The sequence below is a fragment of the Sinohyriopsis cumingii genome, chromosome 10 (assembly GCF_028554795.1).
Source record: "Sinohyriopsis cumingii isolate HCF-2022 chromosome 10, ASM2855479v2, whole genome shotgun sequence".
NCBI lineage: Eukaryota > Metazoa > Mollusca > Bivalvia > Unionida > Unionidae > Sinohyriopsis > Sinohyriopsis cumingii.
This window is the reverse complement of record NC_142970.1, coordinates 8,206,329-8,350,507: the sequence shown is the minus strand read 5'-3', so window position 1 is coordinate 8,350,507 and position 144,179 is coordinate 8,206,329. Positions and strand designations below refer to the sequence as shown.

The 144,179-nt window shown below is 34.1% G+C and overlaps 1 protein-coding gene and 2 long non-coding RNA genes across 3 annotated transcripts; all 3 read left to right on the top strand.

The window, feature by feature from the left end:
• Positions 1-29,271: 29,271 nt before the first annotated feature.
• Positions 29,272-100,495, top strand: LOC149789572 (uncharacterized). The gene is made up of 13 exons (XM_089972769.1): positions 29,272-29,760; positions 30,234-30,254; positions 30,641-30,741; positions 37,341-37,415; positions 38,514-38,588; positions 39,025-39,096; positions 42,879-42,956; positions 43,616-43,731; positions 44,454-44,512; positions 96,753-96,913; positions 97,707-97,884; positions 99,617-99,817; positions 100,324-100,495. The coding sequence occupies exons 3-13, from the start codon at positions 30,666-30,668 to the stop codon at positions 100,493-100,495; spliced, it is 1,263 nt and encodes a 420-aa protein (XP_089828895.1). The 5' UTR covers positions 29,272-29,760; positions 30,234-30,254; positions 30,641-30,665.
• Positions 68,864-88,202, top strand: LOC149789573 (uncharacterized). Its single transcript, XR_016423677.1, has 7 exons — positions 68,864-68,980; positions 85,075-85,201; positions 85,540-85,629; positions 86,491-86,687; positions 87,186-87,343; positions 87,540-87,646; positions 88,095-88,202. It is a non-coding gene; the product is annotated as an uncharacterized LOC149789573 (long non-coding RNA).
• A 720-nt stretch (positions 100,496-101,215) lies between the features above and the next one.
• On the top strand, positions 101,216-103,689 carry LOC149789571 (uncharacterized). Its single transcript, XR_016423678.1, has 3 exons — positions 101,216-101,308; positions 102,080-102,120; positions 102,587-103,689. It is a non-coding gene; the product is annotated as an uncharacterized LOC149789571 (long non-coding RNA).
• Positions 103,690-144,179: the final 40,490 nt, after the last annotated feature.

Below are 144,179 nucleotides of genomic sequence, written 5' to 3'. Positions count from 1 at the left end.
TAAGAACATTCAAACATTTAAATTATTATATCTGCACAATACAACGAAGATAACACATACAGTTTGAAAATTAATGTCGAAGTGTTACTCATAATGTATGACAGTTTGGAGCTTAAAAAACAAATACCAAACAACATATTTGCATTTATGTGTGCATTTATGAATGCTTGGTAGACGAACTCACATTTGTAAGTATTATGGGTGGTTACATGGATGGTACGATTATTGTATGAACTGATATAATGGTGCAGCAATTATATATATATATATATATATATATATATATATATATATATATATATATATATATATATATATAATTCTACATCTATATATCTATCCATATATCTATCTATATATCTATGTATCTAATTATCTCTCTCTCTCTCTCTCTCTCTCTCTCTCTCTCTCTCTATATATATATATATATATATATATATATATATATATGGGTAGTAAGCATATATTTTGTGCATTATACCTACACCTATAAAGCGCTAGATAAACATGCTACCTATGTAGTCTGTGTATAAAGGTCCATCATAATACTGATCGCGCTTACTTTTGACATTTGGTAAACTGAAAGTAAATGCAAACGAGATATAACTAATATTATAATTATGTAGTACAGACCAATATCATACATTCGATTAGAGTGAATATATCGGAAGGACGCGGAAGACTGGCCTAAAGACACTTCGTGCATGTACAATGAATACGTATTAGTTTGCGGTGCTTGTGAGCAAACTATGCTTAAGGACCGATTACCGTAATCTGCATTTTAACTAATTGGTCAATGACATGGTTCATTCTACTGGACATACATACTTAAATTTAATAATTTTTTTGAATGTTGGTTCAAATTGAGATTGCAGTCAGATACATATACAATATTCCAGTCCTCATAAACATGTTTAAAATACAACAAGTACTGGTCTGAATATATTTGATATTGTAAAATTTCAAAATACCAGTGTTTTCAAGATAACTATCTTGAAAGATGTACTTTGTACTGTGTATCTTTGGAAGGTAATGGAAATGAGCGGATCAAAGGATCATCAAGATTTCTAGTTCTATTCGATATTGAGCAATATAATTGATTCTCTTACAACTGAGGGCACGTTTATTGGCTTCCAGTTGTTCAAATAATGCTAAGTATTGTTCTGTTCCGGAATATGAGATAGCTGTAAGAATCTAACATAACTCCTCATTCATATGAATGCTTAGGATGCTTAAAGAGAAATATATTGTTATAATTGAAAACAATCTTATACAATTACTTTTTGTGCTTACATGTATTAGTTATTGCGTTTAAATGACATGGACGTGGCTTTTAGCCGCTTATCCCTGTTATTAATTTAATGAGATGGACGTGGATAAGCCTTCCCAACTTGCATTCTCTTAACATTTCTTATAAGTCGATAGAATCGCTCTCCTTCTATTACGTGATATTAAGACGAGACAAATCTTCAGTCAGTGAGTACGCTTCGGAGCGTATGACCTACTCCTATATGGATGCGACAAGCTAATTTCGGAATTTTCACCACGTGATTCCATATTTGAGGACGAAAAGTCGATTTTCTCTATGAATCTTAATTGCATTATTGTATTTGATCATCAACAAGGAATGTAGCGCTTACTCATAAAAAAACGTTCATTTTCATATTTTTGAGGCAACTCATATCACATATATATATAATGCAATAGTATATCATCCTTGCCTAACATAATGTTTGGGTGTATTGCTTCTTGGTCCCATCTAACAAACAAGTAACTCGTGTGTATCACGATATTTGTATAATGCAGTATGATGTCCCTTAAACGTTATACATCCGGTGTTGGTGTGTTGTGTCTTATATAATATGACAATCAATCACATACATGAAAACATCAATTATCCGGACCGACTGAGGACACTGGTCAACAGCCAAAATGTTACTGAAATAATTTTGTAGTGAAACTTTACTAATTCTTGGTCACTTAGAAAAAAAAATGATGCTTAATCTTGTCGATTGGCTCTGGTTTTAATGATATGATACTGGGTCAGTATATACGACCATTGATGTTTTAATGGCTGAGTATAAATTAGTAATAAAGGGAAGGTATCACAGTTTAAATCAGGAATGACTAAACTACATCTTAGACTGGGTCTATGAATAAATATATAACTCGGTTTGGATAGTACTTCCCTTTTATGCTAAACAATGAATGATGAAGCTCATATTGCGTCATGCATGATATGAATATCATCATGTCATTCATAGAACTCATGGATCATAACTAAGCTTGCATCACTCTGCTGATCAAATTTCCCTGCATCAACTCCAGAAATCACACAATGTCGTGCTCTCTTATTTGTCATTGTTGGACATTGCAAATTGATACATTTCTGTTTAGTCAAAGTGAGCAGAGATGCCTAGTATTTGCGTAAACAATGCAGATAATTTCTGCTATGTTTGTGATAAAGAGACTTTTGTATCACAAAAGAGCAGTATAACCAAAATGGTTAAGAAAGCATATCACCTTTATTTAGGCTGCAATAATGGAGATCAGGAAAAGAGGTTGGTTCCACACATATGCTGCACCACTTGTGAAACAAATATTTGCCAGTTGTTGATCTGGAATGTGCCGGCAGAACATAACATCAATTGTTTCTTTTGCATGGTGCCTCCAGCTCGGAAAGGTGAATCAAAGAACAAAATATGGACTGTGCATTATCCAAACATTCCATCAGCTGTACGCACAGTACCTCACCGAGAAGGACTGCCTGAACTTGATGCAACATAATCATTTTTACTTGAGTCAGACGAGGAAGAGGAAGGCGATGAAACGTCTAGCTCTGAAACATCAATGTCACATGACCCATATTTTCTCCTATCTTCCATCTCTGAACCATCCCTCACAACACATGGGGGACTGAATGATATTGTTTGAATTTAGGAACTATCCTCGAGTAGGGCAGAGCTTTGGACTCCAGGCTACAGCAGTGGAATATTCTCGCAGGTGCTGTTATGCTTTCCATATTCCTTGAACGTCAAAGGATTTTGTCCAATTCTTCTTCATGGAAGGGGAACTTGTGATGGCAGCTCTCAACATCGTTCACGATCCAGATGAGTGCATGCTGTTCGTTGTTTCATCGAAGACTAGTCTTAAAGGTGTTTGCTGCATAAAGGCAATGTTTTGCCATCAATCCCACTTGGTCATGTAGTCATATGAAGGAAACGTATGAAAATATGAAAGGACATTTGAGGTGCATACAATTTGACAAACATCATTGACAGCTTTGTGGCGATTTGACCCCCATGTTCTCTTGCTTTGTCTGCAGACTGGATACAGACAGTACTGAAGTTGTCCCTGCGAATGGGATAGTCGTGCGAGATATTCCCATTACATGAAGAGAGATTGTCCACTGCGGCAGTCATTGGATCATGGGATGAAAAGTGTTCAACATTCACCACTTGTTGAATGAAGGACGATTATGTTACCACCCTTGCAAATCAAGCTGGTTCTGATGAAGAACTTTGTCAAGGCCCCGGGAAAAACACAAGCAGATTTCAAGTAACTCCACGGACAGTTTCCAAGTGCAGCTAAGATAACGAAAGGTGTATTTGTGTATTTGCCACGCAGTTCACGGTCAAATGCATCATCTCGAAATAGTTCACGAATCTGAGGACCAACAAAAACACTCATTTAGGACACTCAGAGCCGTGGTACTCCATAATGGGAACAACTATCCATCTCTTCCCATGGCTCACTTGGTGCACTTGAAAGATAATTACAACAGATTCAAAAAACTTGCAAAACGCCTTCAAGTATGATGTGTACTGCTAGGAGGTGACCGGAGGCTTAACAATGGTGGCATCCCTGATGGGTCTCCAAGGAGTTTTTACCATATTTCCCCCCAATCGTTGCATTTGTAACAGCGGTGACACTAAGGCACACTACCACAGGCCGGACTGGCAAAAGCGGACCGAGTTCTTGATAACGAGTTGGCAGCCTGCAATGACCTTCGAGATTTCTTCCCTAACCTGTCTGAGACATAGATATAAGCCGGTGTCTTCATCGGACCACAGATCAAGAAGATACTGGAGTGCAGTCAGTTCCACAATAAGCTCACTAGAAAGAAGAAAGCGGCTCGGAACAGCTTTGTCGCAGAGGTTCGGGGCTTCCTGGGCAATCACAAGGCCGAAAACTATGTGGACCTGGTTGAGATCCTGGTGAAGAACTATGGCACAATGGGCTCATGATGTCCCTCAAAGTCCATATCCTTGATGCTCATCTTGATAAATTCAATGAGAACATGGGAGCGTACTCGGAGAATCAAGGCGAGCACTTCCACAAGGATATACTATACTGTGATCGCCACTACAAGGACACTATAACGAGAACATGATGGGAGACCACGTTTGGCGGCTGATTCGTGAAAGTGATTTACAGTATGATCGCAAAAGTTCGAAAAACTACTAACGTCTAAATATTTTGTATCCGTGTATGTATTAGTTTGGTATAAATACATGTTAATTTTCATTCATGTGTTGCTTTTTTCTGACTTTATGTGAATGAATGAGTCGGTTTTTTTCCACTGGAAATAGGTATATTGCAACAACTCACTGTCCTGGTCACAAAAGCGAAGTTCGCGGAGAATAATATCCATTTTCTATTCGTTTTCAGCATACGCAATTACGAAATAACACTTACTACGCAAGAACAAAAATTGTGTTGCATAATGTGATTTTTCGGCAACATAAATAATGACTCTGAAATGTAATGTTTAAAATGCAACTTGCTATACATAAAACGTTTATACATTTCATATGATTGGAGTATTACTGAGAAAAAAGTACGATATTATTTGTTTCCAAATTGATATACCTGTGATCAAACATTGTAAACTGCACGGTTATTGCCATGTTGTTACCCTATTCTCATACACCGATTAAACAGTTTTGAGTCATCCCAAATTACCACGTCAAGAAATTTGGTCAAGTTATTCACGTACTCAGTACCATGTAGTTCGACAAATGTTTTGGCATGAAATGGATGTATGGTTACATAAGTTAAATGTCTGTTTTGCATATTTTCACAAGCTTGTATAATTATTATCCAGCGTTTCTGACCAAACAGTGCATCGAGTGCTTTTGTTCAGTAATGTTGTCATGGTGACCGTATATCTTAGCATCTTGATATCTTCTTAATATATGTTCCTGAACTCATACACATGTAAGTCTAAAGACCACATTACGTGAACATGAGAGAGAGAGAGAGAGAGAGAGAGAGACAGAGAGAGACAGACAAAGAGACAGAGAGAAAGAGGTTAAAAGCCACGTAGCCGTATCACTTCGAAGATTTCGTTTTTGTTGTAATGCGAAGCAAATGTTATGGTGTGATAGGTGCACTGTCCGTATTTTGGTCCGTATTTACCGAAAATATTGTTTTGTGTGATCAGATTGTCGTATTTTAAATTAAAGGAAATTGCCCAGGTTCAGAAATGATCTAGTGCAAAGAATATGTCCATATACATTTAAAATAATATCGATAACAATATTTGTATGATGTTAGATAACGGCACCACGCTGTATGTCTGAACAGCAACATTTTTTTTTCAGGAACAACATGTTATCATACAATGCCATGTAGTGAAAAACCCATATCTATGTGACTCTATCGGTTCACTAGAAGCACCAACAATAATATATTTAAGATAGCTGGCTTGTTGACAGTATTTGAGAGTTAGTCGACACCATTTTCTTTTAGCACTAAGTGTATGCTATGGCTGATATTGTTTGACATTGTGCATTGCACAAGAAAACACGATTGAAGACGAACAGGGCTGATCATATGGACCCTTCATGTCGTAAGCCCAGATGTATACCCATATATATATATATATATATATATATATATATATATATATATATATATATATATATATATATATATATATATATATATATATATATATATATATATATAACCATATGTTAATAAGAGGCGGATACAAAAGTTTATAGATGGTAATTATTTCAAAACTTATAAAATGACCATATATTTAGGGCGTTTCAGATTAGACTGTTTGGGCAGTAGTTGTAACTACGAAGATATTTTATGTTTCAAACACTTGACTATTTATACGGTTAAATACATGTTACATATTACTATGGGTTTTCCTATATTGTGCGATCGTTATAGTAAAGCATATGAACACACTGCAAAGCAATTGGATTTTAACATATTTTATTAGTACAGATATATTGATAGTTTACAATATATTTGTTCCAATGTAAGAAAGATTACTACTTCAGGAGATTGAGGTGCAGGGGTAGTCTTGAATTATCATACAACTGGGACGAACACATAATGCAATATTTGATCTAGTGCAAGTACAGCAATAATTTACACAACACTGCTTGGAGACCGAGGCATGTATACATTTTGAACGGTCAAAGGCTTTTCGTGTCTTTTGTAAGATATACAATAGTGTCGAGATAAACTTTTCCATATCAATCCATCACATTTGTGTCGCGAGTAGCCAGTGTTAAGACGGTACTATGTTGTTGGAAAATACTAAGACTTATCATGTGTTTGTATTTGCTGCACGTTATTATCGATAAACCTACGTTTCAATATCTAGCTACCGTATATGTATTGTAAGCCGGCAGTGTTAAGGACGCACTATATATTATAAACCCATGTTTCATTAGCACATACTTTAGTTCATTTTGGTCGCTTCAGCGTGGCTTAAATAACGTTCTTACTGGAACTGGTATACCGAGTCTCTACTCATTTTATGTAAGTATTTATCTGACATGTTTTTGTTTTTTAATATGGCAAAGTCATTAATAAGATCATACATTCCATTGGCATTAAATATATCATATTCGTTTTATTTGCTGTGCGTCATTCAGTTTCATCATAAAAATTGTGTACTGCAGATGTATATTTCAAATGTAATCCCCTGTAATAGACCATGGCGACATCTGCGTTAATGACGTTTCGGTATCTTAATTTGTAGATGTAATATTCCCTCGTGAATTTTATCATGTAAGAAAGGGGAAACAATCCAGAACATGCATACAATATGTTTATGATAATATAATAAAAACTAAATCGACACCTTAGAAGAGAAGACTTTTGGACCATTTGATTCAGCCATCGAATATTTTTAGCAGTATGGGTCTCTGAGAAATCTCTTGCCTGATTACACGGATTGACGCAAATTAGCACTCACCTTTTAAAGATAAATTGAGCAGATTTAACAATACCATCCAATTCTAATTTTGATAAATTCATTGTTGCTTTGACAAAATCTTACAAATTAAGGTTTATTAGGTATTATACTAAACTATTTTGCATGTCGGCATATACGAATCAGTTTGTAACAAAGGCATATAGGCAGTTGCAACAGCTGAGACAGAAAAAGAAACATAGATCTACATGTTAGCATGTCTATTATATTCGGCGCTATGAAATAATTGCTTTACATTATAAGCAAACGATTTATCAAAATTTATATAAACATTTATAAACAGTGTAGTGATTTTATACTACCTTACAATATAGTCAATACACACACACACTCTCTCTCTCTTTTATATCGACCGATTGATCGATAAATATAGAGAGATAGAGTGTCTGTGTGTGTTGACTATATTGTGAGGTAGTTTAAAGTCAGTACGCTGTGTAGAGAACGATATAATGAGCCTTGTTTATTTACAACACAATAGCCTACAAAATGCACTTAGAAATCTCTAAAACTATGACTATGATCAACACGATGGCTCCTTCTTGTTTACCTGAATACTAATCTTGATAATAATCTCATATATGAATTGGCGCTATTTTGGACAAGGTCAAGTCCAGAAAACAATGCTGGATTACAATAACAAGTACATGAATTAAAGAAAATTGAAAGTAACAGACAAACGATTAACTTAATATACATAACATTATGCAAATGTGATTGTGAATATACACAATGGGAATATAACTACATCTTGGAGCGTACACTGTCCGCAGGGTTGTGAGGAGTTCATTCACTTAATCAATACACTTTTGTTCGTAGTCATATTTAACTCTGTTAAAAAATGGTACATATTTATATTTGTATGTGATATAAATAAATTATATGTATATTATGTACCCTATATCAACGATGTACCACCAGTTGTATAAGTTTAAATTAAAAGTAAACTAAATCAACCGTTTTAGCTGAAGGGTGTACACTGTTTCTACTAGCTAACGTAAAGATTAAAGACAAATATGTAGATTATAGGGTTTATCATTCCATTCGTGTTTTTTCCTTGACTCGTTTTGTCAAACCACACCTTGACGGATACATTCCTCTTTCATATTATCAGACGTCGATGTGCCGACTGGAGTCTTTGACATAGCTGTATGATGTGTATAAATCGGCTGGAAAACTACTTTTTACTTCTTCACCAATGATGTGGCAATTTCTATCAAACTGTTCTGGAATTTACGTTGTTACGTGCTTCTAGTGACGTTGTTAAGTGCTTCTAGTGACGTTGTTAAGTACTTCTAGTGATTTCTAGTCACATCACTAACTATAGATGTAGCTTACATAGCAATCAGTTTTGATCCTAATTGCAACATAAGTTAAAAAGCTTAGGATGAATATCATTTAATCCTGCACTATTTGCTTGTTACTCTTGCTGCCCCGGAGGAGGGAATTAAATATTCTCCCTCCGCCCATGTATGGTCATTCGTACACATAACGTACCCATATGCAGTTATTATCTTTATGTCAGGAATATGTATGCATGTATGTATGTATGTATGTATGTATGTATGTATGTATGTATGTATGTATAATGTTGCAAGAAATGAATTTGCAAATGGTTTTTTTAGCTTTTATCTAGGGTACTATTTCATTATGATTTTTCGAACCACGACAGTTTATCAGATATTTAAATGTTTGTACTTGTGTTTCTAATATTTTGAAAATATGGAGTATTGTTGTTCAAAAAGGATAATACGTGGTTTGTGCGAACGAAATGCCACGTAAATTGGTTCACTAAAAATTGTTATACCAGTCGAGCAATGCATCTTAGAACAACACTGTGCAGAAAAGAAATATTTAGATGTCTTAGCCACTTTCCACCTCTAACACCCATATGTTGTTGAGAAGGTCTTTTCTGTTGTAGGTGAAGCGAACAGTGATGTATCATTTTGTCATCATCCTTGGGATTAATTGTAAGTTAAGCCCGTTTGTCTTTTTTATTTACCTAGTATTTATCTAAACGCAACGATAAGCAACTGTACATCTACACATAACATGAAACTATATGCCATAATTCAATGGTGCAGATTAAAACGATTTTGACGCCGGTATGAGTTCCATTTTAATTCTCAAAGTACTTGAATTATTATCTAATTTTGGAACATTTATATAATTTTAAATACATTAAAGTGAGGTTGAGGTTTAAACTTTAGTTAATTGTTTATACAAACAATCATACAGAAGTGTATATTGCAGAATAGGAAATAGCTTGATTTTTGGATTATAAACGACCTACTTATGCAAACTCTTGGTTTCATTAAATATCAGTTGGTGATGTTGAGGATCTCAATTATTGCTGTTTCAGAGACATTTTGTGAACATTGATTTATGAGTATCACAGTTTCAAATCTTTTATGATATTACGAGTATAGTTGTTTAACGCCATACCGATTCCATGCAACAGAAGTGCGATATCGTCGTAAGAAGGCAATTAGCTTTGAAGCGCATCTTTTTCATGTATATTCTTGTATGACGAGAAAATAATCAAATTACATTTATCTCACGTACTGATTAATTTTTTATACGATTTCTTTTTCTTCGCTAAGGTTTATATTCTTCCTGTCGTGACGTATAATTCTTTATTTATAGCGTGTGTGTGTTGTTTATGGTACTATAGCTATATATGCTTCTGGTATGTTTTTTTTTGTTCTTTCTTTCTGTTCCACAAAAATATTAGATTGCTGTATATTAAAATCATAATGTATAGATTTAAGCAGCTTTCACATCAGTTTTTTAGTAAATGGCATCATAATTATCAACATTGCCTTTCAGTATTGGATCGTCTAAATCTATCCAAACCGTGTTGCATAGTATTAAAAAGCTCACGTGCTTCATGTCCGATTTCATCTGTAGGCTTCATTTTCTTCTTCATTTACATTACTTAATGAAATTTATCTTGAGGGGTATATATATATATATATATATATATATATATATATATATATATATATATATATATATATATATATATAGGCTAGTTTGACCGACGAATGTATCCATTTTGGACTAATTTGAATCTTCTCTCGGCTGTTTTATAAGCTTTTAACTATCCTAACTATAAGAAGAAATTAATATTTATTTTCTTTGCCCAGTCTCTGATAGTAACGCTGCACTTTCTAATAGATACAATGAATACATAAAATATGCATATTTTGAATATTCTTGTGATGTGTACAAAGCATTATTTTCTTCCATACGAAAGCTATATATATATTTTATCATGATTTTGACAGTCGTTGAAGGTAGATATCAAAATGAGTCTTAATAGAAACCTATGGTTACTGTATCGATCAAATTCAGATTGTAGTATTTTGTCTCATTTAAATATGCATATTTAAGCCCCGAATTTGATATTTCTTAACAAGCAACCGAATGAACCAAACTTATTCTCTTGCGTGCAGAATATATGTAATTTAGTCCCGCTTCTGACAAACTATCCACCTGGTTGATCTCAACAAAGAATGATTCTAAGATAAAACTCTCCTGATTGTATACATTTACTCATCAGCAGGATTTTGGTATACTGATAGTCTCGATGTATAAACATAATGTAATTCTTAATGTATATTAATGAATTTACAAATATCCATGAATAATGTTTTAGTACAAGTTGTCCATGTGCTATATGTTGCATGAAAGAATTTAATTAAAAAATTCCTCTCAAATTATTTATGATCACAACTGAAAGTGATTCCCCAAAGATTCATATTAATGTAGGAATTAATTAGTATGTACAACTAAACCTTATATAAATATTTAAGACAGAATATGACTACCACTACGTGAGTCAAAAATTTGCTAACGTTCGCAAATAAGTCTTTCTTTAACTCAAATATATAAAGCACTTGATTAATAAGTTACAAACAAGACATAAATCAGGCAGACAGTCGAATATCCAAAGAAAAACCAATAACCTGAACTCAGCTCCATGTAAACACGATGCAAGCAAACGATAATCGTATTCGACTGTAATCTGCAATCATTGACAAAAATAATATTTTGTTACCAAATGGCCTTTGTAATATACAACCACGACAAAGGATAACCGCACAATATGAATACACATAATATTTCAACTTATTAAGAACACAATAATACAACACAATTGCATTTTACATATTAGGTGAATATTCATATACTATTGTAATAATCACAACTACATAGGTTCATGTCTTACAGAAAACACAAAATATAAACATAGCAAATCAATATATTGCTTCCATGCGTCGGAATGAGCAACTGCAATCAGATTATCTTTTCCGGTGATGTGCATAATATTAATGTTGTATTCCCGCAACACCAAACACCACCAACGCCCACGTCACTTGCATTGAAAAAGATTTTAAATGATTGACTGAAAACTCTAGTTGAAGGGACAGATGGACCCATACGTTTCACCTTTAATTTATAAAAAATAAACTGGCGCTTGTCCGATCAAAGACATTTGGATTTCGTGATCAAATATTGATCAGGGATTCAGCTATTATGTAGATATTTTAACATAATTTCAGATGACATGCAGCCATAACTAAAGAGGGCACCAATTGCTTTTTACTGATATGCATTGGATGTTTAGAAATAGCAATGAGTTTAATGTGTATGGTTTATCTACCCTTGATCACACACTATGTCCTGAAACGAAGACAGAAACAGCAAACCTCACTTGGACCAAAATCAATAGTCAAATTCGATCAATGAGTTTCCGAATGATTTTTGTAAATGATCTGTTTAGGTATAGTTGCAGATGATGACGTCATCAATGTAAGAGTCAAAATTATATTGACCAAATGTTGTCATGTATATGACTGAAAATTGCTCATATCAAACATCATCAATTTAGTTCGCTACAATCCCTCTGTCACCGTTTTGTTCTTTCTGTGAGTGGAATTTGCCATAATTCTTTCAAAATATAAACTTGTTGACAGTGTTTGCATTTCCAATTGTGTCAATGTAGTCATCAATTCTCGGCATTGGAAATGAAACAGTTTTGGTGACAATGATCACCTTTCTATAGTCAGACCACATACGGAAAGTATTATCGGGTTTTGGCACTATACATATTGGTGACCACCAGTTAATTTTACTTGGTTCTCTCAAATTATTCTCTAGCAAATATTGTGGCAGTAATAATGTCTGGTCAAGGCTGTTTAATATATCTGAATTGCGAAGAAGAGTTAAACCATATTCGCTACAGACAGACTGCATTTCATCGATGTCATCCTCTTTAAAACGGACATGTACAATTAAATTGATTGGATGCATAATAACTGTTTATCTGTCAAAATACTCCTTTACCTTATTTATACGGCAACTTCCTTTCAATTTTCTCCTCCCAGGAATATTAATGATATATTTTAAAACACTTACTTTCTATTCCATTATACCAGAAACATACTACTGAGAGGATTTTGAGGTATTGGCAATAGATTCAGAACTCTATCACCAGTCTGAACATGTATTTGCTTTGTACGTCTGTCTTACATTATTTTCAACTGAATAGAATGGCGATTAATTATTCCGACATCTGAAGCATTTTATAACAAATGTTTTATATCAAAACACAATCATGAAGACTAATCTTTGATTTTCCATTTGAAGAGTTGTCATTTTCAATAAATTAAATTGCAATCTCTCAGTGTCCCATGACATTCAGTATGACAGTCAGAATATATAACCTTTTGAATGCAAATTAATCAATAACTATTTGAAAAGTTTGAGACATAAAAATTTACTAATCATCAGATTTAACAGATCTGAGAATGCCTATTAGTGAACAAATCTTTAGCAAAGCTTTAATTATGACTTATGTTTTAATATTTCTCAAGACTCTTGCCTCAGGAAATCATGGGGACATATCCAAGTGTGGTTAACACTTATTCGTTGCTTGACTTGGTGTTAGTTCTTTTTTATATTAAAAGTATCGCCTTAAGCACGAATAAGTTACAATGCGTCTATCCTTATATTCTCAGCGTGTTTCATTATCATTTGGCTATTGTGATAAGATCAACACTATTTAGATAATTCAGTGGTATTGTTTCAGCAATATAAGTGGTTAAAGGTCTGTTATAAGATGTTCTGACTCTTGAACAACCAGTCAAATGATTTTCATGATCTCGACTAACAATGTCATATTGATGAGACATGAATAATACTCGGTCACTTCAATGACCTTGAGGCACGAGCTGGGACATCGAGGTTTCAATTGTCTGAAACGAAACACAGTCGTTTTTCAAACTATCAAGCCGATATGTGCATGGGTTCTGTTTCGCTTACAGACCTCTTAAATATGCAGTGGGTATCATGACCTTGTTTATAATCTACTACTAGTGAATTGCTTTTGTTACTTTTATTAGAATAGAAAGATTGAGTTCCAAAAAGAATATCATTATGATTAATACGTATGATTGTTTAACACTAGGAACATAATTATTATTATCAAAAGACTGAACAATATATGTGTGAGGTAAAGGAATAATACCATGAAATATCGTCCTCAAGAGCTAATTGTACCATAGCTCTGGTTGTTGTTGTTGTTGTTTTGGGGCTTAACGCCATTTGTCAGCACACGATAGGCTATACATGGCGGCCAGTATTAATGGTGGAGGAAGAACCCGGGAAAACCCCGGAAAGAACCACCGACCCACGAGAAGCTACTGGCAACCATAGCTCTGGTAACTGCAAATGTAAAACAGATATATGTGGTTTTATTTTAAATCTGTCCAACATTTTGACCCCAAGAAGCCCTGTTAGTTACAATTGGACTTGTCATAGCTGTGTCCACGGCTAGATAATTATCTAATAATGCATTAATTCCATAAATTGGTAAAATGATCATTCGTTCAAGAAAAACCTTTCCGGAGATTAAGCCTGTGCCTTTTTGGTAGCATGGATTGGAACATTAGCAGAGCCTCACTCTAGTCTCTGAATTAGAACATGTTCATTAGAGTAAGACTTATCCGATAAGGTAAAGTAAATGATATTAAAATAATCAGAAAATATTCTGTGTCCCGTAATATTTTAATAATAAGTGATATAGAACCTTTCCAAATAAATGGTTCACAGTTGTTCATATTCAAGTCAGAATGGATATTCGTTCGGCCCAACCAATGTATTGCTTTCGATACAAAACCGTGTCCCTGACCTTGTTGGATTAAGAGCATTTTAAAATGTCTACAAATGTATTTAGCTGCGCGAAGATTCTTGTGTTTGTACTGATATCATCGACATCTGCCTACATTAACCATAAATCCATGATCCTTACGGCCATAGCGTAGTCTAAGTCTCGGTATATAGTAATAAACTAAAAGGAAGATATAGAATAATACCAATTGCAAAACATACATCATCTTGTGTAATAATAACTTATATTATTTACATATCCTTATAACGTAATGACAAAAATATCGGTATAATTTGATGTACTACTGATATTACTACTACTACTACTACTACTATTATAAGGATATAAGACGTACCGGAATTACAACAACGTATTTCAATGGTCATTCTTGCATATATTCATTGAATTCATATTTTCTTTGTCTGTAAATCCTAAATATATTCGGATAGAGTTAAAATTTGGTTTTACTGCATAATATATTAGCGAACATGTACGCATTTGCAAGTGTATTCTTTGTAGATGGTAGTGCAAAGTAAGGGCATATGTGTTTTACAAAGACTGCATCTAGCTGTTACTCTGCTGGATACTATTATTTCTTTTGTTAATTCGAATAAATGCAAGTTTGAATAAATTTGTTTCTTTATAATTTGTAACTGATTACATGTAATGTTTAAGTTTAATTTAAATAATGCCAAAATAACAGAAAGTTCTGTATTTTAAAAATAAATATGTTTTTACAATAGTATTGCATAGCGGATAACAAGACTGCATCTTGTTCAATAACTTAGTAGTTAATGTATGGACTATGTGTCTTTGTCATTTTATCCATGAGCAGAACACTTTAGTTTATTCTCATCTGTCGAATGGTGATGTTAATTAGTCAGTCCCGCGTTTTGGAGTCTATCCATCGAGGTATCATCGGAATCCAAAATCCCCATGCATCCTCCCATGAAGCGATTTTTTTAAAAAAAAAAAGCGTCGCAAAGTAGTAAAACAACACTTTCGTTCGAACGTAATAAATGGATCGAGATTTTGGATGTATATATTTTTTTAAAATATCGGCACACTTAATGGCTACGTACAATGTTCAAATTCCTTTCAACGCTAATAAAAATACAATACATTTATAAATGTATGGAATACTTTCTCACACAAATTGCAGTGTATTGCCCTATTGTCCTAATCTTGCTATCAATATAAACCGATATGAGCATGTTATAATAATATTAGAGCATCACCGTACTCATTTCCAAGAGAATGGGATTATTATTCAGATAAAATACCGTATAAATACAAAGTAACACATTCCAAGGTGTAACTAAGTATATTTATGTCGATTGCAGAACTGAAAAGTTTAAGGATAGAATGGTTAATCAAATATTTATTCCATGATCATTCCGTCAATGAAAAGGAAAAACGTAATTCACATTGTGTAATATCCATGGAAATGTAATAACAACGCGTTACCGATTAGGTAATATCACAAATCGTGTCTTTGACACTACATTGAATGTGTATATTATTGCATTTTAATGTTCATAATACAGTGGATGGATATGTATTTGTAGAATATTTATAGAAATTCAAGGTTGTATCGCAGATGTATATAGCGTTTGTCGTGTGTTTAATCATTGCAGAAGATTTGGTGCAACAAAGACCCATATAGATATCTCAATAGGTTACTTAAATATATTCGACATATTTCTCAATTTCCTTCTCAGTGAAACTTCTAAACGTGAGACCGAAGCCAACAAAAATGACAAGAGTGAATGACATGTTAGTTAGCGATAAATATATTTTACATGCTTTCACATTATCCTGACACCAAGCCACCAGTTCTAACGCTAAACCCTTAATGCTGAGAGCCACGCGAGGCAGCTGTTAGTACTAGTTTTGCAAGTCTTTGATATGACTCTGCCGGGGATCGACACCACGACCTACCGCATCCGAGGCAGACGCTCTCACTTTAATATTTTCTGGTATTTGTACTTTTCCTTATAAAATTGACAAATATATAACCAAAACACACTTCGCTGAACGGTCATCCCAAACACTAAGTCTGTTATGAATGTATTAATATTACTATCGTTTACTGGAGCAGCAGGGAGGGTGAAGATATCACTTTTTGAAGGTTCCAAAATTGAAATAAACCTTTGTAAAAAAGACGATCAAATAACGTAAATAACGCTAAAATCAAAATCTTCTAATCACCAGTAGAGGCTGCCATAATTTTGTTCATTTTATTATTTTTCTTTTTATCCCGAACTGAAAATATAAAATACCCAAATGTATCAAGAAATTGGACTAACTCGGTGGTAGCAACCTCCCTGCTGCTGTAAATTTTTGAGCAATTAAATCAAACTCTCAACCAAATATTGCATCAAGACTTATACGATATCGTGATCCAGGATTAGCAACATTCTAAACGAAAAATAAAACGCGTGCACCTACAGACAAATGTATAAAATGTGGTACAAATATATATTTCTTTCTACCAGCAATACAATTACTCATGATGGTGATATCGCTACTTCATGCTGAAAATTACTAGGTACTCCATGGGATAAATCCCTTGATGAACAAAAACCTTCATGGATATATTTATTGCGGTCTTGGTACCCGGCATGATATCAGAATTGATTAACGGCACCAACCAAGACCTGAAGAATATCCAATAAACGCTATTAATACAGCATGTCATATAAAAGTAAAGATTTACAACAAAGACATATTGTAGATGTGAAATTGATTCATGTTTTAAATTCCATATCAAAGATCTTTAGAAGAATCATTATCTAATTGTCTGATCAAATCTGTGATGAAAGGTAAGTTGTTATTCAGAGCTAGTAATTAACCGATTATTATAAAATAATGAATCGCTTTATTTTAGCCCAAAATTATACTGGAGGATAGAACAGCTATTAGTAAACTTGCTGATGCAACAAATGTTACACGTTCTGCTGCTGCAAAGTAGTTAGCACGACAGAAAATATGTCAAATTATCTACTACCACCTAAACAAAATTCCACATGCACATGTTTATGTCAGCACCCCCAATGAAGTTCATAAAGCAGATATTTTGTTTTTACCACACGATACTAAAAAATAATAGGTAGACGTCAGTCAATATACAAATACACATTAACTGTAATTGACGTTGCAAGTGTGTATAAAGAAGCAGGACCATTAACAACTAAAACAGAAACCGAAGTTCCATCAACTTTTGAACAAAGTTATCAACATGGTGGCCTACGATGGCCACAGTTGCTACAGATTGATCCTGGATAGGAATGTCTTGGAGCAGTATCGTCGTTGATGAAAACACATGATGTCAAAATCAGATGAGGACATACTGCATTCGATCGTAATCAAGCAATTGTTTAACGATTGAATCGAACACATGCTGAGCGGTTAATTTGATATCAATATGCGAAGGAAATAAATCAGAAAGATACGAGGTCTTGCGAATGGGTTGTAAGATTACCAAATATGATAGCTGCATTAAATAACGAAATTACTTGAACAATTGCCATGAAACCAATTATTGCAATTACATAAAAATACTTACCAATACAGCGACGTGAATTTTCAGAATAACCAGAATTAGGTAATGTTACTGTAAGATATTTATATGAACCCGGTGAATCTGAATGTGGTAAATAAAGAATGACTGATCCTATTTGGAGTATTATAACACATACAATTTTTAGCGCAGTTACATCTACGGGTAGGCCTGCAATCAATAGACTGTCATTTCCTCCTCGACGTGGTTTTGTAAGTGAGCAATTACAGCTATTTCCTGAAGATATACAATTGCTGCAGCATTCACTTTTGTAAACAAGCGCTAGGGTGTCAGCAACCTTACGTCGATTTGCATTCAAGACAGCTCAGCATTACATTTTCGCGTGTGTGACGACAACTACTATTAATTATATCTATGGCAAATTGTAATGGGTTATTTTTCAGATAATGCCACATCTTTACCGTGTTAGAGCTCGTACAGTCATTATTCTGTTGTTGTTTTAACGTCATGATAAATTTAACATCAAGATCAAAATTGCATTATTTTTATATCACACTGCTTATACCAAACAGGTTTTTTATTATATCATCAACAGAAACTTCGTTGGGGACTTCCAGATTTTCTGTAAAATCTATTATAAACCTATGTAGCTGACATTTTCTACTGCATCATGAAAATGCAGGATAACATAAATTTGACCATTCGATACGGTCATCAATAATCCAGATATTAGTAACCACAATACTTAATCCTTGCGATGAATGAATGGTTATAGCATATCCTAGCGTCTATGGAGATTTGTCCCTGCCTCCGCCAGGAGTTAATGGGCTTTCAACAGCATTGACAGGAACTAAAACAATATAATGTAACACGATATTTCGTTTCCTTGATTCACCTGGAAATTCAGCTTCAATATTTTGCAGTTGCGCATCTGCTGGGCGATAACATAATGGTACAGGTATATTTGAAAACTTGTCTTTATGTAACATAGATAATTGATGTTGAAGTGTATCTCTATCTTTCTAATTACACCTATCAAATCATCTGGTTTCCACATTTGCATAACATCGTTAATAAGATTTTCTAAAATTATTGTATAAGCGTTATTTCACATTGAATTTTATTTGGTTGTAGTTTAATTCATTTTTTAACTCTTAATTCTGGATTAGGTTTCTATCATTGTCAGTTATAATTTCATAATATTCAATAAAACGCATTAACCATTCATGCGGAGACAATCCAACAAAAGGTGGTGGTTGACCATGATCGCCACACTTTTTACAGCTGTATTCGTCAATAACTGCCAATCAAGAAATAGTTTTAATATATTAAAGGATACTGTTTATATTTCATCCCAAATAATAATCCTTGGAATACATTTTTCACCCATTTCTTCAGGAGTCCACATGTCTCTTTTCCATCGAAAGAAGCTTTGATAAGTAGTAGATTTCACTCCTCGCTCGCTCATTTCTATGACGAGTCTATGTGCAGGTGTTAAAACATTCATGTCAACACAATACAAAGTATTGAGACGAAATAATTATATCACACGTGTTGTGTTTCCTGATCATCCTGTTCCGTTTAGATAAACATTTTTATGTCTAGCCACAGGATCATATACAGATGGCGATGATGACAATTTTGATATTTTATTAATATCATGAATCGAAACATCAGTGCATTCAGAATAACTAAGTATCTTTTCTTGTTCTAATCTCCATTTGTCCCATGATGCATAAGCGCATATATGTAATTGTTCTATCAATTATGTATTCTTGTTGATCTCAAATGAGTCTTTGGTGACTCTAACGGAAAATTTTTAAAATCTTTTCATAATCGATAATACATTTATCGAAACGTACGCGAGCATTGAAGGTCTTAAATGAGTTAACTGCGGTGACTCAACATCAATATAACTAACAATTGACTAATAAACATATTGTTCTTCGTTGTATCAGCAATTGTACAATCTAGTTTAGCATAATCTAAAATTAATCTTGCACAATGTCGTTTATGATTGTATGATCCTCCTTGGGTAAATTTATCAATTATTTTTCTGCCAAGATCTTTTGCGACTTTATTCTCAAAGTCGGTCATATCAACATATTCATCATTATAATATTTATTTTGTTGTGGTAACCGAACTTGTTTCTGCGAACTATATGATATAACTGATTCACTTACAGCCAACGATATCGATATCTTTACATCAAAATATATCGTAATAATACTATTGGTGCCCACATTTTCTCTGAAAAGTGTTTGCCACCCAGGACATATAAATTCACATGGAGATTTTCGGCAAACTGAAATGATTCAATACAAGCAAGTCCATATAGTCAAAATCTGGTAGAGGTCCATGTATTGATAATGTGGTCATTTCATGGGTTGGATGTCCAAATATGTTAAAATATTCAGAAAAGTATCCCATTCCAAGAAAACTTCAGGGATAACATGCAAGCGTATTGAGTGATATCATATTTTTATAATCTTGTTTAGTGTGCCATAATTCACCTTGTCCATATTTGATACAACTTGATGTTATATCAGTTAGAAAATCAAATGGAGTCTGTAACCACGAACTTTCCTCTCAAGCAAAATACGCCGAAACAGATGGAACAGTAAAACAATTATTCAGTAATTGTTCAGTCCTGTCATTGTCAGTGTATCATAATGCAAGATTTTTCATTTCTTCATGGATAGATTCTGTACGATAAATAATTATATTAGGCCTTAAAAATTGATCATAGATTCCATCATCTGAACTTTGAAATAACCATAATGATACAGGAACGTTCATACTTATATCGTTAATAAAATCAAAATCAAACATATCACGGTTATAAATTTAATAGTTTGATCTTGTGGAAATATTGTCCAAGCATGTTCAGTGTGATCAACTATATTTATCGGAGGTCCTTTGGATTTGTATTTTGATTCGTATAATACTTCTCATGTTATTGGAAATGGTAGTGTTTTTTCAAACTTAGCAACATCATTTATTTTAGCTCCTTTATCCTTGATTGATTCAGCCCATTTATATATTTGTTTGTATATCTGTTAGTTTATTTCCACGTATCGCGTTTGTGAAGATTTCTTTAATTTTATTGGCTACACAATTTAATGTCAAGCACGAAAATTTCATTGGTTTGAGAAAATTAACGCTAGGCTTATCGTTCAGCCGACATATAGCATAAATAACTGCGGTCACCTGATACGCTCGCTCATAATACGGTTTGTCAATACCAGTCAACATTTCTGGTTTGTATTTTTTTTAACGTACCAATATTTCCAGTGTGAATGCGACAGGGGCACGTTTGTCAAGGATAATCCAAGTATCACTTTGTTTGGTATCTACCACTACAAGACAAATATCTTTGATTGTCGAGATAATTAATAATCGTAGCCGCTTGATTGTCGTTCATTGTAGCATCAATAACATTTTTATGTTAACAATTTTAAACGTCGACCACTAATGAGATGCACCATCGTCATGAAATTCCTTCTTGAAGACGCGAGTACTTTTAATGAGTTTTCGTCGGAACAACCAGAGCTCTCCTCGGCAAGTAATGGGTTCTTCTGTTAAGATCTAATCAGGCTTTAGAAGGCTAGATTGTAGATAATCTCTCAAACTCTTTTATATTATAATTAAGACAAGCATATAAGTAAATTGAAATATAATTGTATATATAATGATTCAAACAAAGAATAAATACAATTGTATAATGATAGGTTATACAAATCCTTGTCACAAAGCCTGCGTGAATGAAGCTTTGGACTTCACTTAAAAAGTGTACAGAGAGGACGTTATGGACCAAAACTATGTTTGAAATGTATTGTTAGGGTTAGAGAAACGCAGTTGTGTGTACAATGTGGTGGTAAAAATTGTAAAGAGCTGAAACGATATTTTGATTTAAAAAAATAACAATGATAATGATAAGGTTATAATAAATGTGCAAGATTACCTAGCTAGATTTTAAAAAATTTCAACAAATAATCCTATTATATAAAATGGATCAAGATGAGTTTGAATAGCTAGAATGTCGTTTGGCAATTTACATGTTTTTTTTTTACAGTCTTTAGTATAATTTAGTTAAGTTATTGTTGTGATGTCCATATAACAAAGATTATATGTTATGTCCATATAATTAGGTTACTTAAGTTTATGATGTGTTGTGATATAATTAAATTAAATAAAATTGTATGTTTTGGCTTCCATATAATTAAGTTAATTAAGTTAAAATTGTGCTGTGATAGAACTAAATTAAATAAAGGTATATGTTGTGCCTCCCCCCTCCCCAAAAAAAAGAAAGAACGTCGATGTTGGCGTAAAACAAACAGCCAACGATCACCTTATATATTTGATTTAAACATCTTTGACTTTACAAATCGTTGATTTTAAATATATATTTATTATATAATGAACTACGAAAATATTATTGTTTTATTTCTGAAATTAAAAAATTAAAACATGACGGCATAAAAATATTAGATAAACCTAATCCTGAAAAAATTATTTCTGACTTTGAATCATTACAAACACCAAATATTTGAAGATATATATACACTACCATCATAATATAGGTCCATGAAACTTATTCAGCAAGCTTTGTTTCAATCGCTGGCCTCAATAAAAGAAACAGAAGTTACCAAAAGTCATACCATTTCGCCATGGCTCAGGTGGTCCTTTGTGTTCTAGTGGAATTTCAGGCCATCCAGCACACTTCTGATTAATGATTGATAGATATCATCGGCATAATCTTGCCAATATATTTCAATCGCGGATGATACATTTGGTTCATGAATTGTGATAGCTATTGTTTTATGTTTTGTCGGTTATTGATATTATTCTGCTTTGAAATTCTTTAATGATTTTTTCGATTTAATAACTGCATATAGTTACGACGACAACTTGCCAATCGAGAGTTCCATCTGGTTTATTTGAATTTGCAAATACAAGTGAATTTTTTTGCTAGTAATCTACCGAATGATTTTGATCTGATGTTTGGCTAGCTGTAATATTCTCGTTATTGTGCAAGAGCTATTTATTTTACAGGAATTTCAGTTGGAAAGTTGACTCTAAATTCAGGATTGGTTCAGCTTACCGATGTCATTGTTGTCTTTGGCGGATTTGTATTAATTACAATCTGTTGTAGTAGCTCGTTCGAATACGTTAGTGGGGTTGAAATTATTACTATTATTATTTTTATTTAAATCAAACATATTTGTACCTTCGTGGTACCTTCATGGTAAATTGAATCATCTGTGTGAACTCGGTATCTGATATTCTTCCATCACTTAGGCCTGATGATATTAACAAAGATAATTTAGAACATGCCACTGTTGTTGTATGAAGTTTTATTATGTATTGATGTAATTTTGTATTTGTGCATGATGATATCATTTTTGCAATAATATTGAGAATTCCAGCAATTGTTTTTGCTGACGAAAGACAGATTATTCTAAGTATCGGTGACGTCTTTGTTATTGTTGATAACAATACGCCGCTTCCAGCGATAACAGCAGATGTTGAATACACAATTATGTGAATAGCAATTATGAGCCGATTGTATTTTTTACTTTTAGTGTATATTCATGAATGATATGTTTTGTTTGTTTGCAACATGCATATTTAAATACATATATAATAGCGTGCTGCAACATCACATTGAAGGCTCATTATTTTATTAGGTGGGAATTTAGCTACTAATCCAAGGCATAAATAATAAATCATGCCGAGTTGTTTTCTTCCGGAGAACGTCATACTCAGCTCGTAGAGTGGTTAATTTAGTATCTACACTATTATAATTATTGTCAACATATCATTTTGTTGAGAAATCTTCATCAGATGTTGGATCTCAAACAACTATTTTATTCTCGTTCATGCTGAATTCACTTGTCATTGTGTCATCGGTAGATCGTAAACGATTAGCAACACCTTTTTACAATTTAATTTCTGATATTTGCAATGGATATATTTGAGTCCTTGATTTGAACACTTTCAGTAAATACTGGAATATTATCCATAGTAGCTCCGCGAACTCTAGGAACTATGTCATTCCATTTGATTGTACTCGTCTTCAAAACACAATGTTTATCATGAAAACGGACAACCTCATCTGGTTAAACTCCAGAAAGATTCATAACATCAGCAAGTTCATCTTTAGTCGCGTAATTCGACATATTTTTGTTCTTGCCTCCAGGGATTGAAGAAGATCTTCCGCAAATATGTACCATTATAATTTAGGATCTATTTAAATCGACTACTTGTATATAACGCACGACCTTATAAGCTGGTAATGGTCATCTCGATACAGCGTCGAGTACAGCAATTACTTCACGGCCGCCTATTTGCTGATATGTTAATGTTCGTGTTGATTATGTTGAATACCAGACTTTTTTATTGTCTTTACGTAATTTATAAATTCCGTTTGTGGATCCAACCCATACGAATCAAAATAAACAATTTGACATGGACCAATCGCGTATGAAACCTAATGAGTACTGTGGCGGTTTCAATATTATTTGGTTGTTTAAGTAATTGATCGCGCATAAAACCACCTCTAAAAATTTTATATTTATTTTTTAACAGCTTCAAGTAAATCAAAATTTGACATTGGAAATATAAGCTTTGCGTCTGACGAAGTGTTCCTGGAAGTCTCAGACTTTTTCCGTATCGATAAGGGGTTCCTGGTAATCTTAGACCTTTCCCTCTTTTTGAATCCTTTTCCTGTTGCTTTCTTTAATGTCATTCTAGTAGTGGTTCCGACAGCAACAAGTGCTGATGCTTTTGCAACGGCAATTAAAGATGGTAATGCTGCAAGAAGTGAAAATATACCACCTAATTGAGTCTTTAATCGCACCCGCACAGAGACTAAGTCTGACGCTTGTTTTTGACTGTTTAGCATTATCGAAATGTTTAAGTTGACGTTCTCATAATTTATTTTGACCACCTAAGATTTGATCTCGCTTTAGTGATATTTTCATTCCGCAGTTCTTTGTTGAATTTGTTTGAATGTTTTTAATCTAACATGATGATATGACATTATAATACCATAAGTGATCTAATTGCACATCATTTTGTAAACTATGTTACATATTTAGAAAATATTACATATTTTCAACTGGGGCATCAATAACTCTCATTCGTCTACCAACACCTTCAAATAACATTCATTTGTCGCTGAGTATAACATCAACTTCTCTGTAATTAGGAACAACCCCAGCATCATCGTCAGTAACCTTTCTTACAAGTACAATTGTATGCCTGGCCCCGATAATTACCTTTCTAAGGTTTCTACAAAATCCAAAGATGTGAGACAGTGGAATTACGCATACAAATCTTCTATTACCTCTTAACATTGATCGACGTGTTGTAAAACCTATGTTGAAGCGCGTATTAACGTTGATCATTACATGTTCTGAATCAACATCAGCGGTGTTGGTAGAGTTACTTAGTCGTCCTATATTATACTATCTGTTGTCAGGAAAGTCAGAAGTGTCTTTAGCAAACATCATTGACGGGCCAGTTGATATTGTATAATCATCAGAATATCTTCCTAGACCTATTATTGTTGTAGCAACATAGACGTCTTTTTGAATATTTTCAATATTTTCCATCAATCATGTATATAGCACTGTCAAACAACGCCATGATGTCGTTAATAACGAAACTAACGTTATCATTGGCATTATATTCTGTATTATCAAAATTTCACAAGTTACCCTTCTACTTCAATAAATGCTTTAGCGGGCAAGAAATATATGCTTGCATCTTGAACTTTTAATTCAACTCGTCCATGCTGATTTGGTTGTCGTGCGTCATAAGAATAATGCTGATAATCGCCTACAGATTCATCCTTGAGAACTGGCGCATCCATGTCAAATGCTTGATCGGATATATGCTTGAATATTTTGTTATAATTGTCATCGTCTAACACGAAGACCACTTCCTGAAAAAAAGACTTGAATTTATATTTGTTCTGCTTCATCAGCCAACTCTGATAGTGTTTGATTTGCAGCTTGATTTATTATCTTACTGACATTTGCAGGCATAACTTCAGTGCTGGACAGTTTCATAGGTGGTTGAGGTTTTCGTTGTATTAATCGTGTTAGTCTATCCTTGATCGCCGAAAATCCTTTACCGACAAAATTACCAATTGCGCCAGGAATTCTTTCACGAACAAGATCAAGAGATTTCATTCCAAATTGTTTTGCAATCGGTATTGCTTTTGGGGCTATCCTCGCAAATAACCCTTCAACAACATCGCCGAGTCCATCACCGTAAATTGCTTCGTACCGTGGCAATTTACAACTCTGGCCGTGATCATTCAACGTTTACCTTTATGTATAATCATCTTATGTGTTATTCATTTATCTAATCACTGTAATAATCAACAGCAATTTCATCAATGAGAGACATTGATATCAATGATACCGCCTGTCAGTAGTCGTCGACAAATATCGTTAATGATTTCTGGAAAATTATTTCCAGCACGCTTTCCTACAATCATAATTTAAAACCTATATACGTCGGATAACATTGTTAAAACAATTAATAAAGAAACTTCCCAGAGTGACAGGACCACTTCCAGTTGCGCCAAAAGAATCATCGTCAGGATTTCTTTTCTCACTTACTGTTTCTTCTGCTTTTTCCTTACTTACTGAAGCATGCAGTTTCTCCCCTCGTCTAGTTTCTTTAAATCTTAATTCTTCTTCTCTTTGTTTATTTCCTTCGTCTTTTATTTGCTTGATTTATTTCCCTCTCTGTTTTCTTTCTTCTCTAAACTTTTTGAATCCAAACATCACCCTGTGCTGCGGTGAAAAAGATTTTTGTTGTTCTATTTGTTGCTGTGGTGGAGGAATTTGATATGAAGGCTCCTGTTCAGTAGGTTGCGATAAAGAAGATTTTAATATCCTCGGTAATCTTGATGGTTTCTCTTTTTTCTTTCTTTCCATCGTGAGATAACCGTTTGTTCAGTCGTTATAACGTCGATAAAACATAGCCTGCTGGTTATTTGCTCATTATTTAGGTTTTTACAATAAAACCAATTATACAAAGTTTCACTACATAAACTCTTCACATATTCGGGTTTTAAAAACATATATTTTTGGGAAAAAATATTCAACATACCAAATTCAAATAAATCATCATTTTATATCATTCGCATACTTCCTTCCTTAATATTAATTTTTGTCTCTTTTGCTTTTGTCTCTGTTTGTTCTTCGTCAAAATATTGTTCAGACGGAGGTAGCTGAGCAGCAATTTCAACTGGAAGATCTCGTAAAATCTTTTTCGTTTGTTTAGTTCCTCTGGCTATCTTTTCAGTTTGTTCAGCAGTTTGTTCTAACGTCGGAAGAAGACCTTCAGTAGCTTCTACAACTCCTTCAGTAACTTTTGTAATAGGCTTAAATAATTGTTCTGTTCCTTCAACACATTCTACTTGAGCTTCTTTTAGTTCTTGTAGTTTTCGCCGGACAGAATCACAAAAGTGAAGAAATGTCATTACTGCCTCTAGTCTCTCTCGAGCTAGTTTAGCTGTGTAAGATTCATTAGCTGGTGGCATTATTGTTTCATCAATGATTTAATATGGAAGCAGCAGGGAGGGTGCGACCACCCAGTTAGTAAATTTCGTAACATACGAATACATTTTTATCTTCAGTTTGGGAATAAATAATAAAATGAATTAACCCAATTAAAGAAGACTCCACGGGTGATTATAAGATTTTGATTTTAGCGCTATTTACGTTATTTACTCGTCTTTTTTGCAAGGGTTTATTTCAATTTTGAACCCTTCATAAACGTGGTCTGTTCAGCCTCCCTGCTGCTACTGGTATGCAATGTCCTGACAGTTATGTGTGTATCGCCTCTTTATACCAGTGTACATGTGTACATGTGTTCTGTTCCAAATACATTTATTTATATTGCTAAAATATTTAATTTCTGAATTATACTTAACATGTTACATACGTTAGTTATCTATTTGACGTTCTGTTAAGTATATTTCATGTTTTATTGGCTTCTCTTACTGATTATGTTATGTACATATGTATGTTGCACTTGACCTTTTCCACAAGGAAGTCCACTGTGTATCTAACTAGAGCCTTTGATTTTGTGAGCAACGTAATAAATTGCTAATACTTATCGGTGAGAATAAGTTACATATTGGGGTCATTGTCAACGGAAGTAACTATGTTTCAATCTGAGTCTGTTACATCGGTATCCTCCCCCATGAAGAAAACGTGGTCAACCTGATGTTTTCCATGCGCTTTTTTATACTTTTAATATTATGCCCTGTGATTTGGACAACTTAGAATGTTCTAGAGGTGGACATGTGACCCTCGTGATGGTTTTGTTTTCGTGCTTTGGTTTTCTATATACTGAAAAGTTAAGCACTATTGGATTAACATCTTTAGCAGAATCACTTTGTGCTTAGTTTCTTCGCTTGGGTTAAATTATTCATTTTAATTGTCATGCACGGGAAATGCAAAGTCATTATAAATAATATTATTGGATAAAACCCATAATTTGGATTTATAGTAAATTCAGAAAAGAACACTTTTGGATTAAATTATTGTGATACATCAAAAGACTTTTACTTCATCGCCATAATCCAGGCTACTAGTAAATTGTATATTCGATACTGCACCTACATCAACACCTTCAATATTAAAATTTATTTAGAATTCCACTGAACATAAGTTTGAATATTTGGGCTTCAGATAAAATATGTAGCACGTTTACGGAGTTATGTCAGAGTATTGTAAGTTTTTTTTCTTCAGTATTCACTTTTGCATTCTATGGAAAAACATTATCTGTTTACTGTATCAAAACTTATTGGTATTCGCTCTTTTCTATTACTTAGTGTAACACCAAAGAATCGTATAAATTCTCGAAACGAGTATTACAAACATACGGACGAAATTCATGTTTTGTTCGCAAGTATTATATATTGCTTTCATGAGCGAAATATATGTATTAAAGTGCAAAATGCACGTGCTTACAGATCCAAAGGTCGTACATTTATTTTGTATCCATGAAAGTTGAAAAAGATTATATTTTAACTAAATGAAATTAATAAATGAAATCTGTACGTGCTCATTTTATGATATTACATTTGTAGATAATTGAAATTAATTACCTCAAATGTCTTTGCTATCTTTTCCTAAAACATACTTAAGTGCCTAAAATGCCCTTTTGACGTTGTAATATGTAACGTATGTTTTAGGTATTCCAAATCTTTTGCAAAATAATATTGCAAAACAAAATAAATTATGTGTATTGGTCAGTAAGAACTAATTTCAAATTATTCATTATCTGAACACAAAACTGGTATTTTGCATATGATTTATTTCGTATTATCTAACATCAAATCAGAAACATGTTGCACGAATATGTCAAAAGAACAAACTGAGTAAAATGAGATTCACAAGCAAACAGTTACTGAAATAAGACCATACCAATCATTTAATTTTCTGATTACTGTTTTACCACAGGTATTTTGGCTAATCCCACGATAAATCCTTCTCCAGTGGCAGAGGTTGATGAAAATGGAAATATTACCATGACATGTAGTCCTTTAATAAAAGACAATTTGTGGGAGTCTTTTAACATTCCTTCTACAATTTACATAACTTCAAACTGCGACTATATTAATTCATCTGGACATATTGAAGCTGGCACGTCCGTTACATGCCAAGTGGGCAATTACTCAGCACTAATTCTATCAAGAGTGTCCAGATATAGGCACGGTCAGATATGGTATTGCCGGGAATCGTATTCCGCAATAAGCAGTCCAACGGTAGTAGTTGTAAGAGGTAAGAAATTGGAGCTATAACTATCTCGTATTGTCAGGAACTTAAATCAATCCAAAATAGTAATTATAATATGCATGTAACTGGAGTTATAACTATCTCGTATTGTAAAGAACTTAAATCACTCCAAAATAGTAATTATAATATGCATGTAACTGGAGTTATAACTGAATATGATAAGTAAGGGAGCGTACTACGCAATAAGCAATCACGTGGTATCAGTTGTAGGAGGATAATAATTCGATGTATACCTTAATTTGTGTAAAATATATAGCAGCATTCAAAGCACTGTATTTGTTTGGATCCCGATTATGGAAATTTGTAATAATAGTAGTAATAATAATAATAATAATAATAATAATAATAATAATAAAAAGTGAACTAGTTGGAAATTGAGCAGGATTTACTCCAAACTACTCACTAAAAATAAACTAGTTGTAATGCTCCTGTAACCATAGGTGTATCTCTTTCTTTAGGAAGTGCTTCTGCAGAAACTTGTAAGTCAATGACTTCTCAAACCTTTCATGTGCTCAATCCATCACTGTGTAATGTTTTCTTTCTCTAATTCTGTATATATTTATACTCCTTGATTTCATAATTATTGTAAATTAAACTAAATCGTATAGTTGTTCGCAGTCAAAGTATGCATACATATGCATGGATGTTATGTACACATATATATTCATTTAAATGTGTTCCGTTCATTCAAAGACTAGATACAGATATATTTATAGTGTATGTGGATTAAATTAATTCCTGTTCATATTACATATTTTACATATGCTCTGAGTGAATTCTCGCAATCTTAAATGGTTATTTAAAACGAAAATAAATACTCGTAATATTCCCCGTTGTTTTAATTTCGCAACATACCATTTTACAGGTAGTCATGATAACGAGCTAGAAGTATGTCCATATCCAGTTGCATATTTTATGGAAAATCACTCTGTGAAGATCTCTGCGAGATATACTGGATCACATACGGTAAAATCAATAAAATGGAGTGAATACATTAAAAACTGGGTCCACACGTCGCATTTAGTATACCCAAACTGTTTATATGGATATGGGGATATGCCTGACGGGTATAAATTTGTATGCAACAGCGCCAAGGAACTGTTCACGATGATAATAAAGAACCCTCGACAATATATGCATGGCCAGATGTTGAAGATCGAATTTGAATTCCTATCAGTATCCACTATATCAAAATATATTATCTTGTCATTTGACGGTAGGTTTACTACTTACAATTATTTTTTAAATTTTGAAAGTCCTTTTCTCGTCAATATCTAACTTAAAATTTATGAATTTTTACAAATATGTATTCTTATATAACGATAATTAAAAATATTAAAAATAACGTTCGCATGGTTTTGAATATTCATATCAATAATGCTTCAAAATATATTATGAACATTAATAATATTTCTAATGGCCATACATTTACTGGCCTATTTACTTTACGATATTAGGATGACATACTTATTGCTTAAATAGTAGAGACGCTAATCACTTTCATCGTGACAAAAATCTAAATATACTTCAGCTTACCACTTTATATCTGGAAGGTATTTCAGCATCTAGGTTTTCTAATGTATTTACCGAATAGTTTTGTGTTGTAGTGTTTGCATGCCCACATTTTCTTTCAGAAGATGCATTTATTTAATCGAATACTGAATAAATGTACATTTATATTGTTTGCTTGTCTATCTATGATGTATGTACCTATACATACATACATACATATATATATGTATATATATATATATATATATATATATATATATATATATATATATATATATATATATATATATATATATATATATAATGAAACAAAATGTACAGAATGGTGAGAAAAATCAGCTACATATCCAGAACATGGACAATAGTTCATCAACAAATATATTCTGAGAAAGTGAAAAATCTGTCAAAGATCATGAAAGATACTGAAAAGGTCCAAACTACAAAAGTGCTCCGTTATCTATTGTCAATGAAAGTAGTTCAGTAACGGTATGTTTAGGGTACCTAGTTTCCTACCTCAATATACGAATCTCGTTTATCTTATACATATTCCAAACATGGATGGTTGATCAGACCGCGCGTACGGTTAATCATGCCAGCGCAATCGTTATCTATTTTAGCGACATCACTATGATGCTACAATTATTATTTTTTACTTATTAACTCTTCGTTACCTTTGACAATTCTCTTGTACATATTTGTACGATTTAAATCGTGTAGTCTTTTGCAAGTTTTGTTTTACATTTACATGTTTACCTTTGTTTCTTTCATCTTATAGTAATGCATTTTCACCCCTGGTTTGCTTGCCTGTATGCGAACACCTAAATTAGATGTAATGGGAGGTCGGAATAACATTTAACTGAAAGCACTATATAGAGCATGCCAGTGTCGTTTAGAGTCGTTTTGTGACATATAAATATTATTTTTCGTACTTATGATGGTGTAAATATATTGAGATGTTTTATCTACTTGGTGTCACTTTGTGAATTGATGGTAAAATAATACTAAAATAATATACAAAGAGCAAATTTGTTTTCGCTTAGTTTTGGATAAATAATTTTTGTATAATAATTGGTATTTATTAACTTTAAAATTCATGTTTCTTAATAATAGGAAAAAGGTATATTCTTTAAAAGAAAGTTAATAAAGCTATAATTCATGTTATCAATTATTTTATTTTACTTTTAACATGAATATTGCACCATGAAGGCAATGACCATTTGAAACGTATTTTTACCGGCCGCATCTATATTTTGACAAAATTGTTTTTAAGCTTCATGTTAGTATATATTATCCAAAAGTGAAGGGCATGTCTAAAATTACTAAAGTTGATATAACCAATGCGAAAGCAATTGGGTTTGCTTGCTCAGTAACGCACCATATCTATGGAAGTATCGTAATGGGCGTTTGAGATTTTGGTCCTTCTTTGAGGTTGACCACTACGTAGTCATACGTCTTTATCGAGCTACAAATGTATATAGACCTGTAATGCATCCCCTGGGTTCTGAAGCAAATATGAGTCGGCGTGTTAAAAAGGACTGAGAACTGTGATTATCTAAAGATGGTCAAATCAGGTCTAACCCCACGGCCACTTGATTAATGTAAAAATAGTGATAACTCGCTGTCGTTACATAAAGTGTTTAAGAAAGAAAGTTTCCTGGCTGCTGTTAACTCGAATTTGTGGTTCGCCACTCGCGACCCCTTTCGCACCCGACTGTAGATCACTATTATGGCTGCAACCCGTAAGCTTCTACAGTACTGACAGATAGCTGCATATACCAAAATATCACTATAGGCCGACAACTCAAACGAGATCCCATATTAGAATATTGCAGTAACATAATATATACAATGCCTTTAGACACTCCGCCGTTTGGCACATACAGTATTATGAAAGAAACCGCAAGAAGGTATAATGCGGAGATTAATTTATCAATGATTCGTTTGACAAGTCAAATAAAGGATTAAACCATTATCAAGCCTGAATATGTGATACCGTTTCGAGGGAGACGCCCGACAGAGGCTACATAATTGTTCAAATATGGAGCATGTTGATACATTAACCGAATTAGAGGTTACTTTGGAGCAAACATGATCAAAACTCGGCGAGAAATGTAATAAAGTGTCTTATAAAAATGTTTCAAGAAAAAGTCAATTCATTATATTGTGCAAGAGAACTACAACGCAAAAGCTGGGTACAAGCGTTAGAAAATAGAATCATCAGATAATATCTAGTGCAATATATTCTGAGAAATCACCGAAGTATGTCGCACAAGCCATAAGTTGAGTGGATGTGTGAATATAATTTCTATGAAATAATACAATTCAGTAGTATAAATATATAAACTTTGAAGTCACTTGGACGCAACAGATTATTGTGCTTATTCCTTGGAACATATGGAACTGCAACAGTAGATGAAATTATCAATATTATGAATCCCACATGTTCGTCTTACGTGTCCGAATTCTGCTTTATCATGCTTTAGATGCTGTATCAGAGTCGAATCGCATTATCAGCTATGCAGACAATGAGGATCAGTAGATGAAGACTTGCCAACACAGATGTGGAATACGTCATCATGTGAAAAGAGAAATATGACGTCTAGAAAAAGGCAAGAATGTTATTACAGGAAATACAAAGTAAAAAATATTATCTAGGATCATGCATAATACTGTTTCCGATCCTAATAAAGTAAACAATTATAGTGCAGAGAAGCTCCAGTATAGACATATAATAATTGTGTTTTCTACTAGTAATCCGCACTAGACAGTTGAATAAGGATACCAATAACTAAAGGTGAGGAATGTATGCTTGAACTATTCTGACGTCCACCAGATGAGCCACGGTTTACTGTTTTGTGGAACAGCTGCACAGGCACAAATCAAGATTTCTTCAAGGTTGTTGATGAAGAAAACCGTTGCCGTATCAAATTTACTATAGCTACGAGGGTGCATACAAGTTCATCATGGAGTCTGAGTCCCATAGTTTAAGCCGCACAGGAGCCATTGTAATTTCCCAAATAATGGTACAATTATCTTAATACCGTTCAAGCCAAGCTTAACGACCTTGCCATAATCCTCAGAGGTGTCATTGAGATGTGTCTGTTTAAGATTGTCTGAGAACCTGACAGTAATAGTTTGAATGTACTGCGATGCATCAGAAGATGAAAGTTCTTTTACAAGGACTTTGAATGTCTAAACGTTTCAAGGGAACGACTCGTCCCAAATCAAATGTTACAACGATCAGTGATCGTCAGGGGGGAATAAATATGATACATGTTCATAAGCACGGCCTACACGTGATTTCTTATATTGTTGTCAGATGTCACTGACTAACTAAGTTTCTCTGTTATATCGGACCCTCAACAGACAGATAAATTAAGCTCCCGATGTTATCTCGGCAAACCTTATACCACCCAAGCATTATTCCGATATATCAGATGTATATTTCCAAACTCGGCTCGTGCGGCAATGATTAACCTTAGGAATCTTATATTGAATCTAATTATGCAATGATCAAACTGAAATCAGCTATAAGCGATTGTATTTATCAACAGACCTTCAACTATGTTATGACGTCCTACTAGACGTCATGGGCTCGCTTGTGTTTGCTACCATCGAAAATTAAACTACTTCATCGATTGCCATTCAGTTCTCGTCAACGATTTATGAGGCCCTTACCAATGACAGCCTTGACCGGGAAAACAATAGTCTTATTGGCTACCAAAATATATCTCAATAATAATTTGGAGATGTTGGCACAAAGGGTTAACACAAATGTCATTTATGTGACCTAACGATACACATACCTACCAAAAATCAATCATGGACAACTTCAATATGTTGATGATACGATTTGGTTTTGAAACGCATAGCCTTGCAAACCTTCACTTGCCCATGAGTGCTCTCTAATAAGTTTCGATATATGCTTGCAAAGGTAACAACAAAATCCATATAGAGATTGCCTTCAATTGAGGACCACAGCCTTTTGACGCGGGTGTAGAAGACAGCACGCCTCAAGCGATAAGTATATACCATGTCAAAATGAGACAAAGCTGCCAGAGTCGTAGCAACATAGACTGTTGAAGTTTCGTTGTTACTCTCAAGCAATTCGAACTTCTCTTCAACTACATAAGCGCCCCTGAAACTGACAAATATATGTCTCAGTCAAGAGAGCCTACACGGAAGACATCCCAACTGGATTAGAACAAACGTTTGCGCTTCAGATTAATCCCGCACACGAAGCCAGATACAATGTCACCACGTCGGTTAGAAAATAGAGCAACCTGATCCAGACAGCCAAAACATTTCAAAGATATTTTTAAATCTACAAGTTAACCCGCGACAGATGACAAATGCCTTCCAGACATGTTTGAGGGACTCAAAGAAGGCTCAGTTGGTAAATGAGCCATAAGAAGAGCTGAGGAGGCAAAAACAAATGTTTCACAACCGCCACCAAACCAGAACCAATCCAAGATGAAAACATATATTCAGTTATTTATTGAAATGTGTAAAATAAACAGAAGAATACATAAACCAAGAAAAACGTGCAACTTGTTCATCTGAGCTTAAAAACCCTTAATAATGTCCAAGGCAAATCCCATACAATCGTCGACTTAAACTTGATCGCCCATAAGGAACATCCAACCGAACCCGAACAATTTCCTTTTTATACCGAGGAGGAATGCCATCAGTGCACGCTTCTCTCGGTTAACCTAATATTCGATCCATATCGGTGGGCGGTGGTGCAACCTAGAATGCTATTGTACTTTCCATGAAGGCATCCATCGTGACTGATTCATAATCGTCATGCAAAAACACGATCACACACTCAACTCTGGCATCTCAATTGGTTAATTGCTGAGAACTGTTCCTGAGGCTGCCATTCTCAGAGTAGTTAGCGGCCTTCTCTAGGCTTTTGGGTGGTGGAATGATTCAAAACCTCACAGTTGTTTGCGACATTTGACACAATAGACCATGATACACTACTTAACCTTCTCGTGATTTTCACGATACAATCTTGCAATGGTTCAAGTCCTTCTTACTCAACATAACAAATCGTATCTATAAATGAAAAAAGTTCCAGACATTTAATCTACGGTTTGGTATTCCACAACTCTCAATTCCTGACCTTGTTCTCTTGATTCTCCACACTAAGTCGTTTCCATTTGCTATATATCAACATCAGGTGTCTCCCAAATTGTACGCTGATGACATTCAAATATAAAATCTAGCTACCCGACTGAAACTGCGACTACAATTCAAGGTATAGAAAGATGCATTTTAGATTTGATGTCATAGATGACATGTAAGGAACACATACAAAGATGCATATCTGCAGCTGAGAGTCATTCGCAGTTTTTTGTTCTTGTTGATGTGCTAACACTCTTACGTGTCCCTTAGTACTTTCAAGACAGAGATATTAAACTTCATATCTATCAGATTCGTTTCAGTATCTTATACAAAAACTTTGAAAAGTCCAAAACACGGATGTTCGGATGATCCTTACGGAGCGAAGAATTGCGCACACATATCTCTGTTCTGTAACCTTCAACATATACCCTTTCCATCCAGAATCACGCAAACGATCAGTTCGCAATGCTGCAATTCGTTGATTTTTCCTGTCCAATATACCTGTCTGACCTGACTCATGTATACACAACATCTAGAAACGTATGCTCCTCTTCCAACACTACTAGCATTCTCACTGTTAAAAAGATGCCATACAGACACTTCCTTAATTATTTCAGTTTGTTATTGTTTTGTCAGATGATTGCCTTTGCTTTTATGTTCGAATAGTTCTATATGTTTTTTATATCCCATCTAATATTCAAAAGCGCATAAAGCTTCTAAAGATTAGGGACAGTACTAAATCCACATTATTATTATTATTATTATTATTATTATTATTATAGGTTGTTTAGAATATGTTAATATTTGTAAGCGTTAATAACACTGTCAATGACGACACTACTTTAAACCAACGTATATGTGTTGAATGTATTTTGTTTCTAAGTTTGATAATTTGTTACGTTTCGTTTGCCTTATATTTGTAGCGATATTGTCGAATGCAACCGTGCCTCAAACCATATCAACCACAAGAAAAACACCTACTGTTGAGCCAAGTACATGTGAGTCTTACTATAACGAATATACTACAAGCTGTAACTTTTTAACTATTTGTATCAAGCCATAACTCATGCTGAGTTCGCTATTTTAGCTAACTGGTGATAATAATGTATGGCAAACTGATGGAATGTCTGCCACCAGAAGATATTAAAACTTTGCTCCTTAAATAAAAGTTTACAAACAGCAGAGATCAACAACGAATTGACGTTAATGTTTTAACAAGGGTAAACCTGAATTTTGTTTTACCATGTATGTTGAACATATTTTCTTCATAAAGTGGATAAAACGATACGTTTTCTTCCTCTTATATATATATATATATATATATATATATATATATATATATATATATATATATATATATATATATATATATATATATATATATATATATTAATATACATTAACAATACTGAATGAAAGGATGCCAATTGTGTCAATAACAAGAAGAACCATTACATATGAGCCAATCACAGGTAAGTTTTACTATTGCAAATATGACGCAAACTACCTTGAAACATATTTATAAGGCATCAATCGTAAGAGTTTTGCCATCAAATTATATACGGAATTAAAACATAGTGACTTAACAAAAAATGCTTTACTTTATCAACAAAGTTCCTCCGTGATTAATTCGCCCTGAATAGAAATAGTCATGTCAAATTGTGTAACCTTAACATTTCTTGTTTCATGTTAGTAGTGTCTCTGTTTGGTATTTGCCATTCGAAAAGACTGATTAGGGACGAAAGCGATTGGCCACTTATAAACTAACTTTGCAGCATTCTTTGTCATATTAGTGCACATATATCATTTATCTCTCTGTCATTTATCTCTCTCTCCCTCTGTTAGATATTTAATTTCATTGCAACATTCTTGCTAATGGAAGCTCTACTATCAGAAAATATTAAAATATTCATGTTTGATCCTTACACAAAAAATCGCAATCAGCGTAGAAAGTTAATGTCGATCTGGTTGATGGTCATATTTCAAGAAAAGGATGAGAATTTGCAAGTGTCTTTGCACCTTCTTTATATGGGTATCGAATATGTGTTCTTGTAAAGTGGATATTACACTATGTTTTGCACGCCTTATACTTACAGTAAAAATACCGATTGGAACGAGATCTCAAGATCCATCAACTGCAAGAAGACTTACTACCGTTGCGCCTAGAACACGTGAGTGTTAAAATTACAAAGCAATAATGTCAAAATCATTGGTGTGCATATGTTTAGTATTCCGTGTAACTGCAAATTAAGCGATTTTGGTGTGAAGTATTTATGGAGAAAATAATAGCTTCCTTATCCTCAAAGATATTTCAATAAGCACATTACAGATTTGCAACTTCGAAACGTGTACCATCCAATTGTGCTAATTTGAAACTGTTCAATTATTTTAACAGGGTGGATAGTAATATTCATTTTTATTAATGTTTGCTAATCTGATGCAAAGTCTGCCCCGAAAAGAATTAGCAGGTTAAAGGCTTTCCATTCAAAATAAACACGGAGCGCAAATGACCGTTCTAACATTGTGGTTGAAGTCAATATTTTAGCAAACGTAATAATATATGAAAAAGTGGAACAGATGCTATGTATTGATAGTTTTATTTTTTAGTACCAAAGTCGAGTGAACAAACGACGCAAGCGTCGTCAACTACAAGAACAGCTACCTCTAGGCCAATCATATGTGAGTACTTTATATATATATATAATATATATATATATATATATATATATATATATATATATATATATATATATATATATATATATATATATATATATATATATATATATATATATATATATATATGTATATACATATATATATATATATATATATATATATATATATATATATATATATATATATATATATATATATATATATATATATATATATATATGTTGAGTAGTTTCTCCTTAAATAATTCGGATGACTCGATGTAGTATATGGATTCAGATGTGTTGTGGTGAATTGGAATATAATATTTTCATGCAGCATTTAGGAATGTTGATTTGTCAAGTAATTTTGTTTTACTTTCAAAAACTATCGCATTTCTACATGTGTTATATATCCATAGAATTTATCTTACTTGTCCAGTTCCTTCGCCTCACTATTCCAATAACCCCAAACAGTGCATAATGTGATCAATAAGTTGACTATATAATGTTGGCAGGGTGTTGGATAGCTTAACCGAGATATATATAAGATTGCATTATCTAAGATGAAATCCATAAAGGCTGATATTTGATGTCTTACTTATGGTTTTTGCGTCGAGACTTCGGCACCTTTTGACAATCGTCATGCTCTCGTTTCTAAGCAAATGTTCACTAAACCAGAACAGTAGTTTGTTTTTTGTATGTGTTCTGCAATAGCACTTTTCTAAATATAGATGAATTCGTTTAAATGCATAACAACGTTCCGAAAGAACGATATTTAAATCTGTTCAGGAGAAAGGTAGAAATAAACAGTTTTGGCGATGAAACTGCACATACAACTAGTAGGGTATTTTACAAATATATATATATATATATATATATATATATATATATATATATATATATATATATATATATATATATATATATATATATATATATATATATATGTATATATATATATATATATATATATATATATATATATATATATATATATATATATATATATATTATATATATATATGGAACACTGGTTGGGCACCATAGGCGAGTAGAAAACTGTATATATGCCTACAGAAGGTCAGAAAGGTATATGTCATCAAGTAAACTTTTTTCAACCCCACATAGACAATACTGTAGAGGTGCAATAAACAATGCATGGACTGTTTATTTGCTTGTACGGTCATTCGCTATGCTAATATATCAGGGACAATAGTCAGGAATAGTAATGACTACATCATAGAGCTTTAAAATACCTTAACGATAATGTCGCATGGAATATGACATGCAGCATTTGACTAGAACATTTGAATACTAGATTTAAAAGCAAAACAGAAATTATGTTTACAAAGATGGAACTAACTCGGAAGAACTCCAAATATAAATGCAAGACAAAAGACCATACAAAGTCCTAGTATACCTAAAGATTCGTGAGAGTATCGTTCAAAGTGTTAGTGTGTGGCGGTAATGAATCGGAAATAAACAGCTGAATGTGTTTGAATACAAAAATTGGCAGATTATACGCGTAATTTAGAATCAATTCATAACAATTTCAATTGACAAGCAAGGCCTGACTTTTAAACAGAAAATACCAATTCAACCAGTATTGTAGTGATTTGACCTAAAATGACTTTACCCAGTATTAAGAACAAAACAGTCACGTGACGCCTTTTGAAAATCAACTCCTGCCGATTTCGCCGTAAAGCCAACTAGTGTTTTCAACTACGGCTTTGATGGTGTAAAAACCACATCAATTGAACTAGCTTGTTAATTGTGCTAATTATAATATTAGTAGAGCTTTCGAAACACTTGTCAATTAAAATGCCTTCATCTAGACAGAAAATGTGCTTGTAAAACTTAAATTAGTAAGATTTACTTTTTGAAAATAAATGAAAATTTAATTTGAATCTTTCTCTATTTCTCTATATATTTCCTATTTTATGCTTTTTTTGCTTCTTATCTTCTCCACAAAAACTCTAACCTAGCGGTTTCTCGTAGATATGCTACAAAATTTCTTATATGTTTTCGTTTTGGAACTAAGTTTGTTTTGTTTTTTATTTTGTTTCTTGGGATGAATAATTTTTGCTGTCAGAACTTAATACTCGTTTCTTTGAACATGCAATAAACATTTAGCGTCTTCAAAATTATTACTAGTTATTGACAGTCCCATTATATTTGTCAGTTAAGTAATCGTGGTTGCGAACTTAAAATGATCAACACACACACACACACACACAACGCACGCACGCACGCGCACACACACACACACACACACACATGTATATATATATATATATATATATATGTATATATATATATATATATATATATATATGTATATATATATATATATATATATATATATATATATATATATATATATGTGTATATATATATATATATATATATATATATATATATATATATATATATATATATATATATATATATATATATATATATATATATATATATATATATATAAAGAGCTGTGGTGTAGATTCTTTGAAGCTTTAGGATGAACACATTGAAACTTAATGAAGTTAAGGTAGTAATACGTCTGATTTTCATTGTATTAACCTCGTTAATATATTCTCTTCTTCCAATGCTTCATATATATTTACAAACATTTTTCATTGTCATCCTCAATATATTTGGGATTCTATCTTCCCATGGTGAATGTTAAAACAAAGACTATAATTTCTAAAGTAGAAGTTCATTCCCTTTAGGACTGTGTTAGAAATTGACACATAAACGTACACAAATTTATTAATTATCAGTATTTTCTACTTTAATGCAATATCTCGTAATAATTAATTCATGACGAAAATATGTATATGATTTATCTCTGAGCGTCGCGTGTTTGGATTGGACCAATAACATTATTTAGACTGGAACAGATATACATAATGTCTTTTGACTGATATCTTTGTCGTGCAAAACCTACGAAAATAATATACAATGGCATACGTACATTTTACTTTTGTGAACAATATTTATGAGGGGTGTTGTTTCTTGTGTTTTTTTTTGCTCTTTTTATGTTGGTACAATTGTATGTGAACATCAAAAATAAGGTGAAGCATGGGGTATTTCACATATTTCAATTTTGTAAAAAAAAGACCGCCACATATAGGTGACATACAAGCAACACCAACTACTGACTAAAGCTGCGGCATAATACACTCATCCAAGTACCTTTTAAACAATATGCAGATCTTGTGGTAGCATATTCACGTGTGATAAAATCCAACTTTTAAATGCTACATACAGAAAATATATATATCTAACATAATATAGATTATTAGTCAGTATGACATTACTTTCTGCACAAGACGTGAATAAACTGGATCTTTGGAGAACATCTGCAGACAGATTATACCTAAGAATATAGTCGTGCAATTCAAATACTAAAACAAAACAACTCATGACCCAGTGGCAAATCATTCTAAAAAGACACGGTGAATACTCAATAATGAGATATGACATTGTTGACGATAAGCCAATATACAAAATGCTCAATCAAACATGTTTCTTGAAAAAAACTAAATAAGCTATTTGCTTCACAGCTCAGTTCACAGAGTAAATGGTACTGACGTTTATCACTAATCTGTTATGAATAATACGTTTTTCTTTGTGTTGCGACGTTAGATTGCATGTGTTTCGTCACCATCCGTTTTTCATAAAAAATGTAGGTGATTTTTAAAATGCAAAAGCTAAACATCAATCTTAATTATACTAGAAAACAATTGATTCAAATACAACCGCCATTTTAATTAACAAATAAAATAATATGCTCTTTATCAGCTACAGCGTCTATTCGAACAACTTCTATTAGTTCGTCCCCATTTCCTACGAGAGTCTCATCGTATGAACCCGATCCAGGTAAGTTTGTAATTGTTTTAGCAACCGGCTACGCAATAGTGATTTCATGTGACGCTTGAAGAAAATTAATAAGTTTACCAATAAATTAAAACCTTCCAGGGATCTATTATTTCTTACATTTACAGATATGAATAGGTGCAAACATGTAGAGATGGCCAAAATCTCTGTTAAAGTGATCAATACAAAAGTCTTTATATGCAAATAATGTAATACAATAATATAATACATATGTAAACTGTATAGCTTTAGGTACATCGATCTATTAATAATATATTGCTTGGGGAATTGCTTTGCTCCTATGATGCCTCTCGATTACTTTTGTTTACCATTCATTGCGTAATATATCTGAGGTGAAGAACACGCAATAACTCAGACACGCACAAATACACACGCACACACACACACAAATATATATATATATATATATATATATATATATATATATGTATGTTTGTGTGTGTGTGTGTGTGTGTGTGTGTGTGTGTGTGTGTGTAACAACTGTAGCGGTGATAAAACATAAAAACCGTCATTAAATTTCATTTAATCAACTAGATATAATTTCCGACGGGATAACATTAACATGCAGGGCATTATAAGTTTAAATTATGTAGTCTTGTTTTTATTCTGCATTTATCGTTTGCCGTTGATTCAATCTGCAGCGGAATATGAAATACAAATGGTTCTTACGGTGAAAGTTGAAATGGAGTTCAGTGGGACCTACCGAAATAGGTTATCATCGGAATTTCAGAGTTTAGCAAGAAATTTTACATCATGGGTGAGTGACAACTTCTATCAGATGGCACTAGAATGTGAACACGCCTGTCGTATGCAATTATTATTTGCACAATCAGCACGCAGTTCTAGAACGTTTGAAAGGATGTTTGTCATAACATGCAGAATTAATCCACTGTGAAACTGGTCCATAAATCGTGAATAAACTCGATAAACATATATCGAAACAGTGAATGGAGAGTCTATTTTTAAATAAGAATGAGTGAAGCTTTCACTTTATTAGAACAATTGAATTAAGGTAATTAAAAATTAGAGCAACATGGATGGTAAGTGAAATTGCAACAAAAAAGCGTTCCAATGGATTTCCATAATGGATGTTGCACTCATATGTTGAGATCAACTATTTTCAAAGTCTGTTATAACTTTTATAATCCAAATGTTGTTGACGTTCATGTGTTAAGCTTATTAGGTTCCTATAATGAAAGTTCTATTCTCTTATCAACAGTGTTAGTCGCCATTATTTAATCTACGAAGTGATTGATATTACTGCGGATTAATTAGGAATTTCGAAATATGGTATTTTTTATAAGGAATTACCGTTTAAAAATAGAATTCATGCCTAAAGCTGTAGACAACAATTTGGGGTATTTTGTGTGCATACCATGACAGCATATTGGGCTATAATAAGCGTTTTTGCGGCATCTGATGTTGAGATACAGTTAACAATATGTTAGAAATATACGTCTTCCTTTTCATTTCTTGTAGCTAACAGACATCTACAAAAACGTAATGGGATTTAAATCAATTGAGATATTACGATTCAGGTAATTAATTAAAAATATCACTTTTTATACACCATATTTATTACAGAGCATTATGTTATGTATATCTTTATGTCAGTCATAAATTAAGAATTTTCATGAACCACTAATTCAACTATGCAACAGACAATAAGACAAAACAATTTTCAAATTATAATATATCTATCCAAGGTCCCAAATATCCCCATATGTGAGTAATTACACTTATTGTTAGACATGATGTACGTTATGTGATTTTATGGGCATTAGGTTCAGTTGCTTAAACCAAAATTACATTTATTGGGGGTTGGGAGGCTTAACTTTGTTGAGCTGGGAGGAGACCACGTTGTATCCAAAAAGGAACAATAGTTCACTGGTTTTCTTGCTTATTGTTTCTGAAGCAACCACAAACCTCCTTAAATTTGCTTGCCCCTCAAAGGAAAGTAAACAGTATATGTCAATATCTGTGACTATCTATCTTTAATGTGATATATATATATATATATATATATATATATATATATATATATATATATATATATATATATATATATATATATATATATATATATATATATATATATCCTATTATTTAAGGTGGGTCGTGGGCAGTTTTGTCGTCCTCGGACTGGTATCGTGGGCAGATGAAAGCTTCGTGGGCAGATGGAAATCTGCCCATGAAGCACGTCGTCCTTTTCTGCACTCTTGCCACAAATATAAATAAAATAAATGCATATTTACGCTGCTGAATGTTAAATATTCGATAAATATTCATCTGAAAAATAAATAATTGCCTTTTTACCTATTTATTTCCATTTTTTCATTAATGAATTGAATTGAATAGCACAACTTGAGTTACCTCCCATTATGTACAAGCATTTCTTACATGGTAAAAATAGATTGACCCGGAAGTAGTATGTTTCAAATTTACTGCCCATGATGACAGGGGGTCGTTACAAAGAAAATCAAGGGATGGGGTTCTAACCTGTAACAATATAATATGTTAATATTGTTACAGGTTAGAACCCACATCTGCTGATTTTCTTTGTAACGAGCCGCTGTGCCCGTGATTATTATTGTGAGAGATCACAACTGCCCGGGAACCAGGATGTGGAGTGAATAATCTGCCAATGTCGCCAAAAAGCACCATACATATATACTATTTATTATGATATCTAAGAAGTTTTCAATAATGCTAATTAGTAATGTACATGTACTGTTTAAGGTACAAAACTGTTTTGCATACTTCATAACTTATTTATCTAATAGTGCAAATAATAGGAGACAGAAGACATTTAGAAAGAATTAATTTGTCAAAACAAGTTAAATATCAAGATTAGTTTAATGGACGTTTGAAAATTTACTATTAAAGTAAAATTGCCTATTTTTGAGAGAAAAATCCTAATAGTAATAAATGTACTTTTATTTAAATTAGCAGTAATGTAGAGGATGCTGATTTATTTATGAAATATACCATAAACGTGTGTTTCATGTTCATTACTCCAAAGTAAAATACCCAAGAACCACCTCAGAAAATCAGTAATGACATATTCATGTAAAACACAAAACACAATTCTAAAAAAGTGTTGGAGATGCAGTTATCAGCTGTGAGTCACATAGCTAACACATGTTGAGTAGCAGACTGGATGCTTGGTATGGTAGGAACTGTATTTACCTTGTCAGAATAGTTGGTAAAGATTGTAAGAGGACTTCCTGGTTGGAAAAAAGTGAATTTGAGAAATGTATTATTTTTTTCATCGTATGTGTCCTTGTTTCACTTCATTAATAATAATGATATGACTTTTGACAAATCTTTTTGTCTGCGTGACTCAATGCTGATATGTGTAAAACAAATGTCGAGGCTGCCACAGATGTGTCCTCTGTAGAAATGGGTGTTTATTAAACTAGGTCAAAATTAGGTAGCGTAAAAATAGGAAGTGGAACAATACACAATATGGAAAACGCTCGCTTTGGAAGACATTGGGCGGACATACAGACACATCAAGATCTACTTAATAAGATTCATACACATATTATATACTGTTGTATAGCTCTCCTTGTATGCTTCAGATTTATACTATTAACATTGAAGTTTGTGGTACCGAGGCAAACGGCAATGGTAGATGCACGTATCAAGGATATAAAGATCGTTAAATTCACAACCGATACAGAGTCAAAAATACCAAAAATTTCACATTGCATTTTCTTACATTTCTACTATCACAGATCGATTTAGACTGATGCGAAACATATCAATTTATATCAAATTTGTCAAAATCGGGGTTTATTTACTATTGTTATGAGTTATTCACCTGTATGGAAAACGATCGTATAGGAAGACATTAGGCGAAATGACAGACAAAGGAAGACATTCTTAATAAGATACATACACATACTATTTACAGTTGTACGGCTTTAATTATATGCTTTAGCTATATAGCAATAGCATCGAAATATGTAGTACGATCGCAAAACGGCAATGGTAGATTCACGTAGCAAGGATATGAAGATCGGTAAAGTCGCACCCGATATTCAGTAAAAAGAACAAAACCTTCTATTTTGCATTTTCACACATGTCTATTGGCACCGATCGATTTAGTATGATTAGAAACATATCAATTAAAATCAAATTTTTCATCTGATATCAAATGTGTCAAAACCTTGTTTTTGCGATTGTTATGACTTATTCGCCCATATGAAAAACTTTCGTATAGATCGGATCTAGGCGCACGGACAGACAAATAAAGACGTGCTTATTAAAATATATACACACATTTTATAATATTGTATAGTTTTAATTCTATACTTCAGATCTCTAATATTAGCATCGAAGTATGTGCTACAATCACAAAACGGGAAGGGTGTATTAAAGTAGCAAGGATATGAAGACCGGTAAAGTCGCACCCGATATTCCGTAAAAAGTCGAACTTTTTTATTTTGTATTTTCACACACGTCTATTGGCACAAATCGATGTAGGTAGACGAGAACCTATATATTAATATGAAATTTGTCAAAAGCTGTGTTTGTTTACTATTGGTATAAATTATTCACCTATATGGAAACCGTTCGGATAGGAAGGCATCGGGTGCACAAACAGACATATGAAACCGTACTTAATAAGATACATACACATATTATTTAATGTTGTACATCTTTAGTTATATCATTCAAATCTATAGTATTAGTATCCAAGTATGTGATACTATCGCTAAACGGGAAGGGTAGATGCACATATCAAGGATATGAAGATCGGTAAAGTCGCAAGCCATAATGAGTCATAAATACCAACTTTTTTATTATTAATTTTCTCGACTTTTTTTGGGACAGATCGATTTAAACTGATGAGAAACCTATACATTGATATTATATATGTCGAAATATATGGTTGTTTAAGATTGGTACAACTAATTTACCTATATGGAAAATGTTTGTGTTGGAAGGCATTTGGCGCACGGAAAGACAAATGAAGACGTACTTAATAATATATGTAAACATGTTATATGCTGTTGTTTAGCTTAAATTTTATGCTTGAAATCAATAGTATTAACATCGAAGTATGTTGTAACCCCCCTCCCCTTAGTACGCTACTGCAAGCAGACTTTGTCAAATGCTAAGAGAAATTAACTTGCTGGAAAATTATAATTTTAAAAATATTTGTGGACTCGTATATTATAACCTTATAATGCGCCTTCATTTTCCATCAGGTAGGTCTCCAGGTCGAGTTGTCATGATAAACAGGAACCAGTATCGTACATTCTTTTCTAAGCGACTTCTCCGATGGTGCAATGTGTCTATAGAGCGTCCGCCTCGGATGCGAGTGGTCGCGTATTCAAACCCCGGCCGAATCATACTAAAGACATAAAAATGGTACTAGCAGCTGCCTCTTTTGGTGCCGATCATTAAGAGGTTAGTGTTCGGATTAGTCGGCCTGGTGTCAGGATAGTGTGACTGGGTGGGACAAGTTTGTCTTGTGTCCGCTAAAATGCAAAAGCCTACTGAACCAAGTCGAACAGGATACGTATTATACAACTTATTTTCGACGTTTCAGCGCCCCCCCCCCCTTAAATGCGTACATTTATTATCAGCATACCTCCATACGCAAGCCTATGCATTTGGGTTACCCCCCTCCCCCCTCTATGCGTACATTCTAAATGGACGGCCCCTAACCATTCATGAGATGGTATTGATTCAAATTTATGAGTGCGATTGTGATGTACGCATTGCCCTACACAAACACGGGATGGTATTATTCAACCGTACATGTCCACAGAACTATATATATTTATAGATATATGTATACAACCATGGTACAACAATTAGGTATCTAATTACATAATGACAGTGTAGTGGTTAGCAAATTTGAGAAATATGCTTTTTTATTCAGACACCATGCCAAAAGGAAAGAACTAACTTACAGTTTACGCTAAACTGAATTAAATTTACTATTTTTGTTTCCAGCATGGTCGGAATATGTTTAAATGTTTCATATTATGAAACAATTTGCATTATGGCTAAGTATATCTTAGAAGGAAATAACATGTTCTTACGAACTCTTATTTTGTTGGTGTATTGGTTTTACCTCTCAACATATGAACCATTCTTTGCCATCTCACGATTATAATCCGTATGTACTTATGTGTTGTCTCATTTGTAGTATTAATTTTTAAATGTATACTTTGCTTGTAAAATGATCCCACTTTATATAAATGTACAAACACCGCAATCGTGATGTGCTTACAGGAATACATTCTTCTGAGTTCTACTGAAGTCAATTATTCAGTATAATTTGTAAAACGATATGGACTGATTGATAAAAGTGACTGTTTTCTTTACTTTGGTTTGTCGCAATATTTTTCTAACACAATACTAATATACACTGGTCACACATGATGCCCCAAAGAAGCAGTTGTAGTTAATTCTTTTTTCCCTGTAGTAATGGGATTTTTACAATATATGGCAGTGGCAGATGTACGTCGATTATCAGACAATGGTCGGCTTTTGCATTATTCACTTATTTCCCTACTAGAGTGCGGACTGATTGACCGTTAAGCAAAATCTCAATTAATCTCTGCGATTTATGTGTTATCATTTTGATGCAACGTACGATATTGTCCCCAGTGTTTATTTAATTCCATCATCGTTTAGCAAAACTTCTTTTCTTATCCACTCTAAATCAACTTTTGTTGACCAAAGACAATACATTTTATAAGCAAGGCAGAACGCAAAATCACATTGTCCATCCACGAGTACAATGAAAATATATAAACAAAAATAGTTAATAAAATTCCAAGGTATGTATAATATTGTAATATATTTTGGAGTATGCGCATTTGTTTACAGCTCTCCATTTTAAGGATTCATTATATACTTGCTTGACTATGGGAAGTCGGTGCTGGGATTATAGTCTTTAGACCGAAATAATTAGCCAGTTACTAGGGGCAAACGTTACGGAGTGAAGTGTAAGTGAGTTTCAAGATGACATGGTTTACTTTTGGTGAATTCAGGTCAGAGCCGCATGAGTGTCCCTGTCACTCAGTAGTCCCTATTCAAATCCAGTTGCGTGAATTGATCGTGTGACTCCAGGTGCAGTATTTATGACTGGAGATTGGTAAATTATACAATGGAATCAACAGGAAAGGATTGTTGCTATGGTGGTAAATATGTTACAAAGTTACAGGCGAAATTAAGCAAAAAATCATGATTTAAATGGCCTAAGGTGGTGTAGTAAAAACGGTTTAAAGTTCCCTGTATTAGGTTGTTGAGTTGTATAGTTTCACGGCGTGAAATACTGGTGGTACGTTACGGAAAGTTAACGAAGAGAAGCTTTGCAGTTGTGACCTTGACATTCAATTGGGAAATTGGGATTTGTGGTCATGTATTAATTAGAGTAACATTATTGATAGAATGGACGCGTTGGACTTTCCAGTTTGCAGAAGTAGTTGTACAGGATTCCTTTGAATCAGGGGAAACTTATGACTCGTAGCGGGATTCGCGCAAGGGCTTGACATCGCTCGGTCAAGAAACCCCTTTGGTTGATACAATATTTCTTGCGTGAGCATAATGCAAATATGTATACTGGCTTGCACTGTTTTCAGCTATGATGTACGATGTTGAGATCTCAGTCGGTCAGAATATTCTTTAACAATGGTATCTTTTATCCTAACACGTCTTTCAATACGGTTCCATTTCAATAGGGTACCATTTACCCCTTGCAATAAAGTATATCAGTTGGAGGTTGAGGATGAACTAATCGATATTGAATTTCTCTAAGTACTGTTTGGTCAATGTTCGGATCTCATTATCTTGTTATTGCAAAAAATATATATTGGTTATAATCAATTACACCTTTAGTTTTATGATTATTTAGACATTCTATTTAAATCCAGCCTGGTATTAGTTAATATTTCGACGATATTATTATATGTGACCAGTACATTTGAACAGGTATGATTATAAACAGTAAATATAGGCATTTAAACTGTAGGATAAAAAATTCTACTGAAAAATGTTTCATCAGCATAAAAAAATAAGGATTGTCAAATCCGAGACTAGACAACATTTTATAGTACCTATATTTGCTCTTTTCAGGCCAAGTTCTCACATAATGGCTTGTTTTAGTAGATATTTGAATTCACTTGCTTGTTTTTGTGTGGGTTCTTTTTTTTGTGTGCTCCCACACAAAATGCGCATGCGCGGAATTTAATTTCCGTTGCCATGACGAATAAAAGTTACCGGCCATGCACCAACATTTTTCTTTTTGCATCAGATTTGCATAACATGATTAAAAGTAGTTATACTTGAACAAAAAGAACCAAAAAAAAAATAAAATAATAAGTGTACAGAAAAAATAATTTAATTTCTCGAAATAAAAGTATACATCACTGTTACTTAGCTACGAGTTTCCACCTATAGAGGACGCCAGCAGGAAATGACGTACATTTATCCCCACAAGACGAAGTACTGGGGTGGGTGGGGGGTGAGGGGCACCAGACAGATCCCCCCCACTTTTCCAAAAAATTATAGTGTTTTATGTGTATTTATTCCCCCCCCCCCCCATGTGTTGTATGTTTTATATTATGCAAACGAATTTAGGTAAAAAACATTTAATTCTAATTTTTAACGGGGTATTTTTTTTTAAACTTAGTTTTATCTATAGGGTTGTTTTTCCGAGTAGGTTTCCATCTTTCCATCACCTGACTTGAAATCCCTTCCCTATACTCTTGGTTGACCTTGGCTAGAGGTCGCCTATATCCCGTGTGTGCTATATGTATATAGGCTATAGTTTGTGTATGCTATATTTTGCTTCCATGTTGGGATAGCCTATATTTTTTTTTCCCCAAATCTCCCCAGTAATCTTAGGACCTTATAATCGGATCAAGAAAAGGTTTATTTTTATTTATTGAACATATTTTGGAATTTTGGCTAAGTAGCGGTGTATTATAATTTAATTAAGAAAAAAAAAACTTAATGTGTTCTGTGTGCAAATATATTGTGTCATTATTCACATATTGAATTTGTAAATTGAAATCCGCTGTACTCGAGTTGGAGTCCATACACCTTTTTATTTGCTTGTATTTCTCCCACCTAGAGTTAGACCGTCTCAAATTATTCATTGGATTTCTGCCAAAATCTCTAAAAATGGTTGTTCTTCCCCCCCACACCACACACACACAGTGGGGATTTACCGTGCAGTGCGAGAGCTGCACATTTAGAGCGAATAGAATTAGAAGAGAGACTTATTAGATCCTTTGTTTTCGTGTTTGTATGTAAAGTTTCCTATATGGGGTGTTTTCCCCGACTCTTTCATAGCCCCATGACGTCATTATCTCATACTTTTCCCATATAGTTTCTCTGTCCCGATAATTAAAATTTGTGATAGGTTGCGTAATATAATTAAAGTCTATTTAATTATTTAATTTTAATTTTAATGGATAATAAAAAGAAACTGAAGCTTTTTAGGAAAATTTATAAGAAATTAAAAGGGTGGCGGCTGCAGCAGATTCCAATCCGGGGTGGGGGTATGGGGGCAAGGGTTCACTTTGTGGTGGTCCCCTTTAAGGGGAGACTATCCACTGCCCCATCTCCCTCCCCTTCTTTTCACCCATTGCAGCCCCGTCCCTCCCATTCACAAATCTTCCTAGAAGGTCTTTTTTCTAATTAATTTGAAAGGATTACAAAAAAATTGGCCTATTCATTTTTTTATGTTTATGACTTGGTCACATGCCATCATGGTCTTAGTTATGTAATCTGTTATTTTTCCTATTAAATTTTTGTTAAAGTTGCCGTCTTGATATAAAATTTGGTTTCTTCTGTATTCTTATTTCTTGGATATCTCCATAATAATTGTATCCTGTCTTGTTTCCTAAACTCGCACTGTGCTATCGCATGATATTTTGTGGAGTTCGCACATTTGCACATGAGATATTTTACATGTATGCGTATCATTCTCCTTCGGAGTGCCACTTTACCAGTCAGCCATATGTCGTGTAGATATTTGAATATCAAGCTTTGTATTTTTGGAGAGCCGATGTTGGTCCAGTACCTCCAAGGTCTGTCCCAATTAACCGAGATATTTCCTCCTCTACTTTATTTTTAATTTTAGAGGTTAAGTTTTCCCTTATCTAATTATATGTTTCCTTAGTTTCAATTCCCCAAAGTTCCTCATTTTCCCTATATTTACATAAAAGTTCCTTTATGTTTCTAAAGGTCCTTGGTTTTTCTAGTCTTTTTACCAGTTTATTATTTTTGTAGATGTCACTTATGTTTTTCATGCTAAAACCAAACCCGTAAATGTATAAAGCTTCCTAAGGGGTTTTGGGTTGGATATTTACTTCTTTTACATTATAAATGAAATACTAGAGAGGAGGCCTAACTCGAATTGGGAGAAACACAAATAAATAAAGAAAGAAAGTGCGGACCCTGACTCGAATACAACCTGCCTCATTTTGAAAATAGACTTTAATGTGAGAAACGCCACACCATAGTCACTCACATAAAACAATAGGTTTTTTTTTTAATTTCAACTGGTAGTATACCGTTCATCTCGCCGGAATTCTGAATTGCAAATTAATTCAAAAGCAACTAAATTTATGCCAGGACAAACAAATAAATTTGAAAAGTCCATAGAAAAATATATATTAAGACAACAGGGACAAATTTGACATAGTATTGCTGTCCCTATACACAGACTATGTAGCATACACACACCATAGCATTGATACACATAGCATACATGGAACATAGGAAATCCTTGGCAAAGATCACTAAAAATCAAGGATATGAAATCTGAAAATGGGAATAAGACCCATGTTTCAGACTACTACCCTTTAGAAAACACTAGGACTAATTATAAACTAAACGTTTGATCAAAATTCCTTTTTTAAAACTTTAAACAAGCACACACATCTTGGGGTATACAAGAGTACATGAAAACACTTTATTTTTTGTGGTGGGGGGTGCATCTGTCTGGTGCGTCCCCCCCCCAAAAAAAAAATAAATAAATAATAATACTTTCGTAACCCATACTATCGAAAGATTATCTTTTGCAGTCACATTGTATGTTCTTTAAAATAATGATTTTTTTTTTATTTGCGAGATATCGTCGTATAGTTAACCTGGATACAATACAATCTTGGTCCGTTTGCACCTTGTAACTTATCATGCGTGAATGGCAGGCGCCTTCAAGCAATCTGGGGATATTTTCGTTTCTTTTGCGATATTTTTTTTTTATCTGACATTAGCGATACACACACAGTAAGGATGCATACGCATGCCGGCATCCGCTACATTTACGGAGTTCGTTGATATATTTTGTTCTCTAAATTTCGCATGATGAAAAAAGAAGGAATACATTATAACAATGCAAGGTTAGTTTCTTTTATTTTATTTTCAATCAAGTGTTTGTTTATTGTACCGTGCCGGGGTGGGGTGGGGGTGGGGGCACAAATTCAACACAAAATTAGTTCCTTTCTTATCTGCATGGAATAATGGAGCAAATATGATTGACGATATTGACTAGTAATAACAAGCTTTCAATTTACACACACGAAGACAACTTAAAAAATAGAAACAAACAATAAAATTAACTGGCAACTTCGCACTTGTTCAAGGTTTTGTAGTTACAATGGGGGGGGGGGGATTTTCTTTGCTATTCTTTGGTTAGGCATGACTATTTCGCAGATATACAAACAAATCTTTTGAGATGAGCATAAAAGACAATTTCTTTTCCTCCATACATTTACGATGCTCTCAAAGGACCCACATATTTAGGTAAAATTATGACCGTTACCAGGCGTTACTGAGTTGAAAAGATGCCGAGTAAACTTACGAATTACGCCACGTACAATGTATAAACAACACTTGGCAACTTTTAATGATAAAAGTTGGTGTTTTTATTTATTTACTTATTTATTTAGTTATCAGAACTCTTTCAGAATAACAATGTAATTGCCGATTATACAGCTCGCCTCTAAGAAGATTTTCGTAGTTTCCAACTGCCATGCATAAAATAAGTTTATGCCAAAGTGGTCGTGACCTGCAAAATGTTGGCCATTGTCACAGGGCATAACATTCATAAAACAATAAAGAGCATTCCTTTTTGTTCTATCAAAGCAGCGGAACCATAATGAGTTGATAAAACACAAGGATATTTGTTGTTGTTTTGCAAACCATTGCTAATAAAATCAGCTTCAGAAACTATTATTATTGTCCGCCCTAGAGGAAAGATTTTACAAGGTGGAAATCACTGACTGTCAGTATCCCTGGAATGACAACCAGTATGACAACTCTAACTAGTTTGTGCATCAGTAAATAATCTTGAGTAGCCACTGCACCTGAAATGCATGCAGTCCATTCATCGAATACCTCCTATTCATTTATTGTATAATACACATTTTACTTACTAAGAATACCCTATCACAGTATAAATGTTTAGTCATAAATCGGGAAAGTTTACAACTGGATATGCATATTTATTTCTATTTTAACCGTACTGTCATAAAAGTACTTCTGTGGAGGCTAGTGTGTATATGTCATGATGAAAGGTTACGTCATCAATAATTTTCTTTCTTTGCTCTTTACAAAAAATCAAAATAATAAGACTTTCGTTCATCTTTTGTTAGATTTCATATTTTCTTGAGAATTTTTTTAAAATGTATCTGGAAAGTAAACATAAAAAAATACTATAATTTAAAAAATGAAATTTGGGTCTCCATCTAAAGAATTTATATATTCTTAGTTACTACTCGGTAATTTTTAATTATTCATAAATGATTGTAAGAGAAATTAGTTTTACAATGTAAAAGTGCGAGTTTGCTCCGTTTACAGAAGGGTTTACTTGCTTTTCTCTTTGTATAATTCTCCCAGCTTTAAACTGCAGATACAGAACATTACATAAGACAGCGAATTTCAGTCTTAACCTAAAGCTCGATGCTGGAGAAGAGGTCACTAAATTACCGTTTCCATAGTTACACACTGATCAGATAGAGCAGTCTCCCGCAGGTATCATTCCCTATAGATGAATTAGAGGCCAAGTAAACTGCCTTCATTTCATGAGCTATACTAGTGTAGTATAGATGAAATAAGTTTTAAATTGCAAAAGTTGTCTCTTTTGTAACAAAGTTGTCTCTTTTGTAACCAAAGTGCAAATCAATAAAGGAATATAATGACATGTAAAATTACATGAACAACAATGAAGGATCTTTTACGAGAGTCGCAAAAGATTGAAACTATTTAATGAATTTCATAAATTTCATTTTAAATAATCTTAAATGTAAGATTATGTTATGTGTATCACATGACAGAATTGATATTCAATAAAAAAGCATAAAAATAGGTTACATAATTGACTTTAAATTACATTCGTCATTACACCTTCAATTCATATGTCGTCATGCCGGCATTTGCTGAGTTATTGGGTGTTATTAAACGTATCATATAGTTACGTATGATACTGGAAAATATCATATGGGTATATTAATCTTAAGAGGAGCCACATTGGCTCAGTGGTTAGCGTCTCAGACCTGCGACCGAAAGGATGCAGGTTCAACCCCTGCCATCGGATCAAATCCTCGACCTTATTGGAAAATAATGAGATAACAAGTACATTCTACAAAGACATGGAACCTATTACTTCCACTGAAACGTACGAAATGATCATCTAAATTTGCAAAAAGTGATCAGGAGAAGTGCGATCTGTTGAACTCGCAAGTTTGATATGTTACACGTTTAAAAAATTATGATAAACAGTTACCGCATTTTGAAGTTAGAAATCAAACTTTTATTTCTGCCATCATTATATATAAACAAGAAATTACTGATGTAATAACTAGTCTTGACCTAAACAAAACCGCTGGAACCAATCCAATAAGTAATAAACCTGTACAAGTATAGTTGAAGAAATGTATGTTCCATTGCAAATACTTTTAAATAAATCACTCCCAGCCAGCGTGTTCCTAACATAGTGCAAGCTAGCGTATGACATACCGATGTATAAGAAAGGAGATAAAACACTACCGTCTAAATACAGACTAATTGTTGACTTCGGCTAAATTATATACACTATTCATAAGTCCAACCTTAGAATATACTTCTGGAGTCTGGGATAATTGCTCTATTGAAGATTCAGAAAGATCAGAATAAAGGGGGGAAAATCAGATGGAAGATGCACGGATCGTTCCAGATCTATACCCATTAATTCTTCTAGATAGTCTCTTTATGCGGAAACTGTTTGGTTTGCACAACGAAGGAAAAGGAAGAGATTATGCATTATGTATTCGATTATAAATACTCAAGTACCTAACTATTTAAGCGAACTTCTTCCACAAAGGAGATATGAGGCATCTAATTATCGTATACGTTACTCTCAAAGTATCATACCAATCTCTACCAAACTTTATATTTTCACACGACCTTTTACCATATACATGCATACACATATTGTATATTGTTGTATAGCTTTCCTTACATGTTTGAGATCTATAATATTAAAATTGAAATATGTGGTACCGTGGCAAACTGCAATGGCAGAGGCACGTATCAAGGATATGAAGATCGTTAAAGTCGCAACCGAAATCGAGTCAAACATACAAACTATTTTATTTTACATTTTCACACATTTCTGTTGGCACAGATCGATTTAGACTGATGAGAAACCTATCAATTGATATCAAATTTCTCTAAATCGGGGTTTATTTACTATTGTAATGACTTATTCACCTGTTTGTTAAACGATCGTATAGAAGACATTAGGAGAAAAGTCAGAAAAATGAAGACGTACTTAATAAGATTCACGCACATATTATTTACTGTTGTACAGATTTAATTATATTCTTCAAATTTATAGTATTAGCATCGAAATATGTGGTACAATCGCAAAACGGCAATGGTAGTTTCACGTAGCAGAGGATATGAAGATCGGTAATTTTGCACGCGATATTCAGTAAAAAGAACAGTCTTTTTTATTTTGCTTTTTCACACATGTCTGTTGGCAGAGATCGACTTAGTCTCATGAGAAACGTATCAATTGATATCAAACTTGTCAACATCGCTGGTTGTTTGCGATTGGTATGACTTATTCACCTATATGGAAAATATTTGGTTAGGAAGGCACTAAACGCACTCAACGCAAGGACGTACAAATGAAGACGTACTTCATAAGATGCATACACACATATTATTTACCGTTGTGCAGCTTTTATTATATGTTTCAGATTTATAGAATTAGCATCGTAAAAATGTGATACGATCGCAAAACGGGAATGGCAGATGGACGTAGCAAGGAATCGATGATCGGTAACGTTGCAAGCGGTACTGAGTGAAAAATATCAACTTTTCTATTTTGCATTTTCACCCATTTATATTGGCACAGATCTATTTAGACTGATGAAAAACTTGTCAACTGATATCAAACGTGTCAAAATCGTTCTTTGTTTGCGATTGGTATGACTTATTCGCCCATATGGAAAACGTTCGTATAGGTCAGATGTAGGCACACGGAAAGACAGATAAAGACGTGCTTAATAAGATACATACACATATTTTATAATTATGTACAGCTTTAATTCTATGCTTCAGATCTATAGCATTAGCATGGAAGTATGTGCGACCATCCCAGAACGGGAACGCTGTATGAACGTAGCAAGGATATGAAGATCAGTAAAGTCGAACCCAATATTCAGTAAAAGTACACTTTTTTGTATTTTGCATGTTAACACATGTCTATTGGCACAGACAGAGTTAGACTGATGAGAAACCTATATAATAATATGAAATTTGTCAAAATTGGTGTTTGTTTACTATTGGTATGACTTATTCGTTTATATCGAAACCGTTCGTATAGGAAGGCATTGGGCGCACGAACATATATATGAAGACGTACTTAATAAGATACATACACATATTATTTACTGTTGTACAGCTTTAATTATATGCTTCAAATCTATAGTATTAGCATCCAATTATGTGCTACCATCCTAAACGGCAAGGGTGGAAGCATCAAGGATACGAAGATCGGTAAAGTCGCAAGCGACAATGAGTCACAAATAGCAACTTTTTTATTATTCATTTTCGCCATATTTTTTTTATTGTGTGTGTGTGTGTGTGTGTGTGTGGCATAGATAGATTTAAACTGATGAGAAACCTATAAATTGATATCAAATATGTCGAAATCGGTGGTCGTTTACGATTGGTACAACTTATTTACCTATGTGGAACATGTTCGTGTAGGAAGGCATTTGGCGCACGGTAAGACAAATGAAGACGTACTTAATAAAATATATTAACATGTTATGCTGTTGTTTAGCTTTAATTTTATGCTTGAAATCAGTAGTGTCAGCATCGAAGTATGTTGTAAACTCCCCCTCCCCTTAGTACGCTACTGCAAGCACACTTTGTCAAATTCTAACAGGCACTAACTTTCTTGAAAATTATAATTATCAAAAAAATTCTGGATTCGTATATTATAACCTTATAATGCGCCTTCATTTTCCCTCAGGTAGGTCTCCAGGTCGAGTTGTCAAGAACAACAGGAACCAATATCGTACATTCTTTGTTAAGCGATGGCTCCGGTGGTGCAGTGTCTCTACAGAGCGTCCGCCTTGGATGCGAGAGGTCGCGGATTTAAACCCCGGCCGAATCATACTAAAGACTTGTAAAAATGGTACTAGCAGCTGCCTCTTTTGGCGCCCATCATTAAGAGGTTAGTGTTCGGATTGGTCGGACAGGTGTCAGGATAATGGGATTGGGTGGGACAAAATGCTGTATGTTTGTGGCATGATGCCACATTGCTACACATCATTATAAACTGTCACAATGCAGACATGGTAGCGATATGATTGCATTTTTTTAAAGCTACGTAAAAAATTACACACACACACACACTTTGCTAGGGTATTTGCTATTTAAAGAGATGGAATCTTGTTCATATTTCAACCGCTTTTTATTAATGATCATAGCTGTGACCAACATATACGATAATAATAATCCCGATGATGATGATGATGGTTGCTGTTCATGATTTGTTTTATTACTACTGCTCCATGGTTTTATTATATATCGAACTTGAAAACAGAAGCACTACCAGCAATAAAGCAACTTTGAAAACAAATCGCACTTAGTCGATATAAATATATATTGACATCAAAATGAACGTCAAATGCTCTTGTGCAAATGTATCGAAATGAACTATCACAAGCTGGGTTTTTATTTTATTTTTATAATTTTTTTTTTTTTTTTTTTTTTTTTTTACATTTCTAAACCGAAATAAGTAGTACTTCAAGGCTCTGTCTATGGTATAAATATGTTCATGTACACTTTTCCATTGTAACTTTAAGTGTATAGACTGCAAATACGATGAAGCACAAATCGAGTACGTCGAGTGGTAACATTCGGTCCAGAAGGATAGCGACCTATATATATATATTCCTGCCCACTACCATGTAGGATGTATCAAACTGTATATTACTCAAGCGCTCTTTGTCGAGCGTGCTGGTGTGTGTGTAAATATAATAACTTTAACTGAAATATATACAATTAAATTATATTTAAAAGTGATGCGGCACCTGGGAGTAAAGCAAAAATGGAAGAAACAAACTTCCGGATCGCTACTATCAACAGCAAGGGGATATGCAAAGCGAAAGCAGACAAAATAGCCAAAGAAACAAACTTTGAGATAATAATGATACAAGAAACACACTATGGAATTAGCCAGAATTCAAAATTTTAGTAGAAGACAAACTTAACGCAATAAAGATATGCAACAATTTTACAAACAATGATATTAGAGTGGGTTGCAACAATACTATTTTTTAATAAAACAGGCAGTAAGCTAGTAAAGGTTTGAGGTGGGGGAATTTTTTTAAGGGACGGTTGCTACATGTTAAAATGTTGAATTGCCATATTATAAATGTGTACATGCCAGCTAATAGAAATAAGAAACTAATTTTAAAGAAAACTTATATACCTACCTACAACAATATTCGATGGAAAATCTAATCATAGGGGAAGATTTCAACTGGGTAGGGGACGAAATTGACAGAACGACTGACCTAACAAGTGACAAAATATACCGAACTGAAATGGTAAATTTATTAAATAAACACAATTTACATGACATTCATAGAAAACTGAACATTTTAAGAAGAGAATTTACCTTTAACTATAAATAAAACCAGTCTAGCAGGTTTTATAAATTTTACGGGAATTTTTATGATCCATTAATATATATTAATACTGTAATAACCAACCAAAAACTATCAGACCATTTCATGTTCACTATTGACCTAAAAATGAAAAAAAAAATAATAGAAAAATATGGGCCAAATAATAAAATAAAAAAAGAAATTGAAACCTTCAAAAATGAAGAAAATATTAATATAATAATTGATTGGGATGTTTTGAAAAACATAATACAAAGAATATATATTCAGTACTCAAATAGAGGGCGGAAAAACAGAAAAAAGACAACCACGAACTCAAATTTGAACTAAGCAAAACAACAAACGACGATGGAGAAAAAAAAACGATTGACAGACAAAATTATAATCGTTGAAGAAGACGAAAATCAGGGGAGAATAATAAGGGCGGGAAAATTTATAGAGATCTACAACAAGGCAAAAAACGTATATAAACGAGAAGAATTTAGAAAAGGGGGTGATACAATTTTAAACAAAATCAAAATAAACAATGTAACCCATACTGTAAAAGAAGATATCCTAAATAATATTTCCCAATATTATAAAGAACTATACACCACACAGAACATATACTTCAGCACAATCGACAGCTACTTAAAAAATGTCGACTGTGAGATGACATCAACAGAACATAGAGACCAATGTGATGACGTCATCTCAGATGAAGAAATCACAAAAAGTATATCTACACTCACAACAATCGCCAGGGAACGATGGACTCACCGTGGAATTCTATCAAAAGTTCCACGGTGAACTGACCCCGATCTTAAACGCTTTGTATAACAATATATTTTTAAGTAAAAATAAAATGACTAAATCTATGAGGGAGGGAGTTATCACACTTATATACAAAGGGAAAGGGGATAGAGACGAGATTAAAAACTGGAGGCCCATATCACTTTTAAACACGGACTATAAGATTTTAAGTAGTATTTTAACAAATAGAGTAACGGGTAGGATAAACAAAATAATTATTGTAAATCAAACTTGTGGGGGAGGGATATACAAAACAAAATTTTAAACATTAAAACTATAATTAACTACATAAATGAAACATGTATGATGAGTGTTATGGTACTCTTCGACCAGGAGAAAGCTTTCGACCGATTTGAACAAAACTATATAAAGAATGTTTTTAAAAAATTTGGTTTCAGACCCAGTTTCTGAAATGGACCAAAATCCTACAAACTGGGATAATTTCATGTGTACAATTAAACGGGAAATGCACGAAATAATTTGAAATAAAACGATCAGTGAGACAAGGATGTCCACTATCAATGCTACAATACGTAATGGCAAAAGAAATCCTAAGTCACACGATAAGAAACAACCCAGAAATACAAGCAGGGGCGTAATAACCATTAGGCAGACTAAGCACTTGCTTAGGGCACCAGGGCCAAAGGGGGCACCACAAAGCTGAGAAAAGGGTGAAAAAAAAAAAGCGAATGAAGATTTGTAAAAAAAAATTGATAAAACTAGTGCCAATTGATCATAATGTTCTGTTTCTTGATCATGGTACACCCTAGGGTTATCTTCCCAGGTGTACGTTGAAAGGAGGGGGTCACCAAGATTTGTCAGTGCTTAGGGCACCAGTGAGCCTTAATCCGCCCCTGAATGCAAGGCATACAAATACCAAAACTAAAAAAGAATAAAAATGCTCTAACATGCATATGATTGCACCAACTTTATAAGAGAGGGGAAATGCTATATGCATCTAGTAGAAGAATTTGAAAAATTTGGTAAAGCGTCGGGTTCCAAAATAAACCACAACAAGCACGAAATCTTTAAAATAGTTAACTGGAGGGGCAACCACCCTGGATTGCCCCCCCCCCCCCAACACACACACACACACCTACTGAGAGACACGGTAAAGGCTCTAAGGGTTTACTTTGGTAAAAAAGAAAAGAAGCTGTAGAAAACTATGAACATATTATCAACAAAATAAGAGAAAATATGAAAATCTGGCCATGGCGCCATTACGTATCATGGAGCGGGCCCAAGTGGCCAAGACTTATTTATACTCAAATATTAACGACATAATTAAATCCATATATATGGATAATACTATTTTAAACAAAACAGACAAGGAAATAATAGATTAGATATGGAATCATAAAATGCATTATGTAAAAAAGAGACATTATATAGGGCCAAAAGTAAAGGGGGCTTGGGGTTGCCGAGCCCCCTACTACTATAATTAACTAACATAATCAATAGATTAAAAAATTGCAATCAGACCCGGCTACAGCGTGGGAAGCACTGTACATCTACTGGTTCGGCTTCACCTTGAGAAACCGACCAGAGATATACAAAAATAACAAATTAATATAAAAAATTGAAGTGCCACGCAAATTTAAACATATAAGAGAACTAATTTTAAAATATAGAGACAAAACAGATTTATGGAAAATAGAAATAAGTAAAAGTGACGCTTGGATTAGGGAGGAGGTAACCAAAAATATAAAATGTAGATTAGAGCAGGACAACTGGGGGGTAAATTGGACAAACACTTGGAAAAATTGGTGAAAATAAGATCTGTCAAACACAAAGTATAATTTTTTAAATACCTGCACAACACCTGGCTAACAGACGAAGAAGCAATCAAAAGTCGTATGCTCAGGATAATGCCGAAATGCCCTTTATGTAAAACAGCGAACTTCACCAAACTACATACGATTGCCCAATGTGAAAAAACTAAACATAATAGGATAAAGTTAATAATGGAAATTTGCAAAAAAATATAAGTATAACAAAAATAACATTTTATTCATAGATGTAGACTACGAAAACAAAATCGTTCTAAAAATGTATAGACTATATAGTAACTACGATGATATCCTGTGAACAGGTGATAAAGATTTTTAAATAGGATACGCCGTAAAAATAAGAATATTAACCACAATACGAACTCAGTACGTCTTACGACGAACAGATACTTACCGTCAGGTTGATATAACGCAATTGGTGTTGGAACTGGGGGAGAGAGGAATAGGTATGACAGACCGAAGGGTCGCGTAGCGCAATTGCGAGCTGATGCCATACCCATACCCCCTCCTCGCACCCCACAACAGCCATATTTTAAAGAAAATTTCAAATTATATTTCAAATATTTCAAAGAAACCCATATAACTTTTTTTAAAAGAGAAAAGGGAAGAAAGGAAGAAAGAAAACAATAAAAGAATTTTGTAATTTATTTTTTTTTTCTTTCTATGAAAAAAAAATTCTAAAGACATATGTAGTAAGGGATACAGGGAAAATATAAGGGGAATGTAAATAGCGATGACATCATGGGGCTAAGTCACATGGCGCTAAGCGAAGTGGACAGGCCCATCAAAAGTCTTTGAAAACACGCCATGTAGAACATAAACAGACAAAACAGAGACACAAATACATACTGTATAACACTTAATTTAAAACCCTACTAACTTCTTCTCTATCTTAAAGTCCATACAGCTCCCGCACTGCATGGTTGACCACTGCACAATAATGTGGTCTCATACATACGTTTGGATCTTTCAATAAAGCATAATCAGATAAACTAAATAAAGGAAGCCTAACGCGACCCAGGAGAAACACATAAAGAATAAAGAAGCGTGAACCTTGGATCGAGCGTAACCTACCTATCAACATCTTTAAAACCTATTATGAGGAACGACACATATTATCACTCGAATAATAAAATGAGAAATTATTTTTTTTTAAACAAAATCTAAATAGTACACCATTCCATCGTCAAAATTAGAAAACCATAAAACAAATTAAAAGATACAATATAACATCATAAAGGAAGAAATACAACTGGGAAAGATAGTTGATCTATACTTGCTGTCTCAAACATAAAGAAAATATAGCATACATACAATATAGCACCATTACATATAGCAAACACTGAGACCTAGGCGACATATAGCAAAGGTCACAAAATATTTCAAGGGAAGGAACTTCGAGCAAGGTGAGGGAAACCAGACTCGGACGAACAACCCTTTAGATAACACTATGGAAACATAAATACCCCATCAAAATGTCTACAAACTAAATTTTTTTATATAAAATTTTGTTTTAAATAAAACATACAACACATCTGAGGGGGAAAGACACAAACATAAAAGTTTGAAGTTTGATGAGTGTTAACCATTAATAATAATAAAGTGATCTTTCACCTGACTGAGCATGTTACCACCGCATGCAGTATTTATGCATATAGTGCGGTTTTTACTAAATTTAGAATACATGCTTATATAAATGAGATCTAGATTGAAGAAGTGAAGATGCATACAAATACACGAGGTTATAACCACTACTGCTGATTCAAGTTTGATCATACTTGGCCATAGGGCTTGTATAGTCAAGCTTCACAATGATGCTTATTATGAGTGTGATAAAGGTATGTTAATGAAGTGACCTTGCATCTGATTGGCAGAGTTTCTTACGACTTGCACAACAGTGTTTATGATCAAATTTAGATCTGACTTGTTTAATTATTTGCTTGTATGTCTGAGGCTGTAAGCAAATTCTATGCATATAATGTGGTGGTTCTACATCTCACTCGCCATTCTTGCTACTGCTCTTAAAACTATTTCTCATTAATTTTATCAGACTTGGTAAATAGATTTATCTCATCAAGATATAGCAAAGGAGCAATTTTGTAAAAAAAATATTCATTCATATTAAACTCAAATTCTGCATCTGATTGGTTGACCTTGCAAATACTATAAGGGCTCTATTTCTGACAAAAAGATTATTTTGATCTAATGTAGCAGAAATGCTTATATGATCAAAACATCTAACATATTTGATAACAAATAAGAAATAGTTTTTCATGTAAATTTGATAAACATTGATAAATCGGTTCATATCATTAAAAGCTTGGAAGAGTTTGATTACATGCGAGACCTTCACATATTAATCATGCTTTATTTAGAGAATTATTTTTGTCACGATTTAGTAAAATAGGTAAAATCAATATGGACTGGTTTTGTTATGTACAGCAACACTAGTTGTTTACTGAGTACTGAGGGAATTGGAGTAAGGCAAGGGTACATTGCAGTAGGTAACCTGGTTGACTTGATAACAGGATTGTAACACAAACATTTTTATCAGGAGTCTATCATACATACCATTGATTCACTGCAGATCCTGCCCCCATTAGTTACCTTTTAATACATAAAGCATTTGGGTTTTTTATGTCACAAATCCCATAGGGATTAAAATTAACATCATAGGTCTCACTGGATAATTTTGTATTTTGACATACACCTAATTTTTAAGGTAGAAGGCATGAACCTAATTATCACAAGCCTAGCATTTCTAAATTCACACATAAGCTAAATCTATAATGTGGTTTAGATTTACTTTGAGTTAGGCATGGAAATAGGTTGGCTTGTTAGTGACTGCCTGTCACAGTTAGATGAGCATTGGAGATCAAATGCGTAACTTGATCTGCAAATGAGCTGCTGACCATTATGTGTGTCTGCTACAGAGGCAAATATAAAAAAATCTAGATGGTTGAGGGTTGATGAAAAGTATGCTAATTTGTTATAGTACTAGTGAACTTTATTCATGCATAAGCCACATACTGATTCTTTTAGCTGCCTTGTCACAGAAAAATATTGAAAATAGCTATTTCTTGTCAAAAATGAATGTAAAATTTAGGAGATGGTGGCAGTGATGGTTCAGTATAGAAATCAATAGCTGCATCAGGAATTAACCTGATTACTGCAGTCAAAATCTCACATGTATGCTTTCTACAAAAATCATTAGTTTGTTTTTGTTAGTATCTTCAGTGTAAAATTATTCTCATTTTTCTGTAATTGGTCATTGTCGGATGAAAATTCACCAGATAAACTGTCCAGTGAGACCATAAAATACACAATTAGAAAATAAAATAAATTTATTCTAGAAAGAAATATTGCATGCAACTCTGTGACACAAATGAAATTAATGAGAAAACACTTAAACAAATGGCTAACATTACTCATCTGGCTTATATAACTTAACAGTTGGCCATTTCACTGTGGAGTAGTCAGGTATATCTAGTATTGTAAGAACAGAGCCTAAACAGTAATCTCAAAACTTTTATCAGATCAATTGCATACTTAGGTTTGGAAAGTTTTACATGGGAATTATGTTAATTTTTAAAGATCAAAATGTACCTGCATGTTTTGACCCTACCAGAACCAAACTAAAAGCTCAGATGTGTGCAGTGCTTTTGCTCATCACAACATAATTGGGATTATAACTGCTAACCCTACCCTCTAGCACACATTTAAGATCTTTAGAGCTTTTAAATACAGCCTTCTAGTTATATAAGTTTCATTACATTGGTTAATAATTAGTCACATGTGATGACACTTGTAACTAATCAAACCTCAGCCACTGAGAGCAGACTAAGCATTGATATTTATATGGTACAGTGGCAATATACAGTCTGTCTGCTGCACAGTTAGTTACCTGCCCATTAAACTGACAACACTTGAAACAAACTGGACAATTCTGAAAGCCTTGAATTTGACTTTATTTATCTGTATGGTAGAACAGAACATGAGTTGAAAAGCTTTTAATGAAAGACCTTGATATCAAACCTAATAATAACTGCAGGAGTTATATTATGGATAATTAACCATTCTCTCAGTTTCAAACTGGGCATTCCATCCCATGGGGTTCTAAATGTAAACCAGTGTAAATGATATCCTAATGAACTGTAAAGACCATAGCAGCACAACAGCAGGGGACCAGATATGTCCAGATCCAGGAACCATAGACCAGTTTCAAACTGATAATGAGCCACATAAAAATGACACATCTGCTAGAACTTATGTGATGAAGATAACTTAAACTGCATTATTATTAATCCTCCTCCTCCACATCATCATAATTGAGATGCATCATATATGTTTTATTGTAAAATAGTTTATGCAACATAATTCAGTGAAGACCTTTACTGCCAATTTACCAGTGAACCATTTGTTTCAGTGAACATATCTTATGTTGTAACAAGGAGCATCATTTAAACATTATGATACACTTATCATACCTGTATATGAAATCTTAATACTAACACTTATACTTGCAATACTACTACTAATAAAAACACCTGCACTGATAATTTGATTATGTTCAATTGGACTTGTATCTAAATGATCACCAGCTGTATGAAAAGACATATTTTAATATATAGATATTGGATGGAATACTAGTTACCACAATTGAATAGTCATATGATAAATGATATATTATTATTTTAAACAATTTATATTTGCAGTGAAACATACTTTTACATTATCTTCCCTTAAATTTCATTTATAGAGCAGTATACTCTGCATTCATTAAATTACTGAAATGGTTAATAATACAACAACAAATACTGCAACTTCCAGAACCACAAAAATCAAAAGATATAAACAAAAACTTCCCTACATGTATCAACAGTTGTCACTTTATAGACAGAACCATGAAGATTTAGGACAGGATGTTAACAAATTAGGTATTCAAGTTAAAAAGAAAAAAATACCAAGTAAACTTACTACCAAAAAAATCAAACAATAACAGTGAATTTTAGTACATTCCCAGGAAACAGAATATATAATTTTTCTTGACTTGATCTGATACATCTTAAATCTATAGAAAATGATTCATATTGTATGACTAAAATATTATGTAAACAAAAATTCCATCACTTTTTTCAGATGCAACATGCATACCCCAACCCATCCTTCTTGATCATAAAGTATACTAGCATTCCACTATAAGATGGGGAGCTGTAGTTGCTCAGTGGTTAGCTTTCTGGACCTGTGAAATAAGGTAGGTTCAAATTCTGCCATCGGACCAACCTGGGTTAGCTACCATGGTGCGTCCTTGGGCAAGGCACTATACTTAAAGTGCCTTGGCACTAAATAACTTACTTGTGTTGCTTTACCATAAAAAGCCAAACCAAACACAAAACAACAACTTTAAAATATGAGTTGTGTCACTACTAAGTAAAGGAAAATCATACTGAAGAAATGTTTTTGTTAATACAATTTAATGGATCTAAAAATCTCTTTCTTCTGCAGGAGTTTAAAATGTTAAATTAAAAGGTCATGGCACACATCGCTTTGTTCGTACACATCAGGCTGCGTATCCCATATCCAGCTAAAATTTTCAGTAGAGTCTGAATAAAAAATATTTTAATCTGGATGATAATATTCTTTCTCCATTCATATATTACACCAGCAAGATTGATCCAGATAAGATTACATTTTACTATAACACTGATGATGAGTATGCCTCTTAACAACTGACAAATGTGGAGAGAATGGAGTTAAAATAAACTTTGATTTCTTTTCAGCCATAACACAAGATGATCATTTATTATGAAAAAACCTGAATAAAGTTGGAGTTCATAACCATGACAGTCTTGATATAATATAAATTCAATATATTATTGTTGTCTTGAGGTATAGTTCTGTATATTACAATCTCACACAAGATCAGGGTATATTTTAGTACCATACAGTTAATTCAGGATTGTATTAATACCTATTCTGGTGAATGAAAACTGAATAAGTTTTACTATTTTGGAACCAGTTGCAATAAAGTTCACTACACAAGAGAAAATATGACTTTACTGTAATATCTAAAATGTAAAATCTGCAAACAGAATACTTGCTTGACTTTACACTTCAACTATATCATAATATTTGTTTGAAATGAATTTATACAAATGGCATTAAATTGGGTTTCAGGCTGGTAATGACAATGGTCACACTGACTTAGACCCAGGGTGGGCAACCTTGTCACCAATTGCCACAAGTGGCAAATTGGCCATGTAAGTTTGGCTCAGTTGTGGCATCGTATGATGTTTTTCACTTCTCATTCGCCACACCTGTGGCTACATTGAAAAATAGTTTGCCCACCTCAGACTTAGACAACTAGTAAATTATGAAAGAAAAATGTCATTAAATTATGCTTTTCTGGATTGCTAGATTAATAAGTTATTGTTGACTTGAAGTTAGAATATTATGTCAGTGAAGATAACACTCACAGTGACTTTGACATTTTGAGCTTTTTGTGAAGACATTGGAATTATGTGTATGAAGTGCTAGATTAAGTGTGTGTGTGTGATTTGGATTTGTTACATTACAAAAAAATGTAATGTAATTTAAAAAATTACTAGTTTAAAAAAACCTCAATCATATCATGGATTAAGTAATGATTAAATTGTATTGCAAAGATCAAATCAGCAAGGATAACACTCACAATGACTTGGGTATTCTATATCCCTAAGAACATTTTTGGACCTATACTGTATAAGAAATTGAATCATGTATTGCAGCATAAGAAAAATTTCTCAGGCATGGAATTAGAGTCTTAAATACAGAAAATCAGTACATACAAAATAAACGTGTTGGTATGTGAAGATAACACTCACTTGACAATATAGCCAAGTTCTTATAACAAATGATATAACTATATGTAGTTTGCTTGTAAAATAAGTTAGGAATGAATATTAATTATATAATTTAGAATAGAGAAAAGCACATTAAATTCCATCAATAAATATTTTGTGCTTAAATAAAATCTTAAACAAAAATGTACAAGTCCAAAATATTTTGTTTTAGTGCTATGTCTTACTACCCAAATAACGGCCATGTATATGTGTTCCAGTGTCAATTGTCATCGGAATGAGTAGTCCAAGTTTCAGGAATAGCTCACACACTTGGCAGCCTATATCGACACTCTTCCACTAATTTATGTGTAATTAATATACTTACAGTGCTGTCTTTATCCTGGTGGAGTGAAAATATGACACTAGCAAATGGACACATTTTCATGTTCCATTGACATACATTTGAATTTGTTGCAATGCAACAGTAGTCGAGGTACGCCAAAGTTTGTTTAAGTAGGTTCATGTGGGGAATATGTTTCTTGAATGAAACGAAACATTGCTTACAGTTCCAATAGGCAAAACATATTTTTATTTGTTTCCTTAAAGAGTAATGTTTCAGCTTAACCCGATTTTGGCATTCCTGACTTTCATCGCTTTCCAGCCAACTGAAATGTGGACCAACAAAACTTGAAAACAGGTCTGGTTCTTTTGTGAGAATTTGAATTTATTAGAGAAAAGACATCAGGGTAAGTAAAGTCTGACAAAAACATTATAACTTTACTTTGTAGAAATGCATTGTTATTGGTTACCAGTTGTGTGTGATATTTCTGAAAGTTTGACTTTCATTACACTGTTAGTCGACATCAAAACGCTCCACACAGCACCCTTCGTTAGGCAGTAAGACCCATCAGCCCCCCAACAAATATATTGGGTGATGTGTCTTATGTTATCGGACTAGTCCAAAATATTGCTTAAAGTTTCTAAACTATATACAGAACAGTAAGAAACAACTTAAAGAAAATAAATAACTTTTAAAAAAGCTCATAGTAATTGCAATATTAGTTAGAAAGCTGCTGAGCTGTCTTCATACATGCAGCCCACAACACCTTATATACTTATGACATATTGCATAAAAACCCCAGCTTGTTAGAACCTTTAAACAAACATGGGACTTAGTATCGCAAAAGTACATTTAGTAAATCTGCACAATAATTATATTTAAAAAATTACCAACTTAATAGTTTACACATTAGTACCTAATGATTTTATAGCCAAGAAGAAAAAAGTTGATTTCTAGTGGTACATGCCATGTTTATTGCTGCTGCTCATAGCAAGAGTTCGAAACCTGTGTTAAGCTATGCACTTTTACAGTATGATCGAGATACACCACATGACAAGATTAGTCAGCATGTGTTTGTATCAAGTGAAATAAAACAGAGAAAATCAAAACTTAAACACAGTGACATACAGAAACTTAATATTGGTATAAACACATTGAGAGTAGTGAAGTGGGACGATATAGCATCATTGGGACTTACCATTAAAAACCACCCTGGGACGATATAGCGTCAATGGGAAATTTAACATTGTGGAAACCCCTGGGATGATATAGCGTCAGGGGGAATTTAACATGGGAATATGGGACTGTTTAGCGTCAAGGGGAATTGAATAGGGTGGGACTGTATAGCGTCAAAGCGAATTTAACATGGGCAAAAAAAAAAAAAAAAAAATCTTGGGCCTGTTGAGCGTCAAGGGGAAATGGAGCAGGGTCGGGACCCTATTTTAATAAGGTCCCGACCTGATGGGTCTATGGAAATGGAACAGGCGAAAATTCAAACAGGGAGGGGTCTCTATTTTTTATTTTTTTTTAAAAAAAAAAAAAAAAAAAAAAGGGTAGGCAGTGAAAGTCAAGATCTTTTCGAGACCTATGAGTGGCCCTGAAAAGGGCCTTTGGGTTTATGTTAATATGCCCTTAACATAAAGGGCATCTGTGACTTCTTCTTGTCCTTAGGCTTCGCCTGACTGCAGGACCATAGACTAAAACTCTTTTGAGACATCCTTGCCTCTCCACATAGATCCTACGTATCCATAGGCTGGTATCTGTCCTATGGACAACTGTCCACTTGGATCGGACGTACATCGGTATGTCTGTCCTGAACATCATCGAAGACACAAGCGTAGAAGATTGAACGTTGGTCCACATGTTGAGGTGCCGAGAACAGGTGAAGGAATGCAGTGAACTGCACTTATTTATAGGGAGAGGAAGGATTGAAACGGATTGAGTTCATTGACCAATCCAAACACGCGTTACAAAATTCAGTCAGCCCAAATCCAATCCGAAGAGAGCAGTCTGTGACGTCATGTGGTCTATATAGATTTGCTAGCACCTGTGTGCAGTCAATTCATGCGACAGTTTTTCAACATGACGGAAACTCAGAAAACGATAAATTGGGGTGCACCAGCTCTGGAGACTACCCAAGGGAAACCGGACTTACTTTCAGAAGAGGTGAATTGGGATTTTGTGGATTTTCTTACCTCGCAATAATTTGTTCCGGAACCTTCGTCACCTTCTCCTTCATTACCACACGTGGAGAAATTTAGACAGAGACAGAAGAAGAATTGGAGAAATTTATACAACAGCAAAAGGAAGCGGAACAAGCTTTTCTCCTACAGCAACAGCAGCAAAAAGAAGAGGTAAGAAAAAAACAAGAAGAAGAAGAAGCAGCAGCAAAGAAACAAGGGTGTGAAAATCAAATGGTCACGGTACTGTTAGACATTTTAGCGGAGTTAAGACGTCTGAAACAAATGTTATCAGACTTCTTTACTATGACCAAAGAGAATACGACCTTCCCGAGCTAAACACTCCAACCATGTGACAAAGCCTCCCGTGCCACCCTTAGTGATTTCAACCAAATCATCATCATCAACACTACGCAGTCCAGAAGTAGGCCTTGGCCGTGGCAAAGGCTTAAGGCAGTTAAAGTTGATTGCTTAAACTCACCCCTACACCAAAAAAGGCCCTTTTCAGGGCCACCCACGTCTATTGAAAAGAGATAGACTTTCAATTGCCAACATCCATTCAAACTAAAAAAAAACAACATTTTACCTCTATAGTACGTGTGTATGAGTGTGTGAGTGTAGGTTCTTATTTTAAAATCAAAACCCAAAGACACTTACCTTTTAATACCTAATTTATTCTTTTATAAATATTTACAATCCAATTCACAATTCACAACAGAGCACTTTAAAAAGTTCATAAACTTCTTCTGTCTCATTGTTCACTCTCTCTGTTTTTTGAATTTCTTCACCATCACAGTCTTTTCCTCCTATTCCTCCTCACTTTCTTCTCTTCTTTTCTTCTCCTGTTTCTTTTTCTTCACCTGTTTTCTTCCTCTTCTTCCTCTGAAGAATCCCTGTTCGATCTGGGTAGTCTCTTCCATCGTTGTGCTTGGTTTGAGAGTGAAATGAATAGTGAAAGGACAAGACACATACCCTTTTATATACGCTGGTCTGCTGTGACTATAAATTAGTCCATGGTGTTTAAACTTTAGTCATTTGACTTTTTGCTATCAAGATGAAACGATCCAATTCATTTGAGAAGAAAGAAGAAGAAAGTAAGAGGCAGAAACGTGCTTTATCGCCTCGTACCAGGGCTGAAGTCTTGGCACAAATTCATGCCAGTGATTTTGAAGAGGACATGAGTGAACCAGAATCCAAACCCTCTAAACAAACTTCACCACCCTTAGTCAACCCTGAAAAGTACTATTCCATTCAAGAGACGGAAAAGCATCCCTCTAGAAAATTTAGAACTACGGCTTACAAATACACGGTGAAGTTTAAAGATTTCAAGTCCGAAGTACTGTTAGAGAAAGCAGAAGGGTTCATCACCGAGATGTGGATCGAAATGCTCAGCATGTTTGGCCTCTCCACCCTGTCTGAGCGAAGGACAAGAACGAGTGCATTGTTCAACTTGTCTGCGCACGTTTGTCAGCCCTGCCTGTTACCAACAACATTTGAAGATGCAAGGTTCACAGAAGAAATGTGCTTGTCAGCTGCTGAGATTGTGCCCTACCTGTGGACAAGGCATACTTACCAATAATGCCAAGGCACACCTATGTCGAGGAAAGAAAAAATGTCACATTTGCTGCCACATCGTGGACTTGGAACACGAATGCTATGTGCAAAAATACCAACCCCAACCAGAGAAAGAGATCGGTCACAAGAAGAAAGGCAATTTCATCTTTTTCGATTTTGAATGCATGCAAGAGACTGGTATTCACATTCCTAATTTCTGCGTGGCTCATCGAGCGTGCGAGAAGTGCATTCAAGAACCTATTTTCAGTCATTGCCCTCACTGCAGCAAGATTTCTGGAGGATGTGAAAAAATCTTTCGAGGACTGAACACGCTAGCCGATTTCGCTCGATGGGTCTTACACCCCATCGACAAGACGTGGAGCCAAGAGGACATCGAACGTTACGGAGATTGTCATCGTCATGCCACAGTGATGGCTCACAATTTCTCCGGATACGATGGACAGTTTCTTCACAGATACTATACAGAACATGGCACCGAACGTCCTAAAGTCACTTTGAACGGAGCCAAAATCATTTTCATGCAAGTGGGTTACTTAGCCATGCTTTTGAGTCGAATGCCTAAAACGTTTGGAATGACAGAAATGGCTAAAGGGTGCTTTCCACACCTTTTCAATACGGAAGCCAATCAACACACCGTTCTACCCCATTTGCCTGAGGCTCACTATTACGACCCTGACAACATGCGTACCGAACAACGAGAAGCTTTCTACGCTTGGTACCAGGTTCACGCCTCTGACCCTTTCGACTTTCAGGAAGAAATGCTAAAGTATTGTCGTTCCGACGTGGACATTTTACGGCGTTGCTGTGGAAAATTTCGAGAACTGTTCATGGAACACGGAGGGGTCGATCCTTGAAAGAAGCTTGCACCATTGCCAAAGCATGTTCCTTAGTGTACCGGCAACGTTTCATGCCTGAAAACACCGTGGCTGTCATCAGTCCTCAAATAACCAACTATGTCAAACGTCAATACTCGGTCAAAGCCCTGTGCTGGTTACATTACTTGTGCGACAAGGAAAACAAATGGATTCAGCATGCCCGCAATGGAGGGGGTGAAAAGACCATCAGAATGCATTCGGTCGATGGTTGGGACTTAGAAAACCCCAAGATTGTGTACGAGTTTAAAGGTTGCTTATTTCATGGATGCCCCATCTGTTACCCTGACCGTGGCACTAAAAATCAGTTTTTACAATGAACCATGGAAGACTTGTACCAGGCCACATGTCAGCGACGCCTAAAGTTAGAACAGGAAGGATACTAAGTGGTGGAAATGTGGGAACACGAGTACGATCACCGTTTGAAAACCGATCCCGAGTTTAAACGCCTCATGGAAAGTTACCAGTTCATGGACCCTCTGAACCCGAGGGATAGTTTGTACGGAGGAAGGACCAATGCCACCAGTTTGCTGTACCAAGCCGACGAAGAGAAAGGAGAAGAAATCAAATACTTGGACATGTGTTCACTGTATCCCTACGTGTGCAAATATTGTCGCTTTCCTGCAGGGCACCCACAATTGTTGACGGAACACATCAACCTGAAAAACATTCGACAATACGAAGGCTTGATCAAAGGTAAAGTTTTGGCTCCCACTGACTTGTACCATCCCGTTCTACCTCACCATTGTCAAGACAAACTGATGTTTCCTTTGTGCCATACTTGTGCTGAAACGTGCAACCAAGACCAGCCTTGTCAGCACACCCAGGAAGAACGGGCCTTGACGGGGACGTGGGTCAGCGTATAATTGTTCAAAGCTCTGGACATGGGATACCAACTGTTAGAAGTGTACGAAATTTGTCACTTTCCCAAGACAGAACAATACAACAAGGGTGACCCCACTCAGAAAGGTATTTTGGCAGACTACGTGGATGCCTTTATGAAACTAAAGCAAGAAGCCAGTGGTTATCCGTCCTGGTGTCACACTCCTGAAGACCAAAAGACATTCAAAGAGAAATACTGGGCACAAGAAGGCATTACTTTAGATCACATCGAGAAAAACGAAGGCAGGCGATGGTGTGCCAAAGTGATGTTAAATTGCTTGTGGGGTAAAATGGCACAACGACCATGTTTACCCAAGACGGAATATTTGACAGAACCTTCCTGCTACTTCCAGATGATTCACAACAAAACTAAATTCATCAAACACGTGGACGTCGTTCGCGAAGATTTGATCTTAGTCAATTACGAAGAAGATCTGGACTTTGTAGAAGCCGATCCTTTTGGAAATGTCATCATTGCAGCTTACGTGACAGCTCATGCTCGCTTAAAACTGTACGTAGTTTTAGAACTGTTAGGGGAATGCGTCCTGTACTTTGACACGGACAGTTGCATCTTCATCGATCACCCGAGTCAACAGCACCCTAACATCGAAGGAGACCGTTTAGGAGCCTGGACAGACGAGCATTCTGACGACAAGATTCTAAGTTTCGCCAGTGGCGGTCTTAAAAATTACGGCTACGAATACCGGGACAAATAAGGAGAAGTGCACACGAAGTGTAAAGTGAAAGGATTGACTCTGAATTATCGTACCAGTCGAGTGGTGAACTTTGGCGTATTGAAAGAAGCTTTGCAGTCTAGAGAAGATGAACACTTTAAAGTGACCACCTATCAACCGAACAAGATTGTACGTTTACCCACTCACCACATCGTCAGTCGACCCTTGGAAAAAGTCTGTCAAATCGTGTATCAGAAGCGAGTGCGGCTTCCCAATCACTTTACATTGCCATATGGACATGTCGGTATAAAACATTGGTTGTAAGTGGATAGCCACTCACCAGAAGCATGACTACGCCACAGCAAGAATCAAGTGAGAAACCTGATGAGAACTCCAAGTTCAAACCCTACCATTTTCCAGTCTTCTTACCTGACTATTGTGATTGTGCCCGTCGATTGGACACGTTTCAAAAATAGTTTACGGATAGGGAAGGATTACCTTCTTCGCATGTTTTAGCTAGAACAGGATTTGTCTACTTGGGACCTGAGTCAGGATTGGGATACGAAGTACAGTGTTTCGCTTGTGGACTGAAGTTATGAATGGATCTATGTATCTATAAAGGTTCAGCTATTCTGGAACACACTCGATGGTCTTTGCACTGCCCTTACCTTTCTATGGCCTTTCCACCCATTACACTACTGTACAATTATGACGGTACCTTAGAGACAGTACCTTCCAAAACTAGATTTAAAAAAGGAACAATGTACAAGCTTGAGATTGCATTGTGACTAATATAAAAAGGGGCTATGGTCAAGATCGATAGTTCATTGTGACTACCAAGACCAAGCGAACAAGATGAATACTTTCAGAGAAACAAAACAAGTTCAGGAAGGCACAATTCAAGTTTGGGGCTTCTGAAGTGGAATGTGATGGTGAGCCTTGCGATGGGAACGATGCTGTACGCTGTGACCTTAGCGATGCCGTAAAGCATCATGAGAACTTTGTTCTCACTACCCCTCTCATGGAAAGTGATGCTGTGCATGTCAAACCTGAGGGATGCGAAAGTGATGCTGCTCGTCTTCTTGGACACTTTACTGGGTTTCATTTTAAATGTGGATGTTCACCTTCACGTCTACCCCCCTACGGATGTCATCCAGCCCTGAGCAAACTCCTGTCCATGTCACCCAACCCTCATCGAAACGAACCTGTGAAAGACGAATATTCGTTCCCTGTGTGTTTGTCGGAGTACTGCGACTTTGAAAATCGTCTTCAATCGTTCAAAGGAAAATGGCCTAAGTATCTGGGAGGACCGATCCCCAAAGAATTAGCCAGAGCCAGATTTTTCTACTTGGACGAAGGGGATAAAGTCAAGTGCTTCAGTTGTGGTGTGTCACTTCACCACTGGGAACCACAAGATTCGGCCTATCTAGAACATGCTTGTTGGTCACCGAATTGTCATTACTTACCCTTAGTGGGACCGAGACATTGAAGTAACTTGCCATGTCGTTGAAGAAGAAACCATTTTAGTCTTAGGGGATGTTTTCCTTCACGTCCGCGCTTTAACTATAAGAACCCACAGTATTCGTCATTCAGACCGTGTGCTCGACGAGAGAATCTAATCCGAAACCGGCTAAGCAATGAAATTATCTAAATTACACTAATAAATACTTACATAAAATATATATATATCAAATTTGGACCAATGGCGAAGACAAGGATTCGGTCTCCCCGAACTCTCCATTTATGAGAGGCGAGTGTGATCGATGAGGGAATCTAATCCGAATCTAGCCAAAAGTATTACAAAATAAATACACTCACAAAACAAGTACCAAATTCTGAACAACAGAAAAACTCATTTTATCAAAACTAGCCCACTGACTGATAAAACTCTACAAACAAATATCATTAAATTAAAAAACACCTAGTTCAAATACCAGGAAGAAATATACAGGGGGTGGGTGGTGGGAAAAACAAAACAAACCTTCTCCACTTCTAACTTAATACTCACCTAACACCCTAACTAACAGCTCCAAAAGTCTATCTTCTACATAGGTGACAGCTAAGACAAAAACTAGGTATAACCATATAGTCCCAAAATAGAACGTATAAGGTGGTCGCAAGAATAGACCATCAGGGATCCCCCGTATTAACACCCTAAACTTACACATATAAGGTAGTCAAAAAACCCAACGACTATCGGGCCCGGCGGCACAATGCTGCAAATATAACAAATATATAGAATACCACCCCAAAAATTACTTGCATAAGGTAGTCAAAAAAACCCAATGACTATCAGGGCCAGCAGCACAAGGCTGCAACCAAAATTTACAACTAGATAATTAGGACCCAAAAACAATTACTCACTAAGATGGAAAAAACACCAACTCCATCCAGGGCCAGCAGCACAAGGCTGCAAAACCAATCGACAAATGCTGTCACCTAAAAGCTAACATCGACCTCAATAGACTCTATCTCTCTTAAAAACAGCACAGAGTTTTTATGATTCAAAATTCCAAAGACGGAAATGTAGAACAAAAATACCCTGGATCGGAAAAACCCTGCTAACCTGTGGCAAGACAACTCCGCCCGAGCCTGACCACTTTCGCCCTTTGCGACGGACAGACATCAAAACACATACGTACAGTGCACGCATCATAAATTAAAAATACGGACTAGATCGGGTCCAATCCCATTAGTCGCTAATCAATGCAAATGAATGACAGAGTGTGTGCTGGGTCCAATCCCACTCAAACAAAACATAGGCCTTACAATCAGATCGATGTGTACACAAAAGTACCTTGACCTGACGGCCCAATCAATTAGTGTTCTGTGAACACAGAAATGCCTGGAGGAAGTGGCTCCATTCCTTCCTCCAAGGAGTAATCAGTTAGGTGCCTGTGGCATCATAAACCAGTGGTACATGCTCAATGCGAAGCGCACGCCACTATAATTCAACTCAACAACAACAACAGTCGTTCAGACCATTCCACGTAATAAACAAAGAAGATGGAGGTGACAAAATTATTCAATCTATTAAGAGATATCTATTTTTGGATAATGGATGTTGAATATGTTGTAGGAAGAATAGAAAAGGAATGGAGTGATGGAAATAGGCAAGACTTGTTAACTATTCAAGTCAAAGGACTAAAGGTGGCCGGAGATCTCATCGCAGGGATGATAGAAGAAGAAGTCAACAAGTCAAGAGGATTTACTGACCCACCTTATGTCAGAGTGGGAAGTTTGAAGGAAGCACTGGACCATGTCATCCAAGTCGGGTGCTTCCTGGAAAAAGTATTGTATTGGATGGAGTGGCGATACGTAAAATGGGGGTTCGACCAGTTGACAAAAATGGAAGAAGTAATGAGGAAAGTGCTGACGGAAGAGGTAAAGAACATCAAAGAAAGGTGGTCTAAGGAAAGAAAAGAAGAAGAAAATAGAAAGAGAAAAGAAAGCTTTGAGAAACTCAACAATAACTGGATAAGAATACAGGAGAAATTCCGAGTGATAGGTCATCCTGACTGGATGCCTGAGTCAGAAATAAAGAAGAAGATGACAGGAATATTGGTAAAAGTTAGAAGATGGTTGAAGAAGTGGAAGAGTTAGAAGAAGAAGAAACCCAAAGGCCCTTTTCAGGGCCACTCATAGGTCTCGAAAAGATCTTGACTTTCATTGCCTACCCTTTTTTTTTTTGTTTTAAAAAAAATAAAAAATAGAGACCCCTCCCTGTTTCAATTTTCGCCTGTTCCATTTCCATAGACCCGTCAGGTCAGGACCTTATTAAAATAGGGTCCTGACCCTGTTCCATTTCCCCTTGATGCTCAACAGGCCCAAGATTTTTTTTTTTTTTTTTCCCATGTTAAATTCCCCTTGACGCTATACAGTCCCACCCTGTTCAATTCCCCTTGACGCTAAACAGTCCCATATTCCCATGTTAAATTCCCCTTGACGCTATATCGTCCCAGGGGTTTCCATAATGTTAAATTTCCCATTGACGCTATATCGTCCCAGGGTGGTTTTTAATGGTAAGTCCCATTGACGCTATATCATCCCACTTCACTACTATTGAGTATATATTTATAAATCTGAAATGGTTAATTAAAAATAGTTATTAGTCAAATTATCAAGGATGCCAGTTACTAGCTTTGATACTCTGGTTTTGTTAACTGAAAACATGTAGACTCAAGCCACATCTATAATGATAATTTCTGGCACTTTCAAGGCTGATATAACCCTTTCATTAAAACCTGCAAAAATTTTTGACAATTTTATCTGCACACATTGCTGGACATTTTATACACATCTGACTTGCCAGTATTTCTCCCAGCCATTGAGCTACCATTGGCAGAAGAGATCTTTTTGCGAAAAATATTTCCAAATCAAATCCTGTTTGGTTACTTGTAAATCGACATGGAATAGCACAACCCTAGCACAAATATTACTATCCCTACTTTGTGGAGACATTGAGGATATGACATTGTAGCTACTCAACCTTCTTTCCTATGACCATTTTGAATTTTGCGCTAGATATGGCTGTTACCAAATACCGGTGTCTAAACAGTACATAGGTGCTTTCTGGAAAGATTTGCATGCAGTAAGATTGCACATCAGATCCACAATATTTCCATCAATATCAACACAGATTGGTGGGGGGCCATTGAAATTGTTTCTACATATTTAAACAGGTTTTCAATGAATTGTTGCTTTTTGTTTTTATTAGCAGGTATTTATACATTTATAAAATGAGTGTCCTCTATCACAATATGTATCAATCTTCCTGCACAAACGTTTCGTTTGTTTTTTTGCTCCCAAGTTACTCCCATTTTATTCTTGATAAAAGTAGCTACCCCTCCCCTTACATCTCCTTATAATCATTCACAATTATAACCCCATTTAATTTTTCCTCACATGAAGTTATTAGTTCTTTAGTCAACTTATTATGTGTTTCTTGTATGAAAATCATATCATAATTTGTCTTGTTGTTTAGTTTAATTATTTTTTCCCTATTTATTCAGTTTAAATTTGCTGAGGCTATATGGAAGTTTTTTATATCCATTTTCGCCTCTCCACCAGGTTGTCGCATTTTTGGTTATACATTAAGTATGATTAGTTTTAATTTAGAATTGAAATATCACCTAGGGGATCAAATAGTAATTTATTAGTCAACATGTAGACCCACTCCATGACCTTCTTGAATCTGTAACCCAGAAATTCCGATTAACTATGCATCTTTTAGAATCATACAATACATTATATAAAATATGGTAATGTATACCTTAAAACAATACTGCATTTTAATCCAAGTTTCCAATTTTGCAAGAAGTTGTCCCGCACATGCAAAATCATCTGCTACCCAATATGTAAACTTGTCGCCAGAACATAAATTCTCAAAAAATTCCCCAGCGTATAGTCTGTTTCTAAATTCTTTAGTAATTTTCCCCCATCAACAAGACGCAAACACATTGCATCCTATTTCATTGTTGTTTCTCTTCCACATAATAGCTTATTTTTTATAAAATGTTAAACTTTACTAATCTTTTTTCAAGATCACTTTAGTTTGCAAAAATATATCTTGTCATTTATTGGCATTCTACATTGAATTTTGTAAACTAGCTATAAACCTGACCTAATTACTCAACTTAACTGCTGACAGAAACAGTCTACAGTAAATGTATTTCATTTCTATAGCTCGATGGATAAACATTACATCTTTTCAAAGCTGTGCACAGAATAGGCCGACATATAACGAGTCAGGAAAACATGGGGGTGGTATCCCCTGTGTCCAAAATTAATATCATTTTAAATAGAATATTCTAGTGACAGTTGCCTCTTTTCAAATGGTAAGCATTGCTTTATTTTATTTTCGTCAATCTGTCAAATTCGGTATGCATTTTGCTTTAATATTTGAGATGGAAACCTTAGGTGCATAGAAATGTCAGACAGCATTGTACATCATGGATGGTGTCCAACATACTTTTATGATCAGAAAACAAAATCCCATTGTTTTAGTTATGGCCACTGATTTTAAAAATATTCATCCAAGCTAAATATAATAATAATAATAATGAGGACTTTGTATAGTGCCTAATCTTTAGAAGTTCTAAGCGCTTTGCAACATTCGACAACATAAAAACATACACAATGATATGATTACAAAAACAAACACCATGAAATTAGAAAACATAAAAAACATGCTGAGAATATTTAAGGTAGTTAACATTATTAAGTCTTTAAGTTTGTTTTTGCAATCAGAATAAGTAGTTTTGTGAGCACTCTTGAATGGGATCACTGAGTCTTTGTGTCTAAATTCAGTGGGCAATTCATTCCATGTTGCTGGGCCCTGGTATGCAAAAGAATGCTGTCCATATGACTTTGTTTTCATAGTGAGAATAATGAGTATATGATTGTCGGAAGAGGAGCGTAAGTATCTTGCTGGTGTGTACACATAGGTGAGGTCGGATAGGTATGTTGGACCAGAGTCTGTCAGTGAAACGTAGCACAGAGAACACATTTTGTGTTTGATTCTGGATCGAATGGATAGCCAGTGTTGGGTACAGAGCAGTGGGGAGGTGTGCTCTGATTGTGGTACTCTAAGTATGATCCAAGCAGCTATGTTTTGAACTTTTTGAAGTCTCTGCAGTAGATATTAAGATGAACCAGACAGAATTGAGTTTCCATAGTCCAGTCTTGAAAGTAGTAATGAACACACAAGTGTTTTAGTGGCATCAACTGAAAGATATCTGAGAATGGAGCTGATGCGTCTCAGCTGAAGATATGCAGCCTTGCATATGTTCATGACATGTTGGTGCAATGTGAGAGTACTGTCCAGAGTAACACCTAGGTTTTGTACTGATTGTGTGAATTTAATATTGATGTTGCTGATATTTATTGTGTGAGGTAAAGGATGTGAATGAGAAAGTCTTTGTGTTGTGATCAGAATGGCATCAGTTTTATCATCATTCATCTGCAGCTTTTTACAAGTCATCCATGATTTCACATCAGAAATGCACATCTCTACACCTTGGATGGTAGCATCAACTTCATTTGGGTGGATAGATTTGTATATTTGGGTGTCATCAGTGTACAATTGGTGAGACACTGGATGATGATCTATGACACTTGAGAGCAGCTGAGTGTACATAATGTAAAGAACAGGTCTAAGAACAGACCCCTGTGGAACACCACAACATAGATCAGCTGGGCTGGAGTGTAATCTATTTGCAGACACAATTTGTGTCCTGTGGCAAGGGCGATATGCAGATTGTACATTGCTAAAGAGACTGTTTGAATTCAGACATGATACAAGCTGGGATCGAACAACCTTTTCTAAGATTTTTTTTATGAATTGGAGATTAGAAACCGGGCAGTAGTTCTTTAAATCATTATGGTGTAGTGTTAGTTTCTTCAGCAGAGGTTTTACAATGGGAGTTTTGAAAAATGATGGAAATTATGCTGATGAGAGAGAGGTATTAATAACGTCAGTTAGTGAAGGCAATACTGGATCTAAGCACTGAAGCAGCAGTAATGTTGGAATTGGATCAAGTTCACATGACTTTGGTGCACTCTAGGATGATTACTTAAGAATGCATTTATTGGTGGTGAGAGACTAAATACATGACTTGATACTTATGTTTAGCATTAATTGGAAAGCTGAAGATTAGTAATCTTTTGACATACATATCTTAATTGTACCATTTAATTTGCAAAATTCAATGCAATTTGCATTGGTAAAATGTGTAGCACAGGAAAAGTCATTATGAATCAGAAATAAATCATGTCTTTGTTTTGTCTGGAGCTTGACTAATTTATTGCACATTTCTGTACACTATTTTGTCTTTGATCCAGGATTATTCACTGCATTCGGATGCATTTCATGGTGAAAATTCACCAGCTGGATTTAAAAGTGGTGAATATTGCTAGCGAGTGTTCTGCAAACCCTGTATGTCACAAGGAGTCAGTGTATTCAAGGACTCATACAGTATTTACAGATTCTCATTGATATTTCAGATGAAAATGAAGAACTGAAAAAAAGATGAAAATCTCAAGTGGAAACCTTTCTGGTCAGCCATCTCATCCAAAACCTCCTGAAATGGAGATTATTTTGCAGACTCCAAGATTTCCTCTTATCCTGCTGGTATGTTTTATTTAGTTTATCTGGTCTTTTTTCATCAATTGCTTTTATACCATACCACAATTGGAAATTCCTGATCAAAAGTATGTATAAATTTCATCATTTTTCTGTCTGTTTAATAAGATGTGTTTAAGAGTACTTACTTACTCATGATGCTGTATATATGAGATTAGATGTTTTGTTAAAAAAGAATGCATTTTGTGATATATTGTATCACTGCCTTATATACAGTGGTCATTGCAACCAGTATGCATTTTATTTACATGCCAAACAATCCAGTCAGATTTCTTTGTTTCTTTTTTACTGCAATTAAGGACTAGTGATTATTTTTATACATTTAGCTGCATCCAGAAGGACAACACCATCACCATCCCCATCCACTCTGGAGTGGAGAATATAAAGATTTCTCTCTGCCAGTTCCTCTGCAAGTAGTAAGTATTGAGGATGGAAAAAAATGTACATTATAGAATAATGAAACAAATACTACAGGTGTTGACTTTTATATAATCTCTTATTTCATTTACAGCTCGCTAAGTACGAGTAAGTCAATTATACACTGTATTCATAAATTTAATTCTCATCTAAGGTAGTAGAACTGTTTTATGTTTGACAAAATGTTGGGTAATTTGTGGCAGTACACTAAAAACACATTTTGTAGCATTTAAAAATGCTTATGTTCAATGCACGTAAAACTCATTGGTTTGTTGTCACTTCAGTTGATAATAGTTTTGTCATCTTGTAGACATTTTGAATGTTAGTGTTCAATGCTAAGGTCATATACATTGAGTCAACATCAAAATTTGTTTGGAAAATGGAAGATTATGACATGAAAGCACAAGCTCTTGTAGCTTAGATACTGTTATTTCAGAACATTGTGAGATGTTAATTAATTAAATTATAGGTCATAAAACATACTGTTCAAGACTTATTTGTGCAAATAAACAATGAATTGTTTTTCATTGATGTGTCGACTGTTCATCATTCCATTGGTTTTTTTTATTTTCCTTTCTTATGTATACCATTGTTTTCTGTAAGTCAGACGCCTAAACCATCTACATTGAATGCAGACTTTACAGACACCAGCAGTGAAACAACATATCCAGGGAATAAAAACATAAAGGATTATAGGGAAAAGTTTTATTTATTTTCAAATAAACTGTACAAAAACCATGTATTTCATTCCATAAATATTTTTCATTGTTAAACCCATGTTCACTGTACAGGTCTTTATAAGGAGTTTATAATAATGATCTTGATCTTTCAAAACTAATTTCATCACAAATCTCTTACAGATTTCCAGTTCAATGTACTTATGAAACTGGACACAAATGTTGAGAATTTGTTGGAGCAGCTGGCCCTCCAAGTTCATACACAAGGCCCAGACACAGAATATAGAGAAGAAATTCTTGCAATGCCATGTGATTCAGTGGAGGAACTAGAGGGCCTTTGCCAGAGGTTGGAGGAGAATCCCAAACTCTCCAAGAAGATGGTAAATTGGGGCCTTATTTTCTATTTAAAAAAACTGTTATAACCTTTATTTGCTGTTGTGAACCTCAATATGCATTATGCAAGTTCTGCGGTGCCTGTATAATTATTTTTGGGGGTGGGGTGAACATGTAGTGGTCAGCTGTTTTGTCTTATGGATGTAGGCCAAAACATGTTTAGAGATGAACATGTAACAGGTATTTTACTACATGCACTATTACATATTATGTGGCTATTTTAATTCAATCCTTGAGTGAATGTCATTTATGAAGTTAATAGATTCACGGTGGTTAATTTGGTTTATAATTGCTGTTAGTACATTGTGTTGCATAGTTAATGTTATCAAATTTTTTTCAAGTTAGAGAAAATAAATTTGCTTGCAAAACCATGGCAAAAAATAACCATATACAAGCATATTTTGTTACATCGATCATGAAATACTACTAATAATAATAATATCAAAATCAAAAAATAGTAATATTATTATTATTATTATTTTCAGATATGCTACTTGAGCTCCCTTGGCAGGTTTACAATTGGGGATAGTGTCTGCAGGATGATGAAAAAGTTTGGAACAAAAAGACTGGCCAGAGTATAGTCCAAAGGGACGTAAAGGGAAAAAAGCATTTCAAGAGCTTGTGATATGTCAGGTTTTGATAAGTAAGTATGGCTTGATTTAAATTGTGTTTTTCATGTGACTTGCCAGAGATTTTTAAATGAATTGATAAAGTAACTTGAGACCACATTTCAAAGTACATGTTTTAAAAATATTCCATTGATTATTGCTGGCATTTAGAAAAATGCAATGCATCCTTTGTTGTGAAACTTATTTTAAAACATCGTATTACTCTTGCAGAAGCCTGTTTGAAAAATAATGGCAAAGCAAAGGCAAATGGAATGGAAGAGGCCATATCAGAGACCCTTAAATATGCACCCAACCAACGCAGAATGATAAAAAACAAGGTAATCCAAATGACTCTTATTTCATCAATACTGGATTCAATTTCGTCTTTTAAAGCATAGTATTTGCAAAGCAGATGCATTTCTAAACTGATAACAAAATCAGCTTATCCTATTGCCCAGGACTATCAGAGCTAGAGTACAGCTAACTACAATATACATACATCTTGTCTGATCGGACAAGTTGGTCCATTTGGAATTTTTATTCACATGAAATGTTTGGACAAAATAAATTCATCTTTGCGCAAATTGATTGCACTATCCACTTGCCAGAAATGACAAGTGCAAAGTTATCTTGTATCTTGGCTTAACGATATTAAGGGAAGCACAAGTGCAGTGAAGAAAATTTCATACATTTTTATAATGCTGATTAACATGACTTCTGCATATATAAGTAGTGCTGAGGTGATAAGACTTTATTTAAGCATGACAATTTTGTTTTAATTTGCAGGTGCCTGAGCAGAAGTAATAGATAAACTTTACAGTGGAGTTGGAGACTGATTCTGATTCATAATCTTAATTAAATCTAGAAAATAAACATTAAAGTCATATTAAAATATCTGTTGTATTGTTTCCTTCTTTCATTTTTCTCTTAAAAACAAATGTCTGAACCTTTAGTCTGTAAATTCAGTGGATTCCTTATCAGCCCATCTACTTTTACCTTACACCATGCTACTTCTAAAAAAAAATGAATTATCCCCATTGGGGTAGGTCTTCCCAACCCCTCACCCTACTTTGTCAACTTACCTGCCACATTTAAATCTAATGGAAGGCCCTGCTGTAAAGCCTGTTAGTAAAACTACCCAACAAGAGGATTTCATACATTTGCAACTCCTAGATGGATGGTAATGTTTTCATTTTTGTAATGTAGATTTGGACATTCTTGCCACCAGTATGGAATATGTGTTTCAGAAACACAAGCAGCATTCATCAGATTTGCATATAGGTTTTATATGTTGTGAGTATGTTGTAGGAAGTTTGTTTTAATAACATTATACAGCATTCTAGCAAGTTCACCAAATCACATTGCCACAACGTTATATGATGTTGCCACAATCTTATGGCAATGTTATTTCAACATGTAACTGTTAGCTCTGTTACACCTCTCCATGATGATGACACCGACAGCCTGGAAGAGGACCCCTCCTACAGACTATTATGAAAGCAAGTTCAATTACAAATTTTATTAAATCTCTCTAGGTCTTCATTGCTTTCATGGCCAAATACATGGAAATGGAGGAAAATGAGGGAAGATCATATGATCTGAAGCCAGTGTAAATGGCAGAAAAGTGTCTGTATTGTTCACCAACTACACCTTGTTCTTACAAAATGTGGCTGTTACACATTCCCATGATGATGTCACTGACAGCCATCAGTGAGGAATGCCCCAACAAGCATAATACAAACTGCTTCCATTGTAATTGTTACAATTCCATTCTGACCGCTCCGATGTCCTAGTGGTTAGAGCATCCGCCTCAGAAGCGGGAGGTCATGGGTTCAAACCCCGGCCAAGTCATACCAAAGACTTACAAAAATGGTATTAACAGCTGCTTCGCTAGACGCTCAGCATTAAGAGGTTAGTGTTAGGACTGATCGGCCTGGTGTCAGGATAATGTGACTGGGTGCAACATCATACTACATGTTTGCAGCATAATGCCCCAGTGCTATACATCACTATAAACTGCCACACTGCAGACATCATAGCAATATGACTGAAAAATTATTCAAGCTACGTTAAAAATCCAATCACACACACACAATTCCATTCTACGATCCAGAACCGACACTAATTCCGTACTACAGTTCTTGCATTTCAATCCAGTTTTGCTTTTGAAATGTAGTGCCACTCGATTCATAATGAACCCATTCATTTCAAACACTCGCAAATACTTACTATTCCTGTCTACAACTGAAAAATATCTATATAAAAAAACGTGTAACTGTGTTTTATGCAAGGGCATGGACATGCACAAAAACTTGCACCTGAAGCTTGAATAAAACCCCGACTTTGGATAAGACTTTACCCATCGATTACTCCAGCTTGGGGTAAATTCCGACCATGGCGATTTATTATATATCCATTGACTGCTCCAGCTTGAAGGCAAAATCCAAACACATCCCTAAAAAGATAACAAGTATAACTGCTCTTTACCTTCTGTAAATGCCACTTGAGCTTCCTGATGCTGTTGTATCTGCCATTTGACAGAATCACAAACGTGGATATATTTCTTAATTGCCTCTAGTTGTTGAGCTAGTTTAGGTGTATGAAATTCCATAGTGCAGACTCACTTATTAATATTACAACAGTGATTTAATTACACATCACCTGTCAGCACACCAATGATAAGTCAGTTATTTTATAACACATCAACAAGCTTGCCCCTTGCACCCTCCCCCCCTTTTTATTTGGGCACCTGTGGACATGAATCAGCAAGGCTCAAATTGTCATTTTTAATATAAGATCTCAACATTTTTAAGGCCTTAATTTTAAAGACTGATCCTTAAAACCCCCAAAAGGTCAGTTCACCCCAACCCGTCTGGTGGATACAAGGCTCAGATCGGCATTTTACGAGGTTTGTTTACCCCTGTCCCTGCTGGTTAGAAGTACATAATAAATACAAAGTAGAACCTTGGTATGCATTTTCTTTGGCCATGTTTCTCATTTCCTCACACTTGTTTTGAAATCCTTATGTTATCAACTGGGTCACCATCCTTCGTTTAGAGTAACAGCAAGTACATATATATTTAGGTCCAAGGAAACACAATAAAAATGTTTGATTTAACAATGACATATTTGCCTCAGGTCTGTGATCCTGAAGTGAATATTAACTGTCCATTTATTTTCTTGGCTTTTCTTTACTAGGAAATTGATAATAGAGATTTCTGCGATGGTGAAGGCAATGTAAAAATTGGTTACTATACCATACTTTTTATGCCATGTTTGAAAAAATAAATCCAATGGAAAGGTTATAGTCTGAAAATCTTCATTAAATTAAGTTAATATAGGGGAACAAACTTTAAGAATTCATAAATATTTTTCAGTGCTGAATAAAGATATAACATAACACTTTCTGCTGTGATTTTAATAGTTTCTGGCAGCATGAAAAATTTCTAGAACTATAATGTATAAATGTTCTCAAAAGATTATGTCAATATGGGGGAAAAATCTGTTATGAAATAAACCGACAAGATCTTGCATGAATTCATGTTATCTTTAAATATGATATTTGTGTGAAAATATCTGGAAGAAAAAACAAGATGGTGCCACTCACACATACAATGTGGTTGCCACAGTGGCCATATTAAGAAACTTTTTATCACTACTTCTGAATGGATAATTGTGTCAGCGTGTCAACATGTGTACAAAATACTTATGTTGATGTCTAGCAGGTCCTGAATGAGAATTATGGTGCTGTACAGACATCCTATAAGGCCACCAATGTGGCCATCCTGAAAATCTTGTTATCACTACTTCTTCTGAATGAATCGTCATATCAGTGAAAGACTTCTTATGTCTAGTTGGACGTAAATGAAAATAATGCCAATCTAACCTCCAATATGGCTGTTTTAATGGGCATCTGGAAAACCCTTTCCTTGCTACTTCTCCTAGATGGCTGGTCATTTTGACATTGTGCTTTCACTAGATGACCTATTTGATGTCTAGTTGGCCGTGAATGGAACTGTGCATATGGTTTTGATGTCTAGTTGGTGCTAAATGTGGTTTTTGCTCATAGACTTCTAATGGTATTATAGTTGGTTCCTTAATGAAACTGCTGTACAAAATTAAAAGGCCTTCTCGCTTTCTACCAAGTTTGGATACAATTATCTTCACCAGCTAGGATTTCTTGATCCTCTTTTTTATACATCAACCCTTCGCATATGTAGTTAGCTAAAACAGTATTTTGAACAATTAATTGCCCTCTTGCAAATAAAATCCCAATTGCATGCTTTTACCAATGTGAGAGCTTCTTATAATAAGTAGCTAAGTATTCAGTAACTGAATTTCCACATCCACATGCATCAACTCAGAATTAAAAGTTGCAAAACATATACAAATTGGAAAATCTTGAGACATGTGTCACTTTGCATGATGGGTGTTATGATTTAAATGCAACAAGGATTTTGAATTAGGGTTAATTTCTTTAAGCTGTATTCAATCATGGGGCCCTGGGTTATAGAATGGTCTAGGCATACACATCACTCAAACTAATCAACTCTCTCTAGTCCAACCAATGTGTATATATGAGAAAGCTTGCCAGTAGCGTTATGTGTGTTGATTTCCTCCAATAAATATGCTGGCTGCCATGTAAAGCCTATGATGTCCTGAAAAATGGTGTTAAGCTCCATACAAGCAAGCTAAACAGTCAATGATATAATGGAACAGTAGACACCATTTTAGCTAAATATGCCAAGAATTGATTTAGAGACTTGGTTAGTGACGATGACTTAAAATTGGCAAGAGATTAAAAAGATAAAAGAAAAGACCTTTCATGGCACTGTAATATAACAAATGAGGAAAAACAAAAGTTTATTGCATCTGAACCTTTTGCTTTTTCACAGTTTCAATTTAAGTCATAACGCCCCTTATTTTGCCTTACCAAACATATAGCAAGTTATTACCTTAAGCCCTAGCACTGATAATGCCTCACAAGTAAGCAGTCGTTTATGCAGTCTCGGGTCTGAGTATATGTCTAGCAATACTTATGTCCAGTTTGTTTATAAAATTCTTTCTCACATGGTACAGTTTTCAGAGAGACACGATAAATTCAACAAGTGTGGTAATGAAGGGACAGGCATTCTTTATTTATACACACATCCCAAAGGGACATTGCTATGTTTGAATCAACACTGAACTGAAGAATGGAGCATCAGCTGCATCAATTAAAATATTGTGGCCCACACAAAATACTGCAAGGACTGTGAACTATTTATGAGTGCAATGGGCATGAATTACTGTAGCAGACTGGAGGAAGTAATCCGAATTTATTAATATCTTGAAGTTAAATATAGTAAAGTTTTCATCTATAATCTGTTTTTGCACACAGTTTGCAGGATTTGTCTTTGGGTCATTGTTTTTCTTTTTCTTCATCTTTCTAGCTTATGGTATCTTGATAAGTCTTATGGTGCCGTGCAACTGCACTTGATGATTACCATAGCCAGTGACATTGTATCAAATCTTCTGGGATCAGATGATTCAATGCAGATTCCACATAACCTATCACCATCCGATTTAGTAAGTTATTTTGCCTAAATAATAATAAAAACAATCTGGTCTGATGTATTGATAGTGTTCTGAATGACCATAATATATTCTCTGTATCTACCCTAGAAAATACTGAGTGGATCGCTGTTTGGTTTTAATAAACCAAAGTAATCCAATGAAAGGCACTTTACAGACACAAGTGTCTGTTTCCTGTATGCAGTGTTTAAATGACAGTATTATGTCTTTAGTTTTTAAAACTGATGATACATATGATCACCTTCAATATGCAATATTAGTTGCATTAATTAACGAGTGGACAATATTTGAATTTCAAAGATAAAGTGTATGCCATGATCACTTTAGTAGGATGATTTGTCAAGTGAGGTGATCTTTTCTGTTAGAATAAATATTGTTAACTAAACTATTTTCGCAAGTTATGACATAAGAATGATTCAAAGAAAGAAAATTTATTAAATTGAACATATAAAATGTAAGACTGCAACAGAGTCTAGATGAACTATTTCTTCAGAGACATAATCCAGACTCTGTGGCAGCAAAATTATCAAATAGGACACAACTAAGAGACAATCACATTTTCAGTCACAATGGTTTGACAATTATCAATGGCTTGAATTCATTGACTATGAAGGCAAAGTGATTTGTAGTTACAACAAAAAAAGTTCCCAAACTGTCACAGATTTTAAATTCTACCAGTGGACTTGTAAGTGTAACTGACAAATTCAGGATTTAATCAAGCAAGTCTCATGATAGTTTTATACCTAATAAAGCAAAATGTAGCACAGTATATTCATGACACTTAGGCCAGCATGTTCAAAATATTCCTCAAGTTACAGTTGCTAGCATTCCACTAAGAAATGTCATTTTATAATAAATAAAAATGTAATGGAAAAAAAAATTGATAAAGTGATTGCACTCTTTAACATAGCCTACTACCTAACTCAATAATGAAAATGATTTGGTTCATTATATCTTTGTGTTTTATGAAATAAATGCATACATCTGATTGAATTTTAGGCAAGAGACTGAACTTTTGGGTTAAGTTAAAATGTATGTGGAACAAATGCATTTTCTAAAACCACTTGTATCAGTGTGCATTGTGACTTTTCTTTAAGATAACTCTAAATGGTACTGGGTATATATCATTTTCTTCAACTGCACACTGTTGTCTTCCATTTGATTTGATGACTTACAGCTATACTGTCTACACAGTAGGCCTCAGCATCAGGAAAAATTCTGTATACTTCAGTTACAGCTGAAATAAGTTTTGCATTAGCACCTGAATCAGACAAAAAAGGTTGTGTTCTGGTGTGTGAATAGAAATGGCTAAAAGTAATACAGACAAAAGCCGTAAGAGTACACAAGTTACATATGAAAACCACCAATTCGCTTGCATGTGTGGCATACAAGTTCAATGATTTGCTTCATGTTTATTTGTGTACACACATTATTCAACTCATAAGATATTTTAAGAGCTATTTCTCTATTGTATGCATAATTCATTTACAAATATGATTAGTGGGCCACACCGAAGGCTATACTATTAGTTCACTTGGCAATGTGGTAACGTCAGCTGAAAAGCATAATCATCCATTAAAAGAGCATTATGACATGAAAATTAGGTATTTAGAACATATAGATTTTTCTTTTCCAAATGGAGTCCAAGTAATTATTGCCCAATCCAGGTATAATTTTGTACACAAGTAAAGAACAAAATAAGATAAATCTTCATTTATTTGCAATTGATAATACACTTCTTAATGAATATACACTTTTACATTTATTTTGTATCACTTGAATAAACAATATTTCTTTCAGTTCATTTTAAACTTTTATTTTATATCACTTGAGTAAACAGTATCTCTTTCGTTTCATTTAACACTTAGAAACAGGTTCTTCCAGTTACAATAATCAACTTTGGAAACAATAAACAAACTGGAACTTTTGACCTAATTATGTTACATTTACTAGGGTTAAAACAATAAATTCCTTAACATAATAAATTAACAGTTCCAGTTAATCAAACACAAAATCATCTTTTATACAGGGTGTGAACTGTTAATATTTACAGAATAAAGCTTATAGTTTCCAAATCGATTGAAGCTTACATGTTGCAGTTGCTGGCACATATCTATTTCCAGCATGGTTTGCATACATTCCACCTTTAATAATTTTGTTACTTCCCCCCCACCCCATTCAGTAACAAGTATCAAAAATCAGGATCATTCTAAGGCAAAGTTTGTAACTTGTGTACCACAGTCATCAGAGAGACAAAGATGCAAAACTTTATGATGCCTGTCAAAGGAAGAAAACACTTTGTTGTTTTCCCAAGTTTTGAACCAGTTAACTTGAATTCTCAGACCATCAATTGCTACAGCCCCACTAATTACAATTGTTAGGGAATAATGAGAACTCACCTTCAGTTATCTGTGTATATATATAATTTTAATAACCAAGAATACCGCATGCCTAGGAACATTATAGCATTCAATGGTAAAATCAGAACTGAGATGAGAGAATTAAACAAGCATAGTACATGACATAATATATCCATAAACTATTGACTGGGAAAAATACTACAGAACACCATTTCTGCTGGCAGTAAGATGTTGAACCTATATGTCATAAATATCAGGTTGGACATCTAGAACCAGTAATATTCATAATGGGTAGTAATCCCCCCGCCCCCCATATTGAGAAGGGCCTGATTTGTAATCTCAGCCACCCAACCTATCACAGTCTTTATAGTACCTGAAACAAATATTGAGCAATAGTAAAACAAACTCTGAAAGTTATTAAAACCAATTTGTTATATGTCCATAACTCTGCTTAGCTAACTGTGCAAGCAGACTTAAACATATCAGTGTATGACAGTTAAATTGAGCTATAGCATCGATTAACAGAAGCTATGAATTCATCAACAAGCAGTGAACAATCATCTTCACAATAAATGTCAAACATTAGCATCCATAAGCTGTCAAGACAAGTTGTTACACTGGATATATAATCATCCATTTATTTCAAACAAGCTGTGAAAAACGAACCTCACGTCCGCTATATGTACGCTGGCCATTGCAAAGGATGCTTTAATAGATTAATGTTTATCGTCGTGTCTTGACAACCATTTTGCGCGCGCACACCGGAAAGTCATGCTATATATTTGTTACTTGTGAACGTATTTGTGGGCAGTACGCTATATATTGTTCCCGTGGGCGCATTCGCGGGCAGAATGCTATATGTTTGTTCCTCGTGAACGTATTTTTGGGCAGTTACTTTGTCAACTTCAACCTAAAGGTCAAAACTGCCCATGAAATTTATATATCTGCCCACGAACCGAAAACATGAATAGGACTATAACATAAGTATATAAACTTATTTTCAACATATACATAATTACTATGTAAGAAATACAAGCTATGTATATATATTTTGATTTGAAATGTAAACTATATCATGTCCTTCCCGTAAACCCACTTTCGGGATGACTGCCCACAACGCACCTAAAACGTGTATATATATATATATATATATATATATATATATATATATATATATATATATATATATATATATATATATATCGGCAATTTATTTCAAGGATAAAGTACACATATGGTCAAATAATGTATCATAAAATTGCTATTGTGGTGTATATAAATGTTGTATGGATAATTGATATTTTTATTGTGCAGATTAAACATGTCTATTTGTCTCTTAAAATTAATTGTAGACGTTATTGAATGACATATAGGTCTAGCTGAATATATCAAATAGAAGTTTTATTTAAGTTCTATCAAGGGACAGTTACATTTAATTTTATCAAAGGATTCTGCATATTGCAGTGTATTTAGAACAAAATGTGATGTGTGAAATGTTCTTTATTTTCAGCCCTTCTACTATTGCCGAATATGCAGTCAATTTTTATTCCACTGTAGATGTTGGACGTGTAACGAATGAAATTAAAGCCAAAGTATTTCATTCTATAATGACCATCTCTGGTGTTCACGTAGATACAGATTATACCATGAAAACAATGACTGAATTGCTAGGTAGAACGATTTAAAACCTTATAATGCATCAATAATTGACATTCCGTAAAAATGGAAATAATCTTAAATGCTTTATCTCTAAAACTTCAACAAAAGGCAAAATATAACAAACTGTTGATTATTATCGCTGTGAAATTTGTATTACAATGTTCATAAATCAAACTCACACATGTAACGTTCAGCGCAATTCGCTTTTGCAAAATTTAGTTTAATCATTATTTGTGTAATGAATTAATAGTTAAATTTATGTTTTTTTAATTGGATTTAAACATATATGTATATTTAAGGTTTAATTCTTAATGTTTCGAATTGATACATCGTAAGTGCAACTTACACACATTTTCCATCAATATGTGTGTGTGTGTGTGTGTGTCTGTGCGTGTTCAGGGTATGTGTGAAATAATCCCATAAGGAGGCTGGTTTTATCTACTGTGGAAATGAACGTATTCGGCAGTCGTAAATATGTCGTCGCAACAACTTTTGTGTCTATATTAGGTGATGTTAGCTTAATAGTATATAGAGCATGCACATCTAGCTGCCATCCGATTAAGTGGTTGACAGCTCTGCCACCCAGAACATGGATTGCTAATTTCCTGTTTAAAAAGATTTCAGCATTGTTGTCCCACTATATAAGGAAAGTAATGGCAAAGATCATTTAATGATGCCAATAAATTTTGTATAGCTTTTAGCATTGCAAGAATGCCATTAAAGTAGAAATAACAAGCAGGAACACATGGTATGATTTAGATCTAATGTGTTATATTATTCAGAATTTGTGTTTTCTTTTCTGCAGATGCAATAAGTGAAAAAGATAGGTGTTCCTTAGCATCGGACAATCTATGTCATTTCGGTTATTATTGCAAGCCGTTGGCAGGAATTACTGTTTTATGCTTGGATCGCTGTAATTCAAGTATATGTCAAAATAATGGCGAATGTTACATCGGCCATCACCATTTCGACGTTCAGTGCAGGTAAAGAATAAATAACATCTTGAAATTTACGAATTTGTAATTGATATGCAAATGATTTTATTCAGTACATTTAAAACTGTAGACGCGTAAATTAATTAGGATGTGTGTGAACAAATTGCAAATATATGTGTCATTGTGTTATTGATTTGCAAAACAGAATTCAGTAAAAATCTCAAACAAGTTCGAAAACTGAAGGCGATAATTGTTTTTGTTAGCTTGTAAAGTGTTGTTTGGTGTCAAGAATCTTTTCCTGAATCACATTAATATAATTCTAGTTTTGAATTTACTATAAATTTACCTGAATATGTCTATACAAGAATTTTATCTGAGCATGTTTATATTTCCAGAGAAAGTAGTCATTTGAATTCAGGAATTTGAAGACATAAAACGTCTTGCCAACAAATGGAATACTGAACATACCATATAATACAACTTAAAGGTGCTAGATATTGAAATACAACTCAAACAAAGTCTCATTTACGAGATTATATAGTTCTTTACTTGACATCAGGTCACAATGAGCATTTTCTAAACACAGAAGCATTTCCTGATGAAAAATAATTTCTAGAATTATCCTCATGTTTCCAAAATACAAACCAGGACCTGGACTATTGAAAATTCACTTAGGAAATTCCAAAACCCTTTACTTCTATTAATAATAATTCTGACTTTAATCCCATACTCATAGAGAATAATTTAGGTATGTATTAGCTGTTTCACAGAATAGAAAATGTCGATTCGGGTCAAACATAAATTTGATCAGTTTTGGACAAGGTCAAGTCCAACGTACAATGTTACATTACACTAGCTTGTAATACAATGAAATAAATAAAAATATCTATCTAACAAACAATTAAATTAGGTATACATACCAAAATAGAAATCCATCCACTCATCGATCTATCCAGCTACACATACATACATACACACAGATGGATACATACATACATACATACATACATACATACATACATACATACATACATACATACATAAATACATACATACATATGTACATACATACATACAGGCATATGTAGATATATACATATATACATTTGTCATGTAGAAATAAATACATGTATTGTTAGACTATTATAAGTTTTTGATTACCTTTTCTTAATTATTTAAAATGTAACGTTAAGCACATAAAACTATAGATGTACTAACATTTTAGAACTATTATCTTCGACCAAATGTTCAAACATCAATGGTATGCATTACCAAATGATAGTTAGCCGTCAATACATATTTGTATCATTGCATCTATTGAGATATTTAGTTTTGTTGATATTGAAGCCGACAAAGTACTACTCTCTTATTTTAGTCACTTTTCTGTTCTATGCATTATCCTGAATTTGATTAATCAGATGAAATCTTTGCTGAAGAGGGCATGCATGCATACATACATACATACATATATACATACATACATACATACATGCATGCATACATACATAAATACATACATACATATGTACATACATACATGTATGTATGTATGTATGTGTGCATGTATGGATAGATGGATGTGCAGAAAATCTCAATAATTTATCAAACGAAAATATTTTATATTTGGATATAATAGCTAACACTATTCACTTTGTGCTGAAGTACGCAAAAAAAAACTGTGACCGAACGATTTAATAAATCAGCTAAAATGAATCTAAACACATTGGATATCGTACCATTAATGAGTCATAATTCTGCTTTTCTTTTGTATAATTTGCAGCTGTCCATATGCAAGTGATGTGGTTTACAGTGGCAGTCGTTGTGAAATAATGCAGGAAGTATTGCTACCTAGGCAGAAAATTATCTACATCATCATCGGAAGCTCTGTGGCACTGGGAGTTATAATTATTTATGTAGTAACCATCGTAATTCTGAAAAGACAACTCATTAGACAGAAGGAAACGTTTTTAAAACAACAAAAGTAATGTGTTAATAACGTATAATTATACGGAATTAATATATTTTTAGTAAAACGGATATATATATATATATATATATATATATATATATATATATATATATATATATATATCTATATATATATATGTGTGTGTGTGTGTGTGTGTGTTTGTGTGCATTGGCCAATGCAAATATTAATATACTGATGTGATTTACTATTGCTACAATGTGATGCTGAAATACACCGTAAATCCAAAACATAGTTGTAATATTAATTTAAGGCTATGTTTATTAATCCCACGTAAACTTGTACAGATACAAAATCGTTTTCATTGCGAGCAACTTTTGTTCACGCCAACCAATACTAATAGTTATTTTCATTGATTGAAATACCATTTCCTATCAATGAGTAGACTTGTAAACGTAAATTACTGAGAATTCTCAATTAACAGATGCTAAATATCCTGACATATGTCCATATAATAATTTTTTTAAAGTAATAATCATTACTTTTTTCCTCTTGCTAAGACGTGAAGAAACGACAAACCACAACAATGCTGTTAATAACAGACTCATCATTGACACCAGTGCATCAAGTCCGAGAGGTTTAGAAGTATATCCTGGTCATAAGGTAATATTCAGTTCACTTTCAAATGTTTGCGAAATAAAATTGTATCCCAAGAAACAAAATTCCTCCTAACAGGATATTTTGTTCTATCTTTGTCAAAATGTTTCTCAGGAATCGGCAAACATGTTTACTCTATAAGCTGATACAGACTTCACTTTTCTTAAATATATCCTTAAAATGAATGCAATGAAGTTTTATTTTTTTGTTTCGACTGCGTACCCCTAAGATTTAGGGATTATATTAAAAAATAAGGTGTGTATGTGCTTTTGAAAAATGAACGAGTCCGTGTGCATTTAATGCAACATAAATCGATAATAGATCCGTACCTTACTTCAAAAGTTTCAACATAACTGGCATGGATGCTTTTCAGATCTGTTAATTATTTTTGTAACTATATAATATGATTTCATATTTAACTAAACCGGAGAAAGAAAGAAACCTTTTGGCTCTTCGGCAAAATAATCTTCTTCTTATTATTGTGTAGTAGTAGTAGAAGTAGTATCTGCACACGAAATATATACGAAATTAATAATATATCCTTCGCATGCATATATAACATGGCACGTTCATTTTATTAGGTTTATCAAATAGTTGCTTTATTAGAAAGATTGATTTGTTAATTATCTTATGCGAAATTCTCATGAATAAGCTTTCCTTCTCATTACTGGTCTCATCATAATGTTCGTATTTAACGCATTGCTTGCAACACCTTTTTGAATAATTCGCAAATTAAAGTGGTCGTATCAGCTACACTAATACACCAGTTGCTACTACTATACTTCTTATTAACATAGGGAGAGATATCGCGACCCTGGCTATAGTGACCTCGCACCGCAAAATCAGAGAAAGGAGTCAACATATGACTACATTGACCTACACCACACGGCATATAAAATTATTATCGCAGAGATCTTAGATTTAGTCTTTTACTTTTTGAGCGTATTACACCAGCTCACATTGAAGACTGCCTTGTGTCAAATGTAGAGTAAAATGATTTTCGTCCAAACATCATATTAGCAGGGCCGCTGAGGGAGATCACGGGCCATGGGTAAGAAGCACACACGATTCTCCGAGTAATTGTCCAATAAAAATGTTTCTTTCATAAAATTAAAAAGTATTGCTAGGCCTGGGCCCTCTTACGAGCCCTCGCCCATGTTGTCCGCACTGCATATTTGACAACTTGAACATGCCAGATGAAACTGATCCCCACCATTTTTTCATGAGCCCAGCATCATAACCAGTGAGTCAACGCCTCTTCTGAATTCGATGCACTCTTTTTGTTTTAATCATGTAGTTCGATAATACATGCTGCCTTATTCTTGTTATATACAAACTTCATTTAGGGCGTTCAGCTTTAGAAGCAACTTATGCAAGCAAAATGTTTCATCATATGCAATGGTATTAACTGTAATATTTTTAAGTGTTTATGTCGTTCTAATTACGGATTGCTTAAATGGCTTTGTTAAGCTCCCTTTTTTTTAGCAGATTGCTCTGAAAAATATTGTGTTTTCATGGTGAATGCAGATAATCTTTCATCTTGATAAATTCATGATTCACGCAATATATACTTAGGACAACCTGATCCTCTTTAGATACACTATAGTAATTTATATTTTGATAATTGTGAATTAGAATATTTCTTATTTCTTTTCGAAGGTGTATCGGAACCAAACCATATTCGATTACAACTGAATCAGGTATTAGTTTTCTTTTCTTTCTGACATACTTTACGCAGTTTTGTAAATGTAATTTCAAGATGTTAAACAACTATTTGTTAATGCTCATACAGCAAAAACATTTATTCAAGAATTTGTTTTGTATATTTAGAGGTATTAGCATATGAGAATTATATATAATTGTATACATATTTTTATATTTGCTAGATTGAAAATGTGATTTAGTAAATATTATATCTATACAGTAAAAAAACTAAGACCATTAATCAACTTTACCTTCTCAACTAGGCTATACGAATAATATAGATTAAGAATGGACTTCACAAGCATTTCAAACGAATCCGTTGTATTTGGAGGACGAAGGAAGTGCATTATTTTTGTATTGTAAGAATAGAAGACTTGGGATAAAAATAAATTTCACGTTGCAAATTAATTAATACTATCTAATTATTGATAACCAATGTCAGTTACTCAAATTTTTTTGCAGGTTAAAGGAGCGAAAACAATGGACTGCATAAGATTGTTCTTAACAGATAACAAGCGAAAGGTTTACTTGATATCACAAATAGCAAAATATCAGATAAAGCAATATCTTAACAGTGGATTTTAATATTGATATCAGCATGGAGAAGACTTCTGCAAACATCAATATTTATGTATTGGATTTTATTTATGTTTTTAAATTGTGTGTAGCACTTCTTGCGTTTCTTGCTATTTCCACGCATTATACGCTTCTAGTTTAGTGACCACGTATTCTTTATCAATTAAAGACTTAATTTAGAAAATGGAAGCTACTGGGGAATACTTTTTTTGCTTTGTCAATATCTCGATTAAGCCGTTGCACAAGTTAGAATTTGTCAATAGGGGTTATTATAACATGCTCCTAAATGTAGACTAAAGCCAGCTGTTCACAGACTTGTAATGTTGGCGCACTCTGTTCCGGCAAAACTTGTAGTAGCGGTCATATTAGTATGTGTATTAATAAGAATGAACGTAATGTCGTTCTTTGAGAGGCTTAGACCATTATGTTGTGAATATATACTTTCAAACCAGTTGTCACTAATCCTCTAACAGCTTTAGTTTTATTCCAACGTTTCCTTATGAGTATAGTGTGCAAAGTATCGAATCCGTCGTATTATCACGAGATTCTTTCCTCGCAAATGCTTAAACGATCTACTTTGTTTCAGTGAATGCCATGTTTACTACTAATATAAAATAATCTGCTAAACATTTCCATGAGTTGGGCTTCTTTGACGAAATAAAAGAACTAGAAACACAAACAATTATGTTATCACTTTCAAAAAGTTGTATTTCAGTTATGTAGGTACATATGCCAATTACAGATAAAAATAATGTTTAATTCAAGTTTTGTGGTTCTTGTATACCACGGGATGTAGACTTATCCTAGTGATTCGGACAAGTAGAAATCTATGATGTTTATAATAGGTTGTGTTGTGTGGGTTATAATCACAATCCCAATAACATTTAAAAAACCGTGCGTACATAGTTTTGCAGTATTTCTCACGGGTAACGTATAATCACATCTGTTCGTTTTTCATGCCATTTCATATTTGCTAATATATACAATTTTTTATCAACAATAATATGCGTATGAAATAGATTAATTAAGGTCAAAGCCACATATATGTATATATGAGCAAAAACACGCTCAAAATCAGGATTATCATCCTTAAAGCAATTTTGCTAGAAGGTGTTTTGGTCGTTTCTATTCCTCACTTGCAACAATCTTAATACATACAACATGTAGATTGCCTAACCAGTAGCATTAAAATTTACATTGTATTTAGTACTCGTTGCAAAGTGACCAAGCATCTAAATACAAAAGTATTGTGCACTTTGATAATGAACTATTATGCATGTTTTGCTTCATTTGAACTATCTATCAAAATAGTAAAAGTAATTTCAATATTAATTGATTTTAATTATGAAATCTGGTATTAACATATTTCACAGTGTGTACCAGCATTATATAATTTTGCACAATGAAATATTAAATTTGCAATGCAAGGCTTCGTGAATCACTTTTTGGATGCTGAAATATCTCAAACGCTCTAATTATAGATTATATATAATCTTCGTCGATAAATACACAATATGGAATCAATATAATTATGTAATGTATATAATATATAACGTAATCATTCATATATATATATATATATATATATATATATATATATATATATATATATATATATATATATATATATATGGATACATCATTTTTCTTCTATATTTCGTTATATATGCTCCATCAGTGAATAAGAAGAATGTATATATTCTTATACTACTTCTGTTGATAGGTATAGTTTTAGTTGTACTGGGAACGAAGCGACTCAGGTCACTAGTCACTGGTCCGGAGACTAAATCTGTTTACAAATTGACAGTGTGGGTATGTGAGAAAGCTTGCCAGAAGCGTGTCGTGTTTCGGTGGTTCTTCACTGTGTTTCCCAGGGTTCTTCCTCTACCAGTTATACTGGCCGCCATCTATAACCTATCTTGTGCTGACAAATGGCGTTAAATCCTACAACATAAAGATTCTGAGAAGGTCATATGACCCTTAATGTTTTATTAGAGATATGAATGGTAGAATCATCAGTAAGTGATCAATAACCTTTCGAAACGAATGATTAATTATTCTCCTTTATAAAATAAATTGTGGGGTTATTTATTATATTGCTTATTGTTTAACCTACATCAATCAGAAACAAAGTGCTCTATTTTCTAATAATAAATACATGTATAAAGTGATAAGGACTTCTGTTCAGTCCTATCAGAAGTTTGATTCGCTTAAGTTTGCCCAGAGTGACATGTATTAGTACTCGCATGAGACTAAGTTGATTTCGTACTAAAAACTTGTTGAGAAAAAGATTTACTGTTAGTGAAAATATAGTCGTCAGCTGTATCATTTTTTTTCAAAGTATCAGGTTCATTCATGACGTCATTATAGATACCGTTCGTGAACTATTCGTTTAAAGTGAGTTGATTAAGTGTGTCATATTCGTTATCAATTTTATATATGCACGCCATCTGTCAGATAGTCGCAGTGTTCCCTAGCAAACTGTACACGTGTATGATTATGTTCCTTTTCTTTCAATTCCTAAACCTCTGTCGATATTCCTCAAGTACCAGGTCATACATAAGTGAAATAGAACCAATTCATAACTCCTATTGATTAAGTCTTTAACCAAGTTATAATCATCAATTGCTTCTACTGCCAATACGTTCACTATGTAATAACAATGTCTAGCGATCTCTTGGTCATTTAAAATTTCCAGCTATATTTTTAAAATGAGGAAAATGTTTATCCATTTTTTTTTAAAACTGAGTAATAACCTAATGTTTGTGGTAAGGTTACGAACTGATCTTTCGTATGTAGCGTCTTTTGCTTACCAGTTCTATTTTATATATATGTATACATGTATGTATGTATGCATGCATGCACGCACACACGTACGCACGTACGTACCCACGTATATATGTATGTAAGTATATGTTCCTGACTTTGTACAGCTATAAAATAAATGAATTCTAAACATTAATGCAGATTTAGAGATACAGAGAGACTTAAGTGATATCTGTAAACTTTAAGTATTTAATAGAGATCAGAGATCGTTTTCCAGAATATATTAGCAACATTGTTAAGCATTCTAAATCTAGTCTAATAGTGGCACTCTTTGTGTTGAAAAGCTGATACTAAATCAAATGTAAAAAAAGTCGTGTAACGATCTGCAAACTTTTACTGCATAGGAAAGTATATAAAGTGTATGTAATTCGCTCGCATAATAGCACCATCTCCTATCTCATCATAGTATGCTTCAAGACAGAGATGATTGTACAGACAAATAATATTCTTGTTCGGGTAGAAAACTGGTCAACATGCATAAATGTGCACTATGGAAATTATATGTAGTAAGTTTCAAGTAAATTTACTAAACTTTCATAACTAGTTGCATTCGCTAAAAATTATTGATATATTACAGCAAATGTTAAGCAAAAGATGCCAAGAACTGTAAACAATCACTGAGAAATATTATGTGTATATATATCAAGAGTCGCAACTATCGATAAGCGAATTCAAGACAGGCTGCATAAATAAGATTCGTGTTTTACTGCGTTCAGCTGCAAAAAATAAAAAGCAGTAACAATAATGATTTCATGTCGGAGTTATTTCTTAATATGAGAACCATCAGAGGAAAATGAACTAATGTCCATCGCGTCCATTAAAGCATGTCATTTTAGTTGTGTTCTTATCATCGTGGTATAATGTTTCCTCCACAGCATTGATATTTGCTTTTGAAAGATGATATGTATAATATGTCTCGAGTTTCACAATGGTACATGCTTTACTGCTGGCCTACAGGGGTGCAATTATATTTATCAAAAAGTCTAATCATATCCTGTTCCATAGGTGTTTGAGTATCATTTCAAAAAGAGAATAATTTATAGTAAGAGGCTTGTGAATGTCAATTGTTTGCAAACTGATGATAGTTTAGTTCTGTTGAATCATGATAAGTTATATTTGACATAAAAAGAGTGGGTGTATTGTGTGATACATATGGGTGTTCATGGTGTTCTATTCTATATCTCCGCTCCAATCTTTGTCATTCCGTCCATTAATTTCATATTTTCATATTTCGTTTACTCAGTCTGGTCAAAAACACCGTGGTCGATCATCTATATAACGATAACCAAAAACTATAAGAAGTGTGGAGATTTCAAATATCATCATCCCACCGGGTCACATTATGTCATATTGGCATGTAGGAGAAATTATGGTTAAGTTAATGTTAGTAATGAAGTAAAACATCTCAGCCAAGAGGAAATGTATAATATCATAAATTAGATCCTATTAGTTAGCGAATCAGAACAAAATATTTTATCATGTGATACACTAATTGTTCATATTTATGTTGACAGTGAGCATGGTGTGGCAGTTCAAAGACTTTATCTTAATATGGTCAATCAAATCAAAGTAAGATTGTTGGAAATTATCCTTTATGTCCATGAACAGTAATTCAGCTAAGTAAAAAATACTTGGCTGCACACCATACATTGCTTTTCCATGTACGTTTGGGAAAGGAGATCACTTGAAAAGCTTTGTATATTTATGGTACCGGTAGGTCATTTTAAGTAATCATCTGCAAACAGTGGTGATACTGAATCTTGCTCATTCAGGCTAGTAGTCATGTTTTGTAACCTGGCCATAATTATGCGACATCCACAGCCAGGCGGGAATGCCAGTTGTCAGCAATTCAATGTTAGTTGCAATGAGCTAATGAGACATTTATTGTGGCACTCGTATTGGCAGCGAACTATTGTTATTAGTAGTGTGTTGTCTTGACTAATTATGTGCACTAGAGCTCGCAAATATTTTCGGAACCCCACATACCGCTTTAGAGGACTTAATCCCTCTACTTTTTGATCTGCGACGGAGCAGTAGGATTCTAGCAAATCACGTCAGGGCTTTGACTGGCATGCCGATGGCATCCCTGTTGTGTACTAGCTGATTAGCGTTATTGATTGACATTTGAACAGCCAATCAATGAACATCACCCAATGAAATGATAGGCTCGTTATGAGGGATTAACAATCAAGTACCATTTGACCAATCAGTGATCTTATTATGATCATATTATATTAACAATATAAATTAATTTGATAAGTCTTGTATATTTTGTACATTTAGAACGATTATACGCTGACTTGACAAGAGGACCAGCTTGTTGAGCGTCTCTTAAACAGAGTAAAGTTATCCTACTGTTTAAATATGAACAGTAATACTCTGAGGTATGGGAAATTAAATTGCAGATAGCAGCAGGTTGTTTAGAAACACAAACAACAAAAACGATTTTGAAAAACTGAATTTACACTTAAAACTTAACCGCGAGTTTAGTCCTTAAGCAGTAATGGCCCTGTCACGAGATAGACTATGCACGTAAACAACTACCAAATAGTTCAATTTTGAATGCACATGTACTTTACGGGACTGGCCATGTAATTTTAAGGAGCTAAACTATTGTTTCTGACTGTTGAAGGTTTTGTTTTATTTCATTAGTCACACGATAGGTTGTTTCATGTAAAGAAAGGAATGGCATAGTGTCCATTTTTTAAACCACAAATCAGAAGAAGAAAATAGTTGATTAGCATTCCTCCCCCTTTAGAAACTTAAATGATCGCTCCCTAATAAAGACTTGAGTTAAGCGGTTGTTCAGCAGATATCAAAGCAATTGCCATTGTTAACACTGTTTTAAAACGTTAGTATCAGAAGATGTGTATTTGAGCTTGGCAAATGTGCGTTTCTGTCACACGAATGACTTGGGAGCATTGTACGTAATACATGGATCTCAAATTATGTTCCAGTTAATAACAACGGACGTTTCACTAACTGAAATTTGAATAGTCTATGGATGATGACCATCAAAAGAAAGACTGAAATGTCACGCGCGGTTTACAATCAGAAACTATTTCAAGAATCAAGTCTATAAAAATGATAAAACATGTCTATTCTATACATCAAGAGAAGGACGATTGACCAATTTTGCAATATGTTTATTCTTTTACTTTGTTCAAAGAAATCTGAATCAACGTACGAACCCTTATGTTTAAACAATTAAATCACAGTTGATATACACATTTGTTTTAAAAAGGTGAGCAAATACTCATTTCACAAATCATTATGTAATGACCCTGTCACAAAGTTAAATATACACACTTCTTCAATTTTAGCTACTTGTGTAGTAGCTTGCGCATACTATGGTCAGTCAATACCAGTCAACGCTCCAGGTGCATAATTTTGTCAACCGTAACAACACTGTCCACTTGATTCTTTAACAGGGTAGAGTTTATCCCGGATAATTCATGTTAGGCCATCCCCACTATCGTGTTCGATAATAAATTTAATTATAAATACATACTTCATATCACTCACAAGACGATCAATAATCATCTTCACCCACTGGTAATCCATTGTAACATCAATTAAAATAATATCGTGATCTATAGGGAATGTTGACCAAACAAGACCTGCAACATCGAGCCTAAATTCCTCCTTAGTTATTCTGATATATTCGTGAAATTGGGAATCAAATGGTAGCCATTGTGATTTGCTGAATAAAGGTTCCTGTCAATATCTTTAAACTGAGGATTCATCAGAAACAGCTGTTGAAGGAACATTCACTTATTTGTTGTTAGTGAAAAAAAGACTTACGAATCGCCTGCCTTATATATGTTACCGGAAAATTACATTGCACCATACCCCCAGCTCCGATTCCATGCTAGTTAGTTTATCCATCCATAAAGGAAAGCATAACAAGAGTCCAGTTGTATTACACATGTACAATCAAGTACTTTACTTATTATTTTGGTGATCTCTCTGGTAGTCTAGTGGTTAGAGAGTCCGCTTCCGATGCGGGAGGTTGCGGGTATGAATCTCCTCCGAGTCATACTAAAGACTGACACAATGGTACTTGTAGCTGCCTCGCTAGGCGCTCAGCATTAAGAGATTATTGTTATGACTGGTCGGCCTGTTGTCAGGATAATTTGACTGGGTGGGACATAATGCTACCTGTCTGAAGCATGATGCCCCAGTGTAAGTTACGTTAAACAAGCAAAACACTTACGTTAATTTGTTAACCATTTTCACACGAAATGTCTTTGATTCTTTGTATCTTGTCTACTTTTGTCGAGTCTTAAAGCTACACTACTGGTGTAACACGGTGCAATATGTTAACCTGAATTCTGATTTTGGTTATTGTTTGTTCTGGTCAAAGTAAAAACTAGCCAGCAATCAGAAATTAATGTAGCTTATTTGCAGCGAGACAAGACAGGAATTTAAGGCAAAGAAACAGAGAAACTTTGCGCAAAAGTGATTGTTATTCAGAAATACATGGCGCTTGGCTGTAATGAGAAGTTAAGTACTAAACTATAATACAGTTGGAAGTTCTCTCGTAGGATCGTTGGATTTCATAGAGCAAAAATGAAAAATATTCGTACACAACTTGTTTATTCAACGTTTGCATTGTTTTTCTTATTCGTTTTAAAGCAAAAGTAACAAACCCTAAAAGAACAACAACAATGGAGACCACTGTAAAAAGTAATTTATTAATTACTTCAAATCGTGTTAACAGACAGATTATTTGTAAAAACAAATTGTACACGTATTCTTGTCAACTGCAGCTGAACATCTCTTGTTTAAAACAAAAATGCAAACATATAATAATTTTGTTTTAGAGATTAAAGTAAAGTAAAATGTTGACGATACGCCCTTCTCATTCTAATCCTCCGCCACCACCACCACCCTGACTTATGGACCTTAAACCGATGCTAAGGTGGATCAATTTATAAAACATCCTGACTAGAAGGGTGCTAGATTAACTCATCACCATTGCAACATTTAATACTGCACTTTTAATTAACATTGTTTCTTCAGATAGCTGTTATTGAACGTTATGAACATTACACGCTAAAACGGATTCCACGTTTGGGGATATGATCAAAACTATGCGGAATGCAAGACAAAACAAAAGTTAAAATTGAGGGTATTTGGTCAGCAAATGGCAATTCAGAACACCATATAAACCTAATTAGCTGTTATTTTGCGATTTTGTACTGCTGCCCAGTTTTTGTTGTGAATGGTGCTTTGTGCACTTTGATCTGAAATTACTTTCGGCTAACGAAAACTAGGGTTGAGGTTTCATGCGCAGTGTGAAGATAATAATAAAACAAACCTAAGAGCTTCATAAGGTCTAATGCGTTGTTGTTGATGGTCAAGTCTTTACATGTAACGTGAATGTAAAGTAGTAGCATGATAAAAGCCATTGTCATTTTATATTACTGATTGAGGTTAAAGCGTTGCGACCGCCGCCTTCATATGCTTGTCCTCACATCACGCATACCTATAGCACAATGATAGAAAATATCTTTCGAGGGTATATATAAGTCTTAATCGGGTTTGGCGCCAGGTTCATTTAGAATCACATAGATTATTACTTTAACTGTTGAATACCAAGATTGTGTTTGCCTAGTAAAAGTAAAACGGACAAGTGAACCACTCTGAAATAACAAAAGAAAACTTAATGTAAGTAATTTAATCAATGTTGGCCTAACTTATTCACTGCGAAATATAACTAGGGTGGATTCAGCGGTAAATTTTATTTAATTGTTGTAGAAACATTATTTTGCACCATAGTGTTCCATTTCGTATTGCTTTTTCACGTGCTAATAATAATAATAATAATAATAATAATAAATCGTTATAATCAGTATTTATGTAACTAATGATCATAACGAATAATGATGATCATTTAAATTTTTATTATTATGATTATTATTTTCATTATTATAAAAGAGGTGCAAACAACTGTTGATCTACAAAACATGTTGACATTGCAGTCAAATTCTTTCAGAGTGATTTCGGATGGAATGAATGCTAATGTTCCAAAACTTACGAAAGGTGACATACAGGGATGAAGATGATGTAAACAATGTGAAGTGGTACCGTAACGCCTCATTGTTTTAGAAAGTAGAAAGGGAATATTCTTGTAGAATAGTTCGGTAACATCTTATTTACACCAGTAACAATGAGCTCATTCTCCAATACTTATATGTCAATATATAGCGGTGAAAAGATTTTCCGACTTAGAACTTATTTGGTGAAGGAATCTGTTGCGTGATGACATTTCAACTGAGTTGTGAATAGTTTATGTTGGTTGCTGTTTAACTACGTATAGTTTAGGGTCACGGTCGGTTAATTCCGGACCATGAAGTCAATATAAACGACTCACAAGAAGTTGATGTATGCAAGTCCTATAGCTGGTTTTAAAAACGACTTTTGTTTCGTATACTTTGTACACGGCACCGTATCAGTAGGAATATTATATAGATCAGGAATTCGATCTTCTGGCTGTTTGTGGGTAGAAGAGCCAGCTAGTGGGAGTTTTGCGACGGCAATCAATGAAGTGGAAGTGGAATAACGTATTGACGCTTTCAATAGAAACCAAATTTAAGGTTGTATTTTTTAAAACATGGATTATTGGCGATGGCGTGCTATCGTCTTTTCTATCGTTATTGCTATTATTATTATTATTATCATTATTATTATTATCTCTATATTCCTTACTCTTAATTAGTAAAGGATGTTTTATTTATATAAGGTAGTAATGTCATACTACTCCAAGCACTGGCCTAAGGAAAATTACTCGTAAGACTATATATAAGTATTATTATATGAGGAAATATCTTAAAATCCCTATAGTGGACGAATCTAGGGACCTAGATCCTACAAATATTGACACCCTAGCGCTAAGCAAGCAATTTCAATGATTTGCTCCGTACTGGGTTTATGCTTGGTATCAAACCTTGGACCACTTTATGCTAGATAAGACAACCATCGCCTGTCTGCACGATAACGTGCCGATACTACTGCGGTTGCTTCCACATCACCAACAGTGATGTTTTGGTAGCCGTTAATGTACTTTATTAGAACGTGCAGAAAATCTCGAAACTTAAATATATACAATATTTGTCCCAAAAAACCTAGGTTAGGTTTTAACTATATAAGAGAGTAATGTATATTAAAATCCCTATGGTTGACGAATCAAGGTGTTTCCGAAAAAATATTATGCAAATTATTCAATATAAATATACGCAGTAATCACTCTTTTGATCAAAATATTCTGATTAACGTGAAACATATATGAAAGGAAAAGAAACAAATGGACTAAAACATATATATATATATATATATATATATATATATATATATATATATATAATAACTGGTCGATTGTACATATATATATATATATATATATATATATATATATATATATATATATATATATATATATATATATATATATATATATATATATATGGGGTGAATGAAAGAATATACTGAGAGAGAGAGAGAGAAAAAAAAGATCAATCGATTAACTAAACATAAAAACGTAAGTGAAGTACATCTAGTTGGATGTTAGTAGCAAACAAGGGTGCATACTACAATCCTATAATTTGACATGTCTGGGTTACCTACCGTTGTGTCTCCCTGGGCAAGGCAGTTTACTCCTATTGCTATGGTACTAAAGTACATACTTATGGTCATATGCCATAACGCATCAGATCTTACCAAAACTGTTTAATGAACGTTATGCCTGTTTATCAATTATATAAGTATGTTATTTTTAACATAAAAATGGCCTGGAAAGTGAAGTGCAAGTACACTTGATTCTCATCTCTGCGTCCCGGGTTCGTCCACCAGTTCGAGCATGCAAGAGGGTCAAGTCGTCTCCATTTCGAGGTCAGTGGTTTACTATGATTTCCACGGCTTCAAATGCCCCCTGTAGGTCAACATATTTCAGCACATTATTTCCAATATCAAGTGGAGTAAATGAGAACTAAGAACACACCGAGGCAGCTAATCCAGGCTGACATGGATGGCGACTGAACCCGCTATACTTGTATCATATATTCAGTATTTGTGAGGAATTTGACGAAATTAGATAGAGTTGATCATTGAACAATCTGCTCGGAATTTGGCGCAATGGGCATTTCCCTTACTTTGTCTCGATACTTTACAGGTTAGACTGACATACATACATACATGTGCATATGGATTTAAGAATAAAATACTAGCATAATATCATAGCCATGCACAACAAGATTTGTCTGTAAACTAAATTTTGCTGAAATGTTCAAAAGAAACTGCAGCTATATAATTTGTTTGATAAATGTGAAAAATATTTTTTTTCATATAAAATACACATGTGTATATGTATTGTATGTATATGTACATGCAAAAATTTGCATAGGTTGCAAATTTTTTCACCATCCAGTTTAATTGTGCAGTTGATGCGAATTCACAGGGTGCATTTGTGTGTATGTACACTAAGTATGCAGAACGAAAACATGGTAACTGATTTTTGCGAATTGGGTATTAAAAAACACGTCCCTTTGAACCGCAATATGACAAGAAACTATTACAGATATCATCGACATCGAAATCGTCGTTACCATGATAACAAATTCGTCTTTCTACTTTTGTTGTTATTGTTTGTATTATTATTATTATTATTATTATTATTATTATTATTTGCTGCTTTGATGTTTTTAAAAGGTCATGAAAACTGTTCAGAGGTTAATAAAGTAAGCTAAGAACAACTATAATCGTTTAAATCATATAAATGTAATGAAGCTCCAAAATCACAAAAGTTTTAAGATGATATTTTATTTTGTATCTCTCTATTTCTCTCTCTCTCAATCGATCGATATACTGAATAGCCGTGGACTGTTTATTAAAAACCATTATACATTTACATCTTGAAACGCCACCGTTTAACTTTTTGCGAACAAAAAATAAATGCAGCACAACATTCTGAATACATTCAAATCATTTTCATCACTTTTGAAAGAAAAAAAAACTAAAACAAGCATAACATGATTAGGAAAATAAATGAAACAGATATGGTCCGTAACCAAAACAATGTGTTATTGTAGAAGAAAAAAAACAAATATAATAAAACAAGAGGTAATCATTTGACACTTCAACCTAATTTAGGACATGTATTATTTTTAAACCATGAAGTCTCTCTCTCTCTCTCTCTCTTTATCTATATATTAAGGCATTGTGCGTTGACAATAAACCACATATTATTCTCGAGTTGATTGATATTATTTATCTTAATAGATTTTTACTTATAGATCCACCGTTACTTTGTAGACAAATTACTTGACTGACTTTTTATGAATCTGTATGTGTACTTAACTGGTCTTACCATGAGTGTAATGTGAGTGAAACAATGCTGTCGTGAAGTTAAATACAGCTTTAAGCACATGCTATTCTATATATGGCGAAGATGTTTCATATAGTGACGTTGGCCGAGCCCAAGATTAGAATGTACGGGTACAGAAGTGAGATCGTAGTGATTGGTTGATCTGTAAAGGCAAACCGCATAGATCACTCGGTCACCCAGGGCAAGAGCTTTCACGCTACCGTTGTTGTTATTTGTTTAACACTAGTTTTCAGCACATGATATTCTATACATATATATTCTGAAATGGTCACTTGTATGTATGTATGTATGTATGTATGTATGTATGCATGAAGGATATATGTACGTATCTCGGAATGTTTAAGTTAATTGGCAGTTTATATATTATCGTTTAAAGCCAGTAAAATACATGCAGTTAACTAATATTTCTTACTATGTAAATGCAAGTCCGGTTCTAAATAAAACATGTGCATGTCTATGTCTAAACCGCTTATGTTAAAGATAATATATGATTTCACTAAACTAAACCATGTCGTTATGCGCATTAGATTCAAGGTCGTTGTCATCTTTACAAATGACAAAAAGAACATGAAATTATATTCCTGGCAGGTTATTTGAATTCCATGACTAGAGACTGATATGCAGATTGACTGTAACATTTCTAAATTTGATAGAACTTCTAATCTCTCACATCATTAAAGCGTGCAATCAGAGTTATAAGTCTAAAATATCTATCTATCCCTTTCTATGATGTTTACTGTTATATTGCTACAGCTCTTACAAATCTTAAAACGTACAATATATGTTAAACGCCATAACGGCCCATGATATATTGGGTTTGGCTCCAACAGGTACATATTATAGTGGGGACTCTGGTGGCTGTGTGGTATAAGGCGCTTTTCTTTATAAATCACCTCTGCCCACGTGAGTTCAAGTTTGGAGCCCAGGCAACGTAAGTATGTGATAAAGCTTGCGAATAGCTTCTTACCGGGGCTTCCCCTGGCTTGTCTCCACCAGTTACACTGATCGCCATGAACAGTCTCTCTCTAGCTGAGAAATGGCGTTAAATCCCAAAACAACAACACAAAAACAGGATGTCACCATAACATGTTGTCATTGGAGACAAATCAAAGGTCTTTTATGGCATCATGTCTTCACTGAAAAAATATACTATATGTGAGCTCATTAACCAATGTCTTTACGTCAATAAAATACAGAATATATAGATATCTGTTAAGAGGCTTTGGTAATCTATTTCGAACCATCTGCTCCCGCACAAGTACAATGACATATATCAAAGCGAACTTTTGAACTTTGTTCACCTAGACACAGCAGGAGACACACGCTATATCGTTGTTATCGAAGTAGGATTATTTTGTATCTGAAGTTATTTCTTATCATAAATGAGAAAATATGAGAAAAAATGGAAGGAGTGGGACGGAAGAACAAAACAAGAAGGCGGATAAGACTATATATCTGTTATGGTCCTCATGTTGCTCTAATTCGCCTTTTTTTCGTCGCCATCGTATGTATAGTCATTTACATATCAGATCAATACCTTTCCTCACAAGTTATAACGGCACAAATTAATGTTATTAATGCATTCACTTCACAAAGGGCACGTGGTATATATATCATATTTTATAGAATCACCTGCTGCGCCAAAAATGATGGATATATCGCTGCTACCATACGTGCTCTGGGATGTGTCCTAAAATCGTGAACTATAAAGGTAGAGTCAGGTTAATCATACGATACCTACCATTTATGAAAGCAAGGTTTCGAAGGACGTTTTCGTTTGGACTCAGGTGCTAACTACATGTGGTTGGTACATTAAGTTACATATTGTTTACGATTTTTAACACCAATTATGAATTCCTACCAAAACAGGACTAACTTGAGTTTGTCACTTAAGTCATTCTCATGGGTTCACCTGGGCACGGCAAATTCAGAGCTTCGTTAGTAAATGAGAGAGAGAGAGAGAGAGAGAGAGAGAGAGAGAGAGAGAGAGAGAGAGAGAGAGAGAGAGAGAGAATTTTTCAAAGCTAAGTAGTGATTCCGCTGATACGGTTGCCGTCAAATAATGCGGCGGAATCAAGCAGAATGTAATGATAAGAATACAGACAGTAGATGTATATGGCAGCGATTAGAGAGAATTCCCTTCCAAATACTGTATAATCCATTAAGCAGATACTTACTGACTTATTTCAGAATATTTGTCACGTTAATAGCAATGTACCCTTATGATCTATGCTATCTCTGCCCGCAATATTTGATAGACAAGCACTTGGAGCCTTAACCTAATGACAAACGATTGCAAAAGATTAAGGAACAGAGACATTCAAATACAAAGTTTATCCAAGTAAAGACATTAGATTAAGTAAAACCCTAGCATGTAAACTTTTGTCAACTTTGCTCTATAGTTAAACTACATCCCTATAAAATGTATAATATGTCCAAAGGTCCTCTCATAACTTATTAGCACTTCTCTTTGTAAATGATTGAATCGCTGTTTTATAAAACTCTATTTATCATTTCAAGGCTATCATTCGGGCCATAGCATTATTGCTTACTATGTTTGATGCAGAAACGTGCATATATTAGTAAATACCTTCCAATCGCTGCCTATGTAATCATCTGCCTGTCTCTCTGTACGTCTGTGTGGCTGTCTGATTGTCGTTATATTTATGTATTATTTTTCACTCTGTTCTTATATATATATATATATATATATATATATATATATATATATATATATATATATATATATATATATATATATATCTATATATATCTATATATATATATATATATATATATATATATATATATATATATATATATATATATATATATATGTATATATATATATATATATATACATATATATATATATATAAAGATTTACACAATTCCCTATTACATCATGTAAATAGGACGATTGACGGATCGCTTTTTATTATGAGTGAAAGTTTTAAATTAATTGGTCAACTCGCTGAGGTTTTAAAGGTTTCAAATTGTGTAAGACAGTACTTATAGCGATGGTGCTTAACTGGAATCCTGCCCAAGAACTTGACCGAAAAATACAGTTAACAGTAAGGCCTTGCTGGAATATATGATCCATCAGTAGGAATTTCTTGATTGACCATAATTTTGTAGCCAGAGACCTATTCTAGTACTAAATGTACAGTTTATAATTACTCACTCCTCAACAAGTAGGGTGGAAATATATACTTTACCTGTTTTGTTCGGACATTAATTGACTATTATTGATTAAAGCTATTTGAAATATGAATAGTACATGTCTAGGATAGTGTTGTAATAAACTTGTATCTGTAGTGGTCATTCAGAGCATTGTGTCAAGGGACATGGCACGTCGAGATCTGCAGAATGATACCAAAGTAAGTCACCCATACTCACACGATAGTATTGCACAGCTGTATCTTACAGTTTTAAGTAATTTCAATGTACAACTGCATATGTCTTGTTCGTTATCACATTATATCAATGTAAAGCTGTAGCTGCCTTGTTCATAGTAATACTATCTTGATGTATAGCTGTATATGGCATATTGTTAATCACGTTATCTCTATGTACAACTGGGTATAACTTGTTTATTATCACTTGATCTTGATGTACACCAGTACTTATGTTCACACTCAATCCACATACAGTTCTAAATTTTAAGAGTCACGTTATGAGTCACAGAAAGTGAAATTCCACATTATTACATAATGCCTGTTATAATGATTTAAAAAATCATTACAATTCGTCACGCAGATTTTGTGTTGAAACTTTTCGACATAGATGATGATGATAAGATCCTGGTCAGGTCGAACCAAAATTAAGGAGTTAGTCCTTGTGACCTGCCCATAATGTTTAAGATTTGTAAAAAAAAGTGGAGGACAAATATATTTTCTGAAGAACCAGAAACTTTCAAATTTTGGTGGTCATTCAGAGAAAAGAAAAATTTGGAAAGCGGAACTACTGGCGATTTTTGCGATATCACCTTCACGGAGATACTTTTTCTTCCCATCTGGAAAATATATTTGCCCTTAGATAATACATTGTTTCCATATTTAAAGAATTTTTCATCATATTTCCGCAAATGTCTGAGTTAACACATTCAATGCAACTATTGTAACCATAAGTAACGAGGCATTTATGTGACAGTTGACATTTAGATGCAACGACTGTTACCAAACTAGACGGGGCCCCGAGTGGCCGAGTGGTCTGAGATGAATCACTGTTGTTTCAACTCAGTCTGCGTGGGCATGAATCCCTTGCTCGGCCAACGTGGGTATGTGAGAAAGCTTGAAAATAGTTTATCTTGGGTCGGTGGTTCTTTCCGGTGTTACCCCGGGGTCTTTGTTCACCATTTATACTGGCCGCCATTTATAGCCTATCTTGTACTGAAATGGCGTTAAACAATACAACAACAACAACAACCAAATTATACTTTTGGGCCTGAGAATTAACTAATAAGTATGCAAAGTACGACTGACAGTCACTACAATTTGTACACTCTAAATATGTACAATCTGAAGTTTATCCGATTTAACTGCTCCGATACTCATCACCAGTTGAAACTATGTTCATAGTATCCACCCTGCTTAATATCTTAATAGAAAAAATAACTTTTAAACAAAAAACATCACTGTTTGAATAACAGATTTAGGAGAATTGTTTCCTAATTTTACTTTATTGATGTAGATTTATGGTTTACTGGGCGATCGAGATTTTACATTGGAACAGATTGAATAAACGCAGGTCAATATCAAAAGCAACAAATTTAAGCATGGCAGCAAAATCAATGGCAGCTATCTTCCAAGCCTACAAATGCATCTAAGAATGGCGATATGAGGCCTAGATACTACACCAACACACCTCTGGACAATGGTTAGCTGCCCCTGCATCCTGCCAGCGATTTCTCAGCAATCCCCATACACCTTCACTTTCTCACGGATTGTATCGACCTTTTTCCAAACAATAGGGAATCTATTTTGCTTTGGAGGGCTGAATATCTTGTTCGTTCATCCCATCCCTTCTGCTTTCATTTTCTCCTTCGATGACAATGATCCTGATTGATCCCATAAAAAATGTTACATAATAAATGTAATTTTGGCGAACGGATTTTATACAGTACTCTCCAGATAGGTGGTGGACGTTGTTGCCAAAGTAAACCCATGCTTTTTATTATCAACTATATCACATGCTGTAGGCAAACAGTCATATCCAACCCCGTGTTTGGCTCGACCTGGCAGAGATAGTTTAAAGTCACAGTCATGTCATGTTTAAGATGGAGGTGGCCTGGTCGATAAAACTTATGTTTGGAGGGACAAAGCTCACTGTGAGTCCTGACTTAATGGATGGACGTTTTTCATTCCGATTTGTCAAACACGTTCCTTCAGTTCCCATTTTAAAGAAATTGTGTATCCGTTCCATACTTCTTTTTGGACATGAACCATCATTAAGACATTTGTTTGCATAATTACATACTTTAGATCAACTTTGACATATAATGGTAGCATATCTGTATGCCACCATGGAGAAAAAAATGGTTATAAGACATAAACCAGTTAAACCATAGATGTTCATGAACATGGATAAATCAGTTCTGATAAACTTACAGCATTTTACAATTTTATAAATGACAGTTCAGACTCATCGCAATTTAGTGCGCCTTCCATTCAAGCACATAGCATACTTTGTTGGCACACCAGCATTGAATTTCATTCCAAATAAACACATCCTAGGACATAATCAATAAATTGGTTGATGTCTTATCAAGGAAAGGCGATACATTGCCAACCAAGCAGCATCTTTGCATGTCGTTCTTCATTGTATTGGTACTAGATTGTTGTTGTCCAGGTGGAATCATAGTTATATGATGTTGTGACTCAATTATATACAGTGCATCTTATACAGTGCATCTTCTCTCATTCAATTTGCATATGATCTGAGTGACTGCCTTCTTACCTAATATGTCTATTACAAGAATGATTCAGAAAATAAGGGAATATAACTGCAAAATGATTTTGATCACCCATCGTAGATGGAACTGATCATGGGTAAATGACCCACTAAATCTAGCGAGGAATGTTAACGGGATGATCTAGACATATCTCAATCTGCTTAAATATCCATAACTGGAGGTCTGCCAACCTTGACAGGCATCTCATTAATACTATGTTTTTATCAAGATGCCAAGGATTTCAAACCTTTTAATTTGTAGAGCATCACAAAGCTTAGAAGGTTCTTTACATTGATTCATATGAGAATGACGGTGTCTCTAAGAACAAGCCAATGTAAGGACAATGACATTGTACATTTCAATCATGCATCCTGCTGATGTATTGTTCTGACTGTTTAAAAAAGTGCTATTAAGGAATCTCACTCCATGATTTCCAACACCTTCAGGTAAAACGGGTAAGTGGGTATGGGTCACCACTGACGTGTTGGCTAAATATTGTCTGTGTCATCCTCTCTCGGCTTCGGAGGCATATATGTTTATATAGGAGGGTGCGCATTACCTTATTGTCCACACTTTTGCCATTGGCTCAAGTGGGTGATTTGTTTGACATATTCTGAGATCTCGCAGTATCAAGAGTCCTCTAGAAGATATTAGCACTTGTACATTAGAGCCACCTCTGCAAGCCTCTCATTTCAATGCAACAGTTTGATTTGAGACATTCTTGAAGCTTTTGATGACACAAAACTTTACTTTTGTCAGCATTTGCCTCTCATACTTGCCACCGTAGAGAGCTATGAAAAGAGATAATTGGTGGTTCATAGATACTGCCAGGGCACACGAGTGCGCAAATCGCTCAACATTGTAAGAAGTAGCACAAATAGAAGGCAGTTATATGTGAACTTCTGCGTATAAGTTAAAATATCAGTATATAAAAATACACTTTATGAAGTAATGAATTTCGATCTAACTTAAAAAATAAAGATAATAAATAAGAATCCACAAAATGATTTAAAAATAGGGATACGTATTTGATCAGAATGCTATTATCCATTCCAACGATTACAAATGTAGATTAACACAAATGTATGGTTGGAAATGCCACTAATTACTTATAACATACAAATGTGTCCCCTGGATGAGTTCAGCAATTTATGCACTTTCCTCTCATTTGTGCATGCGCAAACGTTGGTCCATTTACTGATGGTGTAAAGCAAATTATAGTGATGTTCAATTCAATGATGTCAGAAATATGGAACATGAATGACATAATGAAGGACATAAAAGGTGCAATGGAGCTTCTCCTTCAACTACGTTATCAGGCCACATTAACGTCAGGGATATATGTATATTACTTCCCTACTTCAGCTCTACTAAGAATGGCAAAAATTGTATTTTCCATCTATTTCATATATATATATTAAGGGCAATACCTCTTGCCCATTACCTCCAGATGCCACAACCAGATGTCACTAGGTTTTATGCTTCGCGTCCGTACAGTAACATCATATGTGGCACCGACCGTGCATCTAAAGCCAAATGTCGGTTAAATTCGAACCATCATGCAGACATTGGGATTTATTTGGATTATTATTCATTCACAGGTGGTAAACATTACTTTCTGAGTTTTGATAAGAGTTTTTTTCAAAGTTTAATAAGTGCCTACTTTTAGAATGCATGGAACAATACGTTTTCGCTAATGCATGCTGTTTTTCACGGTTTTGCGTTGTTACGTCAAGGGGATTTAATCTTAGATAACAGGACCAGGCAAGCCAGCACGCATTAAAGTTTCCAAAGTATAACTTTATTTAAATAAAATATAAAAATCAAACCCTTATACGACAATAGCATTTTATTTCTCTGAATTCACGTTCCACTAATTTATTAAGGAAATAATGAATACAGCTTTTAAACTCTAAAGGTGTTTTGAGTCTTCGAATATTTCAGGAGAAACCAACTAATTCTTTTATCTGGTTCCGAGAGTTCAATAACAAACTCCCATTCGTTGAAGCTATTCTGATTTCACAATTTAAGATCAGAGATCGCTTAGTCTATTTGTTCACAAATGTATTCCTACGAAACTGGTATTTTGTCTTTTTAAAATGCAGTCTTTGTTTGGAAATATATCTTTTAAATTCTTAGTTAAATTTTATACAAATTTACTATATCAACGTTTACGCATTGAATATAATAACCACGCTTAACAATTTCATACTATTTGCTGCGTGATAATATTATTATCCAAAGTTATGATGTAGTTGCGTGGTTGCATGGAATTTATATTAACATTGGTTAATTTCATGCATGCCGGCCGCTAGACAGGGCTACGATGAAATCATGTATACTGTACCAATAAATATAAGCTGCTGTCATACACTAGTTCTACATATGTAAAGTGACAAGTGTTCAGACTTGGAGATTTTTGCAAAGACAAACGCACGGATTACCTATTATATGATATACATATAAAGACAGGCGGTAAATGGGAAAAAAAGCATAGACACATATAGCTAGTAATTTAAGCAGACAGATAGATGCATTGATAGAGAAATAAAGTGAGAAGGAAAGATACATAAAAAATGGGGCATTATCATACGAAAGGTTAGTGATACTTAAATATTAAATTCTCTGAGCGGAGAATGGTTAGAGAAAAAACTGAAGAAGAGGAAAAATAAATGGATGAGGGATTAATACGATTTAGATTATGTTTTTAGTTGTTTAGTTTTAATCCAATCAAACGATATAGCTCTTTGTTTGCATCTATCTGCCATAAAAGAAGACAAAATATATAGAATAATTTATGAATGTCACAGGAAAATTAATGCAAATTCAGCTACTGACAGTTTCCGTGGCTCATATCGTAAAAACAAAACTATTGGAACAAAGTTTTTTAAGTCTGTTTCTGACTGCTGGAGTTAATTTTAGTTATTCATTGGTGGCACCTCATTGGGCGACCTAACCCATGGATTTAAAGTCACAGCGAAATATGTACCGAGCTAATATTCATCATAGAAACATCTCCATGATATGCGAAGAAAATATATCACCTGCTTATTTTTCTTGTTCAATTTCAATACGACCTACCTTGTAGCAAACGTGCGAAATACGTTGCGATAAGTACATTAATGGCGAGGAACACTGGAACTAATTGTTTAACATTTACATTGAATGCAAAAGTACATGAGCATGAATACTCATATAAGATTTAAATGATTTGGACTGCTTTAGATTAATATATGCTGCTTTACTCCAGGTGCCCGTAGTAGTCTTATGTATGTATAAATGTTTGAACACATCAACTGCCTGTTAAGTAAACAATAAGCTGATTATCTTCGCTTCCTTAAAGCCCATTTTAATCAGGTATCTTGAAAGTGGTACATTTCTATGTGTCCAGAATAGCCACTTAACTCTATTTGGCTTAAGAGTAGGTACTTTTAGGTCAACCGAGACCTGATTTCAAATATATATGCACTTTCAGTATCTTTGCACTTTATGCTGAGCGCATTTTGCAACACTTCCGTCAGCATCATCCATTGCAATACGCTCATTAATAAAATCGGCAATCGTCTGAACTTTGCGGATCTAATTTTTGTACCACAAGGCCTAGATCAATCAACAGCAGGCCGTTCCCATGCGATGATTGTAGAAGAATTAGTTTGAACATAATATGTTTACACTCATTGATATTGGCACATATTCACTAATTATTAAGAATTGTATGATTTATGAGCGCATAAATGCCTCTTTACGTAAGATATTACTATAGTGGCATTGAATGTGTTAATGCGGAAAAAGAAGTGGGTATTTTCCCTATGATCTCCGCATTTACGCCAGGACTACAGCTTAGACCCTTTGAAATCTGCAAATACTGGCCACCTTGATATTTTTGATGTTTGATTATCTGAGACAAAAGAAGTATAATACATATATATATATATATATATATATATATATATATATATATATATATATATATATATATATATATATATATATATATATATATATATTTATATATATATATCTTACAAGATACACACTTTACAGATGATGCAATATCTATATTAGAGCACAATGGGGTTATGAATGCATCGTAAATTGTTGCAAGTCCAACTCTCGTGGAGTCTGTAATCTATTCAATAATTACTTCGAGCATGTTATAAATGAATGGAAAAAGGACACTGATATTAACGTTAATGCAGTAGATTTTCATACTGGTACAAAGAACTTCCTTTTTATTATTATCACATAATTAGTTCACTTTGCCTATAGTGTATGCAGTTACATATTTTTGATTTTATAACATGTGAAAATATCACTTTATATAATTCTGATTGGCCCAAGGAAGCCATGCAATTGCTGTGCAGTATTCTCTTTTTCTGATTGGTTGCTATCGTGGGAAAACCTTTGTAACCCCGCCTTCTGGAAAGTTTTCTTTTTCAATGAACATTTTTCCCACTATTTTATGATTCGATTTACGAAAGGAATTGGTGAAAAAATGGTATCGTCTGTCTGAATATTGCTATTTCACTACCGTAGGGGCATAACATGATAAATAAATTAAAACCCCAAACAATAACAACAGCAACAAGTAAAAATAAGGGTATTACTCAGTTCATAGCGAATGTGTAAGTTGGTGTTGGAGGCGAGCGGTAAACCTGAAGGATGGAACCCGCCCTAAGTGCAAGAATTGTTAAATGTTAATTTACAGAGGAAAATAAACCCACCTCTGTTCAAAGAAGAAAGTGCACATAAACAGTTCCCCAAACTGATCACTGCATATTGACAAGGTAAATATGTGATGCCATTCCAACTCAAAATTAAATTTGATTAACTTACATATTCTGTAGTCTGTTGTTCCAAGTCAGATTTCACAAATATCCTGTCACAAATACATGACAGTAAATATGGGAATTTCTGCATTCAGGAAACCTTCTTTCAAATGAATATTACAACAATGTAATGTTTAGTTGTGTCAGTGTCATGTTTTGTTACGTACATCTATCTGTACCGTCTACTGCATTCATACCGGTACTGAATCAAACAATGTGACATCACGATCAATCTGTCTTGAAAAATGGTTTTTGTCTGTAAAATATTATGTTTATTCAGAAGGATGCTTATACTTTGACTTTTAGATTGTAAGAAAAGCATAATCTACTTTTAAACGTTATTACTGATTTAAATTTGTTTCGGAACTATTTTTTGCGCACAACAAATGAGAGGTACAACGTCTGTCAGAATGAACGAAATCATTCGTTCTTCTTTCTATCTAAATAATTTCCACTGATATAATAAATATGTGATAAAAATAATCTCAAATGGGTAATGATTTAATATTAAATTTATGAAACTCGTTGAATAATTTCCAGCGGTTGTGAGCATTACTGAGGATCGCAAAAACTGGACAATATTAAATCATTACCCGTCTGGGATCCTTTATATGTATATGGGCCAAATACTGATTGCAAAGAATGTTACAATGATATAAATGATATGAGCATATTACTATATGTGGTGACTTTAACTTGGTTCAAGTTCGAGAAATAGGCTCATTTAAATATAAACATGTAAATAACCCCAATGCTAGAAATGCATTATCATGTAAAAGGGAAACTGTTGGTCTCGTGGGTCGATTTAGAATATTGCATTTAGGATTAAAGCGCTAAACATGGAGAAGAAAAATCCTCTAAAACATGCTAAACTTGATTTTTCTTTCTTGAATCAGAATCTCTTAAGCCAAACGTAGAAAACGTGACAATTAAGCCAATTTATAGGTCTGACCATTCCATGATAACATTGTATTTGGATTAAAAATAATTTCATAAGAAATAAAAGTCTATAGAAATTTAATAACAGTTTACTGTTTGATAACCAACTATATTGATGTAGACAAAAACAAAATGCATGACAGTAATAAAATTACAATATGCTGCTAACTGATTATGATGGAAATGTTGAAAATTTATTGAATTCAGATCTAAGATGGACTATAACAGATTCATTTTTTTAAATTTTTGTTATGTTGTTATAGGGTTTAACGCCATTTTTCAACACAAGATAGGCTATACATGGCGGACAGTATTAATGATGGAGGAAGAACCCGGGAAAACCCTGGGAAGAACCAGGTCATACCTCGCCAGATCTGAAGTCAAGCGTCACACATTTGAAAGACAGGACGACATAATATATATCCAAAATAAATACAGCAAATTATATAAAGCAAAGTAATCTTACTATAGGAAAACATCTGAAAAGATAAAAATCCTATGAAAAGATGAGAATGTAGTAGATATACACGCATGATAATACCTTGATAATATTCTTCATTACTGACAACTCTGAACTGAGATTAACAGGTTGGCAAGTACAGCATAAAATAATAATGATTTGCCAAATGATCATCTCAATGAGCAAAATATTCAAATCGTCCCATTTGAGGTATTAAATCGAGGAGGCAAAACTGTGCAACAACAATTGAATATAAAGTCCCCTCCAATACGGGCAGTTAATTTTGTCAGTAAATTTGGGAAACGTCATTCTAGAACCGTCCCTCCTCTTCTCTAAGTCGTAACACTTACCTGTAAAGAAAGTTGTAATATTTCTCAAGGTTCGATATCGGATCCCTTTGTGACTCTGCTCGAATTGTTTCATATTATCTGTGTATTTTGTCCTCATACTATGCAACACTATAAAGAAATTAGTCTACACTTTTTACCATGTATACTTTACGTACTGAGTCTTGTAAGACAACGATTTCCTAATATAATCAAGTGCATGCGTTGTTAAAATGCAGTTTAATATTTTGGCTAAATGCAATGCAATCTTGATCTTACTCACTAACATGATAACTCTAGTATTTGCGTGTACAACAAATTTATACTGGGTTAAATTATCAGTTGTTACACTTATACGGGTAATACGCGCAATGGAATCTGCAAGCTAAGGTGTACAGTCTGACAATTCAAATTAAAATAAAAAGCGCTTGCTTGAAAATGATTCTGCACAATACCTCAGAGAGGCATGTAACTAACGTATTCCCCCTGTAAACCTATGCAAACACATTATATTGTAAATTCAATAACTTTAAATTCTGAATGCTGATGATAAAACCTGTGTTTTATCGACACATCGATGTAGATAAAACCATCGAAACACAGGAATTTCTGGACTGATATGTGTTTGACATTTAGCTTCAATTACGCATCAATGTACACGTGACAGAAATGTAGTGACATATAATCCACAAACAGTTTCATATGTATTCTGGTTAGCTTACGCGGGTTGGATTTGTTTCTTAGTAACATTCCTGATTTTATATTGGTTACAATATTTTGTTTGACAAATATACAATCCTTATAAACAGAAAGAGGTGACAGAATGTGAAAACCGTTAGAAGAAACAGTAAGAAAAAATACTTATCTCAAGAAGTTCAATTTGGCATTGTTTCGTGCATGTTAATGTTCTGCAAGTTCTCATATTTCCATCCTGTAAGGAAGCTTTCAGAGAAAATATCCCAAGAAATCATGAGAGATGATTACATTTGATTGAAGGAATGTTGGTATTTCTGCTGGTGAAATATTTTGATCCTGAGCTCATTGTTTAAAGACAGGGAACTGAATTATTTCACCATGATAGCTCAAGATTTCGCAAGATATAATTCTGATATTGTTGTTGATTCAGCTGCATAAGGATGATTTTTCTGTAGGGGTGCGGCGCGTAAACTTTAGCAAAAGACATGATAAACACTAGGTATACCATATATTTCCAAGGAGAAGACCCATGTTCTTAAGTCAGAACAAAGTAAACATGTCTGCATTACTTATCTGAAGGTTTAGTCAACACTCATGAACAAAAAGTTTGCTACTTAATGTTATTTGTAAAATGACTCTTACAATCAAGTCATAGGGAAAAGATAAACGAAAATTAAATATAAGTCTTATAAATTAAATGGACTTTATTTAAATGGAGCTTTCTGTAACACTGAACAAAATAATTTAAAAATAAGAAACGAATTCAAATGATAGCTAAATACCTTTTCAAAAAAAGAACGTCGCTTTAATGTTGCTCACAATAATGGTACTTAAAATCGTTTGGTCATAAAAGCAGGAAATCAACTGATTTTTACATTTTAGTAGTATTGCAGTGTACTTTAAATAGTAAAACAATACAATGTTACCATTACTTTTGTTAAGTGCTGGTAAGGGTGAGTTTAAATTTACTCCAAAATATAGCTTAAATGATAGTGTTCTTACTCAATTACCGAGCAAATGTTAGCTGTTGGTTGATCAGTATTTAGCATGCTAAGAGTGCTATCATTGGGTTCCAATTTTAAACTATACCCGTTCCAGCCTTCATTCGCTGTCAAAGTGTGTTTGTGGGCAAGGATTGGTAGCATTGGTGAATCATTAGTCACCAGACTTGATTTACAATCAGTTTATTATATATTCTAATCCTATCCATACCAGACTGGGACCTCTGGTATTGTGTGCTTTCTGGTTAGGTTTGGTGGACATGTTGACTCAGTAGTTAGTTTTTTTGATTTTTCATCAGGCGTGTTCAGGTTGCAAAGCTACCGCTGGGTTATCCGCAATCATATGCTTATGAGCGTAGTTTGTGAGCATTGTTGGCTGAGCTGTTAGTATGAAGCACAATTAATGCTCAATACAAATTAGAATTGTTTTGAGGTATGTTCTTAGTGTCATTATATGTGTAATCTAGAGGAATTAATTGCTTAGTGATTTAACAATACTTTGTCGCTTGTGATCTTTCGCATTTACTTGACCATTGTCAGTCGTAATTCAATTAGTAAATGAATGTGATGGAAATATATGTTACGGTGTGATAGATATAGAACATATAAATTTACATAAAACATTATATCTATTATAGACATCTCTTCCATGATGACACAATAGATTTGTTTATATCTTGCTGCTACCTATAAAACTTGTGACTAAAATACTAATATCACTACAAATAGTGTATAATGACTCATTGTTGTTCATTCTGTATGTGACTTATATTGATTACAAACAAGGAATAAGCTCTCTTCAGTGGGTGGTGCATAATACCTCAAAGAAACATTTAATAACACTTTGTATAGCTACAGAATATTTGCAAATTTACTCAGGTTTACTCACTCTTAAAGTAGTTGTTTTCAAGAGATTTGGCACGTCGTATGAGCGATACCCACATGTCCATAATTTACTATTGGTTTAGGGTAGGAGGGAGACCCCAGTATTATACAAACCTCATGAGTTATTATAATTCATTAATATACAAGGCACACTACATATGAACTATTTTTTACACCAGTGTTACTATACAATAACCTAGCTACAGTGTTAGCTGATCAATGTTTCACCACTGTGTTTTATTTGTCCTACTTAACTACTTCAATCTGTTTTCATTCTTCCTTTCCCAAGTTATATATTATACAGTTACAAAGTATACCGTAAGATATACAGTATTACATTTCCGTACATGCATATGATTGGATAAACAGTATGATTTGACAAGTTTGTTTTACCGAATCTCACCGATTTACCTGAGTTTTATCTATGAAACTGTCCATGTTTGGTTATGTTTACTTTCCTCAACAAATTTGTTGATAATCTGAAACCCGAAAATGGCAACATTTCTCTCCGGTATTTTGTTTCAATTCACCCTACCCTGTTTAGCTACATACTATATATTTAGTCATATATGCACTTCCTGCATTTTGTCCACAAACTTGTTGTCAAATCGCTACACCACAAAAAGCAAATATTAAAGTATAATATGTTTTTCTTCTGAGAACACTTTGCCGATCAAATGAACGTTGTGAATATAAGCTAGCCCCTGAATGAGACAATTCTTATTTTCTGTCCACCTCATCTAGATAAATGGCAATCAAACTCTTGCTCAGGAGGGAAAACTGAACATCCGACCTATACCTCGGGAATAATGTTTAGGTTTCCGATGCGAACGATAATATGTTATGCTAGTCTGACAAGTATCACAGAAAATGGCTGCATTTTATGTGATCACTATTTCCAACTGAAAAGATGATTCGTAAAATCATCTTATTGACATACCTGCCCTAGCTAATCTAGCGAAGGGAATATGTATTGCCTTTTAATTGGGTCTGCACCTGTCAATAGCATATATTTGCTACAAAGCCTGGTCGTGTGAAGACGATTCACCTAAGCATCCGATTTTAAATGTATAGCGGAAATGGCATGTATAGCGCTCACCCTGCATACAGAAGCTAATGCTGTGAAGAAATATGTTTTGTATAATAGTACCTTTAGCAAAGTGTGGGTTAAGGTTTCGAATGTATCTGAATTGCACCGGGTCAAAACACATGATAAATTCCATTTTGGAAACAAGGTGAATAATTTCGGTCCATTTCGATCAAAACTGGACAAACGTTATATCAGTATTTATTATTATGGATATCCCGTCTGCCATCATGTATCCTGTATCATGGAGCGGTAGCCTTTGATGGTGATTGGGGCCAACTGTTTCTCCTTATATAGCTTGCGAAAACAGTCGGCAAGTTAAGGGAACGAGTCAATCAAAGGATAATGTTATTGACTGCACCAGTCCCTGATAAATAACCACTCTCGCTAGGATGTCTGGGCGATGAGCCAAGCATAAAGAAGAAGTCAGGGTAAGGGTGGATTGCTTTAAACAATTCGACTCGTACAGTCTTCCTCCACAGATATATCGATATATCGAGTAGATAGGTCTCTCATGACTTGTTCCGTCTGAGATGGGATATCTGAATCAGCTTGTAGTTCTGATCCTGCAGCTCCTTCATTAATTTAGGACCAGTACTTTTGAAGAGCTGGAGAAGGCCCAAAAACCCTCCTTTCTGATGAACATTGCGTCCGCTGGCCTGGTTTATGGGTCGAGAGCTGGAGACACAAATGAAGGCAACTTGAAATTCTACCATGGAGAACATTGCGTCTGCCGTAAATGTAGTTGATTTACACGTCGTATGGTGCAGGGGAACAGACAATTCAGAAGCCACAGGTCGGATGATTTAGTGTGCATTGTTTGAAGAGGCAAGACAGCACTACAGCGTTATCAAGCATAATAATGACACTTTACCTGATAATTTCTTGTTCCAGAACCAACAAAAAGAGCACGTTGAATACCGCCTTAATTTCAAACGCGTTCTTTACTACAGTGGCACTACATAAAGTTGTAAAATTAATACAGTTTAAACATGTAGTTGTTACGGTAAATTGATAAGTTATGATTTTGTAGTAGCCAAATTTGGTAACTTCAGAGTTTAATTGTTTTATTTTGCCCATCGCTTATTGTTTATCATTATCATTATTATTATTATTATTATTATTATTATTATTTTACGTTTCAGTGATGGGAAGTAAGTCGAATATTCGACTGCCATCAATTGAAAATAACCCGCTACACACACACACATACACACACGCACACACACATACATATATATATATATATATATATATATATATATATATATATATATATATATATATATATATATATATATATACACACATATATATATATATATATATATATATATATATATATATATATATATATATATATATATATATATATATATATATATATATATATATATATGTATTCACATATTTGTTACTATGGTCATGCGATAAGCTTCATAAGCTTTGACACATTCCCTATTTAGACGGACGATTGAAATTTCACAATGTTCCATATCAGAAGTGATATAGAGACATATAGAAGCATTTAGCTATACAGACGGACAGGAAGCCTGGGACTGGAGCAAAAAGTATAAGTTCCTTACATAAAGTAAAGATTTTTTGCAGGAAATCTAGTTAGTACAATAATGCTTTCCATGCAAAACATTATATGTCCAGAAGGGATAGATTTGAAATTATAAATGTAGTGTTATGAAGCACAGATTCAATCATTTACTAAACAGGTATCAATAATTTATGGATATATTTTACGTTCAGTATGAATGCAATGCAATTATAAAGCAAAGCTGACATAAGTTTATAAGCCAGTAATGCACTTAATTTATTGTCTTTACGCGGTGAAGCTTTGTATGCGACATATTTTATTTAATCCGGTGTCATCAGGATTAGCTGCCAGTTGCACGTTATAAACGACTGCTGGTAGAGATAAAACAGTTCGTGTACATACAACTTAGAGGAACGTGAGAAAATCTCTAAAGCGAGTTATTAAGTGGTTGTTTGCTTCTACGGCCATTTTGAATTTCAATGTGTCTAGGTGAACTGATGATAACATTACTGCACAAAATGAAGTTACATCATGCTCAGTGTTCAAAAGGTAAAAAATATAACTAATTTAGTACACCAACTACATGAAGCTAACATCTTAATCCAAACGAAAATATCCTTCCTGATAATACCTTCGTCAAAGGTCTAATAAACTCATACGTTATCATAATATCAACCAGACGCAGCTTACAAAGCTGACAATTTCGGGATATATTCTACATAATCAATCAATCAAGGACTTACGTAAAGACATATTGAACATAAAGTAAGGGACATAAATATTGAATACGTGACTTAGTGAGGAACATTACTTAAAACATATTGATTAACATGATACGTAAGGAATTCATTTAAACAGAGAACGAATACCATGCTTAATGAGGAACATACCTAATCACATATACCCTCCTATTATATATTGCTCAAGAACGTGTTGTTGCAAACGAAATAATCACTGTAGCCGTAGCATTGATCATAGCTTATTTTACCTAATGGACAACACTTTTGCATTTATTATTGGATTTACATTTAACATATTTATCAACTATTGCTTGACCCTCATTACAATGATATGATGTTTGGAGCTGTAATATTAATTATGTTATGTAACACGTTAAGACTTATTTCATACGAAAAAAATTATATAAGAATATATGTGATGAATGAAGAGACTAGTTGGCTTCCAATGGATATTTTGGTCAAATTTAGATATATTGTAAGGGAGGATATTGTGGGAAACTAATTCCGTTACTATTATGTTCGTTATGTCTTTTGGTGATATTCCAGAATGGTCGCTGGTTAATGAGTAATTGTCGGTCGAATGGTGTTGATTCTTCTAAATTATGAGCCTATCATACACACATTTTAATATGTGTGACACAGAAATAGAAAATAATTGTAGCAGCGCTACGTACAAGAAATCAAACTGGAAGGTAACAAAGTTTGGATATATCTGGAAGACAAAATTAATGATGTGCCTCACAAAGTAAAAGCGGTGAATTTACATTACTCTTTCGATGTCAATGCTTTTCCGAAATATATCCAAACGGAATAATCTGCATAATATCACAAACAATACAAGTCAAAACTATTCCACACTTTCTTTTTCTCATCCGTTTTCTTCTCACCACCATTAATTATTGCTACATACAGTATTTTTATACTTAACCTAGTGTTTCCATTTTTAGGTCAAACATGGTATAGATATTACTTTTGTCATAAGTCCTCTGCACGTTTAATCTGAAGTGTGTAACTGATTTAAGATTTGATCAACGGTGTCATATCATATGAACACATTGTTTAACAAAAAAATAGACAGAACGAAAAGACAATGAAATCCAAATGCACTCGATTAAGTGGACACTAATGTGTTGTTTCTTCTATATGATTTGTCTCATCTACATGAGATTTCATCAGCATTGCATTTAAACATCACAATTTTATGTTAACAAAACTGTAACGAAATGGTGAATGTTATATATATATATATATATATATATATATATATATATATATATATATATATATATATATATATATTTATCAATCTAATTATTGCCTAGGAAAGTTTGCAACTTCTTCTGAAATATAAGGAAATGATTAGCTAAATTTGATAATTGAACATCTGTAATGTTTGCACGCGTAAACAGCGGTTTCCATTATTGCCTTTACATTTAAATCAAAATGGCTAACGCGTGAATGATCATGCATATGGAACCTCACGTTTATGCTTTTGCGCATGTGCAGGTAGTTTTTCGTTTGCAGCGTCATTCAAGTCTTCATATATTCAAATGTAACAGGCACTTATCAAAAAGTTGATGTGCCTATATTTTCAGACATTTTATGAAATTAATATTGTGTAATTGTAATTGTGTTATAATATTACAATATAATGTGTGTTGTTTCAGCACTACACGATGGACGTGAAATCTCTGTAACCGACCCGGGCCGTCATAGATATGCATCTAACTCTTCATATTATACTGAAAGTTCATGACACGATTGACTGAGACGTCTACTTCCTTATCAACTCGATACGTAGTGATTTATTGTTAACGCGACGGTCACACGAAGCACGATGCCTATTCAAACAGTGAATATTGAATTAAACTGTGGCCAGTATAATGTGACAGCTGACTATATTAAATAATTGTCTGAAACCTCAAGCACCTTTCTTACATCAGATAGTAAACAACGTAATCTAAATTATTAGACTGTATTGCTTAGTCTCTGTTAGTTTAGTAAAATGTTTTGGATTTATTTTGTAGTACATAGTACTTGTTCAGACTGACAATGCAAATAAACTGCACCCCTGTTGAGATAAAATAAAGATAACGAATATCGTTGCTTATATATTTTCACGGCTATAGTAATTAATCGTAGCTGGTGAGTACTCTGGGGCAGATTGAATTGATTTTGCCTGGAAAGGCAAATACCTTTCCAAAAATCCACGGCCTTCTTTGGCCGTTGAAACATATGATTCATTATTATACGTGACAAAAATGTACTTATTGAACTCCTCGTACCAATATGTCAATACTAATAGACATTTGAAAGTTGAATAATGACTATACTTGTAGTGATGTATAAATCTGCATCTTCTGTTGCCTGCATCTGCTGTTTGTTAACATTACCACATATAACTATATATGCCACAAAGACAACTGTTCAGTTTTGAAGGGTGTAAAAGTTATATTTCTGTCTTTGACTTACAATTAATTATGCAAGGAGCTACATTAAGCTAATACCCATTTTAATGTGTGCCACACGTATATTAGTATGCATTTTCATCATTTCCCTATTATGGATCATTGCCAAGAACCCTTACATAGACAATTAAGCGATTACAATGTGGTATTATAACATATGCTGTAACGGGGAAGCTGACTAGCAAGTTAGATGTCGATATATTGACGTGTTAACCAGCAAGGCAACCATTGTATGCATCGATCCATATCTCATGCTTCAAATAGATAAATTGTCGCACAACCTTTTGTCTAATAAATGCAGATTTTAATATACAAGTGGTGAATTTTAAAATCGTCGTGGCAGCATCCAAACCTTGCCACACTCTCCATACTGTCCTGATTTAGCTGATTTAGCTCCAATTACCTTTCGTGTGATTCCAGTAATGCAATATTTCACAATGGAAGACAATTTGAAAGGCCCCATGCTGTTGGGAGTGCAGTTTTCTGTTGTATGAAGGAAATATGATAACTGGCTTTTAATAATTATGTAACCAAACTGAGAAAGTGTGTTGAGATGGATGGGAGTACATAGAAGTGGAATGTTTCATTAGTAAAGAACTTTATCTACAGAGTACAGATATTCAGAACATTTTAAATACCCCACGTCCATAAAGAAACATAATACATTATTGTCTGACTAAACATGGTGCATAACGCATAGCATTATTCTACAGAAGATAAAGAAAGGGAAATGAGAGAGAATTATCAATAAATCTAAGCTGTATAAATCTTTATCAGATATTTGATCTGTCTAGATATCTCTGATTGACACGGAAGTTTGTTTGAACAACATGGCCTGAGTTTTACCGTACATAATTGCAACCCGTAATGATCCAAACTCATCGTTTACCCATACATGTCATACATGCATGCATAAGTACATTAATTTACCAAATTTAAAATACGTTGAAAGGGAACTACATACTTGATAAACATTTCGAAACTGTCAATTCCATTTCGCACCTGTAATCCTTACGTTTTATGTGGATCAGTACGGTACAAGGAAAGATTTGTTATCTGTATGTCATGGCATCACAATCCTCTGATCTAACTTGGATTGATAAGGTAAGGCATACATTCAATAGACACGTAATTGTTCACACATATCCATTAGCGCAGCTTCCGACTGATTGCATCCTTACTGCATTCTTAATAGTTGGCAAGGTAATGATATTCTTCTTTTAGTTAGATTATGACTCAACGACACTATCTGTGTATTATTCATTTGTATTGTTTAGTTTTAACGTATTCAATGCGATGCTTACTTCGGAGATGTAGACATGTAATTTAGCTAATGGACCTTTACTGCTTGACAAAAATACATGTCCTTTGTTATGTATATATGATTTAATCTATATTTGATTTGATTTAATGGTTTCTTTGTTAGTTTTATTTTTTAATTCCATCAGATGTTATTGTAATGCAATTTTATTTATTGGATTTGACATTTTCCATAAATTTATTTTCTAGAAATTCAGTTCAGTTTTTCGTAAACACTAATAATACACTTTGTATCTAATCCTAACCTAGTTCCTGGCCTTGATTCATGAGTTAAATCAAACAACTTTTATTTTTTTTAAAATTCTTTCCTACAAGAGCTTCATAAAGTGAAATCGAGGCCGTACTTGACGTACGTGACAAATAATATGTAGCAATTATTTCAAAACTCTGGTTTTACCGAAAGACTGACCTTCATCTGGGCATCTGTTTAAAGCAGTGGCCAGATTTAATATTGATGTATTGAGAAAAAAAATGTATTCTTGCCTTAACACTTAAGACGTAAAAATGTTGTTGTTTTTTAGTTGTGACCAGTTTGAGTTTAACTTTTAATTTTTCTTCAAATTATTTCGATTCTAAGAGTTCATTTTTCCCTGGAAATACTTGTGGTCTTAATTAATTCTTCGACAAAAAGAGTTATCGAAATTCACAGAATTCAAACACTGGAATATCATTTTCTGTGATTCAACAAAGAACGTTTGACATATCAATACTACACTGACCCCAACATACATCATCACCTTCTATTATGGATTTCATCGGGATTCGAACTCAATTTCATTGGAACATTTTATTATTAGGACTTCTATTATTTAATTCTTCGATTAATCTTGGATTACTTTTGCATTTGATTAATAAAATCGTAAGTTCTTTTTCTCCATTTTGCCTTGTTTTTCTAGGGAAATAAATTATTTGTCAAATTTTACAAAGCTCTATGTCTTCACCCTATCCTTGTTACTGTTTAAAAAAGCCTAAACACGTAACACTTTTTGAAAAGGTAAGAGGGCCAAGTCCACTAGGAAAGTAGTGACTGTGTGGATGCATCTTGTGCGCATGTTCATGTTAATCTCATTTAGCCTGACCTTTGCCTGATTTTTAAGCCGAATTAATGTCTGCTAAACGTTCATAGATTTTATTTTAATCTCCAAATTAATGCTTCCTGAAAATGGATTAACGTGGTGATTGCTTGGCAAAGTAGCTTATATATATAATATATATTTTGCCATTAACTTTTGGCCATGATTATTGATAGTAAGTGATGGTAATTTTTAAACAACATACGATATCATTAACATTTTTCCATGATCGTAGATTATAGTTTAAGATAATGATCATTCTTAAAATCATGTTTAATATGATTCGAGTTCGGAAATATGTTTTTTCGCCATAGGTAAGGCAACAGTCCGTTTATTACGAACAATATGTAATTCCTATCTATAATAATTTTATAAGATGTATAAAGGTTCTGTAATATTTTATAAGGTGTATAAAGAAGAAAGAAATGATCAAAAGAATCGACAACTATGATACGTTTCTGTTCTTTTTATATATTAACTAAAACATGCAAAAATTTGAATATACTTTTCTTTTTCTTCTATAGGTTGAATAATATCAATCAAGTTGGTACCTATATGGCTGACAAGAAATCGGAACTTCGATTTATTTTGCTGGGTAAAACTGGGTCCGGAAAAAGCGCGGCTGGAAATTTTTTATTAAAGAGGAAAGCTTGCGAATCCAGACAAAGTTTCGAATCAGTAGCGCAGGCACTATCATTAGGTACGGAGTCTTCAGGTTTTGCTGAGAGAAAAATAACTGTTGTGGATACTCCAGGATTATTTGACACCAAGAGGCCAATGCTTCAAAGAGTAATGGACATTCAACAATCTCTAGATCTTGTAAGGCATGGACCGCATGCTTTTCTACTTGTAATAAAGCCTGGGAGATTCACGGATGAAGAGGAACAAACCCTGTGGCTCCTGCAAATTAAGTTCGGCGAACAATTTCTGAATTACACAATTGTCATTTTTACGCACGAAAATCTAATTGACGCAAAACAATTTAGGAGAACCATTGATGATAACCGCATTTTGAAAGATTTACTTTATAAATGCGGTGGACGATACATAACTCTAAATAACTTAGGAGACGGTAATTCAGCGATGAAAGGAAACCTAGAGCTATTACTGCAACACGCAAACAAAGTCTCAGACAATGGTAAGAGACCTTACGCTGAAAATATTAGCATATATAGAAATGTCCTTGAAAGACATGTTTAAAAGTGGACCCTGACACGCCTGACGGGTGAACAAATGAAAACAGTCTTACGTGAGCAAGAAGAGGAGAGGCGAAAACAGATGTTCCACACGGGAGCTAAAATAGTCGTGGGAACATGAGCTGTATTTGCAGTAGGGGCAGCAGTGTACGCTACAGGACCAGTAGCTGCTGGTGCAGTCGCTGCACGTGTCATAGGTGGATCAGTGGCAAAAATATTCAACGGCATGTAGCTGTATTGGAGATTCAGGTTGTGTCATTCAATCGTCATAGCATTTAAAACATAACATAAAAAGTCCTAATAAACGCAGCCGTGGATTTGATACTCGACGATTAAACAAAATGACGCACCTACATGACTAGAGGAAAATCCTTCTATTTCCATTGAACAGCATTATCTTTCCCTACAATTACAAATGATTGCATTCAACTGTGATATGGATAATTAAACTACAGATGATAACAATTATGATTTCAATTAAAAGCTCAATAGGGCATACTTCATGGGTACGCTAAGGGACCGAGCATGTACTGTTGGATGGATTGGGTGGGTTGAGGAGGATTTGGGGATTCGGATTTTCTTCATAACCTGGGTACATCCTTTTGCTTCATTACAAAAAGTTTTGTCTTTAAGCGAAATGAGTCGGGGGGGGGGGGGGATTCTCTTTTTGACACAAAGCTGAGTAAATAGTGTCCGTTGTTTCAAAATTTATCACATAGAATTCTAATCCGTACCCCGAAAAGTATATTTCGGAAATGAACAATATTCCTGGAAAATAATAACTAGTGAAAGATTAAGCCCTCTTTCCTTGTGTATGATAGCTAAGATGCAGTGACAATTTTCAGATTTGTATTTCCGTATTTCTATAAAAAGGCCAGAATGTAGAAAAGAGAAGAGATCACTTACCGATAAGCCGTATCGTTTATAATTAAGGTCTTGGCCAAAAAGCTAGCACGAAATCTGGAATTGTAAAACTACTAACCAGCATTAGTTTCTGAAACAAAGCAAATGAATTTAGTGTAAAGGCAGTCTAAAATCTATAAGCGCTGACTAAACAAAATATTAACTTAATTTACTTTGTCCATTGACTTAAAATGTAAAGTCTCTACTGTGGTTAACATACTTTTGCATGACCTGCATCATAATATTGAACCAGTGATTTGAAAATAACGATTACATTGATTCGCATTAAAGTGATAATGTTAAAATGTGTCGTTTTTATTTTTGGTTTTGTTTGATTTTATTCCCTGTTTCTTATGTGAGTTATTTAAATGGCCGTAACACCACTATCAGGTTCACAGTTCTTCAAAATAATTCCTAATAGCTGAAATAATGAAAGAAATATGCAAATGAATTGTAAAGTGCTTGTTTATGTATAACATAAGAATGCTGATAAACGATGGCGTGGTCTTGATACTTGAAGTTTCAAAAAAATTACGCATCTACTTGATATAGTTCTGCTTCCCTTGCATAGCATTAGCTTATCGTATCGTAACAAAGGATTGTAATCAAATGGGATATGAATAATTACACCCCAAACGATAGCTTTTTTTAAGTTCAATTAAATAGGGTATACTACATTTGTACCGTAAGGTGCCAACCAATCAATATGAGCGGTTGAGTGACGACAAATGGGTTTGAGGATTTGGATTTTCATACTCTCCTAGGTGTATCTGTTCGCTTTGTGTTAAAACATTTTCTCTTCAAGTGAAATGAGGCTTGGGATAATTCTTGTTCACACAAAGCAGAGCAAGAGAGTTGTTTCCAAATTTATCACAAAGAGTCTTAACCCGTATTCCGCTCCCCCCGACAATTAAAATGGACCTGATCTGTCCCTAAAAGAGAACTTACTTAACAAATGTTCTACGAAAATCAAGTCAGTAGCTATTGTGAACACTTTTATAAAATATTGGGTAGAAAGAGCATCAACAAAATGTATTTTCGGACTTTTGATGATGTCATTTATATCAGTCACGCCACATATATAATCCAGAATTTAACAGCTGAAGCATGTTAATAGTGTCCAATTCAATTTATATAAGTTAATTTCTGAATAATCAGTAATAATGGAAATGTAGCCCTCTCTCCGTGTCTATAATAGTTATGATCCTCTGAAAATTTTCAGATTTTGCTTTGCAACGTTTGGAAACATATGCCAAAATGTAGAAAAGAGATGAGGTCAGGTACCGATATGCTTTATCGATTCAGATTACGGTACAGGTTAAAAAGCAAGCTTTAAATTTGGAATTGTGGAAATGCTAATCATCATTATCTCCTGAAACAAAAAAATTTATGCAACGGCAATTTAAAATCTATAAATGCTGACTTAAACACAGTATGCAACATGTATCAGCATTTATATAAGATCGGATGGCTAAACATTCATTTTGTACAGACTGAACAGACGTGATGGCCCCGGGTGCATAATATGACTCTTTAAAACGTTTTGATAATTCAGATCATGATATTTACGTTTATGAACCGGCCTAACTTATTTGGATGACAAATAACTACTGTAAAGCAAAACTAAAAGCCATTATCTCTCCCTTCTGGAATTAAGAAAAGTTTGTGTGTTATTTTGAAGCTGACCAAAATATATTTGTGCACCCAGATTCCTGCCAGGGTAATACAATCAAGTTAAATAAGTGGAACAAGTACGATGCAGGCACACACTGCTTTATGTCTGTTAATTTTGAAATGACTTTAGCCATTGCGTCCTCCACTCTTATCGAAGTGAATCGGTCGATACTTATTGTCGTACGTCATATTATCGCTCTCAACCTGTACAAAAGTGATAACGTACTAATAAGACTAAATTTACTCGCTATTTTGTCCCACGAAAATTATCGTACTTGTGCCAAGGAACTTTGATGCATGAGCATATATGTTGATGGATGCCTTTTCCGCATACAAGGCAACCCACAGTGTACGTTTTTAGCCATGGAAAGTTTGAAATAGTTACTTATGTTGACTCACTGAGGCCTTCAGTAGTTGGAGCCTCGTTTATTGTGAGTTCTCTGGCATTGAATTTAACCAAGTTAATTTACAGTGCTATTTTATTCAATATATTCACAGTGCAGAAGAACTGTGTTTAGACGCCATGCTTGTTATGGAATCAGTCTTCGGCTGTAGATTGATAATGAAAATATGTATTCATTATCACTGTCCGCTCTATATAATGGAGATTGTTATATATAGTTAATGCTTCGAATTTTATTCCAAATTATCTAGAAATCCATACTAACTTCACAAATGCCAGGTTGTCAGATCATGTTTTAAGTTAGACGTTGTATAACTGAATGAATAAATTGAATTAAATTATATTGCTGACATTAAACGATGATAAATGTTCGAGTCTTAGTAATTAATTGCCTTTTATTTTTGTCGCATACATATTCACCATGATGGTCTTATACAATCGTTTTACGTTAATAATCACTCACCTGCCTTTAAAGGCCTGGTCCTCCCAATTTTGCAGCTGAAAGTCACTGTTGCAAACAAGAAAACTAATCAACAAATATACAGAAACGTGGACGAAATATAGAGAAGATAATTAATGCTGTCAAAGTATATGAAAACATAGAGAAATATTTTATTGTAATTTTTCATTGCTCTATGAAAATAATATTCCAGTCTTAGTAAGATGGAGATATGTAATATTTGTTCTTTCAATTACCGTTTCTGAGTAATAATTGTTAAAATCAGAAGACAAATAATTGTAGCATCAAATATGCTTTCTATATTAACTGTTATCTACGAAAAAATTTAGTCCTTATTATATCTTATTTCATGCTTTGAACGGATTTTTTTTTTGTAGCAGATTTGTTTTTATCAAGGTATAAGACAATGCTTTAACTTCAGTGCTATGTGAGCAAGATGAATGTTCAAGACCAAACTAAATACATTAGTGTTGCCTGCCGAGTACAGCAAAAACCCACCAAAATCCAAGACAAGATTCCCTCCAGGAATAATATCACCTTGGAGATCCACCCACTTACACACATGCACACACACTAAAATGAAAGACATGACATAATCCCATACCACAGTCTAAACTTTTAATCACTGTATACAGACGCAACTATACTGGCCTATTTTGAAACGGGATAAGACAGAAAGGAATAAATGTGACATATGATTAATACACTTCATATACAATTTAATTATGGAATTTTATTTTCATAGGATATAGCTATGGTCTAGTTTGTAAGTACTTATATTCTGGCGGAAAAAAAACGAAGAAATGTGACATGCCATCAATATACCCACTATTTAATTTAATTACGGAATAATATGTATATCATTTAAATTAAGACTTATGTTTAAATCACTCCCCAAAACATAACAAAATTGGTCAAATACAGAAACCTCAGTACTTATAATAGCGAGATAGCAAAGCACATGCACGTGTAACTATTATTTAGATCACAACACTCATCATGCATCATAATCTACTTGTATGTTAACATCTACAATATGGCCCCGTATATGATTTCCATCTACTAAAACCGACACAAAACGTGAAGGGGTCCAAGCCGGCACACTACAATGAATATTTATATGTGGTTTGCAAAGTTTAAATAGGGCTAAACTTAGAGTGGGGGAGGGGATTGTGACCCATCTTTCATTTAGCCAGACAGGTTTTGTCCAAAGGGGTATATTGTCCTGGTGGTATTTTGTGCTGAGAGGAGTTTGTCCTACACCAGATGTCGATAATGGAGGTGGATTGTTTGCACACACAAAAAGAGA

Bases quoted from the DNA above. Each gene is read 5' to 3' on its own strand.
- LOC149789572 (XM_089972769.1), top strand. From the start codon at position 30,666: ATGTCCATATCCAGTTGCATATTTTATGGAAAATCACTCTGTGAAGAT. The intron at 43,732-44,453 runs GTGAGTGACAAC...CATTTCTTGTAG, and splicing joins CAAGAAATTTTACATCATGG to CTAACAGACATCTACAAAAA. The intron at 96,914-97,706 runs GTAGAACGATTT...TCTTTTCTGCAG, and splicing joins AACAATGACTGAATTGCTAG to ATGCAATAAGTGAAAAAGAT.